At 41.7% G+C, this 144,179-nt stretch overlaps 1 protein-coding gene and 1 pseudogene across 1 annotated transcript; both read left to right on the forward strand.

The window, feature by feature from the left end:
* Positions 1-328: 328 nt before the first annotated feature.
* Positions 329-116,008, forward strand: Epm2a (EPM2A glucan phosphatase, laforin). The gene is given in 4 exon segments (NM_001276762.1): positions 329-629; positions 55,955-56,129; positions 105,156-105,397; positions 115,584-116,008. Coding segments are annotated over 4 exon segments (996 nt in total). The 3' UTR covers positions 115,862-116,008.
* On the forward strand, positions 35,785-36,639 carry LOC148006828 (calponin-2 pseudogene; annotated as a pseudogene).
* Positions 116,009-144,179: the final 28,171 nt, after the last annotated feature.

The raw sequence follows: 144,179 nt of genomic DNA on the forward strand, positions 1-144,179 counted from the left end.
CCGGGATCATCGCCAACCTCACTAAGGCTGGGGGCTCAGGCTACACGCTTTCTTCCTTCCTGACTTAGTACAAGAGATTTCAGATCTCTGGGAAGACGACTGGACAATGTCGGGGTGTCGTCTTCCTCTCTCCTAGCTCCAGTTTGGGTCCCAGCCTCTGGCGAGCCCCGAATACCCGCCTCCCACGGCTGCAGCTCCGGGGCTCCTGGGAACTTAAAACCGGCGGCCGCGTGACCAGGCCACAAACACGCGGCGCCGCACGTGTCCGCGCGGTCCCGCAGCTCGCGTCGCCGCCGCTAGCCAGGTTCCCAGGACTGGAGTCACCGCCATGCTCTTCCGCTTCGGCGTGGTGGTGCCGCCCGCGGTGGCCGGCACTCGGCTGGAGCTGCTGCTCGCAGGATCGCGGCCCGAGTTGGGGCGCTGGGAGCCGCGCGGCGCCGTGCGTCTCAGGCCGGCGGGTACCGCGGCGGGAGCGGCCGCGCTGGCATTGCAGGAGCCGGGCCTGTGGCTCGCTGAGGTGGAGCTGGCTCCGGAGGAGGAGGCGGCCGATGGGGCGGAGCCGGGCCGTATTGACACGTTCTGGTACAAGTTCCTGCAGCGCGAGCCGGGAGGCGAGCTGCACTGGGAAGGTACAACGCACCCGGGCCTCGGGGCCCGCACCCCGCAGCTCCCCGTGCACCCCACAGTTGGCCTCCGCTCGCCCACTCCTATCTCAATCCTACCCCGCTGCACCGCGATCCCTTAATCCCCCTGGGCCTGATCAAGACCCAGCCGGGTGGTTCTGCCTCGCCTCTGCCCCAGGCCTCTCTGTAATCTTTAAAGTGGCCCATCCCAGACTACAAAGTGCGGATTACTGGAGGAAATTTTCTTTTAGATTTTTGAGACTGAATCAGTGGGAAATAGCCAGCTCTTCCCCCAGAGTCAGCTCACATAGGTAGAAGACAATTCAGACGAGACTCGATTTCTTAAAATATATAAAGAGTAATATTGGTTGTAAAGAAGTAATACAAATGAATAATAGCCAGGTGTGTTAGCACAAATCTGTAATCTCAGAATTTGGGAGGATGAGGCAGGAGATTGCTGGGAGTTCACAGCCAGCCTAGGCTACAGAGGGAGAACTTGTGAGAAAGATTATATTAAGAAGATATGAGTGAAAGCATTTCCACCGTACAACACCTAAACACATTGCCTGCATGCATGTGCGTATGTTATTGAACAAATATTGTACAATATATAATTTTGAATACTTATTTTTCCTTAACAATAATATTAATACAGCTTAGGCTTATTTGCATATGGGTGTGCTTTACTTTTTAAGTGAAAAGTACTGTGCACCTGTTACAGTTCATTACCTTTTGATTTTCGAGATTTCGTGGATTGGATTCTAAGTGCATAGTTTTCTTTCTAGCGTTTGGAAGTATTTCTGTACAATAAATTTAAAGAAGCCACTTTACAGTTCAGTTAGGAATGCCTTGAAAAAGTGGTACCGGAGTGTTCTCCGACCACATTGGGTGAATCGAGACAGCCTTTTCTGTGAAGGAAATGAGCACGGAAGAAAACGGAATCTGTGTGGATGGCTCAGTGGCTCTCCCAATCCCATGAAGGGAATGCGTCTTGAGAAGTTCATATGGGCAGAAAAACAGACCAGTACCAGTTTGTGGAAACCAAGAGTGCAGAAAAAAAAAAAAAAAAAAAAAAAAAAACAAAACCAAAACCCAAGAGGAGCACACAGTTTCCTGGGATGTGTTTATCACCTTTGCTGGTCATTTTGGTCACTGCTGGGTTTCATGATCAGCTAGCATTTCACTATGTCAGATGTGAGAGGTGCCTGCCTTTCTCTGTCCTTCCTTTATAGTGCATTTCTCCTACTGCTACTGTGGCTTTTCTCCACTGTAAAATAATATCTGATAATTTTGATAACAGTGCATGATGTACGCGATCTTCCATTTCCAGGTTCCCTCCTTTATTAGCTTTCCTGGTACCACAAAGCTCTGGTGCTTGGGTTGCTATTTCTTTCTTTCTGTTTTTTATTGGGTATTTTTATTTACATTTCAAATGTTATCCCCTTTCCCATTTTCCCGTCCATAAACCCCTGTGCCATCCCCCTCCCTCTGCTTCTATGAGGGTGTTTCCCCACCCACCCATCCACCACTTCCTACCTCACCGTCCTGACCTTTCCCTACACTGGAGGGAGGGGAAACCAGCCTTGGCGGGACGAAGGGCTTCTCCTCCTATTGGTGCCCACAAGGCCATCCTCTATTACATATGCAGCTGGAGCTATGGGTCTGACCATGTGTATTCTTTGGATGGTGGTTTAGTCACTGGGAGCTCCAGGGAGGTTGGTTGGTATTGTTCTTCCTATGGTAATGCAAACCCCTTCAGCTCCTTCAATCCTTTCTCTAACTCCTCCAGACCCCATTCTCTGTTCGAATCTGTATTTGTCATGCTCTGGCAGAGCCTCTCAGGAGACAGCTATATCAGGCTCCTATCAGCATGTACCTTGGCATCAGCAATATTGTCTGGGTTTGGTGGCTGTATATATATGGGCTGGAACCCTAGGTAGGGCAGGATGTGAATGGGCCCTTCAGTCTCTGCTTCAAACTTTGTCTCCATATCTTCCCCTATGAATATTTTTGTTCCCCCTTCCAAGAAGGACTGAAGCATCTGCACTTGGTCATTCTTCTTCTTGAGCTTCATGTGGTCTATGGATTGTATCTTGGGTAATCCGAGCTTTTGGGCTAATATCTACTTATCAATGAGTGCATACCATGTGTGTTTTTCTGTGATTGGGTTACCTCACTCAGGATGATACTTTCCAGTTCCAACCATTTGCCTATGAATTTCATAAAGTCATTGTTTTTGATAGCTGAGTAATATTCCATTGTGTAGATGTACCATATTTTCTGTATCCATTCCTCTGTTGAAGGGCATCTGGGTTCTTTCCAGCTTCTGGCTATTATAAATATGGCTGCGATGAACATAGTGGAGCATGTGTCTTTGTTATATGTTGGAGCATCTTTTGGGTATATGCCCAAGAGAGGTATAGCTGGATCCTCAGGCAGTGCAATGTCCAACTTTCTGAGGAACCTCCAGACTGATTTCCAGAATGGTTGTACCAGCTTACAATCCCACCAACAATGGAGGAGTGTTCCTCTTTCTCCGCATCCTCGCCAGCATTTGCTGTCACCTGAGTTTTTGATCTTAGCCATTCTGACTGGTGTGAGGTGGAATCTCAGGGTTGTTTTGATTTGCATTTCCCTGATGACTAAGGATGTTGAACATTTCTTTACATGCTTCTCAGCCATTCAGAATTCCTCAGCTGTGAATTCTTTGTTTAGCTCTGAACCCCATTTTTAATAGGGTTATTTGATTCTCTGGAGTCTAACTTATAGAGTTCTTTGTACATATTGGATATTAGTCCTCTATCAGATGTAGAATTGATAAAGACCTTTTCCCAATCTGTTTGCCGTTTTGTCCTAATGACAGTGTCCTCTCCCTTACAGAAGCTTTGCAGTTTTATGAGGTCCCATTTGTCGATTCTTGATCTTAGAACATAAGATCTGTTCAGTTCAAGAAGTTTTTCCCAGTGCCCATGTGTTCAAGGTTCTTCCGCACTTTTTCTTCTATTAGTTTGAGTGTATCTGGTTTTATATGGAGGTCCCTGATTCACGTGTACTTGAGCTTTGCACAGGGCCAATTTGCATTCTTCTACATGCTGACCTCCAGTTGAACCAGAGCCATATGTTGAAAATGCTATCTTTTTTCCCCCCGATGAATGGTTTAGGTCCCTTATCAAAGATCAAGTAACCATAGGAATGTGGGTTCATTTCTTGGTCTTCAATTCTATAGCATTGTTCTACCTGCCTGTCTCTGTACCAATACCAAATGGTTTTAATCACTATTGCTCTGTAATACAGCTTGAGGTCAGGGATGGTGATTCCCCCAGAAATTCTTTTATTGTTGAGGATAGTTTTTGCTATCCTGGGATGTTTGTTATTCCAAATGAATTTGCAAATTGCTCTTCCTAACTCTTTGAAGAATTGAGTTGGAATTTTGATGGAGATTGCATTGAATCTGTAGATGGCTTTCGGCAAGATGGCCATTTTTACTATATTAATCCTGCCAATTCATGAGCATGGAAGATCTTTCCATCTTCTGAGATCTTCCTCAATTTCTTTCTTCAGAGACTTGAAGTTCTTGTCATATAGATCTTTCACTTGCTTGGTTAGAGTTACACCGAGGTATTTTACATTATTTGTGACTATTGTGAAGGGTGTCATTTCCCCAATTTCTTTCTTAGCCTGTTTATCCTTTGAATAGAGGAAGACTACTGATTTGTTTGAGTTAATTGTATACGCAGCCACTTTGCTAAAGTTGATTATCAGGCTTAGTAGTTCTCTGGTGGAACATTTGGCGTCACTTAAGTATACTATCATATCATCTGAAATAGTGATATTTTGACTTCTTCCTTGACAATTTGCATCCCTTTGACCTCCTTTTGCTGTCTGATTGCTCTGACTAGGACTGTATTGAATAAGTAGGGAGAGAGTGGGCAGCCTTGTCTAGTCCCTAGATTTTAGTGGGATTGCTTCAAGTTCCTCTCCATTTAGTTTGATGTTGGCTACTGGTTTGCTGTATATTGCTTTTATTGTGTTCCGGTATGGGCTTTGAATTCCTGATCTTTCGAAGACTTTTAACATGAAGGGGTGTTGAATTTTGTTAAATGCTTTCTCAGCATCTAATGAGATGATCCTGTGGGTTTTTTTTCTTTAAAAAAGTTTGTGTATATAGTGGATTATGCCAATGGATTTCCATATATTGAACCAATCCTGCATCCCTGGGATGAAGCCTACTTGATCATGGTAGTTGATCGTTTTGACGTGTTCTTGGGTTTGGTTTTTTTATTGTGTATTTTTGCATCGATATTCATAAGGGAAATTGGTTTGAAGTTCTCTTTCTTTGCTGGGTCTTTGTGTGGTTTAGGTGTAAGCGTAATTGTGGCTTCATAGAAGGAATTCGGTAGTGCTCCATCTGTTTCAATTTTGTGGAGTAATTTGAACAGTATTGGTGTGAGGTCTTCTATGAAGGTCTGATAGAATTCTGCACTGAACCCATCTGGTCCTGGGCTTTGTTTTTTGGTTGAGAGACTTTTAATAACTGCTTCTATTTCTTTAGGTTGTTTAGATGGTTTATCTGATCCTGATTTAACTTTGGTTCCTAGTATCTGTCTAGAAATTTGTCCATTTCCTCCAGGTTTTCCAGTTTTGTTGAATGTAGGCTTTTGTAGTAGGATCTGATGGTTTTTTAATTTCCTCAGATTCTGCTGTTATGTCTCCTTTTTCATTTCTGATTTTGCTAATTTGGATACTTTTTCTGTGCTCTCTGGTTAGTCTGGCTAAGGATTTACTTATCTTGTTGATTTTCTCAAAGAACCAGCTTTTGGTTCTGTTGATTCTTTGTATAGTTCTTTTTGTTTCTACTTGGTTGATTTCAGCTTTGAGTTTGATTATTTCCTGCCGTCTACTCCTCTTGGGTGAATTTGCTTATTTTTGTTCTATAGCTTTTAGGTGTCAAGCTGCTGATATATGCTCTCTCCAGTTTCTTTTTTCAGGCACTCAGAACTATGAATTTTCTTCTTAGCACTGCTTTCATTATGTCCCATGTATTTGGGTATGTTGTGCCTTCATTTTCATTAAATCCTAAAACTTCTTTAAATTCTTTCTTTATTTCTTCCTTGACCAAGTTATCATTTAGTAGAGCATTGTTCAACTTTCATGTGAATGTAGGCTTTCTGTCGTTTTTCTTTTTATTGACAATCAGCTGTAGTTCGTGGTGATCTGATAGGACACACGGGATTATTTCTATTTTCCTGTATCTGTTGAAGCCTGTTTTGTGACCGATTATATGGCCAATTTTGGAGAAGGAACCATGAGGTACTGAGAGGAAGGTATATTCTTTTGTTTTAGGTTGAAATGTTCTATAAATATTTGTTAAATCCATTTGGTCCGTAACTTCTGTTAGTTTCTCTATGTCTCTATTTTGTTTCTGTTTCCGTGATCTGTCCTTTGCTGAGATTAGGATGTTGAAGTCTCCCACTATTGTGTGAGGTGCAGTGTGTGCTTTGAGCTTCTTTTATAAATGTTTCTTTTTAAAGGTTTCTTTTATGAATGTAGGTGCCATTGCATTTGAAGCATAGATATTGAGGATGAGAGTTCATCTTGGTGGATTTTTCCTTTGATGAATATTAAGTTTTCTTTCTTATTTTTTGATAGCTTTTGGTTGAAAGTCGATTTTATTCATATTAGAATGACTACTCCAGCTTGTTTCTCGGGACCATTTGCTTGGAAAATTGTTTTCCAGCCTTTTACTCTGAGGTAGCATCTGTCTTTGACACTGAGGTGTGTTTCCTGTATGCAGCAAACTGCTGGGTCCTCTTTACATATCCAGTTTGTTAATCTGTGTCTTTTTACTGGGGAATTGAGTCCATTGAGGTGGAATTATGTTTGTGTGGATCTCTTCTTTTGGGTTGGTTAAAATTAGATTGCTTTCTCGCTTTTTCTAGGGTTTAGTTTCTCTCTCTCTCTCTCTCTCTCTCTCTCTCTCTCTCTCTCATTTTTCCATCTACTATCCTTTATAAGGCTGAATTTGTAGAAAGATATTTGTGTAAATTTGGTTTTGTCATGGAATATCTTGGTTTCTCCATCTATGTTAATTGAGAGTTTTGCTGGATATAGTAGCCTGGGCTGGCATTTGTGTTCTCTTAGGGTCTCTGTGTCATCTGCCCAGGATCTTCTGGCTTTCATATTTTCTGGTGAGAAGGTTGATGTAATTCTGATAGGTCTGTCTTTATATGTTACTTGACCTTTTCCCCTTATTGTTTTTAATATTCTTTCTTTGTTTTCTGCATTTGGTGTTTTGACTATTATGTGATGGGAGGAATTTCTTTTCTGGTCCAATCTATTTTGAGCTCTATAGGCTTCTTGTATGTTTATGGGCATCTCTTTAGGTTAGGGAAGTGTTTTGGTTTTCTTTTTTTTTTTTTCTTTTTTTTTTTGTGTGTATAATTTTGTTAAAGATATTTACTGGCCCTTTAAGTTGGGAGTCTTCATGCTCTTCTATATCTATTATCCTTAGGTTTGATCTTCTTGTCGTTTTACTTTTTCTTTGATGGTTGTGTCAATGTTTTCTATGAGATTCTCTCTTCTATCTCTTGTATTCTGTTGGTGATACTTGGATCTATGACTCCTGATCCCTTCCCTAGGTTTTTCTATCTCCAGGGTTGTCTCCTTTTGTGATTTCTTTATTGTTTCTATTTCCATTTTTAGATCCTGGGTGGTTTTGGTCAATTCCTTCACCTGTTTGTGTTTTCCTGTAATTCTTTAAGGGATTTTTGTGTTTCCTTTTTAAGGGCTTCTACTTGTTTACATGTATCATCCTGTATTTCTTTAAGGGAGTTATTTATGTCCTTCTTTAAGTCCTCTATCATCACCATAAAATGTGAAATTTAATCCAAATCTTGCTTTTCTGGTGTGTTTGGATATCCAGTATTTGCTTTGGTGGGAGAACTGGGCTCTGATGATGCCAAGTAGTCCTGGATTCTGTTGCTTAGGTTCCTGTGCTTGCCTCTCGCCATCTGGTTGTTTTGTGAGTTTCAAACTTTAAGGATAAAAGCCGCCTTAGGGAAACATCAGGTGACTAGGACTTCCCTATAAGCCTGAGGCCAGGGAGTTTCACAAGAATGTGCTGAGTAAATACCCTATTCAGGAAGTGTCCTAACCACAGTAAGGGCGGGAACCTACACACACACACACACACACACACACACACACACACACACACACATCCCAGTACCGGAGATGTCTTCCCACCTAGGGCCTCCAATGAATTCAAAGGACAATAGGCGGCCAATGAATTCAAAAGGTAATAAGCCCTGCCAATGAGAAATACCCAACTCATGCTGTAACCTAAAGCCTATACCCTGAAAAAGTATAAAGAGCGTGGGCCTTTCTTATTCGGGGTCGCCTCAGTCCCAATTACAGGGCCACCCCAGTGTACTGGATTATTAAACCTCTTGCTTATTGCATCGATCTCCGTCTCTGTGTCTCTGTGACTGGGACATCCCAAACGTAGGTCTGGTGGGGGGGTTGCTTTTCAAGTCTTACAGTTTCTGGTGTTAGCTTGTCTTACTGTCTCTGACAGCGGCTTGACCCTCCTGCAATCCTGTGTGTCAGAACTCCTGAAGACTGGCTTTCTCCCAGGGGGATCTGGGTACAGAGAGCTGTGTCACAGGGTCAGCTTCGGAGCAGGCAAGGATCCTGTCCCAGACTGCTCCTAGGTTCCTGTGTCTTGAGGACTTCAGGCAGGTCCCTTGAAGCAGAAATGGTAGTCTTACCTTTGCTCTCAGGTATGTCAGAACTCCTGGAGACTGGCTTTCAGCTCTGACTGGGTTTCTATTTCTTCTTTTTTTTTTTAATTTTTTTTTTAATTTTATTAACTTGAGTATTTCTTATTTTCATTTTGAGTGTTATTCCCTTTCCCAATTTCAGGGCCAACATCACCCTAACCCTAAACCCTCCCCTCCCCTTCTTTATGGGTGTTCCCCTCTCCATCCTCCCCCCATTGCTGCCCTCCCCCCAACAGTCTAGTACACTGGGGATTCAGTCATAGCAGGACCCAGGGCTTCCCCTTCCACTGGTGCTCTTACTAGGATATTCATTGCTACCTATGAGGTCAGAGTCCAGGGTCAGTCCATGTATAGTCTTTAGGTAGTGGCTTAGTCCCTGGAAGCTCTGGTTGCTTGGCATTGTTGTACATATGGGGTCTCGAGCCCCTTCAAGCTCTTCCAGTTCTTTCTCTGATTCCTTCAACGGGGGTCCTATTCTCAGTTCAGTGGTTTGCTGCTGGCATTCGCCTCTGTATTTGCTGTATTCTGGCTGTGTCTCTCAGGAGCAATCTACATCCGGCTCCTGTCGGCCTGCACTTCTTTGCTTCATCCATCTTGTCTAATTGGGTGGCTGTATATGTATGGGCCACATGTGGGGCAGGCTCTGAATGGGTGTTCCTTCAGTCTCTGTTTTAATCTTTGACTCTCTCTTCCCTGCCAAGGGTATTCTTGTTCCCCTTTTAAAGAAGGAGTGAAGCATTCACATTTTGATCATCCGTCTTGAGTTTCATTTGTTCTAGGCATCTAGGGTAATTCAAGCATTTGGGCTAATAGCCACTTACCAATGAGTGCATACCATGTATGTCTTTCTGTGATTGGGTTAGCTCACTCAGGATGATATTTTCCAGTTCCAACCATTTGCCTACGAATTTCATAAAGTCATTGTTTTTGATAGCTGAGTAATATTCCATTGTGTAGATGTACCACATTTTCTGTATCCATTCCTCTGTTGAAGGGCATCTGGGTTCTTTCCAGCTTCTGGCTATTATAAATAAGGCTGCGATGAACATAGTGGGGTACATGACTTTTTTATATGTTGGGGCATCTTTTGGGTATATGCCCAAGAGAGGTATAGCTGGATCCTCAGGCAGTTCAATGTCCAATTTTCTGAGGAACTTCCAGCCTGATTTCCAGAATGGTTGTACCAGTCTGCAATCCCACCAACAATGGAGGAGTGTTCCTCTTTCTCCGCATCCTTGCCAGCATTTGCTGTCACCTGAGTTTTTGATCTTAGCCATTCTCACTGGTGTGAGGTGAAATCTCAGGGTTGTTTTGATTTGCATTTCCCTTATGACTAAAGATGTTGAACATTTCTTTAGGTGTTTCTCAGCCATTCGGCATTCCTCAGCTGTGAATTGTTTGTTTAGCTCTGAACCCCATTTTTTAATAGGGTTATTTGTCTCCCTGCGGTCTAATTTCTTGAGTTCTTTGTATATTTTGGATATAAGGCCTCTATCTGTTGTAGGATTGGTAAAGATCTTTTCCCAATCTGTTGGTTGCCGTTTTGTCCTAACCACAGTGTCCTTTGCCTTACAGAAGCTTTGCAGTTTTATGAGATCCCATTTGTCGATTCTTGATCTTAGAGCATAAGCCATTGGTGTTTTGCTCAGGAAATTTTTTCCAGTGCCCATGTGTTCCAGATGCTTCCCTAGTTTTTCTTCTATTAGTTTGAGTGTGTCTGGTTTGATGTGGAGGTCCTTGATCCACTTGGACTTAAGCTTTGTACAGGGTGATAAGCCTGGATCGATCTGCATTCTTCTACGTGTTGACCTCCAGTTGAACCAGCACCATTTGCTGAAAATGCTATCTTTTATCCATTGGATGGTTTTGGCTCCTTTGTCAAAAATCAAGTGACAATAGGTGTGTGGGTTCATTTCTGGGTCTTCAATTCTATTCTATTGGTCTATCTGTCTGTCTCTGTACCAATACCATGCAGTTTTTATCACTATTGCTCTGTAATACTGCTTGAGTTCAGGGATAGTGATTCCCCCTGAAATCCTTTTATTGTTGAGGATAGTTTTAGCTATCCTGGGTTTTTTGTTATTCCAGATGAATTTGCAAATTGTTCTAACTCTTTGAAGAATTGGATTGGTATTTTGATGGGGATTTCATTGAATCTGTAGATCGCTTTTGGTAAAATGGCCATTTTTACTATATTAATCCTGCCAATCCATGAGCATGGAGATCTTTCCATCTTCTGAGGTCTTCTTCAATTTCTTTCTTCAGTGTCTTGAAGTTCTTATTGTACAAATCTTTTACTTGCTTTGTTAAAGTCACACCGAGGTACTTTATATTATTTGGGTCTATTATGAAGGGTGTCGTTTCCCTAATTTCTTTCTCGGCTTGTTTCTCTTTTGTGTAGAGGAAGGCTACTGATTTATGTGAGTTAATTTTATACCCAGCCACTTTGCTGACATTGTTTATCAGCTTTAGTAGTTCTCTGGTGGAACTTTTGGGATCACTTAAATATACTATCATATCATCTGCAAATAGTGATATTTTGACTTCTTCTTTTCCGATCTGTATCCCCTTGACCTCCTTTTGTTATCTGATTGCTCTGGCTAGAACTTCAAGAACTATATTGAATAAGTAGGGAGAGAGTGGGCAGCCTTGTCTAGTCCCTGATTTTAGTGGGATTGCTTCAAGTTTCTCTCCATTTAGTTTAATGTTAGCAACTGGTTTGCTGTATATGGCTTTTACTATGTTTAGGTATGGGGCTTGAATTCCTATTCTTTCCAGGACTTTTATCATGAAGGGGTGTTGAATTTTGTCAAATGCTTTCTCAGCATCTAATGAAATGATCATGTGGTTTTGTTCTTTCAGTTTGTTTATATAATGGATCACGTTGATGGTTTTCCGTATATTGAACCATCCCTGCATGCCTGGGATGAAGCCTACTTGATCATGGTGGATGATTGTTTTGATGTGCTCTTGGATTCGGTTTGCCAGAATTTTGTTGAGTATTTTTGCGTCGATATTCATAAGGGAAATTGGTCTGAAGTTCTCTTTCTTTGTTGTGTCTTTGTGTGGTTTAGGTATAAGTGCAATTGTGGCTTCGTAGAAGGTATTCGGTAGTGATCCATCTGTTTCAATTTTGTGGAATAGTTTGGATAGTATTGGTATGAGGTCTTCTATGAAGGTCTGATAGAATTCTGCACTAAACCCGTCTGGACCTGGGCTCTTTTTGGTTGGGAGACCTTTAATGACTGCTTCTATTTCCTTAGGAGTTATGGGGTTGTTTAACTGGTTTATCTGTTCCTGATGTAACTTCGGTACCTGGTATCTGTCTAGGAAATTGTCCATTTCCTGCAGATTTTCAAGTTTTGTTGAATATAGGCTTTTATAGTAAGATCTGATGATTTTTTGAATTTCCTCTGAATCTGTAGTTATGTCTCCCTTTTCATTTCTGATTTTTTAATTTGGACACACTCTGTGTGTCCTCTCGTTAGTCTGGCTAAGGGTTTATCTATCTTGTTGATTTTCTCAAAGAACCAACTTTTGGTTCTGTTGATTCTTTCTATAGTCCTTTTTGTTTCTACTTGGTTGATTTCAGCTCTGAGTTTGATTATTTCCTGCCTTCTACTCCTCCTGGGTGTATTTGCTTCTTTTTGTTCTAGAGATTTTAGGTGTGCTGTCAAGCTGCTGACATATGCTCTTTCCTGTTTCTTTCTGCAGGCACTCAGCGCTATGAGTTTTCCTCTTAGCACAGCTTTCATTGTGTCCCATGAGTTTGGGTATGTTGTACCTTCATTTTCATTAAATTCTAAAAAGTTTTTAATTTCTTTCTTTATTTCTTCCTTGACCAGGTTATCATTGAGTAGAGCATTGTTCAATTTCCACGTATATGTGGCATTCTTCCCTTATTGTTATTGAAGACCAGTTTTAGGCCGTGGTGGTCCGATAGCACGCATGGGATTATTTCTATCTTTCTGTACCTGTTGAGGCCCGTTTTTTGACCAATTATATGGTCAATTTTGGAGAAAGTACCATGAGGAGCTAAGAAGAAGGTATATCCTTTTGCTTTAGGATAGAATGTTCTATAAATATCCGTTAAGTCCATTTGGCTCATGACTTCTCTTAGTCTGTCTACATCTCTGTTTAATTTCTGTTTCCATGATCTGTCCATTGATGAGAGTGGGGTGTTGAAATCTCCTATTATTATTGTGTGAGGTGCAATGTGTGTTTTGAACTTTAGTAAGGTTTCTTTTACGTATGTAGGTGCCCTTGTATTTGGGGCATAGATATTTAGGATTGAGAGTTCATCTTGGTGGATTTTTCCTTTGATGAATATGAAGTGTCCTTCCTTATCTTTTTTGATAACTTTTAGTTGAAAATTGATTTTATTTGATATTAGAATGGCTACTCCAGCTTGCTTCTTCCGACCATTTGCTTGGAAAGTTGTTTTCCAGCCTTTCACTCTGAGGTAGTGTCTGTCTTTGTCTCTGAGGTGTGTTTCCTGTAGGCAGCAGAATGCAGGGTCCTCGTTGCGTATCCAGTTTGTTAATCTATGTCTTTTTATTGGGGAGTTGAGGCCATTGATGTTGAGAGATATTAAGGAATAGTGATTATTGCTTCCTGTTATATTCATATTTGTATGTGAGGTTATGTTTGTGTGCTTTTCTTCTCTTTGTTTTGTTGCCAAGACGATTAGTTTCTTGCTTCTTCTAGGGTATAGCTTGCCTCCTTATGTTGGGCTTTACCATTTATTATCCTTTGTAGTGCTGGATTTGTAGAAAGATATTGTGTAAATTTGGTTTTGTCATGGAATATCTTGGTTTCTCCATCTATGTTAATTGAGAGTTTTGCAGGATACAGTAACCTGGGCTGGCAGTTGTGTTCTCTTAGGGTTTGTATGATATCAGTCCAGGATCTTCTGGCCTTCATAGTTTCTGGCGAAAAGTCTGGTGTGATTCTGATAGGTCTGCCTTTATATGTTCCTTGACCTTTTTCCCTTACTGCTTTTAATATTCTTTCTTTATTTTGTGCGTTTGGTGTTTTGACTATTATGTGACAGGAGGTGTTTATTTTCTGGTCCAATCTATTTGGAGTTCTGTAGGCTTCTTGTATGCCTATGGGTATCTCTTTTTTTAATTTAGCGAAGTTTTCTTCTACGATTTTGTTGAAGATATTTACTGGTCCTTTGAGCTGGGAGTCTTCACTCTCTTCTATACCTATTATCCTTAGGTTTGATCTCCTCATTGAGTCCTGGATTCCCTGTATGTTTTGGACCAGTAGCTTTTTCCGCTTTACATTATCTTTGACAGTTGAGTCAATGATTTCTATGGAATCTTCTGCTCTTGAGATTCTCTCTTCCATCTTTTGTATTCTGTTGGTGAAGCTTGTATCTACAGCTCCTTGTCTCTTCTTTTGGTTTTCTATATCCAGGGTTGTTTCCATGTGTTTTTCTTGATTGCTTCCATTTCCATTTTTAATTCCTTCAACTGTTTGATTGTGTTTTCCTGGAATTCTTTCAGGGATTTTTGCGATCCCTCTCTGTAGGCTTCTACTTGTTTATTAATGTTTTCCTGTGTTTCTGTAAGGGAGTTCTTCCCGTCTTTTTTGAAGTCCTCCCGCATCATGATCAAATATGATTTTGAAACTAGATCTTGCTTTTCTGGAGTGTTTGTATATTCCATGTTTGTTTTGATGGGAGAATTGGGCTCTGATGGTGCCATGTAGTCTTGGTTTCTGTTGCTTGGGTTCCTGCGCTTGCCTCTCGCCATCAGATTATCTCTAGTGTTACTTTGTTCTGCTATTTCTGACAGTGGCTAGACTGTCCTATCAGCCTGTGTGTCAGGAGTGCTGTAGACCTGTTTTCCTGTTTTCTTTCAGCCTGTTATGGGGACAGAGTGTTCTGCTTTCGGGCGTGTAGTTTTTCCTCTCTACAGGTCTTCAGCTATTTCTGTGGGCCTGTGTCTTGAGTTCACCAGGCAGGTCACTTGCAGCAGAAAAGTTGGTCTTACCTGTGGTCCCGAGGCTCAAGTTCGCTCGCGGGGTGCTGCCCATGAGCTCGTTGCGGTGGCAGCAACCAGGAAGATCTGCGCCGCCGTTTCTGGGAGCTTCAGTGCACCAGGATTCCAGATGGCGTTTGGTGTTTTCCTCTGGAATCAATAATGTGTGCAGAGTGCAGTCTCTTCTGGTTTCCCAGGCGTGTCTGCCTCTCTGAAGGTTTAGCTCTCCCTCCCACGGGATTTGGGTGCAGAGAACTGTTTATCAGGTCTGTTCCTTCAGGTTCTGGCGGTGTCTCAGGCGCAGGGGTCCTGCCGCTCCTGGGCCCTCCCCCATGGGAACCCAGAGGCCTTATACAGTTTCCTCTTGGGCCAGGGATGTGGGCAGGGGTGGGCAGTGTTGGTGGTCTCTTCCGCTCTGCACCTCAGGAGTGCCCACCTGATCAGGCAGTGAGGTCTCTCTCCCACGGGGTCTGGGAGCAGAGAGCTGCTGCGGTCTGGTGGGTTTCTATTTCTTAATGCATCTACTTTGTCTGCTTTCAAATTTTCTGGAAATTGCCACGTGCATCATATAAAATCTGCAAAAATTAGTATCTATTGACACCTGCTGGAAATGCATAAAATTAGCAACTGTACATGCTATGTAACAATATATAACTATATATTACATATGTTGTATATAACACACAATACAACATATAATTATATGTTATGTAAATTGTAATTAATAATATATTTAAATTGTATAACAATCATAATATGACACAATTTTCTTGACTATAGTAGATATTATAATATAATATAATAAACAATCTTTCTGAAATTTTGCTTAAATTGAATTCAGATTTCATTTTACTTCATAGAAAGTTCTTCTGCAACTTAATTTCCTCTTAACTCTTTTAACAAAAGAATTATACTAGCCCATGAGATTTCGTGGTTAATCACAGAGTTTGATGAATGTTGTTTTGCTTATTTCTTGGGAACACCTTTCCCTGCAGACGTGGGATTTCTGTTGTAGTTCTTACTAATGTAAAGCTTCTTGATCACAGCCAGCTCTGGGACACTTTAACAACAAGCTCTCAGGTTGTCACCTTGCTTCGGATTCCATTTCCTTTTCCTTTGAGCAACGCAATCATTCGTTTTGTTTGCTGTATTCTCAAATAGCTTTCAGAAAGTGGCAGTTAGGGCAGCATCTGAGCCCTCAGTTTGGAATGTACCATTTTCTAGATCCTTCTCATCTTCAAGGCGCTTGCCCATAGCAGGCTTTGCCTCAGGACCTTTGAGAGTCAGCTTGGAATGTATTTTCAGATGTCAAAATCAGCACTTTCTTCTTCTTTTTCTCTTCCTCTACCTATCTTTCCTTTTCCTTTCCCTTTTTCTTTTGATGGAGGTAGTCTGTTTTGTCTTCCTTTGAAGCTTCAATTTTTTTTAAAAAATATTTTTGTGCCAGGATGTGTATTTTGTGTTGTTGGACAACTGTTTCCCTTAATCCTAAGAATTATTTTATTCAACCCAAGGAAATATTTCTTTGAGTATGTTATTCTCTGTTTTCATTTTTACATCTGAAACAGGATAGCCATATACCCTCTGTATGTTAGATATATTTCTGTATATGAGTTCCCCACTAGAGTTTTTAAAAATCAGCTATGTTATAATCTGGTCAGTGCACTGAAAATTTTACTTCTGGCAATTTTTTATTTTATATGAATGACTTTTTTTCTGGCGCATGTATTTGTGCACCAAGTAAGTGTGTGCAGTGCCTTCCAGGCCAGAAGAAGGCATTACAGATGATTATGAGCTGCCATTTGTGGGTACTGGGAATTGAATGTTGGCCCTCTGGAAAAGCAGCCAGTGGGATCTTAACCACTGAGCCATCATCTTTCTGGTCCCAACAGTCATTTAGTCATTTTTTTTTTAAATTTCCCAGATTTTTCTGTTATTTTCCGATATCTTCATTTTTTCTTTTCATAGCTGCTTGTTGTTAACGTATGGCTACAATTAATCTGAAACTTCCAGAAGATGTTAAATAGAGTTGGCCAAATCTTTCATTAGTTTAATCCCATTTGTAATCTTTTTCTTCTCCCTTTCATGGCTTCATTCATGCTGTAGAAATCCCTCATGTATCCCTGAATAAAGATGGCTGCGCTCTGAATAAAGAATATATGGTTAGCTCTGCCCTTGAAGTTGGTTTTGTTTATCCAAACCATCCCCTGAACAGGGGCTGCAGCCTTGGTCCAAGACAGGTCATTAGGATCGCAGGTGGCTGTAAGAGACCTGAGGGAATTTTGTCAAAAGACTCCAGTTCACTAACCATTGAGTAGTTTTACAGATGTTTCTGAAAAAAAAAAATCTAAAGAGACAAGGAACAATTATTATTATGAGAAGGATAGAGACCAGTGGGGCAAGGAGAGGTTAAGTACCAGGACTCCAGAGTGGATATACTGAGGATTCTGTGTTGGAGTTGGTCCATGGAGGTCGAGATTTATAAGCCAGTTTATGTGAGCTTTTTAACCCTCTCTTCCACTTAGACAGACTGATTTACACAGGACCAACATATATTTTGTTGAAGAACAGACAAGTGCCTCCTGTTTTGGCAGCCAACAAGTTGAGAGCCCTTCAGTTGTATAGGACCACTGAAGCTAGGAAGGTGAGCTGGTCCTGGAGGAGTGGTAGGTTGGATGGTGTCTGCCTACAGGGTAGAGATATTCTGAGATAGATATAAACTGTGAACACTCCCCAGGCCCCACCTCTACCCCCTACCCCGCAGCCAGACCTTTATCAACTACTAAGGTTGCCAAACTTACCCTAGTCATGATAAAGCCACAGTCTATCGGTTTCTGTGTGTGACTTGGGGCGCAGTGTAACTTTCTCCCTTGGTGGATAGGGTGAATTGAAGAAGCGTAGAGGAGCATAGGAAGTTCTTCCTTGATGTATAGGGCGAGTTAAGGAAGCAGTAGAGTCAGAAAGCAGGAGCCACGTAGGAGTAATGGTCTCATAGAACCTTAAGAAATAACACACGGCTTGGATTTATGACACGTTAGTTATCACTGTGGAATATGAAGGTGTGCTCCTCATCTTCATTAAAGACTCTAAAAATATTTTATTTAAAATATAAAGTACAAAAAAAGAGAAAACCCTTCACCAAACATACAACACAACTCTGCCGGACTTCCAGACAAAAATAGGAGTATTCAGTCTATCATCTTTCTGAGATCAGTCAGAAGTTCTTAGGTATTAAAACTTCCTGACATTGTATCATCAGGAAAAAAACATCCAGTTGTATACCTTAGTACTGAAACTGGTTTTTAAAAGAAGACCTAGAAAGGGAAAAGGGGAATCCGTCAAGACCACAACACAGCATATGTTAGGGAATCAGCAAGTAGAGAATCGTCAGTTCTGTTCCTGGCAAGTGTTTACTTCAAAGAAATCTTAGGCTGAGGCTAATATATAGTCAAGAATATAAATCTTTTTTTTCATTTGGATTACCTGAAAACAAACTCTTAAAGTGTATCTCAGATGAATAAAACTACAGCCAAATCTGTCCCAATGCAACATAAAAGGCAAAGGAATTTAGACAAATCTACCAATTGTAAACTATGATTTATTTGAAAGGAAGGAGATAAATGGGTGGAGAAAATCTTTGTTCTGTACTCTCATATTCACAAAGTAGAACATTTTATGTTTAAAGTACTCTTTTATTTATAATATCTTTGCTCCACTATATCTACTTTAGACCTTACTAGAATTACATTCTACCCATTCGTTTTAAACACTGAGAAAAAAGTGCACTTTTTAGTTTAAACAAAAGTCAAACCCAATCTACTCTTAGGCTGGGCTCTCAGGTATGTAGGGACTACAATCATGTCTACAGAGCAATAAATGTGTCCTACCACACAATGCTAATATTTCGTATTTGGTCGAGCCAACTAGAAGGTTACCGCCCAAGGTTAAACAATTAATCTGAACAGCAGCAATGATGACGTCTCTTTAAAAAGAAATTCAACTTTAGTTTGTCTGGATGGAACACTAAAAAGATTTCATCTATCAAAACATCTCTGTGGTTCTCACCTCCACAAGACTGGCATAATTTAATTGCATAATATAAGATAGGAAAATATGCTGAATTTGTATTTAAAAGAAAGTTGAACTGGAGGGTATTGTCCTCAGAGACTAGGAGGAGAAGGAAAATTCTGAAAGAATGGATGAAGGTAAGGGAAAGGCTTAGTTTAGCCGATATTCTTGCCCAGTAATGGGTTTGAGAGCTAGGTATGAAAAAAAAGACGTAACTATCAGCTAGCTTCAGAGGGTACAGTGGAGAGGTCCTATAGCTATAGGAGCCATCTACACCCATCAGAGGTCTGAGAAAGATGTTTGTCAGAGTATTAAAAAACGACAGAGACTTACTCTCTATCTTTACAGTTACCCTATGTGCCTCTGTGGTAACCTTGGTGGTGTTGTTAGAGGTTGAGGTCCTAGGGCAGTGTTGGTCTTCAGTCTCTAGGCCCAGAAGGTTTTCCTGTAGAGGAGGAACTTGGGGGGACTGACCTACTTTGAAGAGATAAAGAGGGGAAGCTAACTATTCAATGTCTCACCTATCCACAGTTTAGATAATGTCATGGTGGCAAGCAAGGGATGATGTCAGTTCTTTCCCCAGTGACCAGTGTTGCTACACTTGAAGCAAGCTGCAAGTGGGGTCCATGAGTGACCCATTTTCTTCAGAGGTGGCCTCAGGGCAGCTGCTAGAAGCTGGTATTTATCTCAGGGGGGGCCTTTATGGTGTTTTCCTGTTCCTCCTGCCTATTAAGGACTAAATGTCATTCTCGACAGATCTCTCTGAGGGATTTGAGGACCATCATTTAGCCTTTTAAATTTTTTCCCCCAAACTAATTTTTTCCTAAGCAAGAATTAGATCCACGTTACATATATGGCACACTTTAGCAAAATAAGATTACTTGTGCATAGATTTTTTTTAAACTATATATTCTCTTTTGTTACAAATTTTAAGGTAATTTTTGATGGGGGTTATTTTACCTCAGTGTTCTTTCAGATCCCAGGATGGGGTAAGTTGATGTTAAAGTTTTAAAGCAAAAGTTTTAAAGGTATCTGTGGCTATGGATGGAGGAACATTTTAGTAAATAAAAACAAGAAAAGGAAGAACATTTAGAACACTGAGCATCTGTAATCATACTTGCATTTTTGTTGATTAAAAGAATGTAAATACCATGAGATAAATAATAGTAGCCCATATTGGAAATAGTTTCTTTCTTAACTGTTCTCAGATATGACATATCTCTTTCCTGGGATGTTCTGTTGATTTCCTTCTCCCTGTTACAGAATCAGGATGCAAGCCCAACCCAGGACAAAGGTTTTATAAATAATTTTTAGGTAAATATGCTTGGGTCTAAAGTGTGCAGACCAAATCCTATCTCCAGAGCTAGCTTTTTAGTAGAGGAAAACAGCATGTGACTTTTTTTTAATATACCAAAAAGACATTTGAAACTCTCTATGACTGGCTCCAGTGGTCCACGTACCCAAAACTAGTTTTCATGTATCTGTAGATGGAATTAGACAACCTGGAAAGCTTAACAAATACATTCTGTCTTATAGACACACAAGGGAGGTGCCAGTGAACTGTGCTGGGGAGGCCCCAATGGGACCTTGTCCTCTGTATCAAAGTCTAAAGGAGACGGGCTGAGGGGTCTATGTTCTGATTGGGTAGAGAAGGAGACTTAGCCTTTGCTAGGAGAATCTGATGGATATGGTAGGAGGGAAGGAGGAGGAAGGGATGAGAAACAGAGAGAGGGGATATAAGGTATTTTTGGACCACTTCCCCATGTGGTGGCAGAATTTTTAAGATCTCTGAGAATTTGCAAGTTGAACGGGTGATATCTCCAAATCCATGTGAGGAAAGAGATTTAAGGAGACAGGCAAAAAGAGTTGAAGCTTTTGATGAGTTTTGTATTAGAAGAATTAGATACTACACTTTCTTGTAGAAAGTGTAGCAGTAAAGAAATTCCAGGATTAGAGCAAAGGCAAGATAGAGAAGAACCAGGAGAGGTTTTCTCTACACATCTAAGGGTCAGGAGCAGAACATGACCAGGTAGGCCCTGGGAGGGAGAAAGAAACAAGAGAAGAGAGGGGGCAGGTAGAGAGGTAGAAGGGAGATGGGATGGGTGGGCAGAAGTTAAGTGCCATTAGACAGACTCTTGAACTAGAGTGAATCCCAAGAAGATCATGGTTTTATCAAGAGAATGTTCAGATCATGAGGGGTGAGTGTCCTGACCAGGTGATGGGTGCTCAAGAGGTCACAGGGAGATGACCTGGCATGCCAGTATGACTTTACAGGAAGGGGAAAGTTGAACAGGCAGCTCCAAGAAAAAAGACACTTAACAGAAGGGGAGGAGAGGCAAATGGAAGATCTAAGGGAGAAACAATGGAATGACAACAGGAAATGTGGAGTTAAAGATGGTAAATTCCACAGGGAAGAATGAGTTTAGTCATCAACTGTAAGCATGTGCAGCAAAAACCATTAAGTAATATACATCTCAGGGGGAAAAGATTGCTGGGTTGTGACCAAGCCAGTTCAGTCAGTCTACAGGTTCTCCAGTGCAGGAGGGAGGATTAAAAAGAAAAAAAATACAATTAGACAACACTGTAGCAGGACCCCAGCCAGTTCTGAGGCTGAGGGGGGGGTTATTCTTTTTCCTAGTCTGCTTTTATACCATTTTAATGACATGCAAGTAATAAGGTCAGTTCTAGGTTAAGGAACAAGCAAGACAATAAATACACATAGTCAAGGAACAAGCAAGGCAATAAACAAAGTCCTGTGATCACTGTTTCTGAGGACTTATCAGGATGACCAAGACTTCTGAGCCTACTTCCCTGTCCTAGCCCAAAGTCATATTCTTGCCTGAAGCCTACTTCTTTGTTCTAGCCTAAAATCAGATTCCTCTCTGAGCTTACTTCCTGTCCTGGTCCAATTTCAACTTCCTGCCAAGCGGCCCTGAAAGCTTTCCACAGGGCTGTCTCTCTAGAGTAAAGGGACAACAACCCAACTGGGGTTGTAGGGTTTCTAAAGGCATAAGGTCAGGTCCTTCCCCCCACCAGAAAATTTTTCTTTTTAAGATAAAACAGAGGTCTTACTTGGTCAGGGGTGTGTGTGTGTGTGTGTGTGTGTGTGTGTGTGTGTGTGTGTGTGTAGTCATCTGATAAGTTTCGTGATTGACAGACGTTTTCTTGCTGGTGAGGGGTTGGGGAATGAGGAAGCTATTACCCAGTTAACAGAGCCTCTAAGTCACGAGGTTTCTGAGCAATGTTGTTAGGCCTCCTAAGGGAAGCCTGTCTGGGCTAAGCTCAGGTGTCTATTTTAGGGTATTGATAGCTGTTCCACCATCTTAGCGCCTGTTTTGTGACTTAACTGTAGGATGCTTGTTACTGAGCAGAGTTCCTACTTACCTTTATTATATGACTATTGGGCTGGGCCTCAGACACCTCAGTGTGCTGGGGCCGATCTCCACACCTCACTCACACCAGGATCTTTCCCAGCAAGCCTTGCCCTGTTGCATTTGCAGAGCACTCATTTTGTGGTGGCCTTTTGCTGTGGTAGAGGGATGCAGGCGTGAAAGCTTTCCTTCAGAGATTTTCCAGGCTGGCATGTGCTTAGTTGTTAGGTCTCCCATTTTTCTGTTGACCTAGAAGTCTTCCTTAACATCTTTGGGAAAAGATTTATCTTTTTTGTGTATGCTTGTGCCTGCATGAGATTATATATACTGTTCACAGTCTAAATGCTCATGGAAGCCAGAAGAGGGAATCAGTTCTCCTGCAACTGGCGCTACAGGGAGATTTGAGCTCCCTGATGTGGGTCCTGGGAATTGAACCGGGGCCCTCTGTAAGAGTGGTAAGTGCTCTTAACCTTACCAAAGGTTAAGATGGTTCACATCTTTCCAGCCCAGCTACTGTCTTCTCATTCTACTTATCTGTTCTTTTACCTCATACCTCATATTACAGCTTATTACAGTTTACAGTCACACTGGTTGTGTTTCAGTTACTTTCCTTGTTACTGTGACAAAATATGTAACAAAAAGCAGCTGATGGGGAGGGGAGGAAGGCTTGTTCATTAAGGCATAAGGCAGGAGCAGGAAGCAGTTGGTTACATTGTATCACAGTCAGGAAGCACAGGGAAGAATGATGGGGCTTAATTTTCTCCCTTTTATGAAATGTAGGAGAATGATGCTGCCCACATTTTACATTTGCTTTTCCCACATTAGCTAACCTACTCTAGAAATTCCTATGCAGCTATTTTGTCTGTGCAGAGGTGTGCCTCCTAGGTAATTCTAGAGTCTGTCAAGTTGACAGTCAAAATTAACTCCCACAGGTGGTTGCATTGAACTCTGCAACTGTAAGTACTGGGAACTTACAATGTGAATTAGTCTAAGTATCTATTAATTTACATAGCCAGCTAAAAGAAGCTTGCATAAGGCTTTTCCTCTTCAGTTCTCAAAATCTCCCTTGGGTTTACTTTCTCCAGACTCTGCCTCATTTTCTGAATCTGATTCCACCAAGCTAGGAGTTCATGAGCCTATGTTTAGAGAAAAGAAAAATTAAATGTCAAATGAGAAGTCTAACTGCCATTCCTTGATTTTTCCCATAAGATGGCTGTCAGAGCCCTGCTCTGACCATCAGAGCTGCCTCCTGTGGAATTTAAAAGAAGACAGAAATAGTCTTTTTATTACTAGTCTTAGGAGTTTCTTTTATCTAGAGAGCTGAAGGATTAGTATACTGTCTCTCCTCCCATCCACTTCTTTTATGTTTAGAATTGGCCACAGATGCCACGTTTGGCTATCTCTATCTGTCTTCTGTTGCCGTAGTAATAATCCAAGCAAGAGCAACTTAAGGAAGAAAATGTTTGTTAGGCCTTGTGAATCCAGAGGGATAGAGTTCCTCCTTGTGGGGAAGGCATGGAACAACAGAAGTAGCAGGAAGCTGGTGGATCACACACAGGATGTAAAGAGAAAGAACCGGAAGTGACGTAAGGCTATAAACCCTTGAAGTGGGTCCTGCAACATACTTCCTCCAGTATGGCTGTGTATTTCAGATGTTACATAACCACAGACCACGGACTGGGGACCAAATGTCCAAACACAAGTACAATTTTTGTGTAACATGGGCCTTCCTACCACACTGTGAGCTTTACCAGGGCAGGGACGTTGTGTCTTGTTCTTCGTTTGCTCAGTGACCAGGGGATGGGTGAACAGAACACAAAGCGGAAGAGATGGATGCTATTATTAGGTGTCTCCCAGGTGGCTTCACCTCAGTGACTTCTCCCTTGCTTCTCATTAAATCATCCTTGGTCCCCAGGCCAACACTGAGGCACATATTTATTTCTTTATTATACAAACTGAGGAGAAAGCTCTCCGCTATCAATCATGACAGTGGCATTGCCCCCGAGATCCTGTATTTTCATCTCCAGATGTTTTATTCAGTTACCTTGAGTATTTTCTTTCTCTCTAAATTTGTTCATATTCTTTAAATTCTTGACCATACTGAATGTATGCCTACAAACCTTACCTTCTGGTTCCCATAAGTGTGTCACATCTAAGTGTTGTTTATATTATGTGTTTTGACATTGTGAGAAATAATTCCTACCCTTTTTGTGTGTAATATAACTGAACTTCACTTGTGGATTTAAAAAACATTTTGGGTTATGTTGCTTGTATTTTAAAAATATACTATTTAGTATAACTTTAGATGTTCTGAGAACCTCCTGAATATATGTTATAGAACACTATAATATATAGAACGCTATATGTTATATATCGTGAGTCTCTGTTAACATCTCATATTGATCTGCCACCCTTGTATAAAAGGAAGGAACGTTCTAGTGGCTACCCCCCAGTTCCCATCCCTCATTACTATACACCTCCATTCAATTTCCTGACCCTCTGAACTTTTCCCCCTCTCTTCCCACACCTTATCCTGCCCCTCTTCCCCAACTCCCACCCAGATCCCTCCCTACCTTTACCTCCTGTGATTATTTTGTTCCTCCTTCAAAGTAGGACTGAAGCATCCACACTTTGGTCTTCCTTCTTGAGCTTCATATGGTCTGTGAATTGTATCTTGGGTATTCAGAGCTTTTGGGCTAATATCCACTTATCAATGAGTGCATACCTTGTGTGTTCTTTTGTGACTAGGCTACCTCGCTCAGGGTGATATTTTCTAGTTCTATTCATTTGCCTATGAATTTCATGAAGTCATTGTTTTTAATAGCTGAGTAGTACTCCATTGTGTAAATATACCACATTTTCTGTATCCATTCCTCTGTTGAAGGGCATCTGGGTTGTTTCCAGCTTCTGGCCATTATAAATAAGGCTGTTATGAACATAGTGGAGCATGTGTCTTTGTTGTATGTTGGAGCATCTTTTGGGTATATGTCTAGGAGGGGTATAGCTGGGTCCTCAGGTAGTACTGTGTCCAATTTTCAGAGGAATATTTCCAGAGTGATTTCCAGAGTGATTGTGAAAGACCCCCGGAGCAGGGAGACCTTCACTCAAGTCTTGGGATGACTTGACCCCCCAAGAACTCATGTAAGACTGTCCTTGCTGTAATTTACATGAGGTTTATTGATAGGAACCAGTGCACTGGGGTCGAGACTCGTATCCCACGCAGGGGCTCAGGAGTTCAACGACCAGTAGCTGGGAGAAGGGGTATTTAAAGGAAGAAGCCACAACCCAAGGGGGCAGGGATGGTGTCATGTGAAAAATCACAAGGAGAAGTTTCCTGTCTCTCAAGATCGCTTAACTTTATGGTCCGCTAGTTCCTAGGAGAAGCTTTCTGTTATCTTTACTAGGTCGGGAATCGAATATTTAAGGGCCTTATCTTAAGTTCTTTTATCTAGTTCCTGGGAGAGCAGGCTCAAGAAATGTGACCTTTTACCTACTTACAGGTAGAGAGCAGGGTCTGGAATTTGAGGTATTTAGGGCTTCTTAGGGGTAAGGTTGCATTTTTAAACTTCTGACTTTTTGGCTGTATTTTTTATTATTTCAGTTGTACCAGCTTGCAATCCCAACAGCAATGGAGGAGGGTTCCTAACTATGGGTAGCCACTGAGAACCAGGAGTAGGCCTGGGGGACTTAAGAAAAGACAAAGACTTGGGTCATTCATGCTATGAGAATACTAAAGCTTTACTGAGGTTCACAGTATATGTACACCAAGTCCACTGGGTAGAAAAACCCCTGGAAGCACAGTGGAAAAACAAGTTTATTCCCTCAGGATAAAAACATGAACAAAAAAAACAGGAACTGACTCACTGGTGTTACACCCCCAGGTGTAACTGGCCATCGGCCAAACAGAAAAGGCCAAGATGTTCCTTTGTTAAGAACAAAAGCTTCCACATGCATCAAGGTTCTGCAGGGGGCAAACACTGAAGGAGCCCAGGAGCGTCAAACACATTAGTCCCACATGCCAGGGAAGAGGCCAAAACCCAACAGAGATGACATTAGCCGAAATACCCAACAAAGGGGAAATAGAACCTGGTTAGGCATAGCCCCCTATTGAGGGATGGGGCCACTCACCTATCTCAAAATTATTATTCCCCGTAATAATTGTTCCTGTCTTAAGAGTGTAGCAGAGACTGAAAGAAAGGCCATCTAGAGATTGCCCCACCTAGGGATCCATCCCATCTACAGAAACCAAACCTAGACACTATTGCTGATGCCAACAAGTACTTGCTGACAGAGGAGCCTGGTATAGCTGTCCTCTGAGAGGCTCTGCCAGAGCCTGACCAATACAGATGTGGATGGACCCAGCCAACCATTCGACTGAGCACTGGTACCCCAATGGAGGAGTTAGGGAAAGGAATGAGGGAGCTGAAGGGGATTGCAACCCCACAGGAAGAACAACAATATCAACTAACCAGAAACTCCCCCTGCCCCCCACCAGAGCTCCTAGGGACTAAACCACCAACCAAAGAGTACACATGGACAGACCCATGGCTCCAGCTGTATATGTAGCAGCAGATGGCCTTGTCGGGCATCACCTGGAAGGGAGGCCCTTGGTCCTGTGGAGGCTCATTTTCCCAGTGTAGGGGAATGCTAGGACACTTGGCGGGAGTGGGTAGGTGGGGGAGCATTCTCATAGAAGCAGATGGGAGGGGGGGTGGGATAGGGAGTTTGCAGAGGAGAAACCAGGAAGGGAGATTATCTCTGAAATGTAAATAAATAAAATAAGCAATAAAAATAAAAAGGAAGGAACTGATATTTATGTATATATTATTAATGAGAGTGTATACTTATCCAAGTTTTGTTTTTTAACCCCATTTACTTTTTCTTACTCAGAAACTCATTCTTGGAGCTCATGGAGCACACCTTTGATCCCAGCACTCAGGAAACAGAAGTGAGTTTGAGGCCAGTATGGGAGAGAAGAATCTCAATTATATTACCACAGCACACTAACTGCTTCAGGCAGCCTTCCTCATCTCTGACATGACCTTCATAGTTATAAAGAGTTCTTATCAGGTGCTCTGGAAATGTTCCTGGTGTCTTTCTCATAATTAGAGTGCATATGGCTTCAGGGAGGAAGCTCTATTGGGTAGAGAGCTGAGTGTACTGCTTACTGTGGAGTAAAGTAGGGTCATTTTAAGGGTGAGGGTAGACAGTGCTTAACGAGATAATTACAGAGGAAAGCGCTGCCAGGGTGAGTGCTGACAGGGCCAGAGAGTCTACTGTGGAGAAAAATACTTTCAGGAGATCAGAATTGGCAGTGATTGAAGGGACAATTGTAGAGGAAAATGTTCCCAAGGGTTGAGAGACCACTGTGCTAACCTACATGTATAGGTAGGCTTCATAGTATTTTCTAAAATATCTGGACAGTTGGCTATCTGTGGTGGTATTTTAGTGTTTGGTGAATGGCAGGTTTATTTGAATTACCTCTTAAGGGAAGGGACTGTGGTTTGTCTTTGTTCTTTATTTGAAGATTTCATGCTAGACGATAATCTTATTATCTTTTTTGGGGGTAATTTATAATGTCTTGTGTTCATCAAGAGCCAAAGACATGATTCAGATCTTGGTTTTTGTTTTGTTGTTGTTGTTTTGTCTTGGTTTTGTGTGTGTGTGTGTGTGTGTGTGTGTGTGTGTGTGTGTGTGTGTGTGTGTGTGTGTTTTGTTTTGTTTTGTTTTTGACCGGGAATCAAAACCTTACGATTTCAACTCTTGTTTTCCCAGGCTGTTTCTTACGAGGGTGGGTCCATTCTTAGTGACCTTCAAACCTGGTAATTCTTAACGATCTGATAGTCCAGACTCTCTCACACTTGAAAAACTAGATTCAGTTGTTATACTGTTAGTTATACCATCTCAAGTTTAGAAGTATCATAAATTTTGCTCACTCAGTACTGAGCTAGAGGTAATTCTGAAGAAGTGTAGAAGGCATTAGTTTAACTAAAATTCAAAATAATTATGGTAGGCAAATGAGTTAATGCATATGAATGCTCTTTATGAACAAGAATTTAAACTTTGTATACAAGATCCACTGAATATGTAGTTGTGGGTTTATAATTGTGACTTTTGGGGTCTTCTCATGTCTGCTTTGTAGTCAAGGCAGATTGGATAAGATGGATGCTCGTTCTGAAAATACCTAAAAGCTGTGTGTGTGTGTGTGTGTGTGTGTGTGTGTGTGTGTGTGTGTGTGTGTAAATCAGAGTAAAATTTTTAGGATTCAATTGGCTTTGTCAGAAGTCCTGAGAGAAGGGATGTCTGGGAGAGGCATAAAGAATAACTTGAAGTCAAATTGTAGGTCCAAGCTGACAGCCTGTAGTCTGCTTGAGATGACTCCCTTGACAGCTTCCTATAAATAGCTCTTGGCTCTGTGGTCTGCTCAAGATTGTGATGTCCAGGAAGCATTCATAAACCCCAAAAGACCACTAGGGCGCTGATTCCGATATAATCACATGGGTTAGGGTCTTTATTTACAAGCTTGAGTTTGGGCCGCACTGCCATCTCTGACAGCAGAAAGGGAGGGTGCACCCCTGAGCTCTTAGGAGGACATGGTTTTATAGGAAATGGTGAGCAAGGGAGGGGAGTTTAGCCTGGCAAGTATCTAACTGAATAACTATTGTAGGCCAACAAGTGGGTGCTCCAAAGCAAGACCATATATAATTATGAATGGTCTGAAAGTACATCTGAACCAATCAGACTAATCTTTGATGGACTGTTGCTAGGAAGTAGCTAGGGAGTCACTCTAGCCAAGGACAAGCCGTGGGGTCCTTCCTGGTACTTGGGTACAGCTTGGGTTCTGTTGCAGGTCAAGTTCATAGGCTTTTATTTTCCTTAAGATGGAGGCTGTCCCTATAAGGCTTGAAGTGAGTCTTAATTACCAGGAGACCCCCCCAAGTGAGACACGAGAATGGAGTTTGATGAAAACGCAAGAGGTTTATTTTCCAGCATATCAGGGTCGACCTTTAATCAGCCCCTCATGATGAGTGATTAGAAGGTGACCTGAATGGCTATAACAAGCAGTTTTTATAGGGGTTTTAGTTTTTAGGGATACAGGTTACATCAGCAAGGTTACAGTTTAAACTTATTGGCTAAGCATATTGACCTTTGAATCTACTGGCTAGCAAGCATATGACATGCATTCGAACTTTATCTGGGACGAGAGGATCAACAATGTCCCCACTCCTCCCAAGAACTGTGGGTGGAGAATGGAACTTGGCCTACCTACCATTGACTCAAGGTGGGAAGCTGGTACTTGGCCTAATCTTGACCTGAAGTGGTGGATGTAAGGCTGGCAAAAGCTCCTAGGGTCCTTCACAGGAACCCCATAACCTACCTACTTTCTACCAAGCCAAGCTTCTTAATAGCTCTTACACTTCAGTAAGAACTAGGGTCCTTCATCCCAAGGTGGAGTAGGTTTGGCCTCTCAGTAGCTTTTACTCAAGACAGCTTTCTCTGGTTGAGACAGCTAGCTTCCAGCTTAAGATAGCTCTCTGTTGTTGAGACACCTCTCTCTGCTAGTAAAAAATTCTAAAAGCTCCCTGGACAGCTCATGGATTTTCTGACCAAGTCAGAAATCCTGTTATGAAAAGTCTAAAAGTTATTCTTGGGTTTCTCAATCAAAATCAGAAAGCCAGAAAACATTCTAGAAGAGCTGTGTTTGTTCTTCAGACACGTTTCTCCGGATAGCTGCTAGAAAGCATTCTAAAAGAGCTTTGTCAGCTCCTCTAAGTAATTCTTGGGATTTCCAGTCAAGGTCAAAAATACTGTTAGAAAAATTCTAAAAAAAAAAAAAAGACACATTCTAAAAGAGCTGTGTTCCTTCTCCACATGGATTTTCCAACTAAAATATATTCTGTAAGAGCATTGTTCACCTCCAGAGCTTTCCAGACATCTGAGCTCTCTTTTAAAAAATAAAAATTTAAAACAGAAGAACCGCTCTCTGCTAGCTCATCTCATGTAGACCAAAAACTCATCTTTTTATTTACATATCAATTCAGACATTCCAGGTTCCCCCTTGACCACCCCACAAATCAGCATTCCATGACCTTAGCCCCTTGATTCTTAGGAAAAGGACAGCAAGTACATTTTTTAAAAACACTGCAAAAGAATTGAGGTCTGCCTGCCTTAGCTGGGTGGGACCTTGCCCTGTGATCACCATTTCTTCAGTCTCTTTATCTCTTTCCCCATAGTTTCTTTCTGACAAGCTGGCTCATGGTGCAGTTGCCTCTGATTTTCTGCGTCGGCGAAGCCCCTCTTATAATTCATATTGCATCCTTCTGTTTTGCATAGTTGAGAGTTTTGAACTCATATTTTCCGTGTTCTTTCCCACAGCCTTCAGGGCTTTCCTGAAGGTCATAGCATTTACCATTTTGCTGAGACATTAGATACACCCTTATCTCCTGGACTCATGCTGTCTCTGTTATCTGGACTCATGTCATGTTATCATGGAGTCATTATCCTGGGCAGAGAAGACATTCCTCGAAAGAGGAGCATGAAAATTTGTATAGTATTATACAGACAAACTTTACAGCCACAACAACCATCAACACTCATAGAGGCCCATGCCCTGCTGGCTTTGTTCTATGGGCGGGAACCATGTCATTCTGTTGCTTACATGGCTGAGCTGGACTCGGCATGTGTGTATCTGTGTGTAAAATAGCTTTCAGTGTTACTGCTTGTGAATTTGGACGTAAGATTTTTCACTTGATTTACCTGCCTTTTGATTGTGAATGAAGAGGTTCTATAGTTAGAGAAAGATACCTAGATTCCATGCATGAGTCAATGAAATTGGAAATAAAGATGTAAAAAGACATAATCTAAACCAAACCTCTTAAAGAAAGGAAACTAGATAGTCTGTGATTAGAAGGCAAAATGCTATACAAGTGTAAAGTCTGCTTATTTCAGTAAATTCCATGCTTTCTTAGACCTTTGAGTAGAAGCTGCTTCTACAGAAAAAGCATAAGCTCTCATAAGGTAGCAAAAAGTTTAGACTGTCTGCTCTCATTTCGTGTCTCCTTCACTTTGGGCCACCTTCTTTTGTCTGCAATTTGGTGTGTTCCTATCCCAGAGTTCTTCCTAAATGATCTCCTCCTAGTCCAGGGCTGGAGGACTATGGGCAAATCAGTGTCCTAAACCTGCAGTCACCCTGCAGACCTCAATCTCTTGTCCTAAAAGTTCCCATCACTCCCTGAATTTAATTTTAGTCATTGAGAAAATATCACCATAACTTCCCCTAAAAAAAAAAGAAGAAAAGAAAAAGAAAAGACAACCATGTTTGGCGCGGCATGCCTGTAATCCCAGTATATAGGATATTAAGAAAGGAGGTTCACTATGCAAAGGCAAGCTCCTAAGCTGTAGGAGACCATACCTCACAAACCCAGCCAACAAGCATGCTTCCCCACCACAAATCTTGTAAATAAAAATCTTTATGTGCTTCTGCCATGGCCCATTAGCGGCACTCTCGAAGTGGATGTCCACTTTCTATCTCGTGCCTGACCAGTACTGATAGCATTCTGTGGAAAAACTTTCATCAGAGCCTCCGGTGTTGAAACTTAACCTTCAACGTTAACAGAAAGAAGAGACACCTTGTCCCTTTCCAGCAGGAGCAAATGTTATGAGCTACAAGGCTACTTGGCATTGTATGGCGCTCACATTTTTCTGTGTGTATGAGTTGTGCACTTCCTGTCTGTCGACAACCATTTAACTCTTTATGACTCGGAAGTCTATGAATTAGTTAAGTAGTATGTGGATTCTAGACATCACTGAACATACAAGCCCTGATGCTCTCACCTAGCTAGCTACAACTTTGCACATGTGTACAATAAGCCAGACACGAGCGGTTCTGACGGGTCTGTAGTGATATAGTGGAGTGTGTGGAATGGGATCTCAGACTCAGGCTCTATACTCCCAGCACTATAAAGACCTTTCTGTCTGCATATCACATCTAAATAAATAACTTAAAAAATTATCTTCCCACCATGTGGGAACACATAGTACCATCCCAGCATGTCTTGAAGCCTGAAACAATTCTTGGAAATTTCATTAAAGACCAGATGAATAGACAAACTGGAGAAGGTTTCTTTTCAGGATCTAACTGAAGAAGTATTCATGCACTCTGTCTTTTCTTCAGTGTTATCACTCACCACCGGGCTAAGTTTGTAACAGCAGATAAAAATACTACATTGTCCAGAACTCCGATTTTTAAAAAGGAGTCATTTGAAAACAGAAAACATTTAAAAACAGAACCAAATCTTACAACTTTTTAAAGGAACACAATAGAAGTCTTCCAGGAATTTTCAAGTCAATGAAGTTCTCGCTCAGGCTGGGTTATGGAGACACATTGGGCATGCCTGGAACCTTGGTTGTCTCAGAATCTGAGTCCAAACCTGTGTGGAGGTCAGAGGTTGGACAAGAAGAGCAGGATTCACAGACTCCTGGGGAGTGGCCTTGTAGATGAACGGGGGAGATGGGGACAGAATGCCATCAGCTTTGCTACTAAGTAAACATGGACTCCACCTCTGATACAAATACAGCTGGATTTCTTGAGGTATCACGAAGATTAGCTTCTATTTGGAAGATTAACTTCTATTTAAACTGAAAAGTGCCATGGAATTCTTGCAAACCTTTTCAGACCTTTATCTGTCGTCTTTTCCCACTAGGTGGCAGTGTTTCATAAGTACACTAATTTAAGGTTTGTGTGTGCCCTACCTCCCTCTCCTCCCAGTCCCTCCTGCCCCCCTCCTCCTCATCTCTTTCTTCTCCCTCCCTTTCTGTCTCCTCTTTCCCCTCTCCCTCTTTCCCTACCCTCTTTCTGTTTTGAGTCAGGGTCTCACTCTTTGCCTCTGGCTGGCCTGAAAGTCAATGTGAAAATCACTGTGTAGACCAGTCTGGCCTCTACCTCACAGGGATCCACTTGCCTCTGCCTTCCAGATCTGGGATTAAAGGTGTGCAGCACAACACCCAGCTTCCTCTATTTTAAACAAGTACCGTGTTCTCTCTCAGCCTTCTCTTTCTTCCTATTTCTTTCCCGGAAATTCTGAAAAAAAAAATTTTTTTTTCCCATTCAGTTAAGAGAGAGTTTCATAAGATTTAGAATTTTTAGAATTCTTCCTTGTGTGAAGAGGTAAAGAATTAGTTTTATGTTACTTGGAGATATGTAAATTACTTTGACGGGATTAAGGTCACCTACAAAGTAATTAAAATTACCTGTAAGAATCTTGGTGTTGGTCTTAGCCTTTTACCCTGTTTAAGTTAAGTTCTCTCATTTGCTGCTGCAAATCTCCGTCCGGCAGGCCTATGAACCTGTTTGCATCCTCCTGCCTCCGTCCGTCTCTGAGAGGTAGCACCATAATGACAGATTCATGCTATGGCTTTCAGCTTTCAATTCAGCCTCTCGGGGTTAAGGGACAAGTGCTCTACCCACTGAGCCATCTCATGAGCCTGCCTGTGGATGCCTCTGACAAAGAGGAAGGCTTTGCTCATTGTATCAGATCATCCTGCTATTGTTACGCCCGTGCCTTTGATATTTATGACATGCTCAAGAAAGGCTTTATCGTGGTTCCATATCAGTGTGCTCTGTGTCAGAATTTCCTGGAGAATTAATTCAACGAGATGAATTGCATAAGAAAAGTACCTTGTGAACTGTGATCAATCACTCCTTGCTGACATCCGTTGATATTGAGGTTTTACTGTGAGTGAACATATGTGCATTACGAGATTCTTATCCTGTTACAAATAAAAAGGTAGAGTCATTCAGCACCATAATGACTTTTAGTGTCCACTTAGACAGGGGCAACTTTGATACCACCACAGGTACTGAAATTTTTCTAAGAGGAAAAAAACTGCTTTGAGAAATCATGCTATTTAGAGTTGTTTATTGAATTTGTTTCAGGTAGAGATTATCTTTGCTTTTAAGCAGCTGAAACGTGATACAAAATTTTAATTGCTTTTTGTCAAACACATTCTTTGCTGTTTTCAGGGAAGAAAGTCTTTATTCTATCTTATCCTGTTTTAAAATGTCTAGAGCACTCTTCCAAGGCTTGTCCCCCACCTCCTTACTTTCTTTTTTTTTTAATTTTGTTGAGACACAGTCCTGTGTAGCTTAGGCTAGCTTCAAACTCTCTATAAAAAGGACAATGACCTTGCGTTCAGATTGTATAAGTCCACCTCCAAATCGCACAGGGTTACAGGGGTGCGTCATTAGACCAGCTTTCCCGTTTGTCTCTTGGGTCATCATTGTGAGCTACTATATAAAATCCCAGGGGCTTATGGACATGAATTGGGTAAACATATACTGGCCAGTGAGTTAGTTAAATAGATTCATGGAAGGTGAGCAAATGGATTCTACAGGGCTCTGATTAATTTGCCAGTGCGGACATAGAGTGAGAGCGAGAACCCCTAGATCAGGTCCTTCCCTGCTCATCTGCTCGTCAGGAAGCATGCTTGTCAGATTTGCTGGCAAGAGGAAATCAGGGGAGTCGGTAATGTGTTCGAGGGAATTAGCTTTCAAATATGATGCCCCACCCCCAACTGGAAATAAACCAGTAAGAAATCAGTAAAGATGAACGCTTATATTCACATTATTTTACAAGAACAGAAAACAAGGAAACTGTTTACCTCGAAAACAGTCATGACAAAGGGTTTTGGAGCTCTAGTTACTTTCAGGGGCCATATCCATGGTGTCTTAGGGTCTTATTGCTGTGAACAGCCACCATGACCAACACGAGTTTTATAAAGGACAACATGTAATTGGGACTGGCTTACAGGTTCAGAGGTTCATTCCATTATCATCAAGGCAGGAGCATGGCAACATCCAGGCAGGCATGGTGCAGGAGGAGCTGAGTTCTACATCTTCACCCAAAAGAAGCCAGGAACAGACTGAGCATCCCCAGGCAGCTAGGAGGAGGGTCTCTAAGTCCACCCCCCCCCACAGTGAAACACTTCCTCCAACAAGGCCACACCTTCTAATAGTGCACTCCCTGGGCCAAGCATATGTAGACCATCACACAGGGTTTGGGCAGAAATTTTTTAGAATTTGTAAACTAGATGAATTACTGGGGAAAATCACATGAGCCCATATGGAGTTACTGTTATTATGTGCTTGTCTCAAAACAAACTCTGCACAAGGCTGTCGTCAAAATCATGTGAGCATGTTTCAGTGGCGTTCTACCAGTGTACAGATTTCCATGCTTTCTAGAAGGGTGGGAATATGCTGGAGAAGAAACATAGTTAAGAGCTGGTAGGGAGTCGTGGAACACCAACTGTGTTAGTTTCTATGTTAAATCCTTTTAATAGGCTATCTAATTGATTCCCTCACAGCAACCCCATGAAGTAGTTAGGACTGTTTGTCCTTTTCCTGCAAATGAGAAAACACAAGCACAGGTTGCTTAAATGATTTTCTCATTACTGACTGTGTGGGAACAGTGAACAAGATACTCAGCCTTTTGTATCGTTAAGAGTCCACATCTGGAGCCCACGAGCCAACACCCAGTCAGAAATATCTGAATGGGAGAAATTATGTCTGTATTCAATGTGTGCAGACTTCTCTCTGGTTATGCGCTCTTCAGTGATAAAGAGCTGCAGCTATTTACGTCACCCTAGGTTCATGTTAGTTAGCCTACGTAACCTAGAGAGGACTTGGAGAATAGAGAGGGTGCATATATTGTACTGCTTCATGTGAGAGCACAAGCATCCCAGGACCCGGATGGATGACAGTGTGGCTTGGAATGGATTCTGAGTCTGAATCACAAGGTCATGATCTTGAGGTCTTCCAAGACAACGGTGTGATGAATATGAAAGGCTTCACCAGAGGATGTCATGGTTTTAAATGTCACAGGCAGGCTGGCAGAGAAAGATGAAACATGGCTGGTCCCTCCGGTCTGCTTGTCCTGTGCTGGGGTCCCGTGCCATGAGCTCTAGGCAGTTCAACAAGTGTCTGTCCTATGGGCTCTTGGCTGGGGTCAAGAGCTGGCTCCTGCCCAAATATGACACCCGAGAAGTAAGCCGAACTCCGAAGTTGGATAGAGGGACTCACAGTCCTCTCCAGTTGCCCTGACTTGGAAGGGTCTGAAAGATGGGGTTATCCTATGCATATTCATATACAAGCTGCAGCCAGGCCCCACCCCCCAAATCAACCACTCTATGCAGAACTGGCATCAGCTAGAAAACCTCTCCAACTTCATCAAGGCCATGGTCAGCTATGGCATGAGCCCTGTGGACTGTTTGAAGCCAATGACTTACTGGAGAGCGGGAATATGACATAGGTGCAAATGTCTCTACTTGTGGTGTCAGGAAAGGACAAGACCAAGGGGCTGGGGTCAAATATTCAAAGAAACAGGGGAGGAACTTTGATGATGCCACCATGAAGGCCGACCAATGTGTCGTCGGGCTGCAGATGGACACCAACAAAGGTGCCAGCCAGTCTGGCATGACAGCCTATGGTAGCAGGAGACTCTCTATGCCCCCAAGAACCACATCCTGCCTCCTATGGACTACTGCACCGTCAGCCTCCAGATGGGCATTCTTAAGTGTGCCAGCCGTCATAGCTGGGCATAGACAGGTGCGACAACTCTTCCATGTTCCTGTGGATGGGGTACACGCATGGCGCCAACCAGAGTGGCCAGGTCTTTAGACTGGGGCAGCAGATATAAACTCCAAGTATTGCCCACAAGGCTCTGCAGCTGACGGGGCTCCCACTGGGGGTAATGGCCAAGATGAGGCCCCTGAGTACCTGCCCTACTGCCAGGAGGAAGCCAGCTACTGAGCACCCAGGGGTGCCAGCTCCCTGCCTTGGGTCAGCATCCCTGAATGGGTTTTGGGGTTTTCATTGCGTTGTTTTGTATTTTGAAACCAGTTATCTCTTTGTATTTCTCTCTGGCCTGGAACTCACTGCAATCCTCCTGCCTCAGCTTTCCGAGGGCTGGGATGACAGGTCTGTGCTATCTATGCTCCCTCCTCACCCACCATGCCTCACTGTCTTCTGAGGATTGACCCACTAGTCAGGGAACATGGGTGTCCTTGGTGGGATAGCGAGGCTGTGCATTTCCTAGTAGGCCGTGGGAGAGCCTGTCCCCAAAGAGCTTCCGGTTCCTTCACCTCTTTCATGTCAGTTTGTGTTTTGCGAGCCTGTGGAAATTGCAGGCAGTTTCAATGAAAGAAAATAAGGGGTTTTGCGTTTTGTTTACCCCTCAAAGGTATTGGGTAAGCAAAGGCTTTCTGAGGGACTAAATTTACTTTCCCAAGACCCTCAGACTTCACCTTCCTGTGCCCGGTGGGGAAACTGAGGCAAACCAGATGTGGCCCCAACACCTTCAGCCCTCTCTCGTTCCTCTGGTTTTTGAAAGTCTCAGTTCTCCCTGCGTCCCTGAGCAGGCCGGATTAGCTGTACTAGGGCCATGGCCTCTGAAAGTGTCCCACATGACTCACAGAGGCCCCCCTGCGCTGCGAGATAATGTGAAATTCCCTGTATGGACCAAAAAGAAAAACAACAAAAGCCTCTATTTCTAAGAAAATACAAAGAAAGATGAAACATTAATGGGAGATGACTTCATTTAAAATCTACAGTGGAGTCCTGAGGGAAAGTGTCATATTATGGTGTAGAGAAGAGTCATGGGTGGCTGGAAATGCTGGGTGAAGGCAGGCTAACCGTGGAAGAGGTAGTTTAAAGGAAGTGATGGTTTGTCTAGGACTGGTGGCATAAGCTGATATTCCCAGATACAGGTGGATCATCGAAATAATGACAACGTAGGCTTGGAAAAGAGCTCAGTGGTAGAGCCTTTGCCCAGCTTTTCCTGGGTTTCATCTGTAGGGGTATGGGCAGTTGGAAAACAAGAATAGGATGAATTTGGTGGGTGGTTTAACGTACCGATTTGGAGAGGAGAATCCTATGTTATAGCAGAGTTTGTTAAAGTAAACACAGTTAGAACTCTAAGAGGCTCCATCCAGCCATGGATGGAAACGAATGCAGAGACCCACAGCCAAACGTCAGGCAGAGATGGAGAGTCTTGAGGAACAGTGGGAGATAGGACTGACAGAGCCAGAGGGGTCAAGGACACCACAAGAAGACCTACAGAGTCAACTAACTTGGGCCTGCGGGGCTCACAGAGACTGAACCACCCAACCAAAGAGCATGCAGGGGCTGGACTTAGACTCCCTACACATTTATAACAGATGTGTAGCTTGGTCTCATAAGGGTTCCCTAACAATTGGATCAGGGGCCGTCTCTAACTCTGTTGCCTACCATTGGATCCCCTTCCCCTAGCTGACTGCCTAGTTGGACCTCAGTGGGAGAGGATGTGCTTGGTTCTGCTTCAACCTGATGCCCCAGGGTGGGGTGGTACCCAACAGGGCTTCTGAGGAGAAGGGGAAGGAATAATGGGGGAGGTTTGCAAGGGTGGAACTGGGAGAGGGGGTTGCTGCAACAGTGATGTAAAGTGAATAAACAAATAAACAGCAACAAAGCAAACTGGAAAAATAATCTGCTTATGTGTCTGAGTACCGTCAATGTTTTTTTTTCAAGTTTTTCAAGTACATTGAAATATTATTTTATTATTGGTTTACTTAACTAGAAATAATATATGCCTAACAGTGTAATAGATCAGGGAGCAAGAGAAATGGCTCAGCAAGCAAAAGCTACTGCCTCACAACCCTGCCGACTACCTGAATGTGAGCCTGGGAACCCATGGCGGAGGAAGAGAGCTGACTCCTCACTGTTTCCCTCTCACCATGCACGTGCTCTGCTGCATGCGGACACCCCATTCGCCTCTCTGTCTCTTTGTCTCTCTGTCTCAGTCTCTCTTCACACACACACACACAGATATGCACACACACATACATACACACACACATACACACCTACACACACATATACACATACACTCACACGTGCACACACAAACACACACACTCACACGTGCACACACAAACACACACACGTGCACACACGTGCACACACAAACACACACACACAAACACACACATAAACACACACACATACACTCACAGATGTACACACACACATATACACACATGCACACACACACTCACACACACACTCTCACACACACTCACACACACACACACTCTCTCTCTCTCTCTCTCTCTCTTTCTCACACACACACACACACACACACACACACACACACACACACTAGTTATAGCAAAGAAAACTTTTAAATCAAGTCAGGTTGTCCTACAGATTTAATTTTAAGAGGACGACGTAGTTACCATGGGGACTCTTTGCCTCTCACCATTTTCCATATCTAATAGCATTTCCATCTGACACCTCATGCCTAGTCATCTATAGGTCTATCAATGCCCATGCTGTTAACTGTGTAATGAGATGAGTGGGATATTTTGGACTAAGTTGCCAGGAAAGCATCAACTTTTCTCCCAAAAGGGAGCATTCAACTAATGCAGCCTTCGTCAGGTTTCCAGACAGGAAGCTGAGGGATCACCCTCTGCAGACAGATGACAAGCATAACAACAGAGTTCATGTATGCAGGGTGACAAAGCTTTGGAGTTTTACAAGGAACTTGGTATTGACTGGTTCTGGTCTGTCTTTCTTTCCATCCCCATTCTGTGGGACAGATATCTATTTGTTTAAGTCACCACCATTAATAGTTTTTTCTGTAGTCCTCAACCTCTGTTATTTACAAGGGTGGCAAGTTCTAAGAAACAATGTCTGTCTATAGAGATGTGTTCTGAAAATGGCTGTTAGGCAGTTTTGCCGTTGTACAAACATCAAGTGTATACAACAGAAGCTAAGGCATAATACCCCAGTAGTGGTGCAATTTTATGGGATCATCTCATAAACGCAGCAGATTGGGGGATGAAATTTCTGTATGATTTGAGCTCCCTCATTGAGGATCATCTTTTATATAACGTCTCATTGAAAAGCTTAAAATATGTGGTTTATCATTTTCAAGAACAACGCAGTGTTTACAAATTACCTTCAAAAACCAGGTCCTCTATCACAATCAGCTCTGCATTTCTGGTTTCTTCTCTGTAACTAGACCAGGGTCCATGTGATGCTCACTATAGCTGTGTGTCTGCAACATGCATGAAATATATCATGTGATAGGAGCTGAAGCAGAAAACAGAGATGGTTCTGACAGCAGAACTAGATCAACCAAAGGCAATGTTTTATTAAGCTACTTAATCTATGTTATAAAGAAAGTTAATCGAAGAGATATTTTATGCCAAAATACTTTCTGTGAAACTGCTGAAATGAATGTTTGCTAGGCTGTGTTAGGGTGGAGTTGTCAGCAAGACAATCCTCCTTGTTTCAAGGAGTTCCGAGGATCAGTGCGATGGCTCTATGTTCTCTGCTTCTGAACACTGATGGTATCGAGGTGTAGCTCCCAGGAGGACACTGGCTTGTGGCTCCGTGTTGTTGGTGCATCTGTTGATACAAAGGAAGCTTTTGGTTTGTGGAAGTTTTTTGATAAGGCTTCTCGGTATCACAAGTGAAATAGCAAAATCTGGTTGGGAACATCTGCTTTTTTTTTTTTTTTTTAATTAATTGTTTTTGTGTGCTTTCATGGGTATACATATGGGCACTTGTAGCTGGATATTTTACTACTTGATGGGTTCCTATTTCTACTACCCTCATCTTTACGCCTTCCTTCCCTTCATCACTAGGTAGAGGAGAAAGAAGTCTAGAGGAAATGAAGGTATTGATTAGACTACTTCCTTCTGATTGGGGCATCAATTTTCTTGAGGCAAATTTGATCTTTGTCATCAGGATATCTTCAACTGGCAACTAGCAACCAACAACAGGTAACCTAGCAACAGCCGGAGGAGCAGCAGTGCTATCAGAGCCCCTCTCTGGGCGCCAACGTTTTTTTTCTTTCATTGGATATTTTTTTATTTACATTTTAGATGTTATCCCCTTTCTCTGTTTCCCCTCCAGAAACCTGCCATCCCATCCACCCTCCCCCTGCATCTACGAGGGTGCTCCCCCACCCAACCACCCACTCCCTCCCACCTCCCTGCCCTGGTATTCCTCTACACTAGGGCATCCAGCCTTGACAGGACCAAGGGCCTCCCCTCCCTTTGATGCCTGACAAGGTGATCCTCTGCTACACATGTGGCTGGAGCTGTAGATCCATTCCCTGTGTACTCTTGGGATGGTGGTTTAGTCTCTGGGAGCTCTGTGGGTCTGGTTGGTTGATATTATTGTTTTTCTTCGGCTCCTTCAGTCCTCCTCCATTGAGAACCCCATTCTTAGTTCAGTGGTTGGCTTGGAGCATCCACCTCTGTATTTGTCAGGCTCTGGCAGACACTCTCAAAAGACAGTGATATCAGGTTCCAGTCAGCATGCACTTCTTGGCATCACCAATATCATCTGGGTTTGGATCCCCAGGTGGGGCAATTCTGGATGATGGCCTTTCCTTCAGTCTCTGCTCAACACTTTGTCTCTGTATTTCCTCCTGTTCCCCTTTCTAAGTAGGACTGAAGCATTCACACTTTGGTCTTTCTTCTTCTTGAGCTTCATGTGGTCTGTGAATTTTATCTTAGCTATTCTGAGCTTTTGGGCTAATAGCCTCTTCTCAGTGAGTGCACACCATGTGTGTTCTTTTGTGATTGAGTTACCTTACTCAGTATTATATTTTCTAGTTCCATCCATTTGCCTAAGAATTTCATGAAGTCATCATTTTTAATAGCTGAATAGTACTCCATTGTGTAAATGTACCACATTTTCTATATCTAGTCCTCTGTTGAAAGACATCTGGGTTCTTTCCAGCTTCTGGCTATTATCAATAAAGCTGCTATGAACATAGTGGAGCATATGTCTTTGTTATATGCTAGAGCATCTTTTGGGTATATGCCCAGGAGTGGTATATCTGGGTTCTCAGGTAGTACTATGTCCAATTTTCTGAGGAACCTCCAGACTGATTTCCAGAGTGGTTGTACCAGCTTGCAATCCAATCCCACCAACAATGGAGGAATTTTCCTCTTTCTCCACATCCTTGCCAGCATCTGTTGTCACCTGAGTTTTTTATGTTAGCCATTGTGACTGGTGTGAGGTAGAATCTCAGTATTGTTTTGATTTGCATTTCCCTGATGACTAAGGATGTTGAACATGTCTTTAAGTGCTTCTCAGCCATTTGATATTGCTCAGCTGAGAATTCTTTGTTTAGCTCTGTACCCCATTTTTTAATAGGGTTATTTGATTTTCTTGAGTCTAACTTTCTGAGTTCTTTGTATATTTTGGATATTAGCCCTCTATCAGATGTAGAATTGGTAAAGATCTTTTCCCAATCTATTGGTTGTTGTTTTGTCCTATTGAGAGTTTCCTTTGCCTTACAGAAGTTTTGTAATCTTATGAGGTCCTGTTTGTTGATTCTTGATCTTAGAGCTTATTAAGATCTTGCTGCTCTGTTCAGGAAGTTTTCCCCAGTGCCCATGTGTTTGAGGCTTTTTCTCACTTTCTCTTCTGTTACTTTGAGTGTATCTGGTTTTATGTGGAGGTCCTTGATCCACATGGATTTGAGACTTGTATAAGGCGATGAGAATGAATCAATTTGTATTTTTCTACATGCTGACCACCAGTTGAACTAGCACCATTTGTTGAAAATGCTGGATGATTTGAACTCCTTTGTCAAAGATCAAGTGAACACAGGTGCATGGGTTCATTTCTGGGTCTTCAATTCTATTCCACTGATCTACGTGCCTGTCTCTGTACCAGTACCATACAGTTTTTATCATCATTATTGCTATGCAATATAGCTCGAGGTCAGGGATGGTGATTCCTCTGGAAGTTCTTCTATTGTTGAGGATAGTTTTCACTATCCTGAGTGTTTTGTTATTCCTAATGAATTTGAAAATTTCTCTTTCTAACTCTATGAAGAATTGAGTTGGAATTTTGATGGGGATTGCTTTTGTACCCTCTCAAGAGTCCCCAGGATTTCAAACATCAAAATTATCTGCAGCTTGCAAAATCATGCCCACACTAGAGCACGTGGCAAATCATAGTCTGCTTCTGTGGAGAATCTGAAGCAACCTCATATCCCACACCTGGATGTAAAACAAAAACATATTCCTATAACATTTTTATGTTTTTAAAGAAACCAAAGTTTTTACTACAGGCGCTTTTTGCCATAGCGCATGCATGGAGACCAGAGCATAACTTTCAGGGCTTGGTTCTCTCCTTCCACCAGGTCACTGTCAAGGATGAAACTTGGGTTGTCAGGCTTAGTGGCAATGCTCTTACCCCCTTCCCCCGGGGCGTCTCACTCACCTAGTGTTTGCTTTGTGAACTAATGCTAACGTAAGTGGTCTATCTGCTTTTAAAACTTGGGCTTCTGTTCATGAGGTGAAGCACAGGGAAATCACTAGTCAGTTCTGGGAGAGCTATGGAGAGGGGGAAAATCCTGTCACTAGGACAGTAATAGCAAACGTCTAGACACGACTATAAAACCGTTTCAACAGCAACAGAAACACCAACAAAAATGTATTAGACCAATTAAATAACAATTTATTAAACTCATTAATAAACATCTCTGTGGGTAACATAGACAGTAAAAGCAGAATTTTGCAAATATCTCCAGTCATTCAGAATCGATCATGTCAACAAACTGGTCTTCTTTGCTTCATCCCTTGAACTGCAGTATAATTAGCTACCAGGCGATTTGACCCTTTTGCAATAGGTGGCCAAATCTTTTGGTTTATCACCATGTTATTGTTCCACTGAACGAGGAATTATTAACTTAGTCTTGATGCTTTCGGTCAAAGTATTCAGAAGAATTTAAGTTTCTGATTTCCTCTAGAAATTATAAAGGGGAACTTGGTCATTGCGTTTAATTTTAAATGGAAATGTGACAGGTGAATGTATTAATGCCTGATGCATAATGTATAGTGCTGAATACCTCCCACAGCTTGGTGCATTAGTCTCCAGGGTGGTACTGCTGGAAGTTGCTTTCAGGCTTTGAGGAAGCCCCTAGGTTACTGGAGATTTGCTCTTGATTGGGGGAATGTGACATCTGTTTTCTCCTCTTGTTCCTGATTCTTGCTTCCTGGCCTATGAGGTGAGCAGTTTGGCTTCTTACAACCTCACCACTGCTATGTGGTACCTCTTCCAGAGACCAGAGCACTAGGTAAGGTGAGCCATTCTTGGACAGGAGCTTCCTGAACCATGGAACAAAATAACCTTTTCTCTCTCTAAGTTAAGTACCTCAGGTGTTTCATTATAGCGAGAGAACTTGTGAGTATGCCTAATGATGAAAGGTAGGTATCATTCCGTTCTCTCCTTACCCAAGCCACAAAATGCACTTGTATTACGGAATATGCTTTCATTGTAATATGGGCATCATGAACTCTAAGGTTGTTTTCCTACCCACTGGGTCAGTTGTTTTTCTCATCAGCATGTGCTTTGAAGCACATTCATGGATTGTGGTACTCCTCCTCATATGTGTCAATCACAGCCTAAGGTCCACCCCCTCTATCACAAACCCTAAGTTCTAGGTCTCGCTGAGGCAGCCTTCTCCACTGGGCACCATCTTCAACCTTCGCCACCTGTGACACACCATCATAATTTTCTTTATAATGTTGTTCCTAAGACTGTGTTTCAGCACTACTGTGTAGTCACTGAACTTGGAAAATGGCATCAAGACATAGTGTCCCCACAGTTCATGAATATTCTGTGTATCATTTATAAATTCTACAATCTTATAATTTAACTTATTTAAGTAATTCTTGCCATGGAAAAATTATGTCTAATCCACAAGGCCATTCATTCATGGTAGTAGTCATGTTTTAAACTTCATGGGTTATGTCAACGATCAAGAATAGATATAAAACCAGCTTTCAATAACACTTGGTCTTAGTTATATTAAACTCTGGAGTATTTTGTGTATGAGAATAATAGTGTACAAGGACTACAACAAGCAAGGAACATAGGCAGTGTGGCTCAAACAACAGAAATTCATCTCCCAGCAGTACAAATGACTAGAAGTCCTATATTAAGATGTTGGCAAATTTGGCTTTCGATCAGATTCATCCCTGGTTGCACATGACTATATTCTCAAAACTCATATCGAGAAGGGTTCAGTGGGGGGGGGGGGGAGAGTTGACAGTCTCTTGTCTCTTACTTTTCTGATAGGGACATCAGACAGGTTAGATCATGACCCACCCTTCTATCTCATTGTACCTTCATTATTGCCTATTTCCAAATATGGACCTATTGACTTAGGGCTTTAGTATGTTGAATTTGAATAGACATAATGTAGTCCATTTCAATGAGATATTAAGTGATTAGTAAATATCTTTAGAACGAAGTCACTCCTCAACCCAGGTCTGCCTCTGTCATTGTATTTCTTTGATTTATGTTGAAAAAAAGCTTCCACTATACCCATATGTTTCTATAATCATAAGAGTTTCACTTCTGATCTTGTCTGGTCTGTTTAGCAGGTGCTTAAAATGAAACATTTCTGTAAAATTCTGAGCCGAACTGACCTGGGCCCTTCGGGAGTTTCTCTTTGCAGAGCCTTTTTGGAGGCATGGCAGTGAATCCAAGCCCGAGTCTGTTAATCATGCCTTCTTCATTTCTGTATACTTCAGGTTTACCTGAAAGAGGACCAGAACATTGTAGCAGGCTTCCAAACGACTCTCTCAAGGACTTAGCTCTTTTCTCAAAGAATCCAAAGCGTGATTGCTAGTAAGAATAAATGAGGCCGGGCAAATCTGCACAGAGCTGTTTGTCCACTAACTTGCGATTCCATGTAATAATTGCTCTAAGGGCGTGTGGCTCATTTGCAACTAAAAAGGCTAGAAAGTTTTCATGTACAGGTAGACAGAAAAGCTGATTATGTATTTTGCATTCATTGTACAATTCTCCATAAGACAATAGCATCTTCAAGTAAATTTTCCACTGGAAAATTCCACTGGTGCTCTTACTAGGATATTCATTGCTACCTGTGAGGTCAGAGACAGAAATACACATAACACACACACACACACACACACACACACACACACACACACACACAACATTATACCAAATATTTATTACCATAGTAACTCTATTATGCTTTATTTTTTCCTGGTATTTGAAATTCTGGCCTTACTAAAATAGTGTCTTCGTGTATTTTATTAATATTTTAAATTAACAATTTCTAGCTATGTGCATTTATATAGCAGAATATATTTTAATTTATGTGCATGAATGACTGGATAGATCAAGTTAAGACACCATATATTACTATTTTGTAAACAAGCTTTGGATGATTACTCTTTCTAATTCTGAAATATAAATACTTTACTATCGCCGTCCTTTTATGCAGTAGATCTCAAAAAAACTCACTACTCTCCCCTTTGTGAAACTGTAAACTTTGAGCAGAATCTCATTATTCCTCCTTATTCCCCAGTCTCTGATAACTACCTCCCTACTCTTTGTTTTTATGTGTACAGACTTTTTGGATTCTGCATGTCAGCACAATCTTGAGTTGTTTTCTGCTACCTGTCTGTTCTGCTTAGCATAAGGTATTGCAGACTCACACATGCTATTTCAAATGTTGGGGTTGTCTCTTTATTTTTTGTTCCCATCTTTATTAACTTGAGTATTTCTTATATACATTTCGATTGTTATTCCCCTTCCTGGTTTCTGGGCCAACATCCCCCTAACCCCTCCCCCTCCCCTTCCCTTCTATATGGGTGTTCCCCTCCCCATCCTTCCTCCATTACTGCCCTCCCCCAACAATCACGTTCACTGGGGGTTCAGTCTTGGCAGGACCAAGGGCTTCCCCTTCCACTGGTGCTCTTATTAGGATATTCATTGCTACCTGTGAGGTCAGAGCCCAGGGTCAGTCCATGTATAGTCTTTGGGTAGTGGCTTAGTCCCTGGAAGCTTGGGGTTGTCTCTTTATGTTGGGTAGTTTCCCTTATGTATTGTATTTGGGCTGATGGATGCTCAGGCTGATGATATGTGGGAGTGGGGACTGTCTCTCCTTTGGCTACTTTAGGGACCCCTTTCCTCCTACTTTCTTGCCTTATTCAGCCCTGAATGAGGGTTCATGCGTAGTCTTATCTTAGGTTGTTTGATATCCCACAGAGGAGTGGATATGGGGGACAGAGGAGGTGGGTGGAGGAACTAGAAGGAGAGGAAGGAGGGAGGGAATACTGTTGGGATGTACTATATGAGAGAAGAATAAGAAAAGAAAAAGAAAAGTCTTCCCTTCACTAACATGTGTTATCTATTTAGTGTGTGCACTCGAGCATAGGCCAGAGGACAATCTTGGCAATCCTCCCCAGTTATTTTCCTTTAATCTTTAGGTACAGGATCTCTCGGTAAACCTGAAGTTCACTGATTGAGCTAGCCAGTCTGGCCAGTGTTATCTAGGAGTGTGTGTGTGTGTGTGTGTGTGTGTGTGTGTGTGTGTGTGTCCCACCAGTTACAAATGTGAGCAGCTCTGCTGGGCTCTTGAGTAGGTTGCAGGGATCTGAACTTAAAGTCATGTTGACTGGTGGGGGGAGTGTAGATTCACATAGTAGTTCTAATTTGCATTTCCTGGATGGCTGAGGATATTGAAAACTTTCCAATAGTTATTGGCCATTTGTATTTTTCTTTTATGAACTATCTGTTCAGTCCATTAGCTCCTTATTGATTGGATGACTTGGGTATTAGGTGTTTAATTTTTACAGCTTTTTATGGAGCCTAAGTATTAATCCCTTGACTGATGTGTAATTGGCCAATGTTTTTTCTCTTCATTCTCTAGGTTGTTTCTTCACTCTGGTGATTGATTCCTCTGTTTGTAGAAGCTTCTTAACATCACGCAGTCCTATTTGCCAGGTTTTGGCATCATTTCCTATGCATTAGGAATCCTGTCTATGCATACATGTCTCTTGAAGATTTATTTTTGGATTAATTATGTGTATATGCATTTGTTCATGTGCGTGCAGGTGCCTGGAGCGATGTAAAGATAGCATCTGAAGCCCTAGAACTAGAGTTATAGTGGCTTCAAGCTACTTGGCGTGGGTGCTGGGAACCAAATTGGGGTCCTCTGGAAGAGCAGTTTGAGCTCTTTCCTGCTGATCCAGCGATCCAGCCCCTATGCTTATATCTCGAACTGTTTCTATCCGTGTTTTCCAGTGGGAAAGCTTGAGATCTTACATGAAAGTATTTGATTCATTTTGGGTTGCTTTTTATGAAAGGTGACAGGGTATGGATCTGGTTTCATTCTCCTGCCTGCAGAAACGGTTTCCCAGCACTGTTTGTCAGTCCGTTTGATCAGCACTGTTTGTCAGTCTGTTTCTTTGACGAATGCTTTTGAGAGCCTGGCAGGAAGCAGGTTGCTGTCACTGTCTGGTTTTCTAGTCATGAATTACAGTCCTCCGACTTCTGATTTTGTGCCCGTACCCTGTTGCGTTTGTTCCTGTGGCTCTCGAGTGTTCTTTGAGATCTAGTAGGTGATCGCTCTTCCTGCTAAGCTCCAGCTCTCCAAGACCTCCGTACCAATCTTGGGATTGTTTTCTGAATTTTGATGGTGCTGAAGGTCTCTGTCTCAAACGTTCTTCCCTTCAACATCCGCACAGCTTTCTCTACTCCCTCTTTCTTTAATTTCACCTCGGCCCTTTTCCTATTATGCAGGGCAGGCCAGCTCTCTCCATCATTGCTGCCAAGCTCAGCTGCTTTCTACTATCACATTTTACCTTGCCTAGGTCTGCTGCAGCCTGACCCACCCTCTCCAAGAGCAGGCAGCTGGCAAACACATCTTAAATGTGTTTTTTTTCTGTATTTATTTTCCATTAGAACAGTATTACTATGCCAAAGACTTTGTAGCAACTCTCCCATATCTTTGGCCACTGTTTTTCACTAATAGCCTCTGAAGTTGTGACAGATGGTGTGAATTAATAGCTAAAATTAGAGATTAATGTGTTAGGTTCAGGATTTATGCTCATATGCTAGAAGTGAAAACTGTCAAGTAATTAAATTCCAAGGAGGATAACAAATAGCATGAATAATAAATATATTTTGTTTTATTTAAGAAGTCTACACTTATCCGATAAATGATGCTTATCCAATATAATTTCAACTTATGACCTTCTTTTAACCACAGTCTTTGGCCTTATAAAACTTCTGAGAAGAGTGAGCTTATTCTGTGGTTTCTTCCTACTGCAGTTGGAGAATGGAGCAGCGAATCCTGGGACCAGTCCCCATTTTCTTAGACTAATTTTTCATAATTGCCAAAATAACAGCCAAATGCACTCGGAGGATGCAGGTACTTTGTTGGCTAAATAAATTCTTTTCTACACTTTAAGCAATAATACACATTGAGCTGTCTTTATTTCAACCTTATGAACTGTTGGTATGTTTATTTATCTTAAACGAATGATAAGTAATTGACATACACCAGGTGTAATCTGGACAGGCAGTTTGCTCCCTGGCCATGCCCAGATAAAAAATCTAATAGAATAAAACAACATTATTACAACTTTTTTTTTTAAGACAAGGTCTCACTGTGTAGTTCCGACTGACCAGGCTGGCCTTGAACTCAAAGAGCTCTACCAGCCTCTGCCACTTGAGTGCTGGTACACAAGGGCTCTCACTACCATGCCTTGCCTTCTCCTGGCCCTCCGCCAGTCAGTTTTAAAAGTAGTTCAAGTAGCAAGAAACTTTCTTACATTTACTGCATTGAGAATGTTTTGATAATATTTTCTTTGTTTCTGAAGGATGCATTTACTGAATAACAGATTCTTGGTGAATAGTTTCCTTACAGTGCTTGAAACATGCTCTATCCTCTGGCCTGTCTGGCTTCTGATGGTAAATTGTTGACATGAGAACAGCTTTCTTCTTTTCCCCTCTTACTGTTTAAGTCTCTTGTAGCAAGGATGACCTTGAGGTCTTTCTGCCGTCCCCTCCCGGTGCAAACTTCTGAGATTACAGGCACTTGTGTACTACAGGCTGGAGCTGTTTTTGTTATTTTTCCCTGGTTGCTTTAAAAATGTTCTGTTGTCAGTTCTCAGAAATTACAATGGTTCTTAGTATGTATTTCTTTTGATCTACCCTGGTTCGGCCTCACGTAGCTTCTTGAATTTGTCTGTGCTTATGCTCCTTGACAGATTTCAAACGTTCTGAGGCGTTATTTCCTCGAGTGTTTTCTTCAATGTCATCTTTTCCTTGTCTATAAAGATTGCTTCTCTCAGTTTTCCCTGGATGGGTACTTTCTAGAATTCTCTTGAAGTTTTCTGATTCTTCCCATTTCACTCAACTGTGATTTTTAACTCCATTGTTTTTTAATTGAAAAATTTCATTGGCTTTTCAATATCCTTGATATCTTTCTCTTTACTGAAACTGATGTTTTTATTTGTTCAGAATTGGTCGGACAGGACTGTTGGGTTTTTATAGTCTCTTTCTTTTTGCTGCTGGGATCTACCAAGCATCTTCCTTAAGGAATAAGCTTGAGGACCTCCTGGTCCTGGATACAGTGACTCTCTTCTGCTTGGAAATTGAACACTTTTGGTAATACCCAGTGAGACTCTGGATCTTGGAAGAATCTTGTTTTGGACCTGACTTCTCTGGTACTGATTCAGTAGGAGTGTGACGATGCAATGTCACCACTGATGCTCCTCACTCGGTCTCCGTTGGTAATCAAGTGATTGTAGTCACGTTACTCAATGTCCATGTTCAGAGACATAGAAATATCTTCTTACTGTGCCCTCCATAGCATCCATGCTAGTCGTGTTGGGAATGGAGGGGACAATCTTGACTCTCTTATTAGCCTTGCTGAGTGGCAAAGGATGAGACCTCTATTTAAGACTAAGTGGAGACAGACGTTCACCTTCCACCCGGTCTCCAGGGATACTGTGAGGAAAGCCATCTATGGCCTCCTCTGATGAGTGAGTGGCTGTGGTGCTTCATTTCGGTTTGGTGACTGTGGAGTCACCCAGGGTGGTTGTTTGTATTGGTGGGTGTAGATTCACACTTTATCAGTGGCGTGGGGCTGGGGTACAGCAGTTATTGCCTTAAAGATTACAGTTGTGTGAGATGGAGGACTGGTGTTAAAGTACTTGCTGTACAAGTATGGGAATGTGAGTTCAACCCCCAACACTTGTGTAAAAGCTAAGTGTGGCAGCACATCTGGAACTCCAGTGCTGAGGTTTGGGAGGTAGGAGTATCCTAGAGGTTTGCTGTCCAGCTATCCAAAATGGCAAGCTGTAGATTTAAAGAGAGACCTTTCCTAACCCACAAAGACAAGTGTACCTGTATACTCACGTGCATAGACACAAACATAGGAACATGTACATAAACATATAACACATATGAACACTAATGCCAATATACACATACATGGATATTGAACATATAAGCATACAATTCACATTTACTCAAACACACATGCAACACACATGAACACAAATGCAACACACATCTGTACACATATACACATATACAATGATATGACATGCACAAACAAACATACAACATACATATATCCACATATACAAATACAACATATATTCATATGCAGCACAAGCAAGAACACATACAAACCTATAACACATATACAAACACAATTCATGTATACAAACGTAACAACTAGTGAATATTAGTGAATGTATACTAACAACTAACACACACACACACACACACACACACACTCTCATACTTGTGTACATGTACAGAAGAAAGAGGTCTATTTTCTGAGCTGTTCTTCTCCTTTTTCTGCTGGAAAGTGCAGTTCTGTGTGTTTTCTCTTGTCCTAACATCCCATTGGCATTAGGAGATTAGTGGCTTTGTGGATCCAAGTCTGGGGTATATAAAGTAAACAATGCCCCACAAAAGCTGTGATGTCCCTTAGACTCCAGAGTTATTCCACTCCTTGTTCTTCTAAATTCTTTATGTTGGTGTGCATTAAATGTCCAGTTCTGAATAAAATCTGCTCCATAATTCTAGATGTAGAAATTCCACCAACTAAAATTTATTACTCATTTTTTATTTCTTTGGGTTAAATCCAAAAGACAACACTCCATTCTAAAAGATGCTTTAATCACTGTAACTTAATTTGTTTTTTTTTTTTTTCTTTAAAAGAAAGCATTTAACTAGGGTCCAGCCTACAGTGTGAGAGGGTTGGTCCATAATCACCACGGTGGGAAGTAGAGAGGCACGATGCTGGAACAGTAGCTAATAGCTTTACCTCCTGATCTGTAGGCAGAGAGAGAGAGAGAGAGAGAGAGAGAGAGAGAGAGAGAGAGAGAGAGAGAGAGATGGGACCTAGCATGGGCTTTTAAACCTCAGAGCCCATCCCCAGTGAAATACCTCCTCCTTCTGGAGACCAAGCATTCAAATATCTGAGCTGTTGGGGATCACTGTCATTCAAACTACTACATTGTCGAAATGTGGATGGACCTGCAGGATAGTACATCTGAAATAAGCCAAGTGCTAATCTCCATCATGTGTGGAATCTAAAAAGATGAACCCTTAGAGGTTGAGCATAGAGTGATAGTTTTGGGCAGGGTGCAGGGGAGGATATGAAGATGCTGCCCAGCGGTAGGGGTTTTGGGGTAGGCAGGAGGAAATAGGGCAGTTCCATAGCACAGGGGAGCAGTCTGGTTGCCAAGAAGGTGCCACATAGTTCACACTAGCTGAAGAGAGCGTGTATATTTCCTCACGCAGAAAAATGATGAATGCTTGAGGTGATGGGTATGCCATGCCTTACAGTGCATGTGTGTACTTAAGTGCATGCATGCAAGTAAGAGTAATATTTCAGCTTTTTCCGGTGGCGGCCCCATGCAGTGAGGAGCTTGTGTTCACACTTGTAGCTATGCTGTCCAAGGGTCCTCTGTGAAAATTGCCTAAACATCCATGTATGAGTATTTAGAGACCAATAGGGGCAGTGAAGAATTCTTTGGAAAATGATATATAGCATTTCTATTGAACATTATAATTTATCTATATTTTAGCTCCTTAATATTTATATGTGTTTTGGAGGTACTATTTAAGTCATCATGTCTTTTATAGTGATCACTGAGAAAGATATTTGTTCTTTTATTAAGCTTATAAAATTTCAGATATTTCTGAGAATGAGCCATCCATTTATTAAAATCTATTCTTTGTAACAACCAATCAATTTGGGTAGTTTAACATGGTGTAATCCCCTCTACTGAGTTTCAATTCCCAGAGACAACTACTATCAAGACCACACATGCCTTGTTTATAACAGTACAATGATTTGTCTGTAACTGCACAATGACTTGGCTATAATTGCACACATGCCTTGTCTGTAACATCACAAGGACTTGTTTGTAACAGTACAATGACATGTCTATAGCATCAAATGACTTGTCTATAACAGCATAATGACTTGTTTAAACAGCACAATGTCTTGTCTATAACTGGACACATGCTTTGTCTATAACAGCACACATGCTATGTCTATAACAGTACACGTGCCTTGTCTGTAATAGCACAGTGACTTGTCTACTTTAGTCTACATTTCATTTTCACTCAGAGTAGTCTTCCTCATTTTCTCCCCATCTTCCTCTCCCCTTTCTCTTCCTGAACATCTATAAGGTCGTTTTTCTTCTTCAGCTACTGAGTGTACCAATGTAGTATTTCTCTCAGTGACTCATCCATATACCTAAATGACATACATATACATATAATTCCTAACTCATTTTAGTCCAAGTCCTTAGCCCGAGTGTCATCCATAACTCTAGCTCTGCTTGATAATCTGCTTTAGATCTCCTGGTACTCAGCCTTCATACTCCATTATTCTTTTTATTTTTATTTTTTCGGAGCTGGGGACTGAACCCAGGGCCTTGCACTTCCTAGGCAAGCGCTCTACCACTGAGCTAAATCCCCAACCCCCAAACTCCATTATTCTTGTTTCTTTCCTCCAGACCGTTCTGCTCGGTAAATAGTATGACTCTACACAGTATGTCCACTGACAGTTTAGAGATCTCTACTCATCCTCCACCATCTTCTCCTTACATGTCTAGTATGCACAAATCTAGTAGCTTTTTCCTTTCGCATTTACCTAGTGTTTCTGTTTCTACCAACAACATTCCCTCCTCACAGTCCTGCTTTAATACAGTCATTTTCTAAATAGGCTAAACTACTCTGTGTGTGTGTGTGTGTGTGTGTGTGTGTGTGTGTGTGTATGCGCACGCGCACGAGTGTGTTTATACATTAATGGGAGCATATGTGTGTAGAAACCAGAAAGCAACCTTGGATGTCATTCTTTAGGTAAAATCTACCTTATTTTTGAGACCAGGTCTCTCATTTGCCTGGAGTTCACCAAATAGGTCAAGTAGGATGGCCAATGAACTCTAAGAATCCACCTATCTCTATCCCCCAGCTCTGGGGTTACAAAATGGCTGCTGAGCCAGCTTGTTCTATGAGCTCTCGGGTCCTCACACTTTACTGGGCTGTTTGGCCAGAGTTCTGGACTCTCAGCTTCATTACTCCAGAGTTAATTTTTCCTCTAATCTGAGAGTCATTTCAGGATAAAAGTGTGGTCTCATCACACGACAGCTTAAAACTGTTTGGAAATCCTTACTGTGACCCTGAATACGACACTACCTGTCTCGAATATTTGCTGAAGAAGCAATAAACATCATTGCAGCATTTGCTGTTAAAATAGCAAAGCCATACTTACTTTTCTGTTGTATATTCTGGTAGGAGTTGAGTTACTGGTCCATCTGAATATCATCCACTAAGTATCAAATGACTTAGTGGGACCGATGGTGCAGTGCCTTTTAGCTATCAAAAGAGAGGGATCTTGTCTAGGAAGATCAGTTTTTTATTTATTGAGAGAGTAGTTCTATATTCTAAAGAATCAGCCACTAGTTAAAGAGTATTTCTAGACTTTATGCCAAGCAACTTTTTAAGACTGAAAGTAGCAAGGGAGTGAAAATTTTTATATTCATAACGAACACAATTTATTCCTACAAATCACAGACATTTGTTTTACTTATATAATAGGATAAGGAGGAGATAATTCACACTGAGATGAACCTATAAGATCATAGGATGAACCTATAAGACGAACCTATAATACAGTTTGAATTTTATTTTTCAAAGAAATAAAGGCTCGAGTGTCTTTATTTACCCTGTTATAATAAAGTGCTGTAGTCTGAGAGATTTAATAAACCAGAAATATAGTTCTCAGAGTTCTGAGAGTAGGTCAAAGCAGGAACAAGGCATATTCAGCATCTAGTGAAAGTTTACTTTCCCATTCACTGATGGCATCTGTTTGGGTTCTCCCAAGGAGAAGAAATGGAGATGCTTCAACATAGAGCTCTGGTGGCAGTGCAAACATTCAGCTCAACATGAGACTCTGGGGAAGAAGCAAGCAATCACACCACAATATCTGGTGTAGCTGACCTTGGAAAAAACTGCAAAGTCGGCAAATGACGTCTTTAGAGACATGCTCTTCTCTTTCTCCCTTGCTCTGTGGCACTGGGAAGGAGGATCATGTGTCTTTTGTGCATGTGAAGGAGGCTAGGGGCAGCAGAAGGCATCAGGTGCTGGAGGGAGAGGGACCTATTGGAGTCGGGGTACTAATCACACTGAGTTTAGAAGTTCAGCAGGCTTAAGTAAACTAATCAACCTCTGCGATACTCAGTTTCCTCATCTTTAAGTAAGACTAGTTCATGTTTCACCTGAGAATTAGATTGGCTGTGATCATATACTATTTAATATATTCATACCTAAATATTTACTGTTCGCGTTGGCACTAAGATACTTTATTACTGACCTGGATTGTAATTTGCATACCATAAAGATAACATAGAATCCAAGCATAATAATGACTATGAAACCGTTTCAAATGGTTATTTGGCTATAAAAAGAGTCATAGCTTGTTGTAATGTACTGAGAGAGTCCATGGAGTCCTGAAAGACTTAATAAGCATCTTTTTTTAAAAAAATTAAAACTCATGTACTTAGAAGGAACTCAGACACTATGATTTTATAAGTAACTTTATGAAGCCCAATTTTCTCTGACTGTAGCCAGTTTCATTTTGTAATTAAACAGGCTTTGTGTTTATTTCTATCTTACTACTAATTTTGTCCCAGTCATTTCGAGGCTGTCTAAGCAGAACAGTGACTTAATTGCTGTTTGTTATTTCTTGTTCTAGGAAATGGACCTCACCATGACCGTTGCTGCACATATAATGAAAACAACTTGGTGGATGGTGTTTATTGTCTCCCAGTAGGACACTGGATTGAGGCCACTGGGCACACCAACGAAATGAAGCACACCACAGACTTCTATTTTAATATTGCAGGCCACCAAGCCATGCATTATTCAAGGTAAAAATAGTGCCACGTTTATAAGCTTCAAAGTAGGGCCGAAGGCAGTGTTAGGACAATGGAAATATTTACCGAGTTCAAAACCGCAGTGCTTTGAGCAGACAAATTACAGTGTGTCCGTGCACGAGCTCTATCCGATCTCTGTGCGAAAGAGGTTTATAGAATTCTTTATTCCATGTAGATGCAGCTACCAGCATGTTTAGACAGAACAGTAGTTAGCGAATCTACTGATTGGGTGGCTTTATTATAAAAATTGTTCTGATATATTCCTTATACTATAAGGAGACAAATGCTTGTGGTCTCCTTTTCAATCTTTTCTCAATTATAAGTGTGAAAAATAAGCCGTAAGAATAGATCGTTACTTACTTATCATTCATTATTCCCTCCATTTTCTTCACTGTCACTTGACGGAAGTGATGTTAAACCACCTATGGCTCCTCTCTCCAGAACTCTAAAGACTGTGTATGTTCTTTATTTGTTAATGTATTGATTTCCCTAGATTCCAAGTGTGACTTTTAATCCTCATTTTTACTGTCCCTTACACTAATCTCTATCCCACAAATCAAAACATTTCCACTCTTTACTACCTTCATGGAAATTATATTCTATGATCTATCAGTTTTTGATCCCATCTCGTCATTTCCTACTTTGTAAGAGCATATTGTGTTTTGTGCCTTATTTCTTCCAACCCTATTTCCTGTGATTATTACATGTTTTTAAGATATACAGAACTTTTATTTAATATAGTGAAAGTGTCTTTTATATTCTAATTGATTAAAATGTAAAACCAATCTTCAAATATTAAATATTATTTACTGTTGAACGTAGAGTTACTATACCCACAGACAAAACAATTTTTTTAAAGTATACTTTATTTTATGTGCATGGATATGTGGCCTGCAGGTATGTTTGTGTACTACATATGTGCTCAGTGCCTGAGGAGACCAGAAGAGAAAATTGCATCCCCAGAACTGGGGTTACAGACAGTTGTGAGCTGCTATAGGGGTGCTGGGAATAAAACCTGGATCCACTTGAAGAGCATCCAGTTCTTTTAGCCACTGAGCCATTTTTCCAACCTCTTTCAGTGTGTTCTAGGAAACATATTGTTTTAGATAAGACCTCACGAGAGAAAGGAACTAGACAAAGACTACATTCTTCAAAGTGCAAGAGCATTGCTATTCTTTTTGAATATACTCCCTTTCAAATTCATGTTTGATGCTAGCTTGCTGGATTGCACACATGGCGTGAGAGAGACAGGGTTATGCATTAGTCATGAACGTAAGGCCCAAGCAACACAGTTAAATGTGCTGCCATTCACCGAGAAGAGGGCGACGGGAGGGGGATGTTTGAGGGGGATGAGCATCTTTGGAATGCTACTGAGATGCCAGCACACATAGCAGTAGTTTGATGCACAGAAATTAGGCGGGGAATTTGAAACAGTGATGCATGTCTGGTGGTGGTGGGGTGGGTGGTTTCCGCTGGAGATGACGTTCAGAGTGACAAGTGTCATGAGACAATTGAGCAAAGGCGTGAGATAAAGGAGAAATGGAGATGAAATGAGAGCAGAAAGCATTGGTCTGTGTAATTCAGATGTCTAAGGAAACAACAGTTTGTGCTGAGCCAGTCTAAGGTCCAGTGAGGATGATCTTGGGCCTTGTCTCTCATCTGTCCTCAGCAAGACTCCCTAGACCATTTAAAGTGTCTGTCACAGGGTTGAGAGACTTCACTCTGGGGCATGATTACCTCATCCCTCCTAACCGCCTTCAATGGCTGCCTTTAAAGCGTCACCTTGGGTGCTCGTTGGACCTGTTGGAGCCACATTCCACTGTTATTCCATATTCTTCACTGTTAGTTTTATTGCTCTCCATTTTGGAGACTTTCTCAGTATTCACTTTTTCCAAAACAAACTACGGAATATTTTCTTAATTTTGGTAATTTAATTTTTATTGTATTGTGACTTTTGTTATCTTCATTTTTTCCAGTTTATGAATGGATGTATTCTTGAACCTCTCTTACACTTAACAGTGACTCAAAAGTTCTCCTACCAAGATGATCTTGTTTTCTCCCCAGTTAGATGCTCTTTACATCTTCAAATATTTCCTGTTTGTAGTTTTTAAATGGCCAATGATATTTCATTGCTTCTATTTATCACACAAAAGCCTGGGCTGGTCACCACATGTAATAGATATGATTCCTCTACTGTTATTGACTGCCCTGTCTGAGGTATGGGTTGAATGCCTGACATGAGCAGGTTCTGCTCTTCTCCACCTTGCTGTACCTTTTTCTGCGAGAGTCTGCTCTTCCGAGAGCACTGCAGTTCCTCAGGCTTCCATACAGATAGGCATGCGCACATGTAAAGCTGTGTGTGAGGTGGGAAGGGATGGCGGTTCGTGCATTCAGCTTTGCCCTTAAACAGCTTGGTCTTACATTTAAGTTTATCTCATCGAATTCTTAGAGAACTTAATCTGCTGTCATATATCATAACATGTAAAGATGCATTTGTAGTTTGTATTATCCTCTAGTGTTTTTCATGGTTAAGTGTCAAAAACCAAACTAAGTAGAATACTAGGTGTGATTATTTTTTTAAATGTGGGGCTAGTGAAATGGATGAGTGGGTAAAGACACCTACTGCCAGGACTGACAACGTGTGTTTGGTTCCCAGGACCCACATGTGGAAGGAAAGAACTGGCTTCTGCAAATTTGACTTTTCCACATGGGTTGCATGGGTGGGCTTGTGCAGCACGTGTGCATGTATGCACACGCACACACACACACACACACACACACACACACAAAACACAAAATAATTAACGAAATGTAAAAATAAGCAATATTTAATTATCAACACTACATTTCTGCATGGTGTGCGTGCGTGCGTGCGTGCGTGCGTGCGTGCGTGTGTGTGTGTGTGTGTGTGTGTGTGTGTGTATCCTTCCAAGTTCTGAGGACTTTAATTTGCAACGTGTTGTTATCATGCACACAATATTTGAAAACTCCTGTAGCTGACCCAAAGAGCTAGCAGTTTTGAATGAAGGATGCATATTTTCAAATATGTTCTTACATTTTAGTTTAATTCACCTTAGATGTTCCAGCTACAACATACCTTCATTTTTAAACTAGACAAGATAAAATGTGCATCTAGTCTAAATGAGAAAACTATGTATTTCCTTATTAGCTTGAAACACCCGATTGATATGTTGGCAACGTCCTTTCGAGTATAACGTGTAAATTTATCTTAGCTTTTGAAGTAGATATGCTCATGTCAGGTAACATGCTTGAGCAGATGTAATAATGTATACATTAATACTAATCTAAGAGTGTGCAAACACAAACTATCACCATTTAGTTTGATTATGAGAGGAGAATTATGTGTGGAATTCCTTTATGGTTGAGGTCAATTGTATCAAAATGACTTGTCAGAATCTATTACACGATTAGTCTTTCAGGAATACAAATACCTAACATTTGAAACGATGTATGGTAGGGTATATGGAAACTTTATTCACTCAGGAAGAGCTATGACACAGCCATGTTGAATACTAGGTTATCAACGGGCTCTGCTCTCAATGACTGATGATGCCATAGAAGAAGGCAGACATATACACATCTGTAACGTAGCGAGATTGTTGTTGCAATGAAGTTTTATATGTGTCTTAGTAAGGAGCAGAAGATTTGAACTCAAAGAAATCCTTTTTAGGAAGGAGAACTTAAAGTGGAATACAGATATTGGGTTTGTCTTCCAGGAGGGCATCTAGGAAGATAGGTCAAGTTGAGGAGAGTGGTGAGTGCACATGAACAGAGGGATGGTGGCCAATTCAAATGGCCAAATAGTTTTCACCCAGGTCTCTTTGGAGGGCAAAGGAAAGATTTAATACTTAGCTTGGGCAACAAATTTAAACTTGGGAAACAAGGCAGCTGGTAGGCATTCCCCTTGGGGGGGGGGTAAACATCCCAGCACCCCTCACTATTCAGAGTCAGAGACTTTTATTTATCAACATTATATTTCTATCTTCAGGCTACACATGGGAACTACACCTCTCCCTTCCATAGAATTTTTTTTTCATGCAAAAGAACTGATTGGCACTAAAGACACAGACAACTAATTTAATGAAACATTAGTGGTAAAGGGCTATCATTTCTGTTTCTTGAAAAGGTTTATTGCCAATTGAACACACTTCAAGAGACATAAATTAGCCTTAATGAACACAACACTTTAGACTCTTGACATGTTACAATTTAGAAAATGTATTGTGAAAAGCCTGCTTGTACTTCGCTGGCCTTTGCTTTAGAAAAGAAAAAAAATGCATAGCAATTTCGAAACTGAGTTATTTTTTAACAACACATAACTTTGTATAATTTAAAATACTGGTTTTATTTGATCTGTTTTAAATGATGAGATTAATTACTCTGAGGCAGAAGAAAGGATCGATTTGCAATCTATTTTCTCTTTTCATTTTTAGTTTCTCCTGGGTAACCTGGGGATCATCCCGTAAAAGCCCTGCAACCTAAAATGACTACTTCACATCTGCTTTTCTGGCTTCAGGTCCAGGACCAAGTGTTGCATCTCCAAGTGATTCTCTTCTTCACTCGTATGACCCTAGAAGCCATGTTTACAAATACACATCCTATAGCCGGCATGCAGCTGTCTTTATTAAGTATGCAAGTGCTTCTTACAGAATAATATTTTTATATTATTCATGTTTATAATAACATTTTGGCAAGAATGCCTGTTCTGGAATGAATAGAAATGAGGCACAAAATTCTGAATGTCCCCATAATGGATCGTGTTTGCACTTATTCAGTAGTCCAAAAGCAAAATATTATTAGCCAAAGGAGGACAACCAGTTTCAACTGGTATCTACATCTGGTCAAATGATTCGAGATTCTTTATAGCTTAAAATGAGATTACAGCTGTCCACACTCAGAGGAAGGGGAAACAGCATGCTTCTCCTGATTGCTGGGGCTGGGGGGTGATTGCTAATGAATTTTAACCAGGTGTGTGGGATTTCTTTCAGGATTCCCTTTTCCTATTTACATATAGTACTGTTCATATTTTGTATGACCAGTTATTGACAGATGTCCTTTTCTTCCTTAGATTTGAAACTATATTTCATTTAAAACATTTTGTTACATGATACATAATGTTAAAACATTATGTTTTACATGATACATTTACATTATAGTTATGCTGGGGTAATTAATTTGCAAGGTCACGTGAGAGGAAACATATTAGCCAGGGAAGGTCCTAAATTGGCATCACCTGTCAACTAAAGCGCACGAAGACACCAGTTCTTGCTGATGATGCCGTCACGTCACCAGCGCGATCATAAAAGAAGCATCTGGATCCTCGCTGTCTCGTGCGTTATCCATGGCAGCGGCATTTAAGTTGTGATTTGGTATTGTCTTCAAATGTCTCGGATCGGCGGCGAATGAAAGGAGATGGAAAGAAGCGTGCGCGCCTGTCAGCTGTGAGGTCAGGTCTAGAAGAATGGCGGCGAGCCGGGGATTCTCTTACCATAAAGGAGCAAGGAAGTTAGTTTCGCGAGGCATTACGTGAGTAAAGTCTGAGTAGCAAAGTTACGGTCGCCTGTGAACTTTCTGACAAGGCAGTGGGAGATGAGATGAGGGCGTATACAGTCAGAGAAATTGACAGAACATGAGAGTCATGGAGGGGTAGCTTCCTGCTGATGAAACGATCCCACAGAATGGGAGAAAATGATTAAGAGGAGAAAGGGGAAGGGAAACAGGCACAGAATTTTTGTGCAGTGACAGAGTCCAGACTCCAGGAGAACAGGTGGCTCCTCCACGGCCTTGGGAGGAGGAAGCGACCTTGGGAGGAGGAAGCGGCCTTGGGAGGAAGCAGAGAGTTTGGGCTTGGGTGCAGCAGATTGCTAGAAGTCGGAGCAAGTAGAAGCGCAGTTTGCTCACCTCCAGCTTTCTCAGTGGAATACGAAGCCCCGTCCTAGGGTGGGGGCGAGAGGCGAGTCTTACTAAAAATGAGCCGCAGACGGAGTGACCGATGGAGTGTAAACACATTGACTCGTGAATTTCAAGTTTAACAGGATGCTCCCAATTCCATCATCACAGTCCTATGACGACCAAGGAAGAGTTATCCTCTCAGACCGCATGAATACAGAAGGCAGACCGAGTATTTTTAGCCAGCCGAGGCAGCCTTTGGTTTTCTGCCTAACTCCACTGAGAGAGACCTCAGGGTTCATGTGCACTCATCAGTAGTCCTCAGCCAGAATAACAGCTATTTACAGCTGGTGAGTTTTGTAGGTTCATCTGCTAATCCAAGGAAAACGAGTCAAACGCTGCTAGTTGGTGAGGAAAGAGTAGATGGTAGGATGCCATGGTATCACAAAATTGAAAGTTGTGCACTTGGGTACAGAAGTGGACTTGGACACCAGAGCTTCAGCTTTCAAAATACCCTTTTATGGGTTTGTCTAATATTGTTTGCCATTGTATCCATGAGGGAATCTCAAGTTTAAAGCATAGTTATGATTGTATAGATCACATGTATATTGTGTTAGGAATTATAAATGCTACAGCTTAACAATATAGTCATATTTATATGGTATCAAAGGTGCATTTTACTACATATAAAGATTTCCTCATAGGAAGCAGGTAGATACTCTCAGAATAGAGCAATGTGGCAGGTTCTCTTTTCACCCAAATGGATAGCACACAAGGGATACTTGGAGTCCTTCAATGCTGTGTAACTTGTAAAAACAAAGAAATAGAAGCACCCTCCAGCCTGTGCACTGTGATTAACTAGTTAGTTCACATCTCAACAGTGAACGATCAGAGGTTTGAGTGGCTGGTGGGCTGCAGAATGCAGACATGTATTTGTAAAACTTTACATACGAAGACACTGCTATGTGCTACATTTGTGCCTGTTCTATATCCTCCTTCCAGTTCCAGTTCCCCGCCATTCTCTGTATTTCACCCACTGTCTCTCTGGCCCTTACTCTGTTTTCTCTCCTTCCATAACCATGCCATCTCTACTTTGTCTGCCCTGCCTTGTCTTTTCCCGACTTCTCTTTTAGATCATGTTTTAGTCGATTTAATTGTCAACTTTACACTTCCTTGACTCTAGGCCCCTGAGTCATCTGATGATGTAAAATCAGTTGAGGAACCGCCTGGATCGAATGGCCTGTGATTATTAGACCATATCTGTCTTGATAGGTAACTGAGGAAGAAGGGCCCGTTCCACTCTGGACAGTGTAAGGCTTTGGGCAGCCACCTGAGCTAAGAGCAAGCCTGTGCACTAGCCAGGAAGTAAGCAGTGTCCCTTCATGCTCCCTGTCCTGGACTGCAACCTGAAAGTGTAAGCCAAACGCATCATGTCCTGTCCTAAATTGTTTTGATTCAGACTCTTTATTACAGCAGCATGCAGTAAGCTGAAACCCACCCCTTCTTTTATTGTGTGCTCGATACTCTGTCAGTGAAGACACAGTGTGGGAATGAGCTTCCTATCTGAACACAGCTCTACAGTGCTTTGTGCTTTCTAGTCTTGATGGGGCAGTTGGGTGACTTGGGGCCATTTTCACTTCCTTCAATGTGTGGGTATCTTCTGAGTGCCTACCATTTTTTAGACATTAGGTATGAGAGATACCTGTTCTGTCTCATAAGCTAGTGGTATCATGGTAGAGGCATGTGAAATAGACATTTCTATGAGAGTATTAATGTAGTCAAGTTCCTTTTCATGGCTCTGTGAACTTTCCTCAGTATGTTTTCTTTAAGTGGCCCCGCGTGTCAAGGTCTCGGAGTCTTGTTTAAGTCTAACTACATTAGCAATGTGACTTTGCTTTCAAAAATATATTTAATATTTAATAGCCAGAAGTTTTTTTAAAAAAAATGAAGATATCGTGTTAATTAAAATTTTATGAAATGAGGAACTTCATAAAAGTTTTATTTACCCCACATTCCTATTTTCTTGCCCTAACAAAGTATTTAGTAATTATAATATTGAAGGACAGAAAAAGGCTTCCAGGTAACTATAATTCTATCAAACTTATGCCTGAGGCTCTTATTCCTTAAAAAAAAAAGACATTTAAAACATTGTTGAGAATCAAATTTTGCCTCATAAAATGCCAGGGTATATAGTTTATACAATAGTTTAATTCTTCCTCTTCTGTGGTGTGTAGTTTTTGCTACCCCGCTTTAAGCTCCAGTTGAACCCTACTACTAGCCCCACCCAGGTTCCCTCAGATCCACTGATGAAACACACACACACACACATGCATGCACGCACACACACACACATGCATGCACACACACACACATGCATGCACACACACACACACACACACATGCAAGCACGCATGTGCGCGCGCACACACTAGCTTATTTTTGTTTGATATGCTTTTGCTGCCTTAGCTCAATGGTCAGACTTCCTTGGCTATTTTCTTTTCAGTCCCAGCTCAGCACTCTAAATCTGCTCTCAGAACAGTTGGTCTCTAATCTCCAGCCTGCTACCCCAGGCCTCCTAAGCATCCTAAACTTTTCCTCCACCCAGCATCCGCTAGCTTGCCTGTGGGAAAACTGGAAGTCCCACCTATTCCACCCAGATCACTGGCCGCTAGCATCATTATTGGTCGATCAAGAACCAATTGGGGAACAAGATTTTCAGGGTTCACATGTGGATTCCCAATCAGAGCATCTGAAATACTACCTCACCCTTTAGTTCATCTTCTCTGTGCTGTATGAAGGCTGCCTTGCTGTATGTAGAAAGATTGCTTGGATAATTACCTTAGATACCACCTATTCATCCAATGCAAATCTTAGCAGAGTTAGTAGTTTTTATGGTGTATGTATGTATGTTTATGAGATAGTAACAGTTTAAAAGAAATCACCAATATTAATTTATTGTGTCTGCCACATGCCCATTGGAAGTGTTTGAATTACTTAAGGTCTCTTGTGTTGGTAGTTTTTAAACATACCCAACTTCACAATGTAAAAACTTGTCTGGGAATTTGTATGGGAAACCAAGCCTAGAGACCAGGATTTCTAAACGCAGTAGAAAATGGAGCCTGAGATGGTTAGTCTTAACTGCCGACCTGACGGGATCTAGAATGACCTAGAAAGTAGCCTTCCAGAGGTGTATGTAGGGAACTTCTTGGTTTGATTTACCAGAGATGTAGTGGCCCACCCTAAGTGTGGGTCCTGTCCCATGGCCTGGGGCTCTAGACCGTATTAGAAAGAGATATGGAGCAGCACGAACATTCATCTTTTTCTGTTTCCTGACTATGGGTAAAATGTGAGCAGCTGCTTCATGGTCTTGTTACTGTGCCTTGGCCACCATGATGGACAGTACTGTTTCTCACCCTCAAATTGCGAGCCAAAATAAGTCCCTCCTTCAGTTACTTTCCTCGGATCCATGAAAAAGATAACCAATATGGAGAATTAAAAAATCATCTCGAGCCCACTGGCATGATCAAGAACTGTCATTGTGTTTCTGTTGCTATGACCACTTTGGATGCTCGGGTAGTGTGTTTAGGTCTTATCTGAAGCATGTTTTCTCACAGTAGAATAATATTTAGCCACAAAAGAACAGTATCCTGTCACTTGCAAAACAACAGATGGCACCATATCATAGGAGGTGATACTAAGTAACGTAAGTCAGTTGCACAAAGGTTAATTCCATGTAACTTCCCTCATAATAGATTATTTTAAAAAAAGCATCTAGACTCTATAAAAGACATTGCTGGAGGTTGGGAAGTACATGGGAGACTAGATAGCTAGAATTGAAAACTAATATATGGAGTAAGTTCCCAATGGTTCAGTCCATCTGTAATACATGACAAGGCGATGTTCAAAGGTTCCAAACATGAAGTAGGAGATAAAAACACTAATCACGGCTTTATTAGTGCACATTGTATGTATGTATGGGGATAACACACTACTACACAAAGACGTTTTCATGTCTTAATCAACAGATTTTAAAACTGTAAGAAGACGAAAATATTAACTAACCTCCCTCATTACGCTGTAAATGTGGCTCATGCAATTAGCACACTGTACCCTAAAATAAATGTTAAAAGTTCAATTGACATTAATTCAATTATACATAAAAACTAATTTAGTATTTTGAAATTGGAAAGCCATTGCAATTTTCTACTTCTTTAACAAAATAGAACTTTCTATGTATTTAACAGCCCAATAAGGAGCATGTTATCTTCTAGATTTTTTTATTGCTTAATTATGAATTGAATTTTAATGACAGCAACACAATATTCGGCTGAAATTCAATGAGCTAAATCATTGTGAGATAAGACCAAAATAAGATGTCTTGTTTATGTCTTAAATGAAAGGACATCTGTCAGGGCTTTTGTTTTTAGAGAGATCAGTGAAATCAACTGGCTCTCTGACTGGAAATGGTGTAGAGAGTAAAGGCAACATGGAGAAATGAGATTAGGAGGAAAAGACATCCTTTGTGATATAAATGGTGAGTGCAAACTACATATCCTCATTAAAAATAAGAAGGCCCTGGATTTAAAAAATGATCTAGAGTGCAGAACGGGTCAGTCATCTAATGGAACGTATCTATAATTAAAATGCAAAATAAAGAGAGGGTAAAATGTGGCTCCGTGCTTGGACAGATGCAAGCAGAACTTACTACCCAACTTTGGTTTGTAGTATTTTGTCTCCTTCACTGAAATAATTTCTTTAACAAATTTAAGATATTTTGTCTTGAGCTGGCTTCTCACTTATGCCAATGGACTTTGGGGGAAGGGAGAATAAAAATAATAAACATAGGTATTATACAAGTAGTGTACACAGAAAAAAAAATCCAGGAAGTGAATTTTTATTCCAGACACTCCTGGGAATAAAAAACTGTTATGTGCTAAGCTGATGGGAATCAGTTTTATCATCGCAGGACAAGGTTGAAGGTCAGTCCAAAGAGATGTATTATGTGAGAACTCGTCCTGTCTGAGTACAGACCCTGGGATGGAGGTCGTAAATCTTCTACAGTTTTAAGACCAAACTGCCAATCTTCCGATTAAAGCATGAAATTGGCTCTCAAAATGACTTCAAGATTCTAACAGAAGACTGTCCTATCTCCCCACAGTGCTAATTCAGATCTGCTCTGTGACAGTTTCAGACCCCAACTGTCTGGACAGAGTCCTACAGAAATGCCACGTGTAGGGAGTCAGATCCACTATTAGGGATCAAGTCAACAGAAGGCATTAGACTTGGAAAGGGGACACAGGAGAAAGCAAAGCCCAGGAAGAGAAGCTGAATAAGTGCAAAAATGTGAGAATAAATTCTGGAAATAGGGTCGGAGGGAATAGTCCCTGCAAAAGGAAATGCCAACATGTTGGTTTCTTATTATCTTTTCTCTTAATTGTCTAGTTGATTCTGAACTTCGTGAAATTCTCTAAAATGAACCTTGCCTTTCTGGTGGCTTTGAAGACAAAATCTAGCCTTTCTGTAAATGTAAGCTCTCAAACGTAAGAGCCACATGGACATTTTTTCCTTAAACACTGCAATAGCCTATCCTTCCCACTTTCATTCACAAGCTTGGACAGATCCCATGCTGCAGTGTCATCTAAGGAGTCTTCAAACGTCTTATGAATTAGAGGTTCTCTTGAGACTTCAAATATAGTATATGAATCCTAATAGTAAGGATGTGAAAGCGGGGCTGACTTGGGACGTGCTCAGTAGCCTTACAAATGTGAGAGCAACATGTCGGCTGTTTTCCAGGGTTCAACATCATGTCATCACAGTAACCTGTTCTGTTACTGTACCCCTGTCTTTATAACGAGGTTGGAGACCTTGTCTGTCTCATTCTTAATTGCTCCCACAGAACCACTGCCTGCACTTTGGTTACCTGTCATGAAAGTTGACCAGTGGCCCACATCAACTTCCCCATGAAGAGGCTATGCACCATCTCCGTGCACAGGGCATGCCTGAATTCAGCTTCATCATTAGCCATTGCTTTCAATGTATTGGGCACCTAACTATTGCACCTATATCTGGGTTGAAGAGTGAAATCTGTGAAGTCTAGTGATTCACTGTCTATTTCCCTCCTCTGATGGGTTCCAAGCCTTTGAACTTAGTAGGAGGCCTTGTATGACAGAGTGGAGGAGATGAAAGCCAGATTGACACAGAGCTGGAGAGTGATCACCATGAAGGGCAATGATGACTTCCATTTTAATCTTCTAGGTTCTCAGAGTCTGCTTCTGCATTGATGACAACAGGAGTGGGGTTACAGAAAGGACCAGCTATTATGAGTAGGTAGTGGCCTAGATGTCTCAGACGACAAAGGTGCTTACTGCCAAGCCTAAAGACTTGAGTTCTAATCTCAGGACCGATAGAGGAGGAGAACTCCAGAAAGTTGTCCTCTGATCACCACAGGCGTTCGGTAGCCACATATATCCATACACATACCCATACAAATAAGTAAATAAGTGTAATTAAAACAAAATAATTTTCAGTGCCTGTGTTGACACTTCAGAGCAGGAAGTAATGAAGTAATTTATTATAAGAAAGTTAGACCTATCATCCTAAACTTTCTCTTCAGTCTTCAGTCGTAAATGGAGAGGAGGAAACACTTTTCAGATAGAACTGTTTTTTAGAGAAGCATGAAGGCAATCTTGTTCCTTTGCTGGGCTCCAGAATATGGCTTGAGAGAGTTCTCTACATTGGTATTGAATAGCTTAGCAATCTCAAATATCTTTCCCTACTTAAATGTAGTTTACTATGCCCGAAACTGTGCAAAAGAGCATTTGCTTTCCATTTCCATTGTGCATGTGTGTGTGTGTGTGTGTATGTATGTGTGTGTATGTATATGACTTTTGCATGCAAGTGTGTGTACATGTGTGCACATACATGTGGAGGGCTGTAGTTGATGTCTGGAATCATCCTTCTTTGGTATTGTATCTAGTTGGCATTTATGTAGGTTCTAGGCATCTGAACTTAGGTCCTCATGTTTAGACAGCATTAGCTTTATAATTACTGAGTGTGTTCCCAGTCAAAATGTGTTTATGTTTCATACCTGTTTCCCTTCTGAGGAAGTTTTTTTTTATTGGACTTTTTAAATTTGCATTTCAAATATTATCCCCTTTCCCATTTTCCCATCCATAAACCCCCATCCCAACCCCCTTCCCCTATTTCTATGAGGGTGTTCACCCACCCACCCATTGCCACCTCCCCACTCTGACATTCCTCTACACTGGGGCATTGAGCCTTGGCAGGACTAAGGGCTTCTCCTTCCATTGGTGCCCAATAAGGCCATCCTCTGCTACACATGCAGCTGGAGACATAGGTCTGTTCACGTGTACTCTTTGGTTGGTGGTTTAGTCCCTAAGAGCTCTGGTTGGTTGGTATTATTGTTCTTATGGTATTGCAAATCCCTTCAGTTCCTTGAATCCTTTCTCTAACTCCTCCAATGGTGACCCCGTTCTCAGTTAAATGGTTTGCTTCAAGCATCCGTCTCTGTATTTGTCATGCTGTGACTGAACCTCTCAGGAGACAGCTATATCAGGCTCCTGTCAGCTTGTACTTCTTGGCATCAGCAATATTGTTCAGGTTTTGTGGCTGCATATATATGGGCTGGATCCCCAGGTAGGGCAGGCTCTGGATGGCCTTTCCTTCATTCTTTGCTCCAAACTTTGTCTCTGTATTTCCTCCTATGAATATTTTTGTTCCCCTTTCTAAGAAGGACTAAAGCATCCGTACTTATCAGTGGGTGCATACCGTGTGTGTGTGTGTGTGTGTGTGTGTGTGTGTGTGTTTAGTGATTGGATTGTGTTACTCAGGATGGTATTTTCTAGTTCCATAATTTGCCTATGAATTTCATGAAGTCATTGTTTTTAATAGCTAAGTAGTACTCCATTTTGTAAATGTACCACATTTTCTGTATCCATTCCTCTTTGAGGGACATCTGAGTTCTTTCCAGCTTCTGGTTATTATAAAATAAGGCTGCTATGAACATAGTGGAGCATGTGTCTTTGTTATATGTTGGAGCATCTTTTGGGTATATGCCCAGGAGTGGTATAGCTGGGTCCTCAGGTAGTACTATGTCTAATTTTCTGAGAAACCTCCAGAGTAGTTGTACCAGCTTGCAATTCCACCAAAATGGAGGAGTGTTCCTCTCTCTCCACATCCTCCCCAGCATCTGCTGTCACCTGAGTTTTTGATCTTAGCCATTCTGACCAATGTGAGGTAGAATCTCAGGGTTGTTTTGATTTACATTTCCCTGATGACTAAGGATGTTGAACAGTTCTTTAGGTTCTTCTCAGCCATTTGATATTCCTCAGTTGAGAATTCTTTGTTTGTCTCTATACCCCAGTTTTTAGTAAGGTTATTAGATTCTCTAGAATCTAACTTCTTGAGTTCTTTGTATATTTTGGATATTAGCCCTCTATCAGATGTAGGGTTGGTAAATATCTTTTCCCAATCTGTTGGTTGCCATTTTGTCCTAATGACAGTGTCCTTTGTCTTACAGAAGTTTTGCAGTTTTATGAAGTCCCATTTGTCGATTCTTGATCTTAGAGCATAAGCCATTGGTGTTATGTTCAGGAAATTTCCCCCAGTGTTCATGTGTCTGAGGCTCTTCCCCACTTTCTCTCCTATTAGTTTGAGTGTATCTGGTTTGATGGGGAGGTCCTTGATCACTTGGAATTGACCTTTGTACAAGAAGATAAGAATGAATTGATTTGTATTCTTCTACATGCTGACCTCCAGTTAAACCAGCACCATTTGTTGAAAATGCTATCTTTTTTCCATTGAATAGTTTTAGCTCCTTTGTCAAAGATCAAGTGACCATAGATATATGGGTTTATTTTTGGGTCTTCAATTCTGTTCTATTGATCTACCTGCCTGTCTCTGTACTAATACCATACAGTTTTTATTACTATTGCTCTGTAATACTGCTTGAGGTCAGGGTGGCCATTCCTTGGAGAAGTTTGTTATGTAGTAGGCGGAGGATGGCCACCTGTCAGTATCCAGCAAAAACTGTTGGCAGAGAATCTCCAGTGAGGCCCTTTTGGTACACAGTACTTCCGATGTGGTGCGGCAGCTCGCGGCTGGAGGTATGAAGCACGTTCTCACAGTTCGCCTTGGACGGGACGCTTGGATGCTTGCAAGAGGTTTCCTCTGGTCCACTCTTCATGCCTTTTCCTTCCTTAGTAACTTTGCTTTGAATCTTACTAAACTCAGCCATGAACACAAGGGCCCACTGCAAAACCTAGAGAATTACCGACACAGGATGTCAGCCCATTCAGGATGACTTAGTGAAAGGCCGTAAATTGTGTAGATTATAAAGAACAGAAATTTCTTCCTCCATTCTGGTGGCCGAGAAGCCTAAGATCAAGGAACAAATAGATCGAGAGTCTGGTTGGGACCCAGTTTTTGGCTCATACACAGCACTGTCCAGTCATGGAAAGAGCGAGGGGGCGTGGTCAATTTGCTGCTTTATTAAGGCACTAATCCCATTCCTAAGGGGCTCTGCTTTCTGACCTAATCACATCCCACGGGCTCCACTTCTTTACATTCCTGCACTAGAGTTCATGATTTCAAGACATGAATGTTAAGGACTCGAGCACTCGTTCCATGAAAGTAGGGGTGACCTTGGGAAGTCCTGATATGTTCACTTTCTAGCAGCCAGGTCCTGAGCCCACCCTGCTGAGGACTGACACATTAGCAGAACACGCATGGCCATTAGCCAGTATCTTCACCTAGGTGGTACCTGGTCAGCTTATATGATTCCTGAATGTATGTGTACCTCTGCTCAGAGTGGAGTTTTTAAAATTTCTTTTTCTAATTCATTTCTAATGTTGTTATTAAAAATGATGGCTCCGAGTTGAATTGCCAGGTTTGAATCTCTTCTTTAGTAGGATCTGGACAAGTTACTTAGTTATTGACAATTATTAGGCAACAGTAACAATAAAATTTATAAAGTTGTTGCCTAGATTAAAAGTGATAAAATAGTAACGCTTTCCTCACCATTTGTTTTTACAGACTTCTAAATTGCTTTCTTTTAAAATTGCACTTTATATTCAAAGGCCTTGTTTTATAGAATGCTTAATTATTGTCATAAGAAGTATTAAAAACAAGCACAAAAGTTATTTTATCTTCCAGAACTCATTATGGAAGCTCTTTCCTTGTCTCTGTAAAATATTTAAACGGATCAAAACAAAATCCATGTACTCTTCCAGCAAATAGAACCCCAGCTTTCTAGACACAGAGCTTCCGCCATGGAGCGCCATGAGGATTGAGTTTCATGTCAAGCAAATTCTTTCATAATCTTTGACTTCAATTGAGCCTTGCATGCTGTTAAATTTTAAGCCTTAATTTATAATTCTAGCATTAGGAATACTGAGGCAGGGGGATTTTGAGTGGCTATAGTGAGATATCTGTTGCAAACAAACATCTTAGATCTTAATTTATTTTTAAAGAAGTCCGTGTATGCGAGTGTAGGGACTCTTGGAGTTCAGAGGCATTGGGTGACCCTGGAGCTGGTTGAAGGACGTAGTGAGCTGGGAACTGAACTCACTTCTTCCGCAAGAGCAATAGATGCTCTTAACTTCGGAGTCATCTCTCCAGTTCAACTTAATTTATTTTTATAAGCAGTAATTTACTAGCAAGCAAGTACTAAAAAAGAGAACATGTTCTAGCCATTTGTTTTGGACATTTCCAAATCGCTTTCATTTTAGTATGCATTTTATACTTAAAGGCATTCGTTTATAATCATCTAGTAATTTTATGTTTACTAATACTTTTTAGGTGGGTATAACTAGCTGATAGATTATTTTAGTGTCATAAAATGCGCAGTTTAACCACACTATTTAACTTTTTTAAAATGACATTACATTTTATTTATTTATATTTATTTATTTATTTGTATCTTTTGAATATTCTTATTGGATTTTTTTATTTACATTTCAAATGCTATTCCCTTTCCTAGTGTCCTGTCCATAAGTCCCCCATCTCCTCCACCTCCCCTTCTTCTATGGGGTGTTCCCCTCCCCATCCATGCCCCCTTCCCGCTCTACTGATAGTCCCTTACACTGGGGGTCCAACCTTGGCAGGACCAAGGGCTTCTCCATCCTTTAGTGCCCAACAGGGCCATCCTCTGCTACATATGCAGTTGAAGCTCTGGATCCTCTTGTACTCTTGTACAGTCCACGTGTACTCTTTGGGTAGTGGTTTAGTCCCTGGGAGCTCTGATTGGTTGGCATTGTTGTTCTTATGGGCTTGCAAGCCCCTTCAACTCTTTCAGTCCTTTCTCTAATTCCTCCAACAGGGGTCCCGTTCTCAGTTCAGTGGTTTGCTGCTAGCATTCGCCTCTGTATTTGCTGTATTCTGGCTGTGTCTCTCAGGAGAGATCTACATCCGGCTCCTGTCGGCCTGCACTTCTTTGCTTCATCCATTTTGTCTAATTGGATGGCTGTATATGTATGGGCCACATGTGGGGCAGGCTCTGAATGGCTGTTCCTTCAGTCTCTGCTCCAAACTTGGAAGGAGTGAAGCATCGGCACTTTGGTCATCCTTGAGCTTCATATGCTCTGTGGATATCTTGGGTAATTTGAGCTTTTGGGCTAATATCCACTTATCAGTGAGTGCATACCATGTATGTTCTTTTGTGACTGGGCTACCTCACTCAGGATGATATTTTCTAGTTCTATCCATTTGCCTATGAATTTCATGAAGTCATTGTTTTTGATAGCTGAGTAATATTCCATTGTGTAGATATACCACATTTTCTGTATCCATTCCTCTCTTGAAGGGTATCTGGGTTCTTTCCAGCTTCTGGCTATTATACATAAGGCTTCTATGAACATAGTGGAGCATGTGTCTTTGTTATATGTTGGAGCATCTTTTGGGTATATGCCCAGGAGAGGTATAGCTGGGTCATCAGGTAGTGTAATGTCCAATTTTCTGAGGAACCTCCAGACTGATTTCCAGAATGGTTTTACCAGTTTGCAATCCCACCAACAATGGAGGAATTTTCCTCTTTGTCCACATCCTCCCCAGCATCTGTTGTCACCTGAGATTTTGATCTTGGTCATTCTCACTGGTGTGAGGTGGAATCTCAGGGTTGTTTTGATTTGCATTTCCCTGATGACTAAGGATGTTGAGCATTTCTTTAGGTGCTTCAGAACCATTCGACATTCCTCACTGAGAATTCTTTGTTTAGGTCTTTATCTCATTTTTTAATAGGGTTATTTGGCTCTCTGGAGTGTAACTTCTTGAGTTCTTTGTATATTTTGATATTAGCCCCCTATCAGATGTAGGATGGTAAATACCCTTTCCCAATCTGATAGTTGCCATTTTGTGCTAATGACAGTGTCCTTTGCCTTAAGAGGCTTTGCAGTTTTATGAGATCCCATTTGTCGATTCTTGATCTTAGAGAATAAGCCATTGGTATTTTGTTCAGGAAAATTTCCCCAGTACCCATGAGATCAAGACTCCTCTCCAATTTTTCTTCTATTAGTTTGAGTGTATCTGGTTTGATGTGGAGGTCCTTGATCCACTTGGACTTAAGCTTTGCCAAGGCAATAAGTACGGGTTGATCTGCATTCTTCTACGTGTTTACCTCCAGTTGAACCAGCACCATTTGTTGAAAATGCTATCTTTTTTTCCACTGGATGGTTTTAACTCCTTTGTCAAAGATCAAGTGACCCTAGTGTATGGGTTCATTTTTGGGTCTTCAATTCTATTCCACTGGTCTACCTGCCTGTCTTTGTACCAATACCACACTGTTTTTTACCACTATTTCTCTGTAATACTGCTTGAGGTCAGGGATAGTGATTCCCCCAGAGGTTCTTTTATTGTTCAGAACAGTTTTCGCTACCCTGGGTTTTTTGTTATTTCAAATGAATTTGCAAGTTGCCCTTTCTATCTCTATGAAGAATTGCATTGGAAATTTGATGGGGATTGCATTGAATCTGTAGATTGCCTTTGGAAAATGACCATTTTTACTATATTAACCCTGCTAATCCATGAACATGGGAGATCTTTTCATCTTCTGAGATCTTCAATTTCTTTCTTCAGTGACTTGAAGTTCTTGTCATACAGATCTTTCACTTGCTTGGTTAGAATCACACCAAGGTATTTTATGTTATTTGGGATATTGTGAAGGGTGTCATTTCCCTAATTTCCTTCTCAGCCTGTTTATCCTTTAAGTAGAGGAAAGCTACTATACCAAGCCACTTTGCTGAAGTTGTTTATCAGGCTTAGTAGTTCTCTGGTAGAACTTTTGGGGTCACTTAAGTATAGTATCATATCACCTGAAATAGTGATATTTTGACTTCTTCCTTTCCAATTTGTATCCCTTTGACCTCCTTTTGGTGTCTGATTGCTCTGGCTAGGACTTCAAGTACTATATTGAATAAGTAGGGAGAGAGTGGGCAGTCTTGTCTAGTCCCTGATTTCAGTGGGATTGCTTCAAGTTTCTCTCCATTTAGTTTGATGTTGACCACTGGTTTGCTGTATATAGCTTTTACTATGTTTAGATATGGGCCTTGAATTCCTGATCTTTCCAGGACATTTATCACAAAGGGGTGTTGAATTTTGTCAAATGCTTTCTTAGCACTAATGAAATGATCATGTAATTTTTTTCTTTGAGTTTGTTTATATAGTAGATTTCGTTGATAGATTTCCATATATTGAACCATCCCTGCATCCCTGGGATGCAGCCTATTTGATCATGATGGATGATCCTTTTGATGTGCTCTTGGATTTGGTTTTCAAGAATTTTATTAAGTATGTTTGCATTGATATTCATAAGGGAAATTGGTCTGAAATTCTCTTTCTTTGTTGAGTCTTTGTGTGTTTTAGTTATAAGCATAATTGTGGCTTCTTAGAAGGAATTGGGTAGTGCTCTGTCTGTTTCAATTTTGGGGAATAGTTTGGACAGTATTGGTATGAGGTCTTCTATGAAGGCCTGATAGAATTTTGTACTAAACCCATCTGGACCTGGGCTCTTTTTGGTTGGGAGACTTTTAATGACTGCTTCTATTTCTTTAGGAGTTATGGGGTTGTTTAGATGGTTTATCTGATCTTGATTTAACTTTGGTACCTGGTTTGTCTAGAAAATTGTCAATTTCATCCAGATTTTCCAGTTTTGTTGAATATAGGCTTGTGTAGTAGGATCTGATGATTTTTTTAATTTCTTCAGATTCTGTTGTTATGTCTTTCTTTTCATTTCTGATTTTGCTACTTTGGATACTGTCTCTGTGTCCTCTGGTTTGTCTGGCCAAGAGTTTATCTATCTTGTTGATTTTCTTTCTTTCTTTTTTTTTTTTTTTGTGAAAGCATCTTTATGACCATGAGATAGATAAGATCTTCTATTAGGATACAGCAGAAATCATGAAATAGTTTTATAAGCAAGACTTCAATAAAAGCAGGATCATCTGTTTCCTGGGAGACAATATAATAATAAAACTGAAAAAGATGAATTGCACTGTAGAAGTGAAGTATTGCCACACATGGAGAGAACTGTTGTAATCTGGTGCATATATGATGTGTGTACATGATGATAATTTTTTTTGAGTGGACAAAGACTGAGCAGGGAGTTCACAAAGGAGGACAAATGAATGACCAATAACAGGAGCATATAAAAGAGTGTTTGACTTGATTAGTTATTAGAGGAACAGCATCTCAGGCCACACTGATGTAGCGCACTATCAACACTAGAGTGGCTACGATGACACAGCCTGGTAGGCTAAGCGCTGGGAGGAGGCTGAGGCCCTGAACATGTATACGTTACTGATGGGGTCAGTATCCCTATATTGAAAAATGTATCAGCAGAATCTGCTAATGTACAGCTACACCTTGTAAGCCAGCAATTTACTCTACCGGTGTGTGTAGACATCCTCCGATTAACAAGTCATAGATGTCTTGTTCACATTGCTCCCCAGTGGGGAGCTTGGAATCAACACATCCGAAGAATTAGTTTTGGTTTATAGCAGTGGTTCTCAACCTTCCTAATGGCACCGCCCTTTAATACGGTGCCTCATGTTGCGGTGATCCCCAATGATTAAATTATTTTGAAATGACTTCATAACTGTAACTGTGCTAATGTTGTGATCATAGTGTAAATATCTGATATGCAGGGTACTTGCTCTGCAGCTCCCGTGGAGGTTGCAGCCACCAGGTTGAGAATCACTGGCCTAGAGGGTAGACGACCTGCTGATCGCAGCTCTGCACATAACATGAGTTAATCTCATAGCCGTAGTAGGACCACAATATCCAGAAGCTGAAAAGTGCCCACTGTGTGTTTTAAGTAATTTGACTTTCAGATCAAGTGAGACGAATCTGAGATGGGGAAGGGGAGGGAAGAAACGGCACCAAGAGATCTCCGGAGGAGAGACGGGAGGCGTGCGTCTCGGTTGTAAGCCGTGCACATGAGCCTCTGCCCTTAAAGTATGCTTGACTCGCCCCTGTAGAAACTTTTATAAGACTCCCCATAAAAATGACAGATGCTCTGTTTGATTCAGATTAAACATATTCATATGGCAATGATTACAGCGGGCCATAAAAACCCCTGTTGAGTCTCACCCCGCCCCTTCCTTATTTTGAATACTAATCACCATATTCGAGTTGTCTATCTTGTTGATTTTCTCAAAGAACCAGCTTCTCGTTTTGTTGATTCTTTGTATAGTCCTTTTTGTTTCAACTCGTTTGATTTCAGCCTGGAATTTGATTATTTCCTGACTTCTAATCCTCTTGGATGTATTTGCTTCTTTTTGTTGTAGAGCTTTTCGGTGTGCTGTCATGCTGCTAATGTATGCTCTCTCCAGTTTCTTGTTGGAGGCACTCAGAGCTATGCTTTTTCCTTTTAGTACTGCTTTCATTATATCCCATAAATTTGGGTATGTTGTACCTTCATTTTCATTAAATTCTAAGAAGTCTTTAATTTCTTTCTTTATTTCTTCCTTGACCAGGTTATCGTTGAATAGAGAGTTGTTCAACTTCCACGTATGTGTGGGCTTTCTGTTGTTTTTGTTGTTATTGAAGACCAGCCTTAATCCGTGGTCATCTGATAGGATGCATGGGATTGTTTCAATCTTCTTGTATCTGTTGAGGCTTGTTTTGTGACCAACTATATGGTCAGTTTTGGAGAAAGTACTGTGAGGTGCTAAGAAGAATGTGTATTATTTTGTTTTAGGATGACATATTCTATAAATATCTAAGTCCATTTGGTTCATAGCTTCTGTTAGTTATGAAATCTTCTACTCTTATTTTATGAGGTGCAATGTGTGCCTTGAGCTTTAGTAAGGTTTCTTTTATGAATGTAGGTGCCCATGTATTTGGAGCATAGATATTTAGGATTGAGAGTTCATCTTGGTGGATTTTTCCTTTGATGAATATGAAGTGTCCTTCCTTATCTTTTTTAATAACTTTTGGTTGAAGGTTGATTTTATTTGATGTTGGAATGGATACTCCAGCTTGTTTTTGGACCATTTGCCTGGAAAGGTGTTTTCTAGCATTTACTCTTAGGTAATGTCAGTGTCTGTCTTTGTCTCTGAGGTGTGTTTCCTATATGCAGCAAAATGCTGGGTCCTTTTTTTTGTCTCTGAGGTGTGTTTCTTATGTGCAGCAAAATGCTGGGTCCTCTTTACGTATCTAGTCTATTTTATTGGGTAATTTATTCCATTGATATTAAGAGATATTAAGGAATAGTGATTATTATTTCCTGTGAAAGGAGAATTATACGAATTCTAGGTTTGGAGATACAAAATTAAAAGAATAAACCCCAAAAGGCCACAGATACAAAATTAAAAGAATAAACCCCAAAGGGCCACAGACCGAGGGCTAAGCCCTACAGCCAGGACTAGCAGGCCATAAAGATAAAGGAGCACAGGAAACACTGTCTAGGCAGGACTGGCAAGCCATAAAGATAAGGAAAGGAATGCAGAACAGAGGATCTGACTCACAGGCCACCTGGCAGGAAGAGATAAGCCCCCAGCCCCCGACATCCAGGACGCCCCAAACCTGCCAATGTGTGTAGCTATACCTTATTACCTCATCATGTGAAATAGCCAATCATATGTGAACATGTCTATGTGCCTCGTTTGAATCCACCAATCCCCGTAACTATGCATCTGCTTCTGTACCTGTATGCCCGCTTCTGCTTCCCCAATCCCTATAAAAGCCCCATGCTGGAGCTGCTGGGCGCACAAGTCCTCTGAAGAGACTGTGTGCCCGCAGGTACCTGTGTTTTCCAATAAACCCTCTTGCTGATTGCATCCGAGTGGACTCGGCTCGGTCATTGGGGGCTTGGGACTCCTCCTGAGGGAAAGGTCCTCTCCGGGGGTCTTTCACCTGTTCTTTTTTCTTGTTACAGGTGAAATTATGTTTTTGTGTCTCTCTTCTTTTGGTTTTGTTGCAAGGAGATTACTTTCTTGCTTTTTCTAGGGTGTAGGTTCCCTCCTTGTGTTGGAGTTTTCCATTTATTCTCCTTTGTAGGGCTGGGTTTGTGGAAAGATATTGTGTAAATTTGGTTTTGTCATGGAATATCTTGGTTTCTCCATCTATGTTAATTGAGAGTATTGCTGGATATAGTAGCCTAGGCTGGCATTTGTGTTCTCTTAGGGTCTGTATGACAAGTGGCAAGGGTCTTCTGGCTTTCATATTCTCTGGTGAGAAGTCTGGTTAATTCTTATAGGTCTGCCTTTATGTATTACTTGACATTTTTGCCTTATGGCTTTTAAAATTCTTTCTTTATTTTGTGCATTTGGTGTTTTGACTATTATGCGATGAGAGGAATTTCTTTTCTGTTCCAATCTATTTGGAGTTCTGTAGGCTTCTTGTATGCTTATGGAGATCTCTTTCTTTGGGTTAGGGAAGCTTTCTTCTATAATTTTGTTGAAGATATTTCTGACCCTTTAAGTTTGGAGTCTTCACTCTCTTCTATACCTTTCATCCTTTGTTTTGGTTTGCCCTGGAGTTATCTGTATTTTGATGCTAATTCCATTGCCTCAAGGACAGCTGCCTACTCAGGAATCAGGTGACTTCACCAAAACCACCCCATTTAATTTGTAAAATACAGGTGAGGGGCAGGTACAAAATAGAAGGAGGCCTGTCATTGGAGGAGAAGGAAGGATGGGTGGGAGAGAAGTTTGAAGGTAGAGGAGGAGACTGGAATGAAAAGGAAGGGAAACAGGAGGGAGAGAGAGAAGCCTTTGCAGGACAATGGAGGCTGACGTAAAGATCTCACTCTGTGTATTTACAGGTTGTTATCAATGTTCTTAAGGGAAGGATGGTACAGGGCTTTGTATGCTTAAGTGGGCAATTATATTTTATCCATTGGATCTAAGATTATTGTGTTGTATGTTCTTTTATATGAGGGTTTGAGTGTAAGAAAGTGTGCAGCGATGCTTCACTCCTTCTTTAAAAGTGGCACAAGAATACCCTTGGCAGGGAATAGAGAGGCAAAGATTAAAACAGAGGCAGAAGGAACACCCATTCAGAGCCTGCCCCACATGTGGCCCATACATATACGGCCAGCCAATTAGACAAGATGGATGAAGCAAAGAAGTGCAGGGCGACAGGAACCGGATGTAGATCTCTTCTGAGAGACACAGCCAGAATACAGCAAATACAGAGGCGAATGCCAGCAGCAAACCACTGAACTGAGAATAGAACCCCCGTTGAAGGAATCAGAGAAAGGACTGGAAGAGCTTGAAGGGGCTCGAGACCCCATATGAACAACAATGCCAAGCAACCAGAGCTTCCAGGGACTAAGCCACTACCCAAAGACTATACATGGACTGACCCTGGACTCTGACCTCATAGGTAGCAATGAATATCCTAGTAAGAGCACCAGTGGAAGGGGAAGCCCTGGGTCCTGCTAAGACTGAACCCCCAGTGAACTAGACTGGTGGGGGGAGGGCGGCAATGGGGGGAGGGTCGGGAGGGGAACACCCATGTAGAAGGGGAGGGGGAGGGGTTAGGGGGATGTTGGCCCGGAAACCGGGAAAGGGAATAACATTCGAAATGTAAATAAGAAATACTCAAGTTAATAAAGAAAAAAAGGAAAAAAAAAGAAAAAAAAAGTGTGCAGCGGCTGGAGACACTGGGCCACCAGAGTGGAGTTGGAAATGTGTTTCCGCAGAGATATCTAGCAGATATCTTGGGACACCGCCACCGCGGTGCAGACTCAGCAAGGTAAAAGACAACAGTACATTTATTTTTATTTTTATATTTTTACAACAACAGTCCTTAATTTTGATCTTATTGTGTCCTGGATTTCCTGGGTGTTTTGTGCTTCGAGCTTTTTTACATTTTATATTATCTTTGATGGTTGTGTCAATGTTTTCTATGGTATCTTTTGCTCCTGAGATCCTCTCTTCTATCTATTGTGTTCTGTTGGTGATGCTTGCATTTATGACTCCTGATCTCTTCCCTAAGTTTTCTATCTCCAGGGTTGTCTCCCTTTGTGCTTTCTTTATTGTTTCTATTTCCATTTTAAATCCCGATGGTTTTGTCCATTTTTCTTCAACTGTAATTTTCTTGTAATTCTTTAAGGGATTCTTTAAGGGATTTTTGTGTTTTCTCTTTAAGGGCTGCTATTTGTTTACTTATGTTTTCCTGTATTTCTTTAAGGGAGTTATTTATGTCCTTCTTAAAGTCCTCCATTATCATCATAAAATGTAATTTTCGATCCTAATTTTGCTTTTCCGGTGTGTTTGGATATCTGTTATTTGCTTTGTTGGGAGAACTGGGCTCTGATGATGCCAAGTAGTCTTGGTTTCTGATGTTTAGTTTCCTGTGCTTGCCTCTTGCTATCAGGTTGTCTCTGGTGTTATCTTGTCTCGCTGTCTCTGAAAGTGGCTTGGCACTCCTGTAGGCCTGTGTGCCAGCACTCCTGTAGACCTGTTTTCTTTCAGCCAGATCTGGGAACAGAGAGCTCTGCTCTCAGCTTTGTGGTGCTCCTGGCGACTGACTTTCAGCTCTCTGCGCAGGCAGAAAGCCAAAGGGTCCTGCCCCTGACTGCTGCTAGGTCCCTGTGCCCAGGGGGCAGAGATGGCACTAGGCTATTTCTTCTTGGTTCAGGAATGTCAACAGAAAGTACGTGTCTCCTCTCGGTTCTCAGGATTATCTGCACTTCTGAGGGTCTAGCCCTCTCCCCCAAGGGATTTGGGCGCAGGGAGCTGAGGTACTGGTTCGGTTCATTTCTGGGCATAGGCAGACACCAGCTGGTCCTGCTGTTGACTGCTCCTATATTCCTGTATCCAGAGGCACTATGCAGTTTTCTTTTGGGCTGGGAATGTGGGCAGACGTGAGCAGAGGTGGGCAGAAGTGGCAATCTCTCCTGAGGTCTCAGGATTGCCCACACTTCTGGGAGTTCAACTCTCCCTCACACCATTTAACTTTTAATATTTAATTTTAATAGTTTCTAAGTTTTCCTCTGTCTTATGTTATTGTCTTTCTGATAAATTGGAAAGCATACAGAATGGGTCTGTATAATCTTCCGTATTCTCCTAAAGGTTATCTTAAATGTCAGCAGACTGGTTCTTCAAAGACCATCGATACTATTGTACAGACAACTCCGCCCCTCTGCAGTGATCTCAGTGTTTTTGTTCTAATTAGCTGCTGTTTTTTTCTGTTCCCTTATAATCATCTATTTTTATTTTCAAGCTGCATGTAATTTTATTTTGATGACACATTGTTTTGACATTTTAATCAATTGTTTAAACTTCGTAATGTATTTAAATTAATCGCTTGCTGTTAGTGAGTCTTTCATGTGATAATGGCACTATTTATCTCAACTCCCTTTTATTTTTAAGCCATTATAGGCTGGGCTGTGAATATGTCTTGGGTCACTAAAGTGCTTGCTGTGCAAGCACGAGGGCCTTAGTCTGGATCTTCAGCACGGTGTAAAGTGCTGGACTAGCTGTAGTGCTAGTTCAGGGTAGGTGGGCAGCTGGTAGGTCTCCTATGCTCAGTGGCTGGCCAGTCTAGTTGGAGCACCGCCACAGTGAGAGACAGTGAAAGGTACCCTGGTTCCTGGCTGAGGAAGCTTGAACCCTGGTGACGGTGAAAGGGACAGTAGGCTTTTCACCTGACTCCCAGGAAACCAGCCCCTGTCACTAGCCCGCAGCCCTCAATAGATTTGTGGCCTTCAGTCATGTAAGGACAATGCCCCAAGCCCCTCCACAGGCAGAGGACATGGCCACGGGTAGCCTCACGACAGATCTCCTTTATAATGAGGTACCCAAAGGCCTGCAGGCTTAGCCAATCACCTTTTCTTCCCAGACAGTCCTCCCTGCAAAACATATTTAATCTCAGAGCCAGCCTGAGAAATGGGGACAGTTTTACTCATCCACTTTCCACCATGACAATAAACACCTTAAAACCATGGGCTGTTTCTTTCATTGGGATCCACTGTGGGGAGGCAGAGAGAGGCCTTTGCTTACAGAGCTGCTGTCTAATCTCGGGAAGAAAACCTCCCTGTACTCCCAGACACCTCCACCACCAAGCCTGTAGCCTATGGCAGTCAAGCTAAGGACTTGCCCCTGTGGGATCAGTTGGAAACTCCCCCACCCCCCTTTTCACCTAGCGATGTCCCCAGCTTCTAGCTGCAGTGTGTGGTAAGCAAGATCAACTTCCCATGTCCCGCCTCCCCGAGCAGCCCTTTGGCAGAGCAGAGGCAGGAGACCACTAACCTGCAAGAAACTTTATCTCAAAAGAGGAGGCGGAGAGCGATCAAGGAAGATTCCTGAGGCCTCCCCCACTGCTGTATCCCTTTTCTCTGTTCAGTGACAACTTAGAGTATAATTCATGCTCACCTCTTAAGTATTGCCTTAGCTTTTCCAGGATATTTCCATCCTGATGGTCTGTATTAATGCTCTCTACTTTCCCTCTGATTCAAGGATGCTCTAACTCTTAGATGCCAATCTGTCCTAACACGGTTTAGTGCAGCAACGTTTGAGCCTGTAGACGAGACTCAGAAATGATGTTCTGATTCTTGGTGTTTGGTTCAAAGAGATTTTTCCCTCTTCCCCCTCCTTTTCTTCCTCTCCCTCCACCTCTTCTTCTTTTTCTCCTCCTGCCTTTTCTAGACCATCTACAGCTGGATATAGAGTGTACTCTTCAGTGTGGTTAATAAAACCAATGATGCTCCATTGGCGAAAACTAATTTTTCCTTTGCAGGTAGGTATCGATTGCAGATAGCTTCATGATTAGGGTGGGAGCCCGTGTCCATTTCTTCCTCTTGGTGCTGGGACCTCGTCTGGCTTGAACCTGTGCAGGTCTTATGTGTGCATCAGTCCTGATGTGTCTTGAAGACACTGCTTCCTTGGAGTAATCTGTCCTTTACCATCTACCTTCTTTTCTACACAGTTTTCTGAGTCCAAAGGAGAGGGATTTGATGAAGACATTTTACTTAAGACCAGGTGTTCCAAAATCTTTCTGTCCTTGTACATTCTCCACTTGTTGGTTTCTGTATTAGAGTCCACTTATTGCAATAGGTTCTCTGATGGTGGCTAAGACAATGATCTATGAGTATAGAAGAACAAGTTATGAATAACTTTATTGAAGGCTTAGATACTCTACCCATTGAAGAACCAATGTTTGCCACGTCCCATGTGGCCAAGAACCCCATATTAAATAGGCCAAGGACCTAGGGGAAAACCAAATACTACTATTCTGCTAAGAGAATGTAGCAATAAAATTTTTGTAATTCCATTTTAACGGCTAGATAATATTCTATCATGTAAATGTACCATATTTTCATTATCCTTTAATTTAGCTTCTATATCCATCCATTAGTTGATAGACATCTAGGCTGCTTCCAAGTTTTGGCTATTGTGAATAGGGCAGCAGTGAACATTGATAAGCAAGTGTCTCTGTAGTAGAATGTAAAGTTCTTTGTGTACACGCTCAAGAGTGGTGTAGCTAGAGGTTAAAGTAGATCTAGTCCCAGACTTTTGAGGAACAGCCACACTGACTTCCACAATGGCTTTACTCAATGATTTTTTTTCTTTTTACCATTTTTTGAAGTTAGTAGCCTAAGGTTATTACTTGCAGACCTGGTCATATATTTTTGGTGTCTATTTGGTTTGTAAAGGAAGTTTTGCAAGCCTGGATCTGCTCTGCCATTTTTTTTTTTTTGGAAGTGGCCTTACTTTAAGGTGTTAAAAATCCATTATTCTAAATAGATGAGATCAAGTGTGTTCCAAGTGGTGGAAATCAAACTCATAGCTTTTAACACCTGAGCAAACTCCCCAGCCCAACATTATTTTAAATAGAAATATAATATGCTTATTTTTTCAACATTGGGTATTGAACAGAAGGTTTTATGCCCAGCAAAAAAAATGCTCTACCACTGAGCCACATCCCCAGTCCTCAAGATGGTGATTTTTTAAGGAGTCTTCTGTAGCGTATATATTTTTCTTAGCTTGTAAAAGGCAAATACTTGAAAGTAGTAGAAGACTCCCACACTGTTAGTAAAGAGGGAAGTAAGTTTTTCCTGAACATTTACTAGCTGCTAGGGAGTGAGGCAGACAACTTCCTGCATGAATTCTTGACAGAAGCGTCTATGAAAGGCTGTGGCAAGCTAGTGAGTTTCCTCGAGATGTCCCTCCATTTTGCAAGGCTGTGATGGGTGCACTCTGGCGAGGCACAGCCCCAGGGGCTTCATCTCAGGATTGCTTCTCGCTGCTGACCCGCTTTCCTGCCACTACTACATAACCTAATGATTCCCGGGCAAATTTTGTGCAAATAAATATGAAGGTGAACTTTCATGAATTAACGCTGTTTAGATGAATTAATTACAATAGAATTCCTGATTTGATTAAAATAATTTTAGGAAGAAAGTCTAAGTAGACGGTTTTAGTTGTTTTGCCAGGAAGATGTTAATAAAGTTAGAATCCAGAAGAGGATGTGCTGGGCTGGAGAGATGGCTCAGTGGTTAAGAGCACTGACTGCTCTTCCAGAGGTCCTGAGTTCAAATCCCAGCAGCCACATGGTGGCTCACAGCCGTCTGTGAGGAGATCTGATGCCCTCTTCTGGTACGTATTCCACTTACTGCATTAAGAATCGCAATGAACTACAGTGCACTTATATATAATAAATAAACAAATCTTTAAAAAAAGAATAGAATGTGCCCCTTCCACAAAAGCTGCAGAAAAAAGGAACACAATGAGTTTTCATAAATTGTACCAAGAGAAATAGGCTTGGGACAAATTTGAGAGGGGGGGGGAAGGCTGAGTCTCACCTGGCCAGGGATCCTTGAATCAAAGAGAAAAGAAGCCAACTTTTGGCTTCTTTTGGTCCCAGAATGGCGAGAAAAAGCTACCCAAAGTAAACATCTTTTAGTCCCAATTGCTGACTCCAAAACCCGTTTTGCTACCTTTCTGGGGAAACCAATTGCCGGACTAGCTCTAGGCAAACTCCCTTAATTCTTTCAACTTTTAGTGTCCTCGTTTGAGTGACAAGAAAGCTCATCATTAATAAGCTAAACCCATTAACTGTCCTTACATAATCAGTGAGGGAGTGAGGGGCTTCAATCACAGGACTGTCTGAGTTTAGAGAGGTTTGTCTGTGTATCTTACTGTCTCATAAAATGTGATTGAAAGTAAACACCAATTCTCAGAAATGAAATGAATAGGGAGAGACAAAGACTTATGTTTACTGAATACACTTTTTTTTTTGCTACAAAAATCTTAATTAGCTCTGTGATTTTCCCCAGCAGAAGTTGTTGAAGTTTCCTTGGTTTCAGTTTCACCCCCATCCACAGACCTTGAAAACCAAACCTTGAGCTTGATTCTTCCCTTCCATGAGGAGATACTGCACTTCCCGTTGCCTCTGAACATTTTCCTTTCAAATCTAGTAGCAAAGGCAGGCCTTAGCTCAATTTGGTTTGTGCTGTCCTCATTTTTGAATAAACACATGAAGATTGTCAGTGGTAGCAACTCTCTGCTCTAAGAGCCAAACTTGTTCCTGCTTCATGCTTTGCATTAACTGGAAACAGTTGCCTGAATTAGTAAATACCGAGGTTTTTGACTCAGCATACCTTTGGCTTTGCAAGGACAATTTTAATAAAACCACCAATCAAAAATTTTATTTTTGTTTTCTTGCCAGTCCTTTAAGAGATTTCTCTTCATCCAGGAGAAGCCACATCTTTATAGAAACACTCAACTTACCCATGAATTTGAGCCCTTCATCTATTCAGTCATGATGTGGTTGTGAAGTCATTTTGTTTTCAGGTTGTGACCCCTGCCTCTCAAATACTATTTTAAAGGACTGATGTCCCTGGGAAGGCTGTGAAGTTAGGGATTGTATCTTCTTTGCCTTTGAATCTTTGCAACTGAACTCAGTGCCTGCAAACAGAGTTCGTGCCCCACACTCATCAACAATTTATTGTTTATTGAAGCTGTACCTGAGTAAACTTGACATACTCAATAGTGAGTTTGTCCTTCCTTAGCTCCTTGGCTAGTATCCTTATTGTACAGTAATGGGTGTTTAAGCAAACGTGACAGAATGTCACGGCAGTCAGTCATTGGGAAACCCAATTCTGCTATCATGCTGTAGCAAAGCATTGCTGTTTGGTTACAGCTTCCTGTTGCTTTCAAAACTGAAGCTTTGCTCTGTTGTTGTCTAGGGTGGCCAAGTGTCGGGTGTCGGCTTTTGCTCATGCTTCTGTGTGTATACACACATGCTTTTCCACCCAAGTTAGATTGAGAAAATCAGAACGACCATGAGAGGGTTGCGGGGAGAGGAAACCATTTATAATGATACACAATAAAATCACCCTGAAGAGGCTGGCAGTCCATCACAGGAAATGACTTGTGGACAGACACTACTACTGGGATAATTGTCCAATTTTACAAGAATGCAGTTTTATACACAGGGACCCTGGACGCTTAGGAATATTAGTGGAAATATCAAGAGTCTAAAAAGAAAAAGAAAAAAGGAAGGGGAAAAATTAGAGTTTAAGATTCAAGCATAGTCTACATTAGCTAGCAACTCAGCAGCCAGTTACCCAGTTCTCTGTGCGAGCCAATTTTTTTGCTTCATTTCGCTTACCCAGAAAGTGATGTTGACGAGGAGATTCCTCATTCCTTCCTGTGCAAGAGAATAGCAAGAGAGCAGAATAGCAAGAGAGTGTGGGTGTAGGTCAGATGTCATATACATAAAACGGACTTTGTTACATGCTGTAGCAACTGGGGATTCCTCTTGAAGTGTCAGTGTGGTAGACCAAAACTGTTGTTGTTTTTGTTGTTGTTGTTGTTGTTGGTGGTGGTGGTGTTGGTGGTGGTGGTGGTGGTGTGTGTGTGTGTGTGTGTGTGTGTGTGTGTGTATGTGTGTGTGTGTGCGCGCGCGCGCATGTGCTCCTGTGTGTCCTTTTTCTTTGGAGAATCCTAATCAACACAAAGCATTGGCACTTGAGTACCGTGTTCTGAGCAGAGAAGATGAGCTGAAAGCATGGTTATAATGGATGGATTGTCTTGCTTCCCTTTCCTGTGTTTAATCTTTTCTTCTTGATGGGGAGCTAGCAGAGGTTTGGGGAAAAAGAATAATACAGAAGTTCTACTGCAGATAGACTCTGAAGGAGAGTAGCCTTAGGTTTTTAGTGCAGTAAATATTTGCCTCATGTGCTGCAAAAAAAAAGGTCATCTCGTCAGATGATTTCTCTGGCTTCTTAGGAAGGCGTTTAGAGGCCAAGGCAGGTCTATGGCTATTCACTACATTGAGTCTCAAGCTCGACCTTTAGGAGTTGAAGGTTAGAAATGGACACGGACGGAGCCTTTCCGTGGCTGGGAAACACCCTCTTTTTGGGACTGGAGTGTTGCTAGATGGCTATACCCAGGCTGTAAAGAAACAGTAGTTGGCCAGTATACTTATGGGCCCTTTTAGTTATGTTACACCTCAGTAAACGATTTCTACAGCACATGTACCCTGTTTTGTAAATGCGTTTAGAATCCATAGAGTATGGATATAAAAGGTAAATAAGCAAAACTAATTTGCCGAGTGTTTTCTTCAGCAGTCGCCATCAGAGTGTTGGGTTCCCATTTATGGCAAAGAGAGGTGCTGAAGTGTAGGCAAAGGGGAACAAACGTTTCCACCCATGATTGGCTTCTGAGCAGACTTTCTGAGACTGGGTTTTAGGTCCCTGGCATTGTGCTTACTTATGCGCATCTGAAGAACTCAGGGAGGCCAAAGGTTCCAAGTGTGAAAGTGCTCTTTGGGGTCTTTTCGTTAGAAAGTGCACTGGGGTCTTTTCATTAGACCCCAGTGGAGAAGCCAGGTGATAACGCTGCCTTTTTATAGGCAAACGAATCGTCTTTGAAAAGTGTGCTTCATGCTTTACATGTCCTAGTCAGAAATGGAGTAATTTAGCGCCGTAATAAAGCAACGAGATCACCTTTCTTTTGTGAGTTACAAACACAGTGCCAAATACTGTTTTCTTTTTCCTCATGTCATTGAAAAGAGGAGGGGTAGTATTTTCACACACAGAACCTCCAAAATATGCGTTCCCTGTTGATGTCCTTTGACTCATTTAAAGTACCAGAATCTGACCTAGATTTCCCAAGCACCTGAAGGGCGTTGTTACTGAGGCTCTGTAGGTAACTAAAGTTGGGTTGCAATTTATGTCACTTTTCTCTTTTGGTACCTTATATTTCTGTCTATCCTTTTTCCTCTCCTGCATAAATATAAATCATCACACCATGTGGTTCCTGATTTCTTTGAAATGAAAATCCTTGCAAAGCGGTGAATGAATCTATCAGTGCCCATTTCGGGGCTAGCAGAGGAAACAGGCGCTCCCTCAAAGCTCCCTTTACGTTGATTGAAGCAGGTGTTCTCTTTGAGTCCTCCAGGCAGCTCCCTTCTGAGAATTCTAGATAAGTGGTCCAAATTGCATCTAAGAGGACCGCTCGCCGCTGCCACCACCACCGAAGCGTACTTACTTTTCATCAGGGTGCCACAGATAACAAAGGGATGGGATCGTGGAAGTATGATGTCGTCGGAGGCTACTTAATCACCATCATTCTAAAAAGCTGATGTAGAATTCCTTCCTTCAGGAAGAATTGTGTAGCTGCAGTAGTAAATTAGACATATTTTTCTAAACACTAAATTGTCTTTCTTCTCATTTACATTTGGCAAAGAAAAGCTGACTGGCAGGGGCGTCCATGAGACGTGTTTGCACCTGCTGCTTTCAGTCAGAGCAGGTTTCATCTCCGGTAGCTTCCTGTGTTATATTCACGTGGGATGAACCCCCTACTTTCTCTTTCCTCATAAGATACATTTCATGAGAGATGCTGTCTATACAAGATGCAGTCAGATTCCTTACCGTAGCTTATCTCTTCCGCTCCCCTTGCCACCAGATTTGAACGTCCTCAGCAGTAGAATATTAGTATGGCTAGAGAGTATTAAGGTTTGCCCTGGGATAAACCATTGTTTAGCACCAGCATGAGAAATCTCGGTCACCAAAACTTTATGTAACATTTCTCCCTACTTAAAGAATTAGCAGCAAATTCTAGAACAGTTTCAACAGGCCCCATGGAAAATCTGAGTCTCATAGAATGAATTTGCCCTCAAGTTCAACCACTGCTTAGATGGCAGAGTGTGCTTAAAAGTGTGTGCCTTGCTCTATTCATTAGGGCAGTAACTGCTATGCTGTAAGAATCAAAGAGTGTAGCAAAAAACATCTCTTCTGCACGTGTACTTAGTAATAAGTGAATAAAGTATTTTAGAGGCAGCCCATGTGAACCACTGCAAAGAAAGCACCCAGCAAACTAGAACATTTTTAAGAATAGCTGTTGTTTATCCTTTGACAGACTCATACATCTACCACATATCTTGATTATACCTACCCCAGTTGCCCCAAGACTCCCCAAAACTCCTCCCACTTTTAATCTCCCTGTCTGTGTTTGTGTCTTTCTGTTTCTCTGTCTGTCTTTCTGTCCGTCTGTCTGCCTGTCTCTTTTTGTAAACCACCGAGTAGAGGTATGCTGCCCACTGGGATCTTGCCGGCTTGGTCTTATGCAGGTTTCATGAAGCTAACCACAGCTGCAGCTTTAGCGAGCTCATGAGTGCAACGGCTATGCCATGCCCAGAAGACGGCACCCTCCCCCTCTGCTGGCACGATATATTCTTTCTGTCGCTGAGATTTCAGCAAGGTTGGTACACAGTAAGATTCTTAGCCTGAGTTGAGAACCTTGATCCTGCCTTTTCCTTTACCGCATTTTGTCTCTTTCCCACCGGTGGCATCTCTGTGCTCTCACTGTCTCTCTTGCCAGCATGTGTCATACACAGTCTGCTCCCTTCATAGCTAATATTCTTTGTGCTTGAACACCTTACCATAGTTTCTTTCTTCCAAGAAGAAAGTTGATAGAGTAGACATACACACTCATGGAGTAAAACTGACCTTGATGATTAAGTTACTATGGGTAGGGCCTTCTAGTATACTATACTTCAAAGGTGGAGAGCAACAATTTTCTTTTAAAATTAGGAAATAGGATATGCTTTAGGTTTTGTGAACCACATGGTTTCTATCTCAACTATTCAAATATGCTATGGTTGTAGAAAATTTAGTGTAGAAAACATACATGTAGACAGATGAGTGTGGTTATGTCCCAATAAAGACAGAGATGCACCACATTATACTTGAGCTTAAAGAAGGCAAGCAATCATGTAATCTAGCTTTCTCCCAAACAATGCATGCTATCACCCTATAATCAAATGGCCATATGCTGCCCACATATAATTTTGAAGTGGCTCACCAAATATTAACAAATTAAGGGTCATGACCATTTTCAGGGGAACTATCAGTAATGAGATTAGAGACACTGCTTTTACAGTGCTTAATAGGTGTCTAGAACTAGTCTATTTTATCTGTATTATTTCACCAAAACCTACAACACTGTTGAGTATTTAGTACTAAGAATCCCAGTCTATAGATGATGACACCAAGACACAGTTAAAGAACCTGTCTGAGGAGACAGAATTAATGGAGCTAACCACTCCCTCCCACCTCTAGGAACCCTCTTGATACCTGTATGTGATACCAGGAGAGCTGAGAAGTCCTCTTCATGCATACCTTAGAAAGAAGAGGCCCAGAGAGAAATAAGTGACTTGCAAAAGTCACATAGTCACTGATAGCTGAGTTAAACAGGTCTTGACATCAATGACGTCACCACTGGGAAGACCTAGAAGTGGAAGCAATACTTAGCAGTCACAAAGACACAGTCCCTTTAAATGCATAGTTATCTCTAACTTCCTATTTCAAATTTGATTTTTATAGTTGATTTCACTTCACGTCGATAAATACACAATTGGAATTTTCAAAGATGGAGTTGATTTTATTCTTGCCACCTTGAGGGGCAGTGCCCTGTCAAAGAGAAGATTCCATATTTTTCTATCACTGGCCTCCACCAGGCCCTTCATCTGTGACTCAGAAGTCTCAGTGTATATAAGGACCACCCAGGGGGTGATTAGAAGGAAGGATGCTGAGTGAACCCTCCCCAGCTCAGAGACTCTATCATTTCATCGAGGATCTGGTAGAATCCTGACAACAGAACTCTCAGGAGTGCCTAGTACATAGCCCAGGCTATGACCACTACCCCGGAATCTCATTTAGTTTTGCAAGCTGAAATGTCCACATGCATTAATAGCTTGGATTTAAAATACCATATGGCATGAAATAAAACTTGCACTTACTGTCCGTGCATTATAGTAATAGAGATATGACCATAATCCAAGTAGGAATGGGGTTTTATTGTTGCAAATGAACAGTAATGAGGGCTGTAATATTCAGTCAGTTCTGTTTGAGAGTGACTTTTGGATTGACATGCATTGCTGTAGTCCTAAACTGACCAAGGCTTGGGGACTATGAAGAGTAGCTATGAGTGTTTGTGGCTCAGCATATAGGCTATTTTCTACTTTTCTTTGGTTGTCACTCTAGAATGGACTGACAGGGGAGGGGATGAATATTTCCAAGGATTAGAATTTGCCACCATTCTCCACCTACCTACAAATATATAATTACTTACAATAGAAGTCCTTAGAAATGCGCTAGTGTATAGTAGAAGAATTTAGGATAGAAATAGCTTATCTAGGAGAACAAGTAGAATACAAATTACTAGGGACTCCAGACAGTGTAATTACTATTATTAAATTTGAAATTTGAGTTTTCTGGCAGTGAGGGCAAAAAGGGAAACATGTTGGGTTATGTTGTTTTATACTCTAGGCAAAACCAGCTTTCACATTTGTCTGCAGAGAAAATTGTTATTTTGAGCAAAGCTCAACCAATAGTTTAACACATATGTTCTTGGGATAATAGAGTTGAAAATGACTTCAATAGAGCTTTACAAAAGTTGTAGAAGTTCTGTGGTACTGGTATTAGTGGATAAATCATCAGCTGATTGTTCTTTATTTTCTTCTTAACCTTTGCTTTTAAGCTGAATGAAATGGTTACATTGTTAATCTCTGGTGATATGGCAATAAGTATGATATGCCTTGTTCTGGCGGAGTTCACCACTATGCCAAAGAGGAAAAGCAGTGATTGACAGTTGAGGGGTAGGAGTCTGAACTAAGGACGTGTAATTATTTGTACTGATTTTTAAGAAAAGAACATATGAGTTGTTGCGGGATATAAGAAGGAGTTCAGGGATCAGATGGGGACATGCCATTGAGTCAGAGTCATCAAACATAGGAGCATGGCAAATGCAATCCAAGAAGAGGGGCAGAAGAGAGGGGTACGCACATCAGCACAATTGCTCCCCTAAATTGGATAGAAGCCTTGCGTGGTGGCATGGGATAAGAAAAATCCATAGTTGTTAGATTTGAGAGGGCTAGTACAAAGAATTGTGATGTCAGGTGAAAACAATGAAGTCACCTCAGTGTGTTTGGCAGGGGACTTGCATGATTTGTGTTTTTAAGAGAACATTTCAATACAGTGTGGAAAGAAAGTAGATCAAGAGGTCATTGTGTCATTGCTTTTGTTGTTGTTGTTGTTGTTGTTGTTGTTGTTGTTCATTTGTTTGTTTTAAATACTGAGGATCTGAAGGAAAGCCATGACCCTGAAGATCAGCACAGACCATAACCATGGAAGAGAATGACCTGTGGATGTGGTTTAATGGTTACAGGAAGAAAACGTGGAAAGAATCAAATGAAATTTCCTTGCTTAGGTGTTGGGTGGCAAGCACAATTCATGGAGTCAGTAACAATAAAGTTGTAGGTAGAGAGCAGGCAGTGTAAGTTGGTGACGATGAGTTCAGTAAATGCTGAAGGTTGTCCAGTGGATCTGAGCTGAAGGCAATAGATACTGAATTTATCAGAATGCAGAAGGCAGCTAAAATATGCTTGTGGGGTATTAGGAATTGCAGAAAAGACAAGAGTTTGGAACTCTGAGAAACCTTCACTTTGACAAGATTTTCAGAGAACAGAGGAATTGTAAGTGTGATGAATGAGCAAGAAATACAGAACAGCAGAAGTGATCAGTGTCCAGAAATTTGGGACAGAAAAAGTCTGTGTCTCTGTGATGTAGCATAGGTGACAGGTAGACGTTCGATCTCTGGCTTCTCTGGTTACTGCATTGACATTTCTTATGAGATGCTTCTGAGCAGGACTTGGTGGACACTGGGTCTCTGACTACTCCTCTGAGGTTTCTTATGAAATGTCTATGATAGTTTCTATTGTTTGGAGGATGGGTGATTTACATATTACATATGTTTTAGAAGTTTGAGATCCAGATGTCTCTAACTTAGAAGAGGTCTTCACATGCTTGAGCCCAGCAGTGAATACAGACCAATCCCTCCCCCAAATCTTGACAATAAGCTCTTGTATAAAATAGAGATGATGGTGTCCTAGGCTGTGAAACATGGAAGAGATTTTAGTTTACAAAACTGAGGCCTGTTTTCATCTATGAATCACTTGTGCTCATGGAATGAAGGATTTCAAAGAAAAGTGTGTCCTGAAGGTCTTGCTAGAGTGAATTTAACAGAAATGTTAGTAGAAGGCAAGTTATAGTACCACAGTGGCTTTGTGTCATCACATACAGTCACTGTGTTGATTCTGAGGTTGCTTTTGCTGACATCCATCTTGACTGCATCCATGTCCTCTCTCTGCACACTTTTTCCAGTTGTGGTAGTCCGAATATGCTTGGCCCAGGGGAAGTGGCACTCTTAAGAGGTGTGGCCTTATTGGGGAGATGTGGTCTTAGAGGAAGTGTGCCTTGTCCTTTGCCTGTCCTGTTTCTTTTCCCATGAAAGTTCTAATATCGCTCTTTCAAATGAGTCCTTCACATGTGTTCTATAGTTTGGTTTCCAGAAAACTGACCTCAATGAAGAATGAGTTGAAACAGAAAATTCCACAATCCCTCAGTCTCAGCTCAAAGTTAGGTCTATCAGTTAACAGCGTTCAGTCCAGTAGTTTAGTCTTTCTGTTTTGAGCCCTCCCCACTTAGATTTGACTTTTACTCTATGCTAACCTTTTGTAGTTGTAGAGGCAACAATTTTACTTTCTTATACTCAGCCACAGAGAACACCATGTGCCTGTCCTACAAGACTTGTGTTTCACCTTTCTGGATACCAAGAAGTCTATAGCACTGATTTGTTTTCAAGGTTGTGAACCATTCCTTGTCAAGCCCCTCTTCCTGACTCACAGGTGGTGGGTCATTTTCTGTGTCATCACATTCTCATCTCTCATTGTCTATATGTAGACGCTTCCTTCTGAAAAGAACACTGTTTGCCCTGTGTTAGGGTTTCCATGGGTGACGGTGTGTAACTGGATTGCTTCTGTGGAGATCCTACCTTCAATAAGGTCACACTTTCAGAAACTGAATCAAGAATTTGGCTTGTGAATTTTGGGGGAAAGTATGGGTCTAGTTTCACTGTGTTGCTGTGACAAAATATTCTGACCAACAGCAACTTGGAGAACAGGGATTATCTGGCTTATACGCACAGGTATACTTACAGTCCATCACTGAGGAAAGTCAGAGCAGGAATTTGAAACAGAGCCCAATGAGCAGTGGTTCTCATCCTTCCTAATGCTGTGAACCTTTAATGTACTTCTTGATGTTGTGGTGACCCCCAACTGTAAAATCATTTTCATTGCTACTTTATAATTGTGATTTTGCTACTGTTGTGTATTGTAATGTAAATATCTGACATGCAAGGTATCTGATATGCAATCTCTTGAAAAGATCATTCACTCCCCAAAGGGGTCATGACCCACACAGGTTGAGAACCACTGCTATAGAGTAAGCCGAGCTGCCTTACTCTATGACTTGTTCACAGGCTCATGCTCAGCTAGCAGCTCCACATGCCTAGGAATTCGACCTTCACAGTGGGCTGGGACCTCTACATCAGTCTATTAAGCCAATCTTTTGCAGACATAGCCACAGGCCAGTCTGATCTTCGCCATCTCTCAATTGATACTTCTTTTTTGCTGTATGAAGTTGACACCAGAAGTCAATGAGAACAAGTATCTATCAGTAGTAGGGCTCCACATTGATTTAATTATATGGTACTTAGTAACATTAAAAATGGAAAGAACATAAGGTGAGAGTTTTTTTCATACTATATCTTCATTACTTATAATTCTGTTGCTGCAATAAAACAGCATGGCTAAGGCAACTTACAGAGAAAGTGGATTTATCTGTCTGTAGAATTAAAGTCCATTATTAGCCAGGACAGTAGGGACAGCATGACAGCAGGCATCTGGCATGGTGCCAGGAGCAGAAACTAGAGCAAAGTGGATGTGAGGTCGTTGACTCTTGAAGCCCACCTTCAATATCATGCCTCGTTCAGCGAGGCCACGTCTTTGAAACAGCATTACCAACTGGGAGCCACGCGCTTAACTGTCTGAAACGATGGAGGATGTTCCTTATGAGAACCACCACAATCTACATAAGCCATGCAACACTAACCATGTGCTTTCCTACCAGAGCCCCAGTTCCCAGATAATGTCAGGGCCTTACTAGTTATTAACAAATGCCCAGGTCTAAAGGTAGGCTTGTTCCATGACGACCTTGTAACGCAATTATCCTGTTTATACTATTCTATGTCTGCCTCGTGGCTGGTTACCTCTCCTCATTTTCAGATGTTAGACTCCCTCAGAGTCTGGGTGGTGAATCTTTCCTCGTTTTACTAATTTTCAGAGTTCCTCTCTCTTTCTGCTGGATGTCCAATCTTCTGATCCTGCCTTAGTTTGTTGGTCATCAGATGTTTATTGACACATGATGCTCCCACATAATACACAACAGATTATCCCTACATAACATGTGTAAACTAAACGAGAGGCTACCAGTGTTTCCACAAATCAGCATGTACCCATAGCATACTGTAACAGAGCTATGTTTTGGCCAAGAAACTAATCACTGCCACTCTCCAGACTGGAGATTCTCTTCAAGAAGTTCTTCAGAGTTAACTGGCAGGTGCTGCAAGCACCATGTGAGGGCAGACATTTGAATTGCTCTATAGCGGATAGACTTCAGCAATGGAAACTGTATGTGCTCATAAGGTCAAGAGCACACTAGAGACAGATTTTAATATTTCTCTTTTTGTATTAATGAGATCAAAATTATAGGGTTGGTAGAATTTTCTTCTTTACTTATTATTTAATAGTCAAGTCATATTTTAATTTCACATTGGGTTGGCCATAAAATGTTAAGTAAGCTAAACACAATAAATTATACAACTTGGGAAATCTTCTCTACACACACACACACACACACACACACACACACACACACACACACACACACTCATATGCACACAGTCACAAACAGACACACATACCCATATACAGACAGTCACACACAGATACACATATACACACAGACACACAGACACACAGACACATAAATGCATACACATGCACAGAGACATGCACAGACATACACACACACTTCAGCTGGGTTTTGGGTTTTCAACAGAGACTCAGCAAGATCTATTTTCTGTCCTCGGAATACACTTCTCTGGCATGCTTAGCAAGAAGGCCCAAGCCCATGTTCATACAATCATTCTATCATTTCTATAGTTTCCTAATCTTTGTATTATCTGTGGTCAGATGATAATGCTAATTTCCCCCTTTAGGAGATTCTATTCTGCTGTTTCCAAGGGCCATTAGTAGATGACACCTCCACTACAGTGTCCACAAAATGGACCTGCTGCATCCATGCCAGCGACTCCTGTCCACACCTGCAGGCAGATTTGCTTGGATGCTCATTCTGCCCCCTGTCCTCATCATTGCCAGCAAGGTCTGCTGTGATTGACAGCTGATGCAGAGCAAGCAGCTCTGATTCTTATGCCTCAGTAGCTCTTGTACCCCAGGTGCCGACCTGTCAGGGGAAGCCAACGGCAGTGTTGGGATGTGACTGCCTGGAATCACAAAGCCACATTCAGTCCAATGAATCAAGCTGATTTTGATTCGCAATAAGAAAGCAAGGTTCCAGAGTTTTAGCCACCCATTTTCTATGGCCTTCGATTAAGCTGTATTATTAGGAGGGGTTTTATTTAAATTGAAGTTGGTTGAATCACAAAAGAAACAGTATTATTCAAAGTTGGTATGTCTTTACAATATTCTATTCTTTAAAAACATTCTTCGAAAGTGGGGTGTGTGTGTGTGTGTGTGTGTGTGTGTGTGTGTGTGTGTGTGTTATGCATATGAATGCAATGCTCAGAGATGTCAGAAGAGGACATCTAATCCCCTGCAGCTGGAGTTACAGGCTCTGGAAGAGGAACAATCTCTTACCCATGAGCTATCTCTCCTGACTCAATGCAAAGTTCTGTTCTCACAAAAATATTTTCAGATTTATTTATTTTATATGTCTGAGTGTTTTGCATACAAATATGTATGTGCATCATGTGTTTGCCTTGCGTCCATGGAGGCCAGAGGAGGATGTGGGAACCCTTGGGACTGGAGTTATGCATGGTTGTGAACCATCACGTAGATGCTGGGAATTGAGACTAGGTTCTTTGCAAGAGCAAAAGTTGCTCCAAACCACTGAGCCATCTCTCCAGTTCCCAGTATTCTATTCTTAATGCATATAACTTTATTAAATATTTCTCATGTCTCACAAGCAGGCTTATTTTAGATATTTCTGAGAACAGGGTGCATTAAAACACGGACACACTTCCTATTCTTAACTATGTCCTTAATGGTTTCCAGTTTCTCATTCTGACTCTAAGTCTTTTGGAGAAGGGCGTGGATTTAAATTTAGAAGTATCTTCATTTACAGAGTTGAGTGTCCCTGGATTTTTATTTTTTAGTCTGAAAATATTTACTCCCTTTAAAAGGAACTAATGTATGTAATAAACTTCTTCCACCACTTACTGAGACGTGCCGAGGGTGGGTCTGAAATGCAGTTCCATAGATAAATGGGTAGTTTCTAAGAACACAGAAAAGGCAGGCAGCCCATTAGAATCCTGGTGAATGGACGCTTGTATAAAGGTATTTTCTGGAATATGAGGGTGAAGCCTGGCTTGGGAACTTCATTCTGGGTTGACGGAGTGTTAATATTCATTTGGCACAGTGGCTACCATCTGACCTTTCTAAATAATCTATAACATTGCAGCCAAGAGTCTCTATCATAACTCAGAATCTAAGGTAAATTATTCATAAATATGTCTGGGGGGCTTATAGTACAGTGTATGATACAACGGTAAGCCACACACTTGTTCCTTACAGGCTTAAATTTATCTAGAGGAGATTTTTACTATGTAAATCTCACATTTCAATAATTATCTTTTACCTTAAAAGCATTCATATTAAAAACCATTTAAATTACCATTGACACAGAAAGAAGACTAGACACAAGTGGAAATGAAGAAAAATGATTTTTTAATAGTGTCCAATTACCCTTCTGAGTGAAGCAAGAGCTGATTTACAGTTTAGGAAGTACAGTGTGCACCTCATTACTTCCAGGGTGTCCGGTAAGTAGGGCTATGTCACCTGCTGTGAGAATGAGCAGGAACAGGATGGCTCTAAGGGACAGGCACTTCGGCTGTCTGTTTAGCAGAACCCACTGATTTGTGTGTTTCTAGCAAACCCCAGGCTTTACCTCTGCACCCCATGTGACCCTCGGTTTGATTCTACTTTTAACTCATTCTCCATTTTTTAGTACAGTGGTCTCTGCAAAGTCTACCTTCAATTATCTGTATCCTGGGTTCACAGCCTCTTGTTTAAAATAATCAGACAGGGCTGGAGAGATGGCTCAGCAGTTAAGAGCACTGACTGCTCTTCCAGAGGTCCTGAGTTCAATTCCCAGCAACCACATGGTGGCTCACAACCATCTGCAATGGAATCTGGTGCCCTCTTCTGGTGTGTCTGAAGACAGTTACAGTGTATGCATATACATAAATAAATAATTCTTTTTTTTTTTTTTGGTTCTTTTTTTTTTTTTTTTTCGGAGCTGGGGACCGAACCCAGGGCCTTGCGCTTCCTAGGTAAGCGCTCTACCACTGAGCTAAATCCCCAGCCCCTAATAAATAATTCTTTAAAAAATAAATAAAATAAGAATAATCAGACATTATTTAATTCTCCTTTCTTAACTGTAGAACTTGGATTATCATATACCAGACGAAGAGTCATGTAGGATATGAAAATGTTGGAAATACCTAATATAGAGTCTGGGGTTTATTTGTGATGCAGATGTGTAAAGACTTGTTTTCATTAGACATATAATGTCGGATACATGACTACCTACCTATTTAATGTTGACCCTGGCCTTAATTTTTGCTTTGACTTCTCCATTGTTTAAAATTTATTTTAGGAGCGGAGAAGAAAGAGAAAACAGAATAACCCCCCGATGCTCCTTTTAGCAACATTGGGATTCTATAGACTCTGGTAGGGAGTCTGTGCTCACCTGCACCCCCCTAATGCTCAACCCAGTTTACTTTTTGCATATCAAAGTGAAGTGTTTTTTCACCTTTTAATAAAATCCTTTGTGAAAAACCAGCCAGCCACTTTATTTTTGCATGTACTGCATGTATTAAATGCCCCTTATTCAAAATGAACAGAATTTAAGAGCACTCTGAGCAACATTTGAAATTCAATTTTTCTGTCATCAATACACATTTTGACATTTTGCCCGTCCACTTAAAATTTTTTCCCAGCAAAACAAGTGATTCTATTCAATAGGTTATGCTACTTAATTACATAAACGAGGTTCTTGCTTCCCGTTCTCACAGCGTGGTGTAGCCGAGTGTGTTCAGTCCAGCTGCAGAGTATACGTGGAGGTCCCAAAAAACCCACTGCAAAGGCATTCTGCGGGATCCTGGAGGAGGAGTGTTACAGGAGGAACAGAAGGATGGCTGTGTGTCTAGGTGGGGCCAGTCCTGTCCTCATTCCCCATCAGAGGGAAGAGACGGCAGACAATCGGCTGTCAAATGTCTGCACTTGTGTGAGCATTAAGCCCTCAGGGACCTCTTCCTCCCTGGCGCAGGTCTCGGCATTCTGCATGTGTCGTGTACCCAGAAGACTCTCATCCAGAGATCCCATGCCCATCTCCCAGCACCTCTATGCTTCTCTTGGTTCTTTTTGCTTTTATACCTTCATTTCACCCTGTAATATTTTAATAAGAATTTCCATAAGGACATGTTGTAAGCCTTTTAGATAAGAACCTGGGGGGAAAAATAACCTTTCTTGTCTGGTAAACAGGGGTTTAGCCTTAGAAAGGTGTAGTTATGTCTTTTGAGACATTTCTACTGAGGATGAAAAATACCTACATTTGAAGATGTTTTCAGGTTCACCTCAGCAACAACAAGAATTGCCAAAACGAAGAAGCAAAAATAAAATAAAAAACAGAAGACAAACAAACGAAAACAAAAGAAAGAAAACCAACATAGACTTCATGCTAAAAAGTAGGCAGCTTGTTCTATATCTTGTGGCATTCGAGTGAAGAAAATAGAGAAAACTAAAGTTGGATTTTAGCTAGTATGATGCACTCACACGGTATGTCAGTATGATGCTCAATATGAAATATGATTATAGCGTCATATAAACTATACTTAGTTTCAGTATGTCAGTGAGTACCTTATTCAAATGAGTAGTACTTAATTGTAGTTAGTTCATGGAAAATTTATGTAATTCAGTTCCTTTAGACCCATTGCAAAGAGGAAAACTTCAGAGTCTTAGACATGGTAAATGCCTTGCCCTAAAGTCATAACGTTGTTACCAAATACCAGTACTGGCATTTAAACTTGGCCTTTCTGGCTATATGTAACACTAATTCTGTTATAGTTTAAAAAACATTAGAGTGCTTTTTCAGATATCTAATATGGAACTTCTATTTTGCTCTAGATCCCTCTTTTATTTATATACATGCGCAATAAAAATATATTTGTTTTACTTGCATGTATGTCTGTGCACCGTGTTTGCAGTACCCACAGGGGCTCAAAAATGGCACCAGATACACTGGAACTGGAGTTACAGACATTTGTTAGCTCCCATGTGGTTGCTGGGAACTAAACCTGGGTCCTCTGCAAGAGCAATAGGTGCTTTTAACCACTGGGCAGTCTCTGCAGCCACATATGTGTCTGTGTTTAAAATATGATTTGAGTTACAATACTATTGTCAGAAGAACAGTCTCTGGTGAGAAGTCTGGTGTGATTCTGATAGGTCTGCCTTTATATGTTACTTGACTTTTTCCCCCTTACTGCTTTTAGTATTCTTTCCTTGTTTTGTGCATTTGGTGTTTTGACTATTATGTAATGGGAGGAATTTCTTTTCTGGTCCAATCTATTTGGAGTTCTGTAGGCTTCTTGTATGTTTATGGGCACCTCTTCCTTAGATTAGGGAAGTTTTCTTCTATAATTTTGTTGAAGACATTACTGGCCCTTTAAGTTGGAAGTCTTCATTCTCTTCTCTACCTATTATCCTTAGGTTTGCTCTTCTCATTGTGTCCCGGATTTCCTGGATGTTTTGGGTTAGGAGCTTTTTGTGTTTTACATTATCTTTGATTTTTGTGTTGATGTTTTCTATGGTATCTTCTGCCCCCTAAGAGTCTCTCTTCTATCTCTTGTGTTATGTTGGTGATGCTTGTATCTACAATTCCTTGTCTCTTCCCTAGGTTTTCTATCTCCAGGGTTGTCTCCCTTTGTGCTTTCTTTATTGTTTCTATTTCCATTTTTAAATCCTGGATGGTTGTGTTCGATTCCTTCACATGTTTGTTTGCATTTTCTTGTAATTCTTTAAGGAATTTTTGTGTTTCCTTTTTAAGGGATTCTCCTTGTTTACCTGTGTTGTCCTGTATTTCCTCAAGAATTTATGTTCTTCTTAAAGTCCTGTATCATCATCATGAGATGTGATTTAAATACAAATCTTGCTTTGGTGGTGTGTTTGAATATCCAGTATTTGCTTTGGTGGTAGAACTGGGCTCTGATGATGCCAAAGTAGTCTTGGTTTCTGTTGCTTAGTTTCCTCTGCTTGCCTCTCACCATCTGGTTGTCTCTGGTGTTAGCTTGTCTTGCTGTCTGTTACAGTGGCTTGACCCTCCTGTAATCCTGTGTGTCAGCACTCCTGGAGACCAGCTTTCTCCCAGAGGGATCTGGGGACCAAGAGCTGTGGGACAGACAGGGTTAGCTCAGTATGCAGGTGGAAACTGGAAGGATCGAGTGCCAGTCTGCTCCTTGGTTCCTGTGTCCAGAGCACTCCACGAGGGTTCCTCTTGGGCCAGGAATGTGATCAGAAGTGGTGGTCTCCCCTGTGCTCTCAGGATTGTTAGCACTTCTGGGTGTCCTGTTCTCTCTCCAGGGGATCTGGGTACAGAAAGCTGTGGGACCAGGTTGGCTGCTGTCACAGGTGAAAACCTGAAGGACCCTTGCTCCTGGTTCCTGTGTCCTGAGGACTCCAGGCAGGTCCCTAGGAGTAGAAGTGGTTGTCTTACCTCTGCTCTCTCAGGTGTGTCAGCACTCCTAGTGACTAGCTTTCAGCTCTGGGTGCAGGCGGAGACTGGAAGGATCCTTTCTGTGACTGCTCCTAGGTTCCTGTGTCCAGAAGGCTCCAGGCGGGTTCGTTTTGGTTCAGGAATGTGAGCAGAAGTGGTGGTCTCCCCTGAGCTCTCAGGATTGTCTGCACTTCTAAGAGCTCAGCGCTCTTCCCGGGGATCTGGGTACAGAGAGCTGTGGGTCTGTGTCAGTCGTTGGTGCAGGCGGAAACCAGAAGCATTATTTTTACACAAGAATTATTTTCTTTCCATTATGCTTCTTTTTGTATGTTGCAAGTACAAAGAGAACTCCATTTGTGTTTCTCTCAACTACATATCTTAAGCTGAATGATTTAAATACATGGCATAACTCATGTAGTTGAGTCTCTAGGGAAATGTTTCTCAAGATTTAGAATTTGAATAAACAAGGTCACCTGGGAAATAGTTGGATATCTGAAACTCGATGGTAATATTCGCTCTCTTTTGTCTCTTTCCTTCCTATCTGTCTGTCTGTCTGTCTGTCCGTCCGTCCGTCCATCCATCCATCCATCCATCCATCCATCTATCTATCTATCTATCTATCCATCTATCTATCTATCTTTTACTGATAGTTTTAAAGAAAACCAATGAACTTAAAGGGAGAGCCCTTTATGACACCTTTTATGAACATATAGAAAATATTTGGAGGATAATGGACTTAATCTTGGTTTTGAATTTATTTAACCCAAGTTTTCTGTTTCTTAAGTTTAGTGTCCTTCACAGGTCTCACACTGTTGGAAGAATTTTTTGTAGTAATAAGGAGTGGTGATGGCTGTATTGAAATATGTTTTTTTGAATTTTGGATTTGAGATGGCTTTAGGTGGTTTTACGTTTAATGTGTTTAAAATGAATTGATAGCATTTGTGTAACAGTCATAGAGTATATCCAACTTGGTGAGTTTATTTTCATATGTTGCTGGACTTAGTTTTTAATGTCAAGTTCCTGGTGTGCTTGTTGATCTTATAATAAGTTTTCCTAAAACAGTAATAAAAGTAGTTTTAAAAAAATTAGTATTATTTCTTATATCCTTAAAAATCCAGCCTTTCCTTATCAGATTGAAAGAGTAATTGTACTTAAATAGTATATGTTACATGCAGATACTGAAAACTCAAGTTAGAACCTTAGTAATGGTTGATCCTGTATGATCTTTCTAGAATTCTACCAAATATCTGGTTGGGTAGCTGCCCTCGACAACTGGAGCATGTGACCATCAAACTGAAGCATGAACTGGGAATTACGGCTGTCATGAATTTCCAGACTGAATGGGATATCATCCAGAATTCTTCAGGCTGCAACCGCTACCCGGAACCCATGACTCCAGACACCATGATGAAGCTGTATAAGGAAGAAGGCTTGGCCTATATCTGGATGCCTACTCCAGACATGAGCACTGAGGGTAAGGGCCGGAAGGAGCACTCTGGGTTCCTGAGGAACTTGCTTCAGGGGCTCCTGTTTGTCTTTCTGTCATCTATAACTGAATGCCTTAACTGTGAGTTATAAAAATGGAATCAACATAAGGATTTAGGTTTAATATATGTTTAAACACTTTGACAGGATTCTGTTTAATGTGGCTTTATATACACACACACACACACACACACGTGTGTGTGTGTGTGTGTGTGTGTGTGTGTGTGTAATCTACTGTGTGGTGGCGTTACACTGATGACTGGGAACACAGAGCATATAGTCTCTAAAGGGTGGCAAGTGTTAATGAATGAACTAAAGTAGGGGTTTAAAAGCACAACGGGTTGGTTTTAAAGACACACAGATAGTTTGGAGAGCTTGTGTAGATAATCTAGAGAGCCTTTTGAGGTAGTGATGTCTGAGGTACCGTCTGAGCAGTGACTGGGGAGAGGGCAAGATGGGAGAGGATGGGAGAAAGCAATTTAGAAGAGTCTTATGCCCCGAGAGGATGTGTCGCGTTGTGAACTGAAAGATCAATGTGGCTAAAGAACTGAGAATATGAAAGCACCCTTATGACTTGAGCTACTGCAGCGATGTCATAGGAACGATGTCACAGGAATGATGTCACAGGAATGATGTCACAGGAATGATGTCACAGGAACGATGTCACAGGAGAAGGGGAAAGGAGAAGCCAGGGGATGTGTAGATTCTTTTTGTCTTTGTTTGTTTACCGGAAGTATTTCTTTTGCTACATGAACAGACTGGAGCTGGGTCTGGCAATCCAGTGAGGAGGGTGCAGGAAAATGGGTGATAACTGGGAGGTGAGGCACCGAGGGTGTGGGGAGGAGCACGGTAGTGAGTCGTCGTGGACTGGGAAGCATGCGAGAACAGCCATTATGAATGGGTTATCATGGTCGGGTACCGCTGGGGAAGCAGGCAAATAAGTCATAGTTGTGACAACGTAAGTACGCGGCAGCAAGACAAGTTCAGAATCAATTACAGCACAGAGGAGAATGGACAGTGAACGATGCCATGTGCCCTGGAGATTATGGCTTCTCTAGACGGGCAGATAGACAGGCTACACAATTTTCATGGCATTTGAAGTAGGCCTGGCTTGGACGGGGAGATGTGGGCAGAGAGAGGGCAATGTGGGGGCAAGGAGGAGCACAGAAAAGGGCACAGAAGCTTGGACTTGTAGAAGAGCCATTTACAGATACGATTGACAGTTGCTGAAAATTAGGGCTAACTTTTCTGGTAAGAGAATGACCTCCTGATGACAGTATTAATAACGTGTCAGCAGGGGGCAGCAGAGAGCTGTAGAGGGTGCATGGGGTTGGGGAGTTTGGCGATTTGTTCTTCTGGGTAAAATTGGCAGTGAAGCCTGGCCAGGAAGCTAGAAAACATTTCTCCCCCACTCAGCTCTCTCTGTGTAATGCATGCTATGTCTCCCAACACCTCTCAGGAACAAAATGGATTAATTCATCAGCTTCAAGAAGATTCTAGGCAGACATTGTAGTCAGAGGAAGAGGATTTTGCAGAGGAAGAGATAGGTACAAAAACGGTTATGTAATGGGACCAGGACCTAAGACTGGAAAGAGTCATGTCCCAGATTTCAAGTATGTCATTCTGACTCACAGAACTGCTGCTCCCAAAGCCGGGCTGCGAAGTAGCAACTACCCGTTTCTTTGTGCGCTTCAAGCAGTGTTCCCAGGCACACATGATTTCAGTTCTTGATGAGTTGCAGTCAAGTGAAGTCAACATAGTTTGTCTCCCAGCAACCAGAGGTCTGTAAAGCAGAGCCCCTGAGGGCCATAGGAAACCCACCTCACTGGCCATCTTGACCCTTCAGAAACCTCAGGTGGAATTTCAGAGCCCTGCCTTTTCTTGAGCCAAACCCCAAACAAACCAGTTTGCATAAACAGAAGGACAGATTAACTCTCCGAAGACTGTTCCTCTGGTTTTAAGACAAAGAATTGTTAGAGCTTTCGAGTGTAGCACAGAGATTTTTACTTGGCTTCTGTGGTTCTAATTTCGCAACTTTGTTGCCCACTTGGGTAAACAGGAGGGAAACCGGCAGGGAGCAATGGAGCCGTTCATTCTCACTGCTACTCTCTCACCCCATCCCATGCTCTGCTAACTGAAGGGTCTGAGGTTAAAAGGCAATTTGCACAGTAGCTTGGTGTCATCTATCTGCTAGGAGCCATTGTAATTGTATTCAAAGCATGGCTGTGGGGGCTCACTGGGTCACCAGGTCAGGGTGTCCATGGTAGCTCCGTGCAGAGCTAACATAGCAACAGGGTGAGAGCCAAGGAGCTCACAACTGCAGTAGCCCAAACTCTGACACTGAAGAAAGGATTTCTTTGGTTCGGATGGACCTTGACAGGTTATCAAAGAGTTAACCATTCCAGAGTGGCAGGGTGACTTTCTCCCAACAGATTAATCTATGTAGCGTACAATTACAGACCAGGGCACGTATAGATTACTCTACCTGGGTATTTTTAGAACTCCAAGGGGAGGAGCAGGATCTGTCTGGAAGCATTCCGAGCTGCTGCATAATGCTGTCGGGCGAAGTCTGGAAGGAGAGTCTGTTAGACTCGATTGTCATAGACTGGCTGCAGTCAATTGTCCTATTGATCCTTCCTGTTGTACATTTTGTCATATAAGGACGGCTGGCTTAGACATCTTCTTCCCTTTCAGTTCTACTTCTTCTTCTTCTTCTTCTTCTTTTTTTTTTTTAAGGTTTGTCTCTTTCACCTGGGGAATGGGGGAAAAAAAAAACCACCAAAACTCCAAATCAAAGAAATAAACTGTATTTGCTCATTTAAACTCCTATCTCAGGGGAAGTTCCATTGAGTATTGATCTCTGCTCTGTTCCTGTAACAGCTTAACCCTTTCCTTCCCAGGGAGTTCTAAGATCCTGGGCGTTGCTTTGTTATCCCGGCTTCAGTCATTTTCTCGTTCAGCAGACTCAATTTACCTCTGCCTTTCTGCTGCAACACTGACCTTGGAGCCTAAATACCTGGCAGGAGCCTGGCTGTCCTTGGGGGCTAGCTAGCTTGTGGTATAGGCAGGTCTATTCCTCTACTGGCCATCAAGGGATGGGATCTCTATTATATAGAGATTACTATAACAGACTGTAGGAGTAGTCAAAAGTTTAGAAGGATTTTATTAATTCTGAGAATTTCATAAAATGTATTTGGACACCCCCACCTGCAGGCCTCCCTGTAATTCCTTCTAGATCCATCCTGCACCCTTACCTTCTTATACACTTTCCATTTTGCACCCTCTTTTTCTTTGTTTTGTAAATAAATCATGTGCTGCCTATATGGTGCATGGTCAACCTAGAGGAGACACTTTTGCAAGGAAAAATGGCTCTCTTTGCTGAGAAGCTGTCAAGTGCTCATAGCCCCTCAATTAGGGGTGGGAGTTCTTTTTTTTTTTTTTTTAACTTGAGTATTTCTTATTTACATTTCGAGTGTTATTCCCTTTCCCGGGTTTCCGGGCAAACATCCCCCTAACCCCTCCTCCTCCCCTTCTACATGGGTGTTCCCCTCCCCATCCTCCCCCCATTGCCGCCCTCCCCCCAACAATCTAGTTCACTGGGGGTTCAGTCTTAGCAGGACCCAGGGCTTCCCCTTCCACTGGTGCTCTTACTAGGATATTCATTACTACCTATGAGGTCAGAGTCCAGGGTCAGTCCATGTATAGTCTTTAGGTAGTGGCTTAGTCCCTGGAAGCTCTGGTTGCTTGGCATTGTTGTTCATAAGGGGTCTCGAGCCCCTTGGAGCTCTTCCAGTTCTTTCTCTGATTCCTTCAACGGGGGGTCCTATTCTCAGTTCAGTGGTTTGCTGCTGGCATTCGCCTCTGTATTTGCTGTATTCTGGCTGTGTTTCTCAGGAGCGATCTTCATCCGGCTCCTGTCGGCCTGCACTTCTTTGCTTCATCCATCTTGTCTAATTGGGTGGCTGTATATGGATGGGCCACATGCGGGGCAGGCTCTGAATGGGTGTTCCTTCTGTCTCTGTTTTAATCTTTGCCTCTCTCTTCCCTGCCAAGGGTATTCTTGTTCCCCTTTTAAAGAAGGAGTGAAGCATTCACATTTTGATCATCCATCTTGAGTTTCATTTGTTCTAGGCATCTAGGGTAATTCAAGCATTTGGGCTAATAGCCACTTATCAATGAGTGCATACCATGTGTGTTTTTCTGTGATTGGGTTACCTCATTCAGGATGATATTTTCCAGTTCCATCCATTTGCCTATGAATTTCATAAAGTCATTGTTTTTGATAGCTGAGTAATATTCCATTGTGTAGATGTACCACATTTTCTGTATCCATTCCTCTGTTGAAGGGCATCTGGGTTCTTTCCAGCTGCTGGCTATTATAAATAAGGCTGCGATGAACATAGTGGAGCATGTGTCTTTTTTATATTTTGGGGCATCTTTTGGGTATATGCCCAAGAGAGGTATAGCTGGATCCTCAGGCAGTTCAATGTCCAATTTTCTGAGGAACCTCCAGACTGATTTCCAGAATGGTTGTACCAGTCTGCAATCGGGGTGGAAGTTCTTTATGTACCAAAAGACGTTACAGATAAGATATACCCTCATTTATACTATATCCTAAAGGTGGAAAACAAGACGTTCTAGGTAAAATAATAATGTACAGTTGTATGTCACTCCCAGGGTAAGAAAGGAAAGATGTAGCTGTAGATTTCTACCTTGGTCAACTTTAGACCTTTGAGAGGCTTTCGACCTCCCTTACCTCAGGTACTAGAGTCGGATGACAAAATGTTCTTCCATTTCTTATCACCTTGGCCTGTTCAATACCTGCCTCCCTTTCAGGGAGCTTTTAGTCATTCCAGACTTAGATTAGCCTCTCAGCAGGTATGGAGCAGGAGGTAGAACAGAGAAGTCACCATGTGTCAGATCAAACAAGTAGGATTGCCTGACCGTTGTTCCCCGTTCCTTTTTATAGAGGATGTAATGATTGTTGAGTGTCTATTTACACCCAATGCTTGTTTTAAATTCCAAGGAGAGAAACACAGATGGTGGAGTACTTTGTTTGACCTACATAAGGTTTGCAATTTTTTTCCCAATTTAGTTAGCAACATTTAAAACCTGGAATATTTTCCATAAGAAAAGAATCTGGGAACTGGGGAGATGGCTCAGTGGTTAAGAGTGCTTGCTGCTCCCGCAGAGGACTTGGGATTCCCAGCTCGCACATGGTAGCTCACAACCGTCTGTCACTCCAGTTTCAGGGGATTTGACACCCGCTTCTGGCTCTCACAAGCACAGAATCTGCACAGGACACAGGTGTGTAAATGGAGGCAAACAATCATACACACGGTAACAATGAAATAAACCTTTACAAAATAATTAGGTTTTCTTTTTTTTCCCCACTGTACTGTTTAAGGCTGGAAACTTATCAAATCTGTGTCACACACACACACAAACACGCATGCACACACACACACACACACACACACGTACACGCATACTCACACTCATACATGAATAGATTATACTTACCTTTTGGTGCTCTGACTGGCATGGGCTCTCTTGTACACTGGGGATCCTGTTTTCATTCCTTGGTGACGTCTTAGAGCCAGGAAGACACCGGGTCACAGCCACATGGAGGGACTTGTGAGAACAGAGACTGAGATGACGCAGAAGGTACCAGCAACCGGGTGGATGAGGCAGGAACACAGCACAGGAGCAAAGACTCTGGCTTTGGAGCCAGACTATTGGGCAGCAATGGAGTAACGGTTTAAATAATCAGGACAGATCTCCACTTCCTTCATGCAAAAGTTGAGGATAAGAGATAGCACCTGCTATAGGATTCCCCCAAAGAAGCAAGACTCGTTCTCTAACTCCTAAGCTGTGGACTTTCTTCATCATTTATTGAAAGTAGATTTTTTTGTACAATATATTCAATTATGAGCCTCCTCTCCTCCTTCCTAGGCCCCCCTCCTTCCACCTACCCAAACTCACAATCTTTCTTTCTCATTAGAAAAGGGACAGGAATCTAAATAAATAAAAGAACACAGTAAACACAAACAAGAACAGGACAAAACAAATAGGGAGGAAAGGCACAAGAAACACATGCAGACATGCAGACACAGGGGCACACATACTTGCACACAGAGAGAATGCATGGAAGAAGACAAAACTGGTAACTGTCATATGTAAGCAAAGGTTCTGTAGGGTAAAAAACAAACAAACAAACAAAACTTCCAGCAATGTCATCAGTTAGCTGAGCGTGGGGCTGTCCTTACGTGCGGTTTGTGTACCCAGTGAGACTCCATCAGAGAAAAGTTTCCCTTTGGGAGCAGTTATCAGTTGGAGATAGCTTCTGGGATAGGGATGGGGGCTGGTGACCACTTCTCTCAACACTGGAACCCCATCTGGGTTAGATGGGTGCAGGCCTGTCTACTTGTGCATGCTGCCACAGTCTCTGTGACTTCATATGTCTGTCAGTCCTGTGCGTCTAGACAGGCTTGCTGCCTTGCTATCTCCCATCTCCATGGCCTCCTACAGTCTTTCTACCCATTTGATCCTGTGGTTCTAGTCCCCACTCCATCTATCCACAACTATCTATTCTAGCTCCCCTTCCAAGGAAGATCCTTGATTCCCCATCTGGTCCCTTCCTCTACATCTGTCCTCTTGGTTACACAGGTTGAAGCCTTGTAGCCTGCTTATCAAAGAGCTAACACCCACATATAAGAGAATACATACCATATTTTTCTTTCTGGGTCTGGATTACTTCACTCGGGATGATTTTCCATCCACCTACCTGGGAATTTCATGATTTCCTTCTTTTTAACAGCGGAATACTGTTTCGCTGTGTGTATTTCATTTTCTTTATGCATTTATTTGTTGGCTGACAATCTTGGCTGCTTCCAATGTCTAGCTATCATGAATAGAGCAGCAGTGAACAAGATTGAGCAGGTGTCTCTGCAGTAGGATGTAGAGTCCTTTGGGGTGTGTGTGGCTGGATCCTGAGATAGATTTGTTCCCAGATTCCTGAGGAACCAACACACTGATTTCCACAGTGGGCTGGACAGTGGCCTTGTTTCTTGAACAACCTTTCTGCAGATGGAAGGAAAGGGTAGGTTATCACATCATCTGAACTGCTGGCGCAGTTATGTTCTTGAGGAATGTCTGTCTACAGAGAGCATCTTGACTGATTCTGTGGAAGACACAGTATAGCAGAATGGTCAGCTGAGATTGAGCCCTGCAGCTCCCACTGTAGACAGCCACTCTGGTCTCCTTACGGATTGGGGATTAGATTGAAAAAGTATATTTAAGATATTCCTGTTTGATTCCTGATGTGGTAACTATTGCAGGGAACTTGTCCTGGGGACTAGAACGGGAAGAAGCCATGATTCCAAAATCATCAGGGGGCTTCTCTTTCTACCAGAAACTGCTCACAGATTTCACTGTGATGGAGCAGATCTTACCTTAGTCTAGTCACTCCAACATACCCTGGATGTTCGCCACCTCTGATCTTGAGATAAATTGTGGATGTCGCACACTGAGATTGCCACGAGGAACCCACTGGCTGATGGGATGCTCTGGATATGGAGTGCCACCCAGAGGGCCCCCTGTGTAAATGTGTGGCAGGCTACTTAGCTGAAATCATGAATACAGATTATGTGAAATTAACATTTGGGCCACTGCTGGGCATCTGGGAGCTGGAATATAACTATTTCAGATGCTTTTAGGGATGGGGAGTGTGTGTGTGTGTGTGTGTGTGTGTGTGTGTGTGTGTAAGAGAAACAGAGACAGAGAGACACATATAGAGACTCACATACACACATAGAGACAGACAGACAGACACACAGAGAAACTGAGAGAAAACATTTAAAAACTGCTGGGTGGTGCCTGTAACTTTACACTGCTTCCTTAGAGGGGCTGACAGAATTCAGGCAGGAAGACTAGAATAACATCATGACTTTGCTGCAGGTTGCTTCTGTCTCAGAGCATGATAAACCTGAAGTGTGAGGTAGGTGACTGAGGGAGCCTTGGAGCCATGGTAAGCATCTGTGAAAGCTCTACCTTTCAAGATTACTGGCTCCTGGTGAGGTGCTGGCTCCTGGTGAGGTACTGGGTCCTGGTGAGGTGCTGGCTCGTGGTGAGGTGCTGGTTCCTGGTGAGGTGCTGGGTCCTGGTGAGGTGCTGGGTCCTGGTGAGGTGCTGGGTCCTGGTGAGGTGCTGGGTCCTGGTGAGGTACTGGGTCCTGGTGAGGTGCTGGCTCCTGGCTCCTGGTGAGGTACTGACTCCTGGTGAGGTGCTGGCTCGTGATGAGGTGCTGGGTCCTGGTGAGGTGCTGGCTCCTGATGAGATACTGGGTCCTGGTGAGGTGCTGGGTCCTGGTGAGGTGCTGGGTCCTGGTGAGGTGCTGGGTCCTGGTGAGGTGCTGGGTCCTGGTGAGGTGCTGGGTCCTGGTGAGGTGCTGGGTCCTGGTGAGGTGCTGGCTCCTGATGAGGTGCTGGGTCCTGGTGAGGTACTGGGTCCTGGTGAGGTGCTGGGTCCTGGTGAGGTACTGGGTCCTGGTGAGGTGCTGGGTCCTGGTGAGGTACTGGGTCCTGGTGAGGTGCTGGGTCCTGGTGAGGTGCTGGGTCCTGGTGAGGTGCTGGGTCCTGGTGAGGTGCTGGGTCCTGGTGAGGTGCTGGGTCCTGGTGAGGTGCTGGGTCCTGGTGAGGTGCTGGGTCCTGGTGAGGTGCTGGGTCCTGGTGAGGTGCTGGGTCCTGGTGAGGTGCTGGGTCCTGGTGAGGTGCTGGGTCCTGGTGAGGTGCTGGGTCCTGGTGAGGTGCTGGGTCCTGGTGAGGTGCTGGGTCCTGGTGAGGTGCTGGGTCCTGGTGAGGTGCTGGGTCCTGGTGAGGTACTGGGTCCTGGTGAGGTACTGGGTCCTGGTGAGGTACTGGGTCCTGGTGAGGTGCTGGGTCCTGGTGAGGTGCTGGGTCCTGGTGAGGTGCTGTATTGGCCCTTTCAGTGCACTAGTACTTCCTAAAAGGAAGCTAAGGAATGAGTGCTCCTGTAGGAGAATCTAGGTTTCCATAAAGATCTGCAAATGAGAGAGGAGCTTCTCATCTCTTCAGTCATTCAATGGGAACCACAGTGTGAAGACTACATGGGTCTGGTCTCTGTAGTCCCAGGAGATCCTTCTGGGGTTATGTTCTTCTCTGTGAGGTACAGAGAAACTAGACAATGCTAAGTTGAAACTGAATAGTTAAAATTCGATAATTCTAAATAGTGACCCTCTTTCATTTCCTTCCAAAGTAATTGATCATGATGTTGTCCACCCAGACACTAGACAGATAAAAATCTTGCTAAACATCTCTGTAGAGAGATCCTGTGAGCAGAAAGAGTAGTCATCTCCGGGCTCAAGCTCAAAGGCTGGTTGTTGGGCACTCTTCTGCCCGGCAGGATGCCAGGAGCCATTGGGGCTCAACAGGTGCAAACTTACTTCTCAGGATGAGGAGACGTTTGGATAATGTAATCACCAAAATAGCAGCACAACTTCCCAACAACACAGGAAGGACTCCCATCCATGTCAGTATTTACTGTGCTATGGTGGTGGCATACACGAGTGGTTATCGGCTGTTACAGGCGTCGGCTGTAAGCCAGCCACCCCACTACTTGAATGAAAATGAGCGTATCAAATTCTGTTTCAAGTCGCTTTTGTCTAATCAGTGAGTACGACCAAGTTGTTAACCAGCGGGAACTAATTACGTACTTTCTTTCCATTTGCCTAGAAGGAAGTGAAATTGAGGGGGACAGGACTTATCAAGTTTTCTTTGAAACTCTCTAAAGCCACCGCCAGATCTTGGCAAACCTTTCTAAAAAAGATGTTAAAGTCCTTTCTTCTACCCACAGCCTCACAAAAGCATGTGGTAGTTAGCTTCTAGAGAAGTTTGCAACAAGGGCAAAGCCGTTCAAAAAGCGGTGATGTCCCTGGAGTAGTCACTGGTTCATAACTGACTTGCCTCTGGGATATTCTCTCCACTTTGGTATTCTCAGGTTTTAAATTTGTTTCACTTTTGCCTCGAAACCAAATAAATGAAGCAAGCTGCCACACCCTGTTTTCTCCGAGCTCCACGTTCTGCCACAGTGGCGCGTTACTAGCAGTGACGTGGTAGTTTCTCTATTCACACATGTTCTATGCTTTCTCTATCTAGGCCGCGTGCAGATGCTGCCACAGGCTGTGTGTCTCCTGCACGCGCTTCTGGAGAACGGACACACGGTGTATGTCCACTGCAACGCTGGCGTGGGCCGCTCCACTGCTGCGGTATGCGGCTGGCTCCACTACGTCATCGGCTGGAGTCTGCGCAAGGTGCAGTACTTCATCATGGCCAAGAGGCCTGCGGTCTATATCGACGAAGAAGCTTTGGCCCAAGCACAACAAGACTTTTTTCAGAAGTTCGGGAAGGTTCACTCTTCCATATGCACTTTGTAGGTGACCAACCACCCCTTCTAACTGCCTTAGTAAGGAACTTGGGGGTGTGGCTAGTGGAAGACCTGGAGACAAAGTTGCCATCTGAATAGGGGACGGTGTTACCTGGAGATACCTTCTATTGTGGCTTGGTTGGGCTTAGGTGTGAAATATTTTTCAAAGGAAACTGAATGCCATATGAGAAAACTTCAAAGGCCACTGACAGTGCAATGAATGCCCATAGTTGCTGATGCCGTGGGCTGGGGGCCTTTGCCTACAAGCTTCACATAGATGCATTTATAGATTTGTGACTCTTTGGCATGCAAAAGACAAGAGAGTGGTTAAGTGGATTTTTATCATTACTGTGAGTGTCACACACACATACTGCATGTGTACACACACACACACACACACATACACACACACTCACACACACCACACACACAGCTTTTTACTGAACTGAAATTGCAGTCGTGGCTTTCTGTAATTTCCTTCATCCTGTTTCATAGTTGTTAACATCTCTAAGACGCCACCCTCCTAATTTTACTGTCCTCCCAGTATGACTGCAGAAGTAGAGTTCACCCTCTGTTTTTCTCATCTTTTTATTGCCTTTTTTTCCCTTGGGACAGAATTTGAAACTACTTATTTAGTGTAATACAGAAAACTGACCCTTGAACTCATGGTAATCCTCTTGCCCTGACCTCCTAGAACTGGGATGAAAGGTGTGTGCCTTATACTCAATGCCACTATTTTTCAATTGAGGTTTGTTGAGTGTAGGCTGGCTTGCCCAATCTCAAGGTGAGTAGGAAGGAGACGAAGCTCACAATCCAGTTTATTTGGCTCAGAGCTGCTTTCAGTGCCATTGTGGGTTTTTTTTTTTAACCAGACTATCATGGCTGCAGCTTTGTCTATCTTGGGGTAACATTGCTACCCCTGCTGTTGTTTCTACAGTGGCAAATGAAACAGTGCTCTGATGCATTGCCAAAGAATGTGGAAAACCGTTTTCTTTTGTTCAACCTTCTGTAAGCTGTGTAGGTTCTCAAGGCTAATTTATCTGAGAGGAAGGAACCTGCAGAGGCCATGACCACAGATTGTTGTACAGCTAGGGGCTAACCTTGGTACTCAATTCAGTATAACTGCTGCTCCTCCCAAAATATGCTCAGTTCTATTAGATTCTATCAGAAGTACAAACATCAGCAAAACTTTGCCTCCTAAGATATAAAATCTAGAAACAGAGCTGTGTTCCATCCTCTGGAAGATAGTTCCCAAATACAACTCATGCGTTAAGGGCACAGAAGGGGACTTATCTTTAGTTGAATGCCACTGTGTGACAGTCACTTCCCTATCTTTAATGCCATCACCACTCTTTCTGGGCAAGGTCATCATCTCTGTTCAGATGGGAAAGTTGAGGCCCAGAGAATTTACAGCACTTGTCTATTTCTGTTGTCATGGATGAAGCTAGGTTTGTCTCTCAAATCCCATACTGCCAAAAGTTAAAGTATGATGCTTAAATATGTTTCTCTGCCATATTTTATAATCAAGTGTTAATAGGTAGAGATGGTTATTTGGAAGGCACAGAGACAGTAAGGCCACAGCATAAGTTGAGCAGTGGGGGCTGGCAAGATGGCTCAGAGGTTAAGAGCACTGTCTGCTCTTCCAGAGGTCCTGAGTTCAATTCCCAGCAACCACATGGTGGCTCACAACCATCTATAATCAGGTCTGGTGCCCTCTTCTGGCCTGCAGGCATACATGGAGGCAGAAAGCTGTATGACATATACATAATAAATAAATAAATGTTAAAAAAATCTTTGAAAAAAAATAAGTTGAGCAGTGTTCAGAAAAGGGAGTATGTTCTTAACACTTAGAGGGGGTGGCAAAGGAGAGAGAGAGAGAGAGAGAGAGAGAGAGAGAGAGAGAGAGAGAGAGAGAGAGAGATTTTTCAGCATGATGACACCCATGGGAGGTGGCATTTGCTTTGGGCAGAGCAGTCTACAGGAAACATTTCTCTTGTAATTTGACAAAGTTAAGTCTATAAGCCAGCATCAAGTGATGTACAGCCTCTCCTATGAAATACAGCCAGATGTAGTTGTTGTGTTTAAGAACCAGTTTATGCTGCCTGCCCCTGGAACTGAACTGAACCGGTCACACAGCTCTCTGTACCCAAATCCCATGGTGGAGAGAGTAGGACTCTCAGAAGTGCAGACAATCCTGAGAGTTAAGGGGAGACTGCCACTTCTGCTCACATTCCTGGCCCAAGAGGAACCTGCCTAGATCTGCTGGATACAGGAACCTAGGAGCAGTCAGTGGGACCCTTCCAGTTTCTGTCTGTACCAACAGCCTAAAGCTAGTCCCCTGGAGCTCTGAGACACCAGAAAGCAGAGGTAAGAACAATTCCACTGCTCCAAGTGACCTGCCTGAAGACTGCAGGTCACACAAATCAGAAGCAGCTCTCTGTTCCCAGATTTGACTGAAAGAAAACAGGTCTACAGGAGTGCTGATACACAGGCTTACAGGAGGGTCAAGCCACTGCAGAGACAGCAAGACAAGCTAACACCAGAGACAACCTGATGGCAAGAGGCAAGCAGGGGAAACAAAGCAACAGAAACCAAGACTGCTTGGCATCATCAGAGACAAGTTCTGCCACCAAAGCTGATACTGGATATCCAAACAGACCAGAGAGCAAGATTTTGATTTAAAACCACATCTCAAGATGATGATACAGGACTTTAAAAAGAACATAACTCCCTTAAAGAAATATAGGGCAACACAGGTAAATAAGTAGAAGCACTTAAAGAGGAAACACAAAAATCTCTTAAAGAATTACAGGAAAACACAACCAAGCAGGTGAAGGAATTGAACAAAACCATCCAGGATTGAAAAATGGAAATATAAACAATAAAGAAAGCACAAAGGGAGACAACCCTGGAGATAGAAAAACCTAGGAAAGAGATCAAGAGTCATAGATGCAAGCATCACCAACAGAATACAAGAGATAGAAGAGAGACTCTCAGGGGGAGAAGAAAACTTTGACACAACCATCAAAGATAATGTAAAACGCAAAATGCTCCTAACCCAAAACATCCAGGAAATCCAGGACATAATGAGAAGATCAAACCTAAGGATAATAGGCACAGAAGAAAGTGAAGACTCCCAACTTAAAGGGCTAGTAATATCTTTAACAAAATCATAGAAGGAAACTTCCCTAACCTAAAGAAAGAGATGCCCGTAAACATACAAGAAGTCTAAAGAACTCCAAAAAGATTGACCAGAAAAGAAATTCCTCCTCTCACATAATGGTCAAAACACCAAACACACAGAACAAAGAAAGAATATTAAAACCAGTAAGGGAAAAAGATCAAGTAACGTATAAAGGCAGACCTATCAGAATTATACCAGACTTATCACTAGAGACTATGAAAGCCAGAAGACCATGGGCAGATGTCATACAGACACTAAGAGAACACAAATGTCAGCCCAGGCTAGTATATCCAGCAAAATTCTCAATTAACATAGATGGAGAAACCAAGATATTCCATGAAAAAAATCAAATTTACATAATATCTTTTCACAAATCCAGCCCTACAAAGGATAATGGAAAACTGAACACAAGGAGGGAATCTACACCCTAGAAAAAGCAAGAAAATAATCTCATTTCAACTAACCCAAAAGTAGATAATTCCATCTCTAACAACAAAAATAACAGGAACAACAATCATTGGTCCCTAATATCTCTCAACATCAATAGACCCAATTCCCCAGTAAAAAGACATAGACTAACAGACTGAATATGTAAAGAGGACCCAGCATTTTGCTGCATACAGGAAACACACCTCAGTGACAGACACTAACTCAGAGTAAAAGGCTGGAAAACAATTTTCCAAGCAAATGGTCCTAAAAAACAAGCTGGAGTAGACATTCTAGTTATCAAAAACATAAGGAAGGACATTTCATATTCATCAAAGAAAAAATCCACCAAGATGAACTCTCAATACTGAGTATCTATGACCAGATTCAAGGGCACCATCATTCATAAAAGAAACCATGCTAAAGCTCAAAGCATACATTGCACTTCACACGATAATAATGGGAGATTCCAACACCCCACTCTCATCAATGGACAGATCATGGAAACAAATTAAACAGAGACATAGAGAAACTAACAGAAGTTATGAACTAAATGGATTTAACAGATATTTATAGAACATTTCATCCTAAAACAAAAGAATATACATTCTTCTCAGCACCTCATGGTACCTTCTCCAGAATTGAGCTTATAATTGGTCACAAAACAAGCCTTAACAGATACAAGAAGATTGAAATGATCCCACACATCCTATCAGATCACCATGGACTAAGTCTGCTCTTTGATAACAACAATAACAACAGAAAGCCCACATATACATGGAAGCTGAACAACACTCTAATCCATGATAAGGAAGAAATAAAGAAAGAAATTAAAGACTTTTTAGAATTTAATCAAAATGAAGGTACAACATACCCAAACTTATGGGACACAATGAAAGCAGGGCTAAGAGAAAAACTCGTAGTTCTGAGTGCCTGCAGAAAGAAACAGGAGAGAGCATATGTCAGCAGCTTGACAGCTCACCTGAAGCTCTAGAGCAAAAAGAAGCAAATACATCCAAGAGGAGTAGAAGTCAGGAAATAATCAAACTCAGGGCTGAAATCAACCAAGTAGAAACAAAAAGAACTATACAAAGAATCAACAAACCCAGGAGCTGGTTTTTGAGAAAATCAACAAGATAGATAAACCCCTAGCCAAACTAACTAAAGGGCTTAGAGGCAGTATCCAAATTAACAAAATCAGAAATAAAAATGGAGACATAACAACAGAATCTGAGGAAATTAAAAAAAATTATCAGATCCTACTACAAAAGGTTTTGTTCAATAAAACTGGAATAGCTGGAGGAAATGGACAATTTTCTAGACAGATACCAGGTACAAAAGTTATATCAGGATCAGATAAACCATCTAAACAACCCCGTAACTCCTAAAGAAATAGAAGCAGTTATTAAAAGTTCCCCAACCAAAACAAAACAAAACAAAAACAAACAAACAAACAAACAAACAAACAAAAAACCCCAGGACCAGATGGGTTTAGTGCAGAATCCTATCAGACTTTCATAGAAAACCTCATACCAATACTGTCCAAACTATTCCACAAAATAGAGAAGGAGCACTATCCCAATTCCTCCTATGAAGCCACAATTTCTTTTATACATGAACCACACACAAAGACCCAACAGAAAGGTAACTTCAGACTAATTTCTCTTATGAATATCAATGCAAAATTACTCAATGAAATTCTCGAAAACCGAATCCAAGAACACATCAAAATGATCATCCATCATGGTCAAGTAGGCTTCATCCAAGGAATGCAGGGATGGTTCAATATACAGAAATCCATCAACACAATCCACTGTGTAAACAGACTCAAAGAAAAAAACCACATGATCACCTCATAGATGCTGAGAAAGCATTTGAACAAATTGAACACACCTTCATGTTAAAAGTCTTAGGAAGATCAGGAATTCAAGGTCCATACTTAAACACAGTAAAAACAATATACAGCAAACTGCCCACTCTCTCCCTACTTATTCACTATAGTCAAAGTCCTAGCCAGAGCAATGAGACACCAAAAGAAGGTCAAAGGGATAAAAATTGGAAAGGAAGAAGTCAAAATATCACTGTTTGCGGATGATATGATAGTATACTTAAGTGACCCCAAAAGTTCCACCAGAGATCTACTAAGCCTGATAAACAACTTCAGCAAAGTGGCTGGGTATAAAATAAACTCAAATCAGTAGCCTTCCTCTACTCAAAGGATAAACAGGGTGAGAAAGAAATGGGAAATGACAAAAATAAAAACCATAGGATAGTGAAAACTATCCACAACAATACAAGAACTTCTGAGGGAATCATCATACCTGACCTCAAGCAGTATTTCAGAGCAATGGTTACAAAAACTGTATGGTATCAGTACAGAGACAGGCAGGTAGATTAGTGGAATAGAATTGAAGACCCAGAAATGAACCCATACACCTAGGGTCACTTGATCTTTGACCAAGGAGCTGAAACCATGCAGTGGGGAAAAATGGCATTTTCAACAAATGGTGCTGGTTCAACTGGAGGTCAGCATGTAGAAGAATGCAAATGAAACAATTTTTATCACCCTGTCCAAAGCTAAAGTCCAAGTGGATCAAGGACCTCCACAATAAAGCAGATACACTCAAACTAATGGAAGAAAAAGTGGAGAAGAGCCTCAAATTCATGGGCACTGGGGAAAATTTCCTGAAAATCACACCAGTGGCTTATGGTCTAAGATCAAGATTCGACAAATGGGATCTCATAAACTGCAAAACTTCTATAAGGAAAAGGACATTGTAATTAGGACAAAATGGCAACCAACAGATTGGGAAAAGATCTTTACCAATCCTACAACAGATAGAGGACTTATATCCAAAATATACAAAGAACTCAAGAAGGTAGACTACGGGGAGACAAATAACCCTATTAAAAAATGAGGTTCAGAGCTAAACAAAGAATTCACAGCTAAGAAATAATGAATGTTTGATATGTACCTAAAGAAATGTTCAACATCCTTAGTCATAAGGGAACTGCAAATCAAAACAACCCTGAGATTCCACCCCACACCAGTCAGAATGGCTAAGATCAAAATCTCAGGTGACAACAATACTTGTGAGGATGTGGAGAAAGAGGAACACTCCTCCATTGTTGGTGGGATTGCAGACCGGTACAACCAGTCTGGAAATCAGTCTGGAGATTCCTCAGAAAATTGGACATTACACTACCTGATGATCCAGCTATACTATTCCTGAGCATATACCCAAATGGTGCTCCAACATACAACAAAGACACATGCTCTACTATGCTCATAGCAGTCTTATTTATAATAGCCAGAAGTTGGAAAGATCCCATATGCCCTTCAACAGAGTAATGGATATAGAAAATGTGATACATCTACACAATGGAATATTACTCAGCTATCAAAAACAATAACATCATGAAATTCATAGGCAAATGGATGGAACTAGAAAATATCATCCCAAGTGTGGTAACACAATCACAAAGATACACACATGGTATGCACTCACTGATAAGTCCATATTAGCCCAAAAGCTTGAATTACCCTAGATAAAATTCACAGACCACATGAAGCTCAAGAAGAAGTACCACCAAAGAGCAGATGCTTCAGTTCTCCTTAAATGTGGGAACAAAAATTTTCATAGGAGGGGATATTGAGACAAAGTTTGGAGACGAGACTGAAGGGCCATTCAGAGCCTGACCCTCCTGGGGATCCAGCCCATATATATATATATATATATATATATATATATATATATATGTGTGTGTGTGTGTGTGTGTGTGTGTGTGTGTGTGTGTGTGTGTATGTATGTATGTATGTATGTATGTATGTATGTATATGTATATACAGCCACCAAAACTTAACAATATTGATAAAGCCAAGAAGTGCATGCTGAGAGAAGCCTGATATAGCTGTCGCCTGAGAGCCTTAGCCAGATTGTGACAAATACAGAGGCAAATGTTAGCAGCAAACCATTGAACTAAGAACGGGGTCCCTGTTGGAGAAATTAGAGAAAGGATTGAAGGAGCTGAAGGGACTTGCAACCTTATAAGAACAGTATCAACCAACCATAGCTCCCAGTGACTAAACCACTACTACACATGGACAGACCCATGGCTTCAGCTGCATATGTATCAGCAGATGACCTTGTTGGACACCAATGGGAGAAGAAGCCCTTGGTTCTGCCAAGGGTGGACCCCCCAGTGTAGGGGAATGTCTGGGTGGGAAGTTGGGGGAGGGGGAGTTACTAGGGAGGGGGAATACACTTTTAAAAGAAGCAGAGGAGGATGGGATAGGAGGCTTATGGCCAGAAAACCGGGAAAGGGAATAACATTTGAAATGTAAATAAAAATATCCAACAAAAAATAACCAATTTATAGTTAAAATGTATTATTTAAAATTAAAATTTAAGTGGACTATTTTAAACTAATATAATGGTGTGTGTGTGTTTGTGTAATTTTCTTAATGTCTTAAGACATCTGGCCATGTAAGTTCCACTGTACAATGCCCTTTTTAAGGTGAAATTTTCTCTATTGCTTTGATAAATAAAATTTTTTGGAACTATTGAAGAACATTTTAGAATGACTTCAGTTTGCCTTCAGTGAGTGTTTTGTCTAATGTGCCTCAAAATCCACCCAAGAGTTTTGCTAAATAAAAACATAAAAAAGAGGCCTTTGCACACAATTGTTTTAATGCTGTCATTGTACTCTGAAATCTAACGAACACACTTTTTATTTATTTTTCATTGTAAATTGGAATTTGTGAGGGTGGCACTGGGAGGAGGGGCTATGGTTGGCTTGTAAAGTGAATAAATAAATAAATTAGTGAAAAAAAAGAGGCTGGGAATGAGAAGGAAATAATGAAGCAATCCAGCTCACCCAAATTGCCTTTTCTCTGTTGTCCTTTCTCATTACCCTGTGGATGCCATCCATGAAATGGTTTAACTAACAGAAGGAGTCAAAGGTGGAAACACCACATGGTAGTGAAGGTGAAATTGAAGAATTGTCTGGGAGAAGAGCAATGAAGAGCCTGTCTCAAAGCATTATTGTTGGCCATGTTCTGGGGGTGTGTATGTGTGGGGTGCTAGGATGGAACCTTGGGCCTCACAAATGGTCAGGTACTCTGTATACTGAACTTTACCTCTAGTCCAATGAAACTTTTACTCACAGAATTCTCACAGGAATTCCTAAGAAATCGTGCTTAGTTAAGGAGCACCAAGGTACCATTACTTTCCATTAGACTTTAAACATCTCCTTTTTTTTGTTTTGTGGAACAAAACTGGTAAAAAGAAAAGAATTAACAAAGCACACACACACACACACACACACACATTCTCTCTCTCTCTCTCTCTCTCTTGACTTGTCATAAAAATGTTGAAGAAAAATGTAGTTAAGACTTTGGGAATGAGCAAAGTGGACATCCCCTTCTTTGAGGAAAAAGGGAGGGTGTAATGGGCGGAGGGATTTGTGAGGGTGGCACTGGGAGGAGGGGTTATGGCTGGGATATAGAGTGAATAAATAAATAAATTAGTGAAAAAAAAGAGGCTGGGAATGAGAAGGAAATAATGAAACAAGAGACTCAAAAGAGAACGAAATGGGAATTAGAACTCTCCATATACTGTGCAATAGAGAGACAAGATGGGAAGGTACAAACAAACTTCCCTTTAAAGGTGATCAAGTACAGTTCTTTTATTTTATAGAGACAGAAGCAGAGCAGAAACACCATATCATAATGCAGTTGCTACTAGTGAAGGCCAGAGGAAATGGGCAAGTCGGAACACAGGACAGATGAGTATCATGGTATGAAGGAATGGAGAAGGCTTTGCCCAAACAAGATCAAACAATATTGTCAGTAGGGGAACACTTGATAGAAAGACTGATGAAATTGGGGTAAGCAGAAGCAAAAACAACTAAAGTGAGACAAAACAAAACCAAGTGATATTTCTGTCTTAGTTTCTATTGTTGAAAAGAGGTACCATGACCAAGACAATGGATTAAGAACATTAGGGGTCGGGGTTGGGGATTTAGCTCAGTGGTAGAGCACTTGCCTAGCAAGCGCAAGGCCCTGGGTTCGGTCCCCAGCTCCAAAAAAAAAAGAAAAAAAAACATTAGGGGTCCATGACAATCATGGTGGGAAGCATGGCAGATATGGTGTTAGAGCTGTAGCCAAGAGCTCAAACATGAATATCAGAGGGATATACATACATACATACATACATACATACATACATATATATATATTGCTCTTCTCCCAGACAATTCTTCAATTTCTCATATATATATATATATATATATACATATATATATATATATATATGGAATGATATGGACTTTTGAAATCTCAAAGTCCATCCCAGTTACACTCTTCCTCCAACAAAGCCACACCTACTAATCCTTTTCAAGAAGCTCTATCAACTGGGAACCGTTCATTCAAATATGTGAGTCTATGGGGACTTTTTTTCTCAGACCATCACAGATTCTAAAAAAAAGGAAGGCAGGTACTTTTAGGAGGAGTCAAGATAATGCAGGAAAAAATGAGGGCCTCAGGGAATATCTAGAAAGACTTTTTGAAGCCTATAGGACCTTCGCTCCTTTTGACTCAGAAGCCAGAGAGCACCAGTCAGCTGTAAACATACATGGCTAACCAAGCTGCCCCTGACATCTGTTGGAAGTTTCAGCTACTGAACGGCTTTGTGGCTTGCCTCTGGCACCCAAAGTCCAGCCTCTATTTGCCTTTGAATGGCAAGATTTGGAGAGAGCCTTCAAGAGACCACTGACTTAAACACAGCTGCCTTAAGGATTCAAGAACTCACCCACCATCTTTGAGGAGGACTTAGGTGAGTATCAGTGGGACCACTCACAAATAACTGTTCCAGCATGGAGATGACATCCTGATTGGGAGGGTGGGTGTGTAACATGGACACATACCAGGAGGTCACACCTGCTACAGGAGCTGAGTCAATTTGGCTACCAAGAATCTGCTAAGAAGTATCAGCTTTGTCAACTTAAGATCACCTATCCGGGGTTCATATTCAAGGGGGCCAAGACATGCTGTTGGATGCCTGGAAGCAGACCATCTTTAGCATCCCAGTGAGAGATAGAGTTTTAAATTAGCTCAAAACTCAGCAACAGGATCTGACTCAGGAAGACAGATTGTTAAAAATGCAGGAGAACTGGTTCAGACTCACTGACCCTCCACTTATCACTGGATGTGAGTAAATGAGTAATGGGTTCTGTTCTGCCCCTGTGATGTTTGTTCAAGCCCCCATTGTGCCCTCCAGCCATTGTGTCATGCAGAGAGTATTCCAGGAAACTGGCTGGCCAAGCTTAACCAGATGTGTTTCAGATGCAGATGCCTCATCAACTCTGACAAACATTTACCCTAAAGGACAACAATTGAGATCTGTTCTCAGGAGAATGCTTGACCTTTCCCCTCATTTAAAACCTAGAGTCTTAAGAACAATCCTGTGACTTTGAGAGTTTCCCCTTGTGACATTTTTGGTATTTCCTTTTGACATCCCCTCATCTCCTGGAGCTTGTGACTTCTTCCTTTAAAAAGCCCTTCTCCCAGCTACTCGGGGTTGATAACCTCTGTCTCCTGCGTGGGATACGGGTTGGTCCTGAGATCTCTGTAATAGATCTCCCTAATAAACCTCGCCTTTGCGTATTACATCCAAAATGGTCTCTGTGTGTCTGGGATCCACGATTTCCCGAGACTTGAGTAAGGGTCTCCCTTTGGGGATATTTCACCAGTTCTGTCATCCAGAAGGCAAGTATGGGAATTTCTGGGATCTGTTGGGTTAAATAGACTTTGGGTGTCAGGGTTTACTGAGATAGTCAAACCATTATATGAGGCCACTAGGGGTGAAGAAGAGAATAGACCCCTGAAATGGACATGGCTTTTAAGTCTTTAGGAAGAGTCTTGTTGGAGCTGCTGACCTTGGCCCTCATGGACATTCACAAATGTTTCTGCTTGTTTGGGAATCAGCAAAAGGAGATAGCAAAGGGGATACTCACCCAAACTTTGAGACCATGGGAAAGACCTGTGGCTTATTTATCTAAGAAGCTGGACCCAGTGGTCCAAGAATGGCCACCTTGCCTCTAGATCATAGCTGCCATCGCCCTGCTGGTCAAGGATGCTAACCACAGGGCAAGAACTTGTTATCACCCTTCCCCCTATGCTATTGAGGGGACCCCCAAGAATCAACCCAGCCAGTGGCTGTCCAACGTTAGGCTGGTGCACTTTCAGGCTCTACTTTTTAACCCCCCTCACATAAAAATGTAACCCATCATCTGCCCTAAACCCAGCCACCCTGCTACCTCAGGCAAGCAGCATGATTGCTCTAGAGTTCTGGGGCACGCCCAGATCATCAGACCAAACTCGACTGATGTACCCTAGCCAGATGCGAACATATCTACTTCACAGATGGGAGCAGCTTCAACCAGCATGGAATCATGTATGCAGGGACGGCAGTAATGGACTAGGACTCTGTTATTTGGGCAACTGCTTTGCCACTGGGAACTTTAGCCCAGAAAGCTGAGCTAAAGGCCCTAACCCAGGCTTTAAAATTGGCTAAAGGAGCCATAGCTAACATTTACCCTGACAGCAGATGGGATTATTGACTGCTAAAGGAAATACTTGCTTTATTGGAGACATTATGGCTTCCTCCAAAGTGGCCATAATTCGTTGCCCCAGGCATCATAAAGGGACATCAGAAATAGGCCAATGGACAGGCTAGCTGATAAAGCTGAAAGGGAGGCCACCCAAGCTTCCATTGCCAACATCCTAGTAACTTTGCTATCCCCTGAAAATACTGCTGAAGATAAACAACATTAGGCAAAATACCAAGGAATTTACAGAAGAGATGGATAGTTCCAGACCTCTGAACGCTGCACCATCCCACCTAAGGAGTTTGCTAAGCCACTCATCCATCAGATTCATCAAGCTTCATGCCTGGTCATCGAAAACTGAAGGAGTTGGTGTGAAGGGCAAGGTACAAAAGTTTTGGCTCAGGACACTTGGCTGATCAGGTAATCTCAGACTGTGCCTCCTGCCAGGCTGTGAATTCTTCAGGCCTCAATAAAGGAGCTGCTTCAGGAACCAGAATCAGGGGTTAATGGCCAGGGGCTAATTGAGAAATAGAGTATACAGAAATAACATACAGGAACATATGAAAATAAGTATTTGCTAGTTTTTAGGATGGGTAGAAGCCTACCCCACAAAGGAGATGGCCAATATACTGGCAAAGAAGCTTCTGGAAGACGTCATCATGCCCGGGTATGGTTTGCCTACCCTGCTTGGGTCTGACAATGGACCAGTATTCATCTCTCAGGTAACGCAATCTCTAGCACAGGTTCTGGGGATCAATTGGAAATTACATTGTGCATGCAGACCCCAGAGTTCAAGGCAAGTAGAGAGGATGAGTTCGACCCTGAAGAAGGCCTTGACCAAATTAACCCCTGAAACTGGTGGTGACTGGGTGTCTCTCCTACTTTATGCCTTATGTAGGGCTAGGAACATCACCTATACTTTAGAACTACCCCCCACTTTGAGATCATATGTGGGAGGCTCCCTCCCATGCTGCCAAACCGCCAGTCTGATATCTTAGCTGAATATGACCATTATAACTTTTTAAAATCCTTGGAACCCTTCTCTAGGATCCAGAAGCAAACATGGCCTGCTATCTGACAGGTTTATAAGTATGTCCCTTCCTCTAAACTCCATTGCTTTGGACCAGGTGATGAAGTCTGAATTAAGAGACACAACCACAAAACTCTGAAACCTCACTGGAAAGCACCCTACACTGAGATCCTGACCACACCTACGGCTGTTAAGGTAGACAGGATCAGGGCATGGATACACCACTCCCATGTTAAACCTGCTAAGAGAGAGACCATCCAGCAGTTGAAGTTACAACAGAAGAGACTTCCAGATAAACTGTCTTAAGAACAATGGACCCTGTAGATCTGCTAAAACTATGACTCCAGTGCTCCTGATCCTGCCTCTTGTTTATGCTTTGCTGTACCAGTAAGTAGCCACTTACTATTTGGGTAACCCCAGGATGTGATGCAGCAACCATGTTATCAAGTTCATAGTGAATGGCAGGAAGGCTGATTTGACTGCCAGTTCTTAACTCCTCTTGCCCTGATCTTAACACAGAACTGTTGGTTACTGGACAGGGACTCTGCACTGGAAATAAGGAACCCTCAGCTTATTCCCACCTCTGCAACCGCACTGTAACCCCTACTGTTGTAGGAAACATGCTGCCCCCAGAGAATGCTTGGTGGGCTTGTACTTTGGGGGTTACTCCGTGCGTTTATGGCTCAGTTATAACTACACCTGCGGATTTTTATGTTATAATACATCTTGTACCAAGAGTGACTTATTCCAGGGAAGATGTCTTCAATCACAGCCCTGCAGGATTCCTTATTCTCCCTGGCAGAAGTAGTCTTATAGAACAGAAAAGCCTAGACTTGCTGTTCCTCCTTAGGTGAGGAATGTTGTTTCTATGTTGACCACTCAGGTCATCAAAGAATCCATGGCCTTTGTCAGAAAGTGACTACAAGACAGATCCTACTGGTGTTAGCTTTGATTTATGCTCCCTGCATAATCAATGCTTCAGTTAGGTTTGTTAAAGAACTGATTTATTAAACATCTCAAGGATTTGAGATGGTGGAAAACTGAAGTGGTGTGGGGTGGGGGAGGGCTGAGAAGGCTAAGCTGACTCTATGACAGGCTTCAAACTGGCAGTTTAGGAGACTACGCCTAAGAACTGAGCAAGTCCAGGCCATCAGAAGCTGCCCTGCTACCTGGTCTGAGGCAAGGACAATGGGTCAGCATCAATTTCCAGACCTCCCAAGCAATAGTTTGCACCCCTTATCATAGTTCTGGAATGTTTACAAAGATGAATCCAACTAATTAAGATAGAGGTCACCTACCCTGGGATTCCTCTAATGTGCTTTAAATTAAGCCTGTGAGCTCCCTTAGTTGTTTCTCCATTTTGGTAATGGGAGACCCCAGCATGCTAGACTTCTGAAGAATAAAACACTTAGCATTTACATACTATTTGAGTTCAGGGTATCATTTTTCAGGGAATAATGGACACTTACATAATGTTTCTTATGTTAAATCTGTGCTATTAGCACTCATGGTTACAAATATAAGTTTCCTGTGGTTGACTTTTAACTATAGACTTAAAATGTTTCTCATGACAAATCTATACTATTATCTATCATAGTTACAAATATGTTTCCTTTAGTTATAGGCTTAAGATGGTTCTCATGCTAAATCTATATAATCAACTATCATATTCACAAGGTCAAAATTTCAAGTTTCCTTTAGTTGTCTTTCAAATGTAAACTTAAAAATGTTTCTTATTATACCAAATTTATATATATATATATATATATATATATATATATATATATATATATATATAGACAGAAGGAAAAGTTCTTCTTGACCTTTCTGCTCCACGAAGCGTTTTTGTCTTCCCCAAGCTCACCTTAAAGACTATTGGAGAAAAACTTGAAGCAATCCCACTAAAATCAGAGACTAGACAAGGATGCCCACTCTCTCCCTACTTATTCAATATAGTTCTCAAAGTCCTAGCCAGAGCAATCAGACAACAAAAGGATATCAAGGAGATACAGATTGGAAAAGAAGTCAAAATATCACTATTTGCAGATGCTATGATAGTATATTTAATAGATCCCAAAAGTTCCACCAGAGAACTACTAAAGCTGATAAACAACTTCAGCAAAGTGGCTGGGTATAAAATTAACTCAAATAAATCAGTAGCCTTCCTCTACACAAAAGAGAAACAAGCCGAGAAAGAAATTAGGGAAATGACACCCTTCATAACAGTCCCAAATAATATAAAATACCTCGGTGTGACTTTAACCAAGCAAGTGAAAGATCTGTGTGATAAGAACTTCAAGACTCTGAAGAAAGAAATTGAAGAAGATCTCAGAAGATGGAAAGATCTCCCATGCTCATGGATTGGCAGGATTAAAATAGTAAAAATGGCCATTTTACCAAAAGCAATCTACAGATTCACTGCAATCCCCATCAAAATCCCAACCCAATTCTTCATAGAGTTAGACAGAACAATTTGCAAGTTCATCTGGAATAACAAAAAACCCAGGATAGCTACAACTATCCTCAACAATAAAAAGACTTCTGGGGGAATCACTATCCCTGAACTCAAGCAGTATTACAAAGCAATAGTGATAAAAACTCTATGGTATTGGTACAGAGACAGACAGATAGACCAGTGGAATAGAATTGAAGACCCAGAAATGAACCCACACACCTATGGTCACTTGATTTTTGACAAAGGAGCCAAAACCATCCAATGGATAAAAGATAGCATTTTCAGCAAATGGTGCTGGTTCAACTGGAGGTCAGCATGTAGAAGAATGCAGATCGATCCATGCTTATCACCCTGTACAAAGCTTAAGTCCAAGTGGATCAAGGACCTCCACATCAAACCAGATACACTCAAACTAATAGAAGAAAAAGTGGGGAAGCATCTTGAACACATGTGCACTGGAGAAAATTTCCTGAACGAAACACCAATGGCTTATGCTCTAACTTCAAGAATCGACAAATGGGATCTGCAAAGCTTCTGTAAGTCAAAGGACACTGTTGTTAGGACAAAGCGACAACCAATAGATTGGGAAAAGATCTTTACCAATCCTACAACTGATAGAGGGCTTATATCCAAAATGTACAAAGAACTCAAGAAGTTAGACTACAGGGAGACAAATAACCCCATTAAAAATGGGGTTCAGAGCTAAATAAAGAATTCACAGCTGAGGAATGCCAAATGGCTGAGAAACACCTAAAGAAATGTTCAACATCTTTAGTCATAAGGAAAATGCAAATCAAAACAACCCTGAGATTTCACCTCACAGCAGTGAGAATGGCTAAGATAAAAAACTCAGGTGACAGCAAATGCTGGCGAGGATGTGGAGAAAGAGGAACACTCCTCCATTGTTGGTGGGATTGCAGACTGATACAACCATTCTGGAAATCAGTCTGGAGGTTCCTCAGAAAATTGGACGTTGAACTACCTGAGGACCCAGCTATACCTCTCTTGGGCATATACCCAAAAGATGCCCCAACATATAACAAACACACATGCTCCACTGTGTTCATAGCAGCCTTATTTATAATAGCCAGAAGCTGGAAAGAACCCAGATGCCCTTCAACAGAGGAATGGATACAGAAAATGTGGTACATCTACACAATGGAATACTACTCAGCTATCAAAAACAATGACTTTTTGAAATTCATAGTCAAATGGATGGAACTGGAAAATATCATCCTGAGTGAGGTAACCCAATCACAGAAAAATACACATGGTATGCACTCATTGATAAGTGGATATTAGCCCAAATGCTCGAATTTCCCTAGATGCACAGAACACATGAAACTCAAGAAGGATGACCAAACTGCAACTGCTTCACTCCTTCTTTAAAAGGGGAACAAGAATCCCCTTGGGAGGGAATAGGGAGGCAAAGTTTAGAACAGAGGCAGAAGGAACACCCATTCAGAGCCTGCCCCACATGTGGCCCATACATATACAGCCACCAAACTAGGTAAGATGGATGAAGCAAAGAAGTGTAGGCTGACAGGAACCGGATGTAGATCTCTCTTGAGAGAAACAGCCAGAATATGGCAAATACATAAGCAAATGCCAGCAGCAGACCACTGAACTGAGAACGGGACCCCCATTGAAGGAATCAGAGAAAGGACTGAAAGAGCTTGAAGGGGCTTGAGACCCCATATGAACAACAATGCCAACCAACCAGAGCTTCCAGGGACTAAGCCACTACCCAAGACTATACATGGACTGACCCTGGGCTCCAACTGCATAGATAGTAATGAATATCCTAGTAAGAGCACCAGTGGAAGGGGAAGCCCTTGGTCCTGCTAAGACTGAACCCCCAGTGAACGTGATTGTTGGGGGGAGGGCGGCAATGGGGGAGGTTGGGGAGGGGAACACCAATATAGAAGGGGAGGGGGAGGGATTAGGGGGATGTTGGCCCGGAAACTGGGAAAGGGAATAATAAGAAATACCCAATTAATAAAGATGGAGGAAAAAGAAAGAACAGAAAAAAAATCAGGTTAAAAAAAAAGACTATTCATTCTGTTAACAAATTATCTCTTTTGTAAACTTATAAGCTCCAAGAAACCCACTCAGATCTACCTCTCATGGACCAAACAGACTCCATCTGGATGAGCGCACCTGCCAATCAATAGCCTAAGTCCCCACTTGCTACCTATTCCAAAGGATGGAGTTCCTCTCCTATTCCATAGGCTTGGGGCTCCCCTAATCCCAAACACCAAGACCTAAGGGTTTCAAATGTACATACAACCAAAAACATCCTCAAATGTACTTTATTCACTCTCTCAAAAAATAGTGTGTGTGTGTGTGTGTGTGTGTGTGTGTGTGTGTGTGTGTGTGCGTGTGTGTTTCAATACATTGCCAAGTCCAGGTGTTTACGCAAAGTCTACCTACATCCAGGCCAGTCCAGAGAAGCAATCCACAGATGCTCCAGTGCCTGCTTTCACAGACACACACCCTTCTACTGAACCTGTTCCTTCTCACCCACAGATGGTTCCATAGACCCTGGACAGCCAGGAAGCAGCCAACTGTCCTAAAACTGGACCAAGACCACATCCATTTTCTTGGGTTTCTTAGAGACAGCCCCCCTCTCCTTCTGCAAATGAGCAGAAAGTCATGACGACTGACTCTGTTCCTGCTTCACTATCACCCCTTTTTAGTTTCTCCTTTTTACAATTAAACTAAAAGGGAGGAATGTTAGCATCTCTCCTAGGTCTGCCCAATTGCTACCTGGCAACAGTCAGGTAGGCCTAGCTTGCTATAAAAGGGGGTGTTTGGACCCTCCTTGCTCCCTCTGTCCTGCCCCTCTCTCTCTGACTCTTCTGACCCCCTTTTCCCTCTCTTTCCTTCCGTACTCCTTCTCTCCACCTGTTCCTGATAGGCTTCTCCTCTTTTCTCTCCCTTCTTCCCTCCTTTCCTCCCTCTTTCCCTCCCTCCCTCCCTCCATCTCACCTCTCTCCCCCTCTGTCTCTCTCTCTTTCTCGACCACCTTCTCAAACCCCCTTCCCACACTCTAAATAAACTCTATTCTATACTGGAGCTAGTTCCTCAGGGTAAGCAATCCCTCAGCATGGACCCACTGAGTCGCACCTCCCACCACACCATACCGGTCTCTAGAGAATATAATCTGACTCTCTACTTTTTATAAAACAAAACGATTGTTCTTTGCTTTATCTTACGAGAAGTTATTGGAATGCATCCCTGGCTTTGAACTCACAAACCTCCTTCACACTTGCCTTGTCTTTAGTGAACTATGCTTATCCTTCACTCTGCCTTGAACTTCTTCTCCTCTCTCCATTTGCCTAATCTTTTCTGTTTTAAATTTTAGTTCTGTTCTGCCATATAATTTCATCAGGTACAAAATTCAGCATTTAGTTCATTTGTGGATATAAAGAGACATAAATGCACAAGAATCTCACCACCATTATGCTTTTGCCTAACACAGAGGATGATGCTATATGCACTGTTGGTATATATGTTAGGAAAAAGGGAGAGTATCATGTCATGTCATGTATGTTCTTAGATAAAGTTTGTCTTTGGAAATGAAGACACTGTAAAAAATATAGCTCCCTTTATTATCCTTCATGGGCATACATACCAGACCACAGTTTCAGATGCACAGTATATGCACCTGCTTAGATGTGTTGATTTAATTGATGCCTTGCCACAGTTTGCAGGCACAAGCTAGACTTCAGCCTTCCATCCCAAACTTCATCCAGAATGAAGTTTTTCTAGGCCCAGGAGTCAGGGTTTTTTTCTGACTAATCCAGGTTTGCCTTATCATACAGTTTCCATAATTTCTCTTAAATCAACAGGACAGATCATCTGGTGTTTCTCCTGAACCCCACTCCTCCTCTGTCTATTCTACTGATCAAAGTAAACCTAACCAAACATACAAAAAAAGTTTCCAAACATAGACAGGCCCCAGGAAGTCATAACTAGAACCCATAACCAAGAGTAAGCACATTTGTTGTCTGTGGTCTTCAGATGACTGAAGAGTGGGATTCTCTGTCTCAGACAACAGTCAGAATTGCTATAATTACTTATTGATGTTAATGACTAGTTTTAAACATTTTCTCTATATCATATTGCTTTCTCTAAGGGTCATTGGATTTTGTTGATTTGATTTTTCAAAACATTTCTACTCTGAATGCATAGATATTTTAATGTTATTAATATATTATGAATGACTAGTAATTCTCAAACTTCCTAATGTTGTGACCCTTTAATATAGACCTTTATGCTGTGGTGACTATCAACCACAAAATTATTTTTGCTCCTACTTCGTAACTGTAATTTTAGTACTGCTAAGAACCATAATGCAAATATTTTGGGGGAAAGAGGTCTGGCAAAGGGATTGTGACCCACAGGTTGTATGATATGTAATAAAATGTATATTAATATAATGTATTGAATCTGTAGTTTCAAAATGGAAGGAATAGCTGGTATAAGATCATTGTATATTTAAAAACATTAACTGAAGGAGCTTTGTTTACAGTTGCTGGGAAGTAGTAATTAGAATTGAATAGAGAAATTCTGTTTCATTGTTTGGGTTCTTAAATAATTCTGGATCTATGGGAAGAATAATAATGAGCACAAAACAAATCTTGGGATGGCGGTTTTAAGTTGTCACTGGGCCAAGGCCTCAGTGTAATTGGAACTGTCTAACAATATTCTTTGTCTATTTCACCAAAGCACTTGTCAATACAAAATATATTTTAACCACCTATGATCCTTTTTCCTTAATTTCAATCATTATTTTCACGGATAGGCATGATGAATACATGTACTCCATCTCTATACTTCAACTATGAGTTGAGTTCTCAGTGTCTCATTATAGAAAGGTCATGACATAGCACAGAGGTTCTTAACCTTCCTAACACTGTGACCCTTTAATACAATTCCTCATGTTGTGGTGACCACAAATCACAAAATTATTTTTGTTGCTACTTCATAACTGTACTATGAATCATACTGCACTTATTTTGAGGGATAGTGGTCTGTCAAAGGAGTTGCGATCCACAGGTTGAAACCACTAATATAGATCCTTTGGAAAAATAAAATGAGGAAAGGTGTTTAGTAGCATTTAAAATGAAAATGGTCTAAGGATATAAGTCAGTGAGCCAGCTATTTGCTGTTGTTACTATGAAGGCTAGCTACAGGCTCATTTATCACACATTCAAAGATCCAGAAAGACCTTGGGTACCAATCAGAGAAATGGTAGCATGAACTGGTATTCTGATTGCTGTGGAACTGAGCATACAGCTTTTCCTACCACATTTGAGGAAAATATTGGACAAATGTGCAGATTTCTGACTTCTTGACTAGTATAGGTGGTGTCAACTAGACTCTTTTTTTTTTGTGATCATAATCTTATCCTTTGAACAACCATGCAAATGGTTTCTACCTCCCTGGTGCTATTCAGAGTTTTCACACATCTGGTCCCCAGGACACCATGTATTAAGATGAACTGAATCAAAGGAATTTAATATTACTAGTTTTGAGAAAAGAAGACCATGGGAAGAAATAGCACTCTTTAGATGTTTCAAATATTTACAGATAAATATGGCAGTTAACTTGTGGCTAAGGACAGAAATAGTGAGTTGTCTAAAATGAGATAGCTCTCAGCTTTGTTTAAGAAGTAACTGTGGCTGGCTGGGTAGTGATGACACACACCTTTAGTTACACCACTCAGGAGGCACAGGCACGTAGATCTCAGCCTGGTCTACAGAGTGAGTTCCAGGATAGCCAGGAATATACTGAGAAGTCTTGACTCACACACACACACACACACACACACACACACACACACACACAGAGAGAGAGAGAGAGAGAGAGAGAGAGAACAAAACAAAAGCAGAATATCTAAAACAAAACAAACCTGTACAATAAAAGAACTTCTGAAGGTATCATCATCCCTGATTTTGAGCTATAGTACAGAGAAATAGTAATAAAAACTGTATGATACTTGCATAAAACCCATCAGGTTGATCAATAGAATAAAACTGAAGACCCAGAAGTAAATCCATACACCTATGGACACTTGTTTTTTGATAAAGAAGCCAAAACTATACCATGAATAATAGAAAGCTTCTTCAACAAATGGTGCTGGTCTAACTAGATGTCAACTGTGGGATGATGTCACAGGTGGGGCAGGTACAGGATACAATGAGGTCTGCTACTAGATGAGAAGGAAGGATGGGCAGGAGAAAAGTTTGAGGGAAGGGGAGGAGACTGGAACGGAAAGGTGGAAGAGACAGAAGAAGGCAGAGAGGGAGAACATGGAAGCTGAAGTTAAGATCCCACGCTGTACCTTTACAGGTTGTTTTGAATGTTCTTAAGGGATGGATGTGTACAGGGCTTTGTATGCTTAGGTGGGCAATTATATCTCATCAATTGGATCAAAGGTTATTGTGTTGTGTGTTCTTTCATGTGCAGATTTAAGTGTAAGAGAGTGTGTGGCATTTAGTGTGGGCCGCCTTGGAGTTGGGATGTGTGTTTCTGGCATGAGGACCGCATGCCTTGAGAACTAGATAGGTAGAGAGATGGCTGCCAGGCTCAAGGAGGGGCCTTTGGCAGTGTGATATGGGATGGAGCAGAGTGGGTGAGACGCTTTGCTGACTGAGAATTAATATATCCAGCAGATATCTGGGGCGCCATGGTGCTGGACCTAGTGGGGATAAAAGACAACGTTACTTTTTTATTTTTTATATTTTTATAACAACATAGACCTAAATGGAGAATTCTCAACAAAGGGATCTCTCATGGAGGAGAAACACGTAAAGATATGTTCAACATCCTTAGCCGTCAAAATGACTCTGGGACTCCATTTCACACTCATCAGAATGGCTAAGATCAAAAACTCAAGAGATAGCACATGTCAGAAAGGATGTGGAGCAAGGGAAATACTCTCCATTGCTAGTGGGAGTGTGAGCTCGAACTGCTACTTTGGATATCAATTTGGTAGATTCTCAGAGAATTGGGAATAGTTGCACCACAGACCTAGCTACACCCAAAAGAAGCTCTACCATACCATAAGGATGCTTACTCAACTATGTTCATAGCAGCTTTATTTGTAATAGCCAGAAAATGGAAACAACCTAGATGTCCCTCGATCAAAAACAGAAAACGAAAATGTGATATATTTGTACAACGCAGTATTACTCAGCCGTTAAAAACAACGAAATGATGACATGTGCAGGCAAATGGATGAAACTAGGAAAGAGCATCCTGGATGAGGTAACCCAGACCCAGAAAGACTGTCATGGTGTGTACTCACTGATAAAGCATAACCACAGATGCAAAGATCCTTAGTAAGAAGGAAGGCTCAGTGCGACCAGTGAATTTCACTGAGAAGGGGTGTGGAAGTAGAAGTATGGGAGATGGGACTAGATAGGGGTGGGGGTGGTGATGGGAACAAAAGGGATCAGGTCGGGAGGATAAAGGGAAAGAATACAGAGAGAGAGAGAGAGAGAGAGAGAGAGAGAGAGAGAGAGAGAGAGAGAGATTGGAATGGGGTGGTGGTCTTTCTTGGATGAGCTAGAACCCTGGGGCAGTGCAAATTTCCAGGATTCAATGAGGGTGACCCTAGCTAAGACTTCTAGCAATGGCGTATAAAGTCTGACTTGGCCATCTCCTGCGACCAGGAAAGGACTGGGACACCCACCCAGTCACAAAAATCTTTGACTTACAATTTGTTTTGCCTCTAAGATGTCCAGGAGTAAAGACGGAACAGAAATTTAGAGGCTAGCCAGCCAGTGACTGGTCTACCTTGAGACTTATCCCATGACAGAGAGCTCGCCCATAACACTCTTAGTGATACTCTGCTATACTTGCAGTTGGGAGCCTAGCACGTATAACCACAATCAAAGAGGCTTCACCCAGCAACTGATGGGTCTCACTACAAACATTAAGTGGAGCTTAGGAATCCTTCACAAGAGGAGGAGGAAGGATTTTAGGAGCCAGAGGAGACAAGGACACCACAAGAAAACCTACAGAATCAACTAACCTGCCCCCATAGGGGCCCACAGAGATTGAACTGTCAACCAAGGACATTCATGGGACTGACCTCAAGCCCTCTGCACACATGTAACAGTTGTGTAACTTAGTCTTCATGTGGGACTCCTAACAGCAGGAACAGGGGCTGTCTCTGACTCTGTTGCCCACCTTTGGGACCCTTTCCCCTACTGGGTTGCCTCTTCTAGCCTTAATAAGAGAAGATGTGTGTAATCTTACTCCAACTTGATATGCCAAGGCTGGTTGATATCTATGGAAGGACTCTTCTGAAGAGAAAAGGAAGAGGAGTGAAAGAGGGGAGTCAAAGATCTTGGAGGAAAGGAGGGAGGAGAGACTGTAGTTGAGATGTAAAGTAAATAAATCAATTAATTAAAAAAGAAGTAAATGTGATTAGAGTTGGAAAATGGAAAACCAGATTGTTCTGTGAGAGGGTGAGCCCAAATATGCAGTACCTCCACCCACAATGTTTTGAAAAGGGTTGATTATTGAATGGGAGATTTCATTGTGTGATTTATAAAGTTCCTTCAAAAATTATCAACCTATCATTCTAATTACTGATCAGGTCAACACTGGATTTCTTTTCTTTCCCACAAACATTAGTGCTTTGCATTCATATTCACCACGGCACCGACATCGTTCGAGAAGTGCAAGAAAGGCAAGGGGCCTGCAGCAGGGGTTTGCAAGGGTCAGAGAGTAAGAAGGATGCATCTTGCAGTTTCCTAGAGATGTTGGAGAAGAGTGGGAGAGGAGAATGTCCAAAAGAAACAGTGTAACCCTTCGTGCAGTACAGGGGTTCATATTGTGGGTGCAGGGGTTCATGTGTGTGTAGGGGATAGGAGAGTAAGTAGGATGGGTCACAGATAGCTTCCCCAATGAGAACTTGTAAAGAAAGTGGACATCCCCGAAGGACAAGAAGTCTTCTTATTTATTTATTTATTTATTTATTTATTTATTTATTTATTTATCTATCTATCTACCTATTTATTTATTTAATGTATGAGCGCTCTGCTGCATATACATTCAGTGTCCAGAAGAGGTCATCAAATCCCTTATAGATGGTTTTAAGCCACCGTGTGGTTGCTGGGAATTGAACTCAGTACCTATAGAAGAGGAGCCAGTGTTCTTAACAGCTGAGCCATCTCACCAGCCCAAGAAATCTTCTTTGTTAGAACAATCATTGCCAGAAATTACTGGCTGTTCAGGTGTCTTGACCGAACATACATCATTGTCTTTCTCCTGTTGTTTTCATGTAACGTTTTCATTCAGAAATTTCTCATGAAGGTAACACATTAGGGCAAACTCAGTACATTGTCATGTGATCCCTCATAGGCTAGTTCTCATCCATTGACATACTCCTGTGGATCACGTTACCTTATGTGTATTGGCTAGTGTTTATATTTTAATCTTGAGCTTATCACAGTCAGGTTAGATGGCAGATCAGAGTGCTGTTTAAGGCAAGTGTAGTAGGCATGATGAGTTTTTAACACTTACCAAGTCTTTCAAATAAATATCAGCCCTCGATCCCTTTGGAAGAACTTGCTGTCTGTTACTTTGCAAGGGCAAGAGCTTTCTTGCTATGATGATGATGTTAGCCAAGCACACTTAAAGAAGAGCTTGTGCATCTGACCTCATTTATCAAACATTCTGCCTAGTGCTTTTCTCTGTTTCCTCCGTTCTTTAATCTGTGCTTCAATGTAATTTCTTGTCAGTTTAGTTCTGAAAATTAGATATTTGTGTTAACTGGACATTTGCTGTCCATCCAGGAGTAGAGAGGTACTTAACTCTCGATAGGAGTTGACTCTTACAGGCTCATTCTGGGAGTAGCTTTTTTTGTTTGTTTGTTTCATTAATTCCCCCACAAGGCACCTGTGTGTCTATCTCTTCAGCACTCTTAAAGGCTCTGAAAAAACACGAAGCTTAAACAACCCCCCAGAGCAGAACTTCTTTTGTAATACCTGAATACTAACAAAACTTTTAAAAAAAGTATTAATATGCTTTGCTTGAAGAGAGATGACCAGCTAAGGAGGGAAAAGGAACAATTTCTTCTCATTTACCAAGATCTTGAATGGTTTTTGAGGGGGATATGTGTGAAACACACAGGAGAAAAAAACAGAGATTTCCTATATGATTATTTTATAGAAGAGAATAATGAAAAATGGGACAGGAATGATAGAGCAGCCTAAACATAATTCTGATTCTGTTTCTGAGCATCTGTAGGTAGGTGTGTATGTGTGCATGACTGAATGTGGGTATGCAGCAAACTGTGTTTGAATCTGATGCGCAGGCTTCCCCTGGACTTAGAAGCCATGGCTGTAGTATCTAAGTCTGGACAAGTGGTATTAACCAGAGAGAAGCTACAAAGGGGGAGCTAGTAAGTGTCGGCCCCCCATGGCAGTGAGGGCATACAAACACAAATGGAATCTTCCTTTTCATCTTCTCCCTATTGATTTGTGCAAACCTATTTATAGAAGTTGTGGGAATGGAGCTCTCGGGACAGTAGAAGGAGCAAACTGCCCAACAGAGATGCAACTTTGTTTCTTGTCCTCTGCCTCCTGTCAAGCAATGAGCTTGCCTCACCCGTCTCTCGTTTTTTAAGCCACAGACAAGTAGCAGTTTAACCTCCTCTGCGTTCTTCATGATAAATGTGCTCTCTGTTCTGTATCAAATGTCACATTCTCTGTTTTTCCTCTCAGATCTCTCTGACTAGATTCCCTGTGTGCATGTTCTGGATTCATCGACCATGGGGTTCATGTATTTACTTTCCCGGCCCCTTGTCTTTTTATGTTCTTCCCTATCTGCTCTCAAAGCTAAGGGTCTTGCAGCAGACTGAGGGCTCAATAATTCAGAGAGCCTCACATTGTGCATCTCACCTTGAGGAAACAAACTTGAGCCCAAGTCCCTACTCTTTGTTCTTGGGTCATGGTCATCACTCATGTTAGACAAATCTGTGGCTGTCTAACTCTTATGATATAGTCATTTGAATGGAAATGCTAACCCTTTAACGATAGCCTCCAAAACTTCAGTTGGGTGTTTATTTTTTAAAGTACTAAAAAGCAAAGTGAGGGAAAATACACACTTTTTTGAGTAGTATTTTGAGTTTCAGGAATTTTTTGAACAAACACATATCTAGGAATTGGGAAGCTCGAAAATAGAAACTGGTACAGAGGCTATACTGAGGTAAGACAATTTTATAGGATGAGTATAGAGGTAAACTAGACACAGAGTTATTTTGTATGTTGGTCGTGCTGAAATTCCCTAGTTCCATAATGATAGTTAATAGATGGTTAACTTTTATTTGTCTTTGCTATCTATGTAGAAGACATAGCTCAAGGAAAATGTCACTTCTGCTTGTAAATCAGACGGCTCAGGCCACAGGAGCGGCCCGGCTGACTGTGGATTCTCTGGGCACAGCCTTCACATTTGTTTTTCAAAGCTAATTGGCCAAGTTACCCCTTCCTTGTCGTGCTTTAAGATCATGAATTTTAAATTTATACCAAGGGACTAAGTATTGTCTTTCTAACATGTTAGGAAATGTATGTCAGGGCCCAGAAGATGTGTCAGTGGGATAAAGCACTTGCCTACCGACCAATCCCAGGACCCATGATAGGAGGAGAGACCTGGCTCCTGAAACCAGTCCCCTGATCACCATACAAACATGCAAGCCTATGCTAACACACAGTTACAATCCTAGCCCTCAGGAGACTGAGGCAGGAGGTTGGTAAGTTTGAAGGTAGCCCAAGTGATATGAGAAGACCCTGCCTTCCCAAACAACACCAACAAAAGGGCAAAGTACATGCTACCTGTGTACTTCCGAAGCTCATGTAAGGCACACCACTAACTGAACAGAGAACGTGAAACCCACAAGTGACTTTGTTTTGTTTTCATATGTGATAGACTATTTTTTTAATCCATTTGGTGCATGTAAGATTAGTAAGAATGACTACTGTTGCCAGGACAATTATCAACCGATGGAAGTGAATTTCTTCAGCCAGGCATCTGACTTGATGTGCATCCTCTAGGCTGTAGGATGAATGGCTAGGGTGGCAGGGACTAGAAGAGGAAGTTGCCTATAGATTTTCTTTATTCATTTTTGCTTCCCATGTTAAATGTGCCAGAGTGCAATGTTTAATATTTTCCTTCACAAGTCTAAAAAACAGGTTATTTTTGTTTCCCTTTGTCCATGGCCTTTAATTTTAATCCTTTTATATATCATAGACATAGTGATAAAATGTGTAATAAAATTCAACGCCAAGGACATCTACTCTTCTTGTGACCTTTATTTTTTTGCTTTTTTGTTTGTATTTTTCTTTCTTTCTTTCTTTTTCCTTTCTTTCTTTCTCTCTCTTTCTCCTTTTTTTTTTAAACAAAATTTCAATCATTCAATTTTACCGGAGAAGACTTTGGAGCTGGATGCTGGGGCGAAGTCTGCTGGCTCAGAGAGTTAGAGAAACTGCCCAGCTGATCTTCCTCCACAGCTGATGTCTCAAAAGGAAGTTCTCCTTTTCTACATCACCTCAAAACCCCTCCAAACTCAATGTCCCTCCCTTCTACTTCCTGTGTGTCTGTTT

The sequence above is a fragment of the Rattus norvegicus genome, chromosome 1, assembly GCF_021556685.1.
Source record: "Rattus norvegicus strain SHRSP/BbbUtx chromosome 1, alternate assembly SHRSP_T2T, whole genome shotgun sequence".
NCBI classification, from domain to species: domain Eukaryota; kingdom Metazoa; phylum Chordata; class Mammalia; order Rodentia; family Muridae; genus Rattus; species Rattus norvegicus.